This window comes from Conger conger, chromosome 14 (genome assembly GCF_963514075.1).
Source record: "Conger conger chromosome 14, fConCon1.1, whole genome shotgun sequence".
NCBI classification, from domain to species: domain Eukaryota; kingdom Metazoa; phylum Chordata; class Actinopteri; order Anguilliformes; family Congridae; genus Conger; species Conger conger.
In genome coordinates, this window is record NC_083773.1 from 36080873 (window position 1) to 36215327 (window position 134455).

Here is a 134455-nt window from a genome sequence, read left to right on the forward strand (position 1 = left end):
TCCAGCACTAGTGTCAGCTTAGACTAGTTTCAGCCTAGCGATTACACAGATAGAACAGTGCCCAGCCACAAGGAAGCCCTTGGAATAAGGAGAGCTGGACCATGGCTCCCATTTAATGGACAACACAAAGAACAGATGAACAATTTGATGGTCAAAATGTACTGCCATTCAGACAACTGGGTTTTTTAATGGACCCATATAAGGATACTTTTTGTTTTCAAATATGCTTTATGGTTTTACATGACTGTAGGCACATTAAATGCATTAAATGGGGACTTAAATAAATCAGTTTATCCCGAAGGTACGTGGGGGGGTTCCAGTGCAGTTTTGAGAGACGGTAGTAGCTTGAGGAAAAATGGCGTTTTGATGTCTAAGAAAGATAAGAAATAAAGGGAAAGCTTTGAACGAAACTGAGAAGTTAATAACACCTCCAGATAAGAAATTGTCTTGGAAGGACAATGTGTTCCACACATCCAGAAATAGATTTTGGACGCAGCAGCCGAAACATGTTGAAATCTAACCCCAGATAATGTTTTGAAAAGGTGTTTTAGAGTGTATCATAGAGACCTCCCATACAGAAAAGAAGTAACGCAGGGCAACTCATTCCAAGTGCATTCCAACACATTTACAGTCTTGACCAAATGTATCACAATGTATTTAGGCTTAAAACAGAATGTTTACCCAATGCAATACAATACATCTGCATTCTTGCTAACACATACCGCAATGTAAACTGCAAAATGTTGGATGGTTTCTGTGCAGCTCATTTGGGTATTTAAAGACTGTCCAAATTCAACTTTAATTAAATAAGCAAATATGCAGAACACAGATATTCATCTTTTTCATTCATAGTATGTTTATTTCTGAAAAAAAGATGTTTTACCATAGACGGTCCAATTCCAACTTTAACATTCCATTAAATGTTCTAAGGTTTTCTGGAGTTTCAGCACCAGTTACTTCAATGGCTTTGAAAAATGGTTTATTCAGATCAACATAACAGTAGTTTATACCACATACAAATTGTATTAACAAATGGTGTTATTAGTTATTGCATTTGGCAGCATCACACTGCATCACAAGCACATTTGTTAAAATATCTAAACACATGTATGAAACGTAAATGTATTTCTTGTCAATATGGGTCACCTGAGACACAATTGGACACAAATGGACATGCAAGTCTGTTTACATTGTTTTACTCCTGAAGCACAGTGTCCCAAAACACAAGATCAGGACTACCCCTGGGGTGGGTAAAAAGAAGGAACAGAGTTGCTCTGTGGTGGGTAAAAAGAAGAAAAGTGGGAAATCCGAAGTCTCTTCTTGAATCCAGTTTTGAGCAAATTTGAGAAGAATCTGCTACCTGGCTGTGCAAAAGTAGTACATGCAGAAGACTGGTACACTTATGCAATCAGCACATTTCACTGATTCCACAGGCTATTTACAATGAGAGCATGATGAAACAAAGTGGTTATTATCATATAATAATAATAATAATAATAATAATAATAATAATAATAATAATAATAATAATAATAATAAATTTAAATACAAGAAGTTTCATCTCATTCTCATTTTAAGTCTCAGTAGGTCTATGGGTCTTTGAAAGCTTGTTTGTTTAAGATGCCTTTTAGGTCATTGTGGTTATTTTACTCTCTAGTTCTGTTTATTATTTTTGTCTATTTATTTGATTTTATATGAATGTCACCCTTATTTATAATGTTGGGATGTTTACTCAACTACGGAGCGCTTTTGAACTTGGTTCCTCATACGAAAGACGCTCTATAAATAAAGTTAATTATTATTATTATTGTAAACTTTGTAGTGTCTGTGTTGGCATATGTAGTACCGGGGAATGTACTAGTACAGCACAGATAATCCATAAAGTCACGCCATAACTTTTTTATTTATTTATTTATTTATTTATTTATTTAACTTCGTACCCAGCCCCTGCCTGGGAACTTGTGAACTCTGCTTTACATTTCTGTCGGGTTTACAGCATTCTTCACAAAGGAAATAAAAAAACAAACATGTATGGCCCTTGGATAAAACCTATGCGCGGAATTACGTGCGGTTACTCGGAGGTGTTAGACGGCGCAGCAGTAGGCTGTCCTGAAGCCCTCTGGCAGTGTAACAGCCCAGAAAGAGATTACATTAAATGTGCGAGTACAGCGAGCGCTGCGGCGGGAAGGGAGGGTCGAGGAAGGAGGGGGAAGAAAACTGGAGAAATATTCGCGTGTATACAGCGCGGCAGTGCGGAGCGTTCAATCAGGAACATGTGCAGTACCTGGGTTTGGAGGGTACCACATATGGGGCGAAGCTACACGGCCCTGGAACACCGGTATCCCAGGACCCCCGACTCATTACGCCGCAGCCAGTAAGGAAATAACTAAATAAACGTGTGCGCCTTAATTCATCTTATATCATTAAGGAAACCACATGAACAAATTTCAGCATTTCAGATTCGCATCTTGAAGAGATTAACCCTTTAGGAGACTCTGAGGTTTTTTTTTTGCTTTCATTGATTTTTTCACGGTGTCATTTTTAATCACTACGGTAACAGCCATTAATGTAACAGGACATGCCGTTTGAAAGCATTAAAGCTAACGGTTCTACCTATTTTAAGATGCCATTGCTTTAGAGACAGCAGTTTTTTATTTTGTAACACATGGGTGGCAAAACAAGTGTGGGGGGACCTCAGTTTCTCTGCATTATGGCAATCCACAGACTACAGGCATCAAAGTAATGTCAGTGTTATTTTCACAGCAAGGTTCCAGCGAACAAGATGCATAATAGTTTCTAATTATAAAAAAGCCACAATCTGTATCCATACAAAAGCAGAAAATACTTTCAGTTGGGAAAAAGCTTCCACTTCCACTGTGTTTGAGCTTCTGTAACTTTGTTTAAGTAATATTTAGAATAATTCTGACTCTTGGAAAACAAACCCCAAAGGGTTACCTTTCAGAAGAGACCAGGATTATGCCTGTAGTCAAAAGGGTTCAAGAATAGTAACCATTTTATTTTGGGTATGTCATTTTCACACTTGTGTTAAAGGGGGGCGATACTTAAAAGGTTAAAGGAAAGTGCCTCTGCACGCACAATGCTTAGCATGGACTCTTGCGCAAGAACTTATTACGCGGTTTATAATATGCAAAAAGTAGCACAGTGTACAGATATCGGATGGCTAAATTGTTTTAAACACTTCACACCTATGACAGAAGGTTCCACAAATAACCAAAGAACCCATTTTTCTAATAGTGTAGGCTTTTCTAAGAGTGTATGTATTTATTAAATAATAGCACAAATAAAAACTTTTTATCTTTTATTTTAATCAATTTTATGCTATGGAAATAAAATTGGCCAAAATGTGTGCTAAAATCCAAAATAGCCAGAGGCATTTTATGGGCTTAGATTTTAAGACTAAACAGCATTGTAGCTTTTATTTGCCTATTGCATTTAGGAAAGTTTTAATGTTCAAACATTTTGTTTTTATTTTTATTAACACTACACCAACATTACAAATGAAAACTATTATCTATTTAAGTTTAGATAAAATAATCATGGAGTTTGCCTTTAATACCATCTCAGCCAAAGGACAAGCAAGTGAAAACGACTTTCCTCCAAGCTGCAGACACTAAAACAGAGTTTACAGCAAAACAGTTTTCTTCCTTTGAACGCTAAGTAGTTTTCAAAACATCACTGAATCCTGAAATTAATTGTGAATAAATTATCCAGTGAAACAAACAACTCATCAAAGAACACGAGGAGTCCATTTGGAGTTTTAAAACAACAAGAAGAAAAATGGGAAGAGAAAGGAAAAAAAACGCTACTGTGGCAGACTCCAGTGGAGTATTTTAACGAAGCCCATGCTTGACTCATCATCGTTGTCGTTAAAAACGGTGGGTTCTCACGTTAACCAGAGACCTCCCGGGCCTTGTACATGTGGTGGCAATGCTGTTCAATTACAGACAGCAAATGTTTAGTTTGACGGAATGCATTTAAGTACTGAAGCAGGAAACAGAGGCTCGGTGAGCCAATATTACTGGCATTCGAAAAGGTCAGTGACGATGTTAAACCTGCTGGAAGTCATTAATTAATGATTCATCACGATCTAGAAATGTGGAAAAGAGCATCACTGCCAGTCCTATAATCAACACCAACAGCTTTCGAATTTAGCGGAAATGGAATTCCCAAAGGATAGCCTACTTTCCCTTCGCTTTCAGTCGGAGGCGTTTGATGTCTGTGGAGTAATGACATTCAAAACACGGCGTTATTTTCGGAATCTCTTCCGCGTTTTCCTCTTTCATGAGCGTATTGCTTGCTTTGGTGGCAATAAGGACGAAATGAAAGAACACTTTGCCCGTTTGAATGGAGTTTGGGCAGTCCCCAATGAATCATGGATGTTATTGTTCTTCATCATGAATCATGTCTCAACATCGAATGAGAAAGCCATATTCATAAATATGAATATGCACATGCTGGCCAGTGCCCATCTAGTGAGAACAGTAGGTAGAGACAATTCATGTATATCAATCTTTTTGTGTTTGCAAGTTATGATATTTACCTTTAAGATTCATTTAATTTAAGTTGGTTCTGTCAAATTTGGGTTGGTTTAGTAGTTCTTCTTTGTGCAAAAATTCTGAACAAACTCATGTTTTGTGCTTTTTTTTCCCAATGAGATTATTTATGCAGCAGTAGTATAGCGTAATGGGTAAGGAACCAGGCTTGAAACTCAAAGTTGGGGAGGCAAAGGACTTTCTCAAAAACAAAAATATATTCCGAATGCTGTTTACATGGCTCTCCAGAGATTTGGTGCTGATTTGAGGAAAACTCAAAAAATGGAATCGATACCCTTCTTTGTTCAGTTCTTCTTTGTTTCTCTTTGTTCAGGAAAATGTATTCTGGAAAAAAAAAAAGATTTGCCACAAGGCCTATCCTGTCTTCTTGGCTCTCCTTAATCTTATTTGTAAGACAACTTCAAAGATGTCTTACAAATAAAATCAACAGTATTTTTAATACATGGAAATTATAATTGTTGGTTATTTAAGTGATCTTACAGCACCGCACCCCTGAGATGCAGGCTTGATGGGTAAATGGCAACATACTCTTCAGGGACCATGGACAAATCCGTCCCATCTGGCATGGCTTGGTCGGTTGTCTTGCAGAGTGAGCTAGGGCGCATGTCAAAACGGCTGTAATTCCTACATGGATCACCTGATATGGATGTGCCTCCACTGTGCTGGGGTACAGGGCCAAAACCACAAACTGTCCCAATACTTTTCCAATCAGTTGTATTTGCTGTAGCTGCTTCTAAAACACGGCCCACTTTTCTTATCGTTCAAAGTTCAAAATCAGAACTGCCTACAGATTACATTTGTACCCACGTTCTAAGTGAATACTGGCGTTGATGTGGAGATGGATTCTATACAGATTTGTGTTGAGTTAATACTGGTGTTGATCAGTTCAATTTCTCACTGAGGGAGCACACTGTACCAACCCTTTGAAAGGCTTCACCCCACCATGCCAAAGACCAACCCAAAGGATCCTTTTGGCTTTTGTCCGTCATGTTACCTTAAGGGTAATGTCCTTCTTGACAGAAAGCCCCCCATTGTGTTAGATACAAAGGCCAATACAGTAATATCCTGAAGATGACCTTTCTTAAGTATTCGGATGAAACATGAAACATTAGTATTTTGAAGGATTGTGGGGACCTCCAACTCTGAGCAAATTCTCAAAGCTACTATCAAGTATCAGTTCCAACAATGGTGTCATACAATTGTTTTTAGACTTGAATGTGGAGAAGATGAAGGAAATGGTTGTAGAATTCAGATAGTGCCCCCTGAGACACAAACTTTATGAGGAGCGGACAGTCAGGAGAAAGGAGAAAGTATAATAGGCCTTTTCTTCCAACCTCTGAATTATCTGTTTGAGACGGCTGTGCTCCCTATCCTTTAAAACACTGGTTCTTAACATTTTTGATATCGAGACCCAAATTAGAAATGTAGTACCTTTCAGGGACATACCAAAATACACACACTAGCACAGGCTAGTGGACTACAGGCTCATTCAGGGACCCATTTTTCAGCTGCTTTCGCTGCTTTAGTCTGTGGGGTTTTTTTTGCATTCATTCCTTTTTCAATGGTGCGATTTTCAATCACTATGGTAACAGGATTTACAATTTGAAAGTGTTAAAACTCACGGTTCCATCTGTGTAACCTATTTTAACATGCCATTGCTTCAATAGTACCTTATTTTGTAACATGTGGGTGGCAAAACAAGCATGGGCAGACCTTGTCTTCTCTGGAAATCCACATACTACAAGAAGTAAGGTCATTTCAGTGTCCTTTTCACAGCAAGGGTACAGAGAACCAAATGCATAATAGTTCCTAATTCTAAAAATGAGACAAAAAGCTTTTTTTCAGGATAAAAAGTGTTTTAAGCAAAATGCAGTATTGTACACCTTATAATATCCATAATACCATTTAGTTTCCATGTGTCCTTCTGGAGTCTCCAAATGTCCTTTTTGGAAAACTGCCTTGACATAACTCAGAAAAAACAACGCAGAATGTTCATTTTTGGTGCTATTGTCATCACATTTGAAAGGGGATTTGTCCAGGGTTGTGGCTGTTGCTCCATCGTGTTTTTAACCGCAAAAACAGAAAATCTTTTCAGTGAGAATAAAAGCTTGCTCTTTCACTGTGTTTAGGCTTCTGTAACTTCTCTTGAGTAATATTTAGAGTAATCAAAGGGTTACCTTTCAGAAGAGACCAGGAGTATGCCTGTAGTCAAAATCGTTCAAGAATAGTAAGTAAATAAGTAAGTAAATTTTATTTATATCAGCACCTTTCAAGCATAAGAGCACAAGGTGCTTCACAAGCAGCACACAAAAAGAAAACAAGAATAAGACAAGACAGCAACAATAAAATATAAAAAGAGATACAAATATACAAAACATCAAACATTAAATATTAAAAGCCATTTTATAAAAGTGAGTCTTGAGCTGGGACTTAAAAGTGGACACGGAGGAAGCTGTTCTGATATCCAAAGGAAGGCTGTTCCAAAGTCTGGGCGCTGCGACCGAGAAAGCACGATCACCCTTCGTTTTCAGCCTGGACTTTGGAACAGCCAATAATGCCAAGGAAGATGATCTGAGTGTGCGAGAAGTTTGATATGATGTTAAAAGGTCAATGATATATTCCGGAGCAATGCCAGCCAGTGCTTTAAAAGTAATAGGTAAAATTTTTAAATTGATTCTAAATTCAAAAGCCAGTGTAACGTCGCTAGAACTGAGGTAATATGGGACCTTCTATTTGTCCTTGTCAAAAGTCTGGCTGCTGCATTCTGCACCACCTGGAGACGGGACATGGATTTATGACTTAGACATGTATATATGGAGTTACAATAGTCCAGACGTGAAGAAACAAAAGCATGAATGATTTTTTCTGTATCCTGTAATGATAACATGCATCTGATTTTTGAGATACTTCTTAAATGGTAAAAACAAGTCTGGATTACTTTTGTAATGTGGAGATTGAGATTAAGTTCTGAGTCCAAAATTACTCCCAGATTTCGAGCAGTATTTTTCACATTATGTGCAAAAGGGCCAAGGTTTAAACAAATTTGTTGAGCGATCTCTGGTTTTCCAAAAATTAAAACTTCAGTCTTATCGGGATTAAGTTGTAGGAAGATTTGAGCCATCCAGCGTTGAACATCAGTTAGGCAGTCTAGTAAGGTTGACAGTATGTTATCCTCATTGCGTTTAACTGAAAGATATAATTGTGTATCGTCTGCATAACAATGAAATGATATGTGGTGATCTTGAATAACTCTGCCCAGAGGTAACATATAAATAGAAAATTAAATGGGTCCGAGGATAGATCCTTGAGGAACACCGCAAGTTAAAATAGCAGACGAGGAAACTGAATTACCTATGGAGACAGAAAAGGTTCTATTCGACAGATATGAGGAGAACCATTCCAGTACAATCCCAGAAATGCCAACCCAGTTTTTAAGTCTATCGATGAGGATTGAGTGGTCAACCGTATCGAACGCTGCACTAAGATCAAGAAGAACTAATATGGATGTTTCACCAGAGTCTGCATTCAGCAGTAGATCATTAACTACCTTTACATGCCTGAAAACCTGACTGAAATTTTTCAAACAGGCTGTTTTTGTTCATAAATGCTATCAATTGTTTAGAGACCACCTTTTCTAGAATTTTTGAAATAAAAGGAAGCTTTGAAATAGGCCTAAAATTATTTTTAAAAAGAAGAGGCTGGATTGAAGCGCATTTAAAATGAGAGGGTACACACCCTGAGGCCAATGAGCTATTTATAACCAAAACAATGTCTGGACCTATAGTTCCTAGAACATCCTTCAGGAGTTTAGCCGGGATGACATCCATGGGACTGGAGGAAGGCTTCATGTCAGAAATAATATCATTAAGGTCTACCATTGCAATGGATTCAAATGAGCTAAATGTAGCAGAGGTATGGCAAGAAACATTCATAATGTGAGCAGAGGGAGTGATTCTAATTCTGATATTATCGATCTTTTCAATAAAAAATGTTAAAAACCTCTGGCAGAGCCCAGATGAGGATTCAGAAAAAACATTCGGAGAAGGATTTAAAATGTAGTCGATAGTTTGAAACAAACAGCTTGGCTTACGGCTATTGACAGACATCAAGTTCGAAAAATACTTCTCCCTTGCATTTTTAACTGCCCGGTTGAATTTCTTTAGATGTCTTCCATTTTCGTTCTTTCTTTAAATTTTGTAAATCATTATCGTAAAGCCAAGGGAGTCTCTTTACGGTTGACTTTGACCTAATTTTAAAAGGATAGATATCATCCAGTATGCCCAAGCATACACTATTAAAATGTTTTACTAATTCCTCTGTGTCTAATAGCGGGGTACAATTAACTATACGGTTTTCAAATGCTGAAGAAAACATTTCAGCTGTTTGTATGTTGATGAATCGAGAACGAAAAACACATTCATCATTTGTACATATAACTCAAACACGATGCTGAGATGATCTGAGACACAAATGTCTTTCTTCTCAAGGCTATTTAGTTCCAGACCAAGCGTAAACACTAAATCTAGCGTGTGCCCTTTATTGTGCGTTGCACCTGACACATGTTGCACTAGGTTAAAAGAATCTGTTAGTTCCTAGAATTCGGTGGAAGCCGAATCTGACATGTCATCCACGTGAAGATTGAAATCTCCAGCAATAATCAATTTGACATATTTTAACACCAAAAAAGATAAAAGATCTGATCATTCTAAAATAAAATCCTTGTTTGGTTTGGGGGGGGCGATAAACCACCATACACGGAACAGGAGCATTGCAGTACAGAGTAAACATGAGCACTTCAAAAGAAGAGAAATCATTCACCGATACAGTGTTACATTTGAACTGACTTTTGTATAACACAGCTATGCCTCCGCCCCGGCCATTGGATCTGGGCTTATTAAAAAAATTATATTCGGGCGGGCATGCCTCAATAAATTTACACTGATCATTAGAATTCACCCATGTTTCTGTAAGCAATAGGAAGTCACAGTAACCATTTTATTTTGGGCATGTCATGTGAGGTTTGGGTCACAAAAAAGGGCAATACTTCATTTAAAGGGGTTGAAACAAGGAGAGCCAACATCTGTTTACATCTTGAGTTTCACAGCACACCTTCATTTTACAGTTTTATTTAATTGTATTATTTAGTGTAGTCCAAAATGTATCTTAGTGTTTAGTGTTTTAGTTGGAATGTATGTATGGAAGTTCTTTCTAGAATTTCCTTAATATAATTCTTGATTTCTCATTTGTAATAATAGTACTGTCATTTAGGAATCTCTAAATGCAATTTTTGTCATTTAATTTCTTATTGTAGTATATAAACTTTTTTTTTATTTTCTTGTATGCTGGCTTCATCAAATTTTAAAGAACAAATGTTTGGTTGAATGCACTATGGGGGCCATGCTAAATAAGGTTATTCATGGGCAAGAAGACCCTGGAAAATCTCCTTCTAAAGTAGATTGCTTGAGTTTAAATAGGCTATGATCTTGTTCATTTTTACTGGAGGATAACAGTGGACAGAGAGCAAATTAAATTTGAGATTAACCCTTGGGTCCAAAAACTGACAGACAGAAAAAACCTATGACCACAACAAAGTTATCCAATGTACAAACACAACCCCGCATTGTGCATAAAATAATTGTGAATTCAGAATGCTGTTCGGTGTTTCGAGCTGTGAGAGTACTGACTGCTGAAAATAATGATGAAAAACATTTTGTTTCCCATTTACATATAATAATTTAATATTCCTGTTGCGCTGCTCTGAAAACTAGGGGCGTATACTGTCCTCTGTCAAATACCTATTAGAATTCCTATTTTTCATTCTTTGTTTGCAACGTAAATAAAGCACCTTGTTCAGTACATGCCTAATAGGCCCATAGACCACGCCTGTGAACCCCCTCGTCCTCATAATCAAACTGTACTGGGATCCCCAGTCAAGAATAGATGGTGCGTGTGGCATCCTTGCTCAGAGTCTTATTCACATTGTATGCTGGCCAAATCCATAGTCACAAGCAGAGCCTCAAGCAGATCGGATACTGATCAAAGCAGTGTTCACAAACATCCTCAATCACCTTGTATACTGGTGAAAGTCATATTCACAAATGGCTTATGGTGCTGAAAATATACAATTTTTTATTCAACAAATATTTTACTGTGTATTATTGTGCCACATGATAAAACGCTGCATAATAATAAGATGTCTGTAGGTGACAACTGCTTTCCAAGAAAAGCTATCCGTCTTGCATTCTCAGAAATGAAGGCAGAAGAAACTAGCCTACATGTTTTGATTACAGTGAAACTTTATGCTACTGACCTGGTAAGGAACTATGAGGATTCATGGGGTGAACTACATGTTCATTGTAAAGTAGGGAAGTTTCTGACAGTGTCATAAAACATAAAACATAAAGCATAAAGCAGTGATCTACAGGCACGCAGGTAACATCTGACTGCTCAGCTGAACTGAAATTGGTTTCTTGCACTGTTCATTAATAAAAGCATAGGTCCGTCAATGTGTGGATGTGTGGGTTCAGGATAACCCTTTTTTGTCAAGGTAGCCAAGCTATATCCGCGTAAAAACCTACGATACTGTATATTATGGAGATGGAGATTTCCACTATTAAATTATGTTAATTAAAACACAAGTTTGCTAATGTGTGTGCTAATGTTTTAATTTTATTATGCAACTCCTTCAATAAGTCTCCCAAAACATAGATTTTAGATAGAGGGCGGTACATTTCTAGTTAACAATAAAAAGTATGATTTGATCCTGTTTCTGCTCTATGTCACTTTTTAGCATCAGAACTTTGAATAAACCTAAAAATTTGAATAAACCTAAATACATTTATTCGTTATTTGTTTATTTGCTCATTCTTTCATTCATTTATTTAGTATTTTATGTTGTGTGCTATTGACCTTGTTCACCTGACAGTTGGGTGGAGACACAAGGCCACAGGCTCCTGAGAGAAGTGCTGGATTGAGTTGCCTGGCTTGGGCTGAAATACCGCAGGGCTGTTTGAAAGCCGCGTTATGAGTTACGAGCGCTGTAGATGAGCCCGGAATTCCCGTGGCGTGTGGCTGAACTGACAGGGTACAGGCTGACCTGAGCTGCCTGCTCTGTCTGCCCTGCACTGTGTGGAACTACATACTGAACAGGTGCTGGGCTGTGTGATGCTGTTATCAGGCACACACACACACACACACACATACTGTATGCATGCATACACGCACACACACACACATATGTATTGTATGCACACACACACATGTACTGTATGCACGCACACATGCACATACACACACCTGCACACACACACATGTACTGTATGCACGCACACACACACACACATACACACACATGCACACGCACACACGCACATACACACACATCTGCACACACACACACACGTTCCGTATGCACGCACACACGCACACATACACACACATGCACACACACACGTACTGTATGCACACACATACACACACACACACATGCACATGCACACATTTAATCAGATGCTCTCATGCATTTCACTTCCTTCAAAACATTTATTCACCACAACACACCTCTGACCTAATGTGCATGACCTAATGATGATGATGATAAAACCTGCTTTTGTTTGTGCATGTTAGTAATTAGTCCAGGTAAACAAGCCGCATGAAGGTTAATCATTTACAAAAATTGAGAGATGGATGCAAGAAAAATTTATGTTTTCTGAAGCGTGGGAAGCAGTGTGTCTGGGAAGGCAAACGCATGAAGGGAAAATGCTGCACTGTAGACGTGGTCTCTCCCAAAAGCTGCACTCTGGCAGAGGATAAAAAGAAACAGTTTGATTGAAAACCAGAACCAAAAAAGTACATCAGAGGCCGGAGGTGAAGCCCTGCTGCCAGTAGAGCATATAGCATCCCAGGTTGATGAGCAAATTTATTCCCTTACAGGCAAGACCTTGAACCTTGATCCTGGGTACTATTTCAGAGATGACAGTAACATGCTGAGGCTCTGACTTGACCCATCTCCAACAAAGACGTCAGAAGCATATTATTTACAATTATGTCAATAATAGATAACTCAATGTACGGTCTTTTAAGTTGCAGTCAGCTCCATATAAAAAATATCATATGCAGCTCCCTCCAGAACTATGGTATTAGAACGGTGAAATGTGTTATTTTGCTACGGTATATACCGTAAATCCTCAAATTGTGGCCGGGGTCTTTTATTTACTTAGGCTGCACAAAGCACAGGCCTTTATTTGGGCAGGCTTGTATTTGAGGCAAGCCTTTATTTCTCATTAGGCTTCTGTTGTAGAAATGTATTCTTAGAAATAAAGTAAAAGGCTACACTTAAAGTGGGCCAACACTGTTCAACACTTCCTGTAACCGTTCAGAAATCAATTAGTGTAGGCTAATCAGGAACACCGTTTGGTAAGTCATAGTGTCAGTCTTAACAGACTTAGTTTATTGCAAATATTCTCAAACACAATAAATCAAATGCAAGTCCAGAATACATAAAATAACAACTTGCCAGACACGCCTTCATGAACAATAACAAATTAGCGCAGATAACAGCAAGTTAAGGATCTTTTTTTTTTTTGCGTTTTATTGTGAGACATGCGTTTCGTTTGGAGCAGCATACCGGTAGGCTATCAAAAGATTTTTGCTTTGGTTTGGGATTTAATTTACTTTTGGACTGTTTGATTCTATTGCTAAATGTTGGGACTGATGGGCACTGAAATCTGGGGGGCATTTGATGGTTCACTGTTAAGTTTTATGTAGTTGAAAGAGTGTCGGGATTTCCACCCGTCTGTTTATTGCGAGCCAAGGCAGCCGCTTTCATTCATTCATTGAACGTGCGCTGTGCTGTAAATACATGGAAACCATATTGCGTAGCGTAGCATTCAGTTAAAAAATAAACAAAGTCTTCGACCTTCCAGCTCGCAGGTTCCATGTAAAAATAATAAAGGCAAAATAGCATTTTATTAATCCACTCCACCAGTCAGTTTGAGGGTGGCTGACGCCGGTTCGAATAGAACTGAAGTCCAACTATTTGCATAGCTCTTTCAGTGTCCGTGACATAAATGAGGTGCCTTGATCTTTGATAAATTCCTACGCAGGAGAAAAAATGTAGGAGCGCCTCCGCAATAGGATATATTTGGTACCATAGTTCTGCAAAACACACCAAACCAAGACTCCTCCAGAAACACAGAGCCTAACTGAGAGTCTCCTGAAAACACAAAGGCTTAACCAAGACTCTCCTGAATACACAGTCACAGGGCTGTATCTAGTTTGTGATGCAAAATTGTCAATGTCAGGAACTTTAAAGCAAACCAATTGTTGAAATAAAGACAACATTGAAAGGATTCCAATTTCAAAACAAGTAATCAAGCTTACATTGTTTTGTCTAACAAATGGAGTTGTAAGTGAAATTCAAAGTGAATTCAGACTTCGTTCCTGGCCTGGTTCACAGTGAACACAACATTGTGCTATTGTCATGGCAATATCACAAGGATCAAGAATTTCTCTGGTGTCAACAGTTTCTCTGATTTCCACCTTTTCCGTGAACGGTCATTTAATTACATTAATGGCATTTGGCAGATGCTCTTATCCAGAGCGACATACAGTTGATTAGACTAAGCAGGAGACAATCCTCCCCTGGAGCAATGCAGGGTTAAGGGCCTTGCTCAAGGGCCCAACAGCTGTGCGGTTCTTATTGTGACTACACCAGGGATCAAACCACCAACCTTGAAAGTTCCAGTCATGTACCTTAACCGCTACGCTAAAGGTCGCCTTACACATCGATAATTCTGGCTATTTATACCCCTCTGTGACACACCTGGAGCCAGACTTCATTAGGATCTGCTAACTAACTAACCGATGTAAAGCCCTGAAAAAGTAATTTTACTGTCAAAGTAGTTTAAAGGCCATTACCAAAATATGGTAAAAGCTCTTATAATAAACATTGAGACATTTATTGAAACAAGATGCGAAGAAAAGGAATTAGTGAGTACAGGTGTTTCTGATTTGTCAGGCAGGTATTTGGGCTTTTTTTCTTCATTATGTTGAGCAAGGCCACAGGTGGGGGGGGGGGGGGGGGCAACTGGAACACTTTGTCCTTGGCCCAGGCCTGAGGAGGGTATGGGGTAACTATTTTTAATAAGTTACAAAATATATTGGGTGGACTCACAGTATATTTTGTCCTGGGCCTGAGAACGCATAGCTGCAGCTGTGATGGTGAGAATTTTTCAGTCAACTGTAGAGGTCTTCCTTAGCCTACCAGGCCCTTTGCAATTACCGAGCATACCAGTGCTTTTTTTTCCGTAAATGACAGCTTATTTTCTTAACCCTGTTGTTTTGCTTGTGTCTATGACTGTCTGTTCTTACTTCTCATTCTCATAATGGCTTCCTTGACTTTCATCGGCACAACTCTGGTCCTCATGTTGACAAAGGTCAATAACACTCCAAAGGCAACCAAAAGCCTAGAATCAAGGCCAGATATTGAAAGCTTTTTATACCCGAAGGTATAAACAGCTTGAACACACTGAATAATCAGAAACACCAGTGAAGCCATTTGTCCCAAATATTATGGTGCCCTGAAATGGGGGGACTATGTATAATAAGTGCTGCAATGTCTATTTGGTGAAACCAAAATTTATAAAAACATATATTTTTAATTAAAGCAGAGAGTCTGCACTTTAACCACATGTGAATTGTTTGATTACAATCTAAAATAGTGGAGTACAACACCAAATAAAGAAACATTATGTCCATGTCCAAAGAGGTATTGAGCTCACTGTAATGAAGTCCAGAAGACAAAAGTTTTAAACCTCTTTTTAAATAATGTGTTCTTTATAACACTGTGTTATTTTAACTGTCTTTAGGTGGAAGCTTCAAATTAGCCCACTGGGCTCTCTGCCTCTTCCTGCACTGTTTATTATTTGTTATCTTTGTCATTCTTGTTGTATTTCTTTAAATTGTGCAAAATACAACTAAACTAAACTAAATATATACTCATTTGAAGTTATGATGGTATCTCCTGGATGCCTTTTAGATGGCAGTCCCTGAATCAGAAAAGGTTGAAAACTGCTGAGCACTGAAACATGATCGCCTCCATTTCTCTAAATTAAAGGGAATAAAATATTACCCATGAAGCAGTCCGATCAGACCACTGTCAGGGCCAGCTGTTGGTATGCCGGTGTTTTGTAAATCATCACTGTAAAGGTCCTCACATAGCAGGACTATTCATCAATGGTTTAGCATTCTTTTAACAGCTGATTCCCATCTGAACTACCTCATCTCAGATGTCCGCTGCAGAACCACTGTCGGGGCAGTAGGTGCTGTGTGTTCACTGGTTGCCTCGTCTGAGATATCTGCAAGCAAGTCACAGTAGAGCAAATAGCAGCTGTATGCTCATGGGTGGATACCCTTACTCTCATCTCATGTCATGACACAGCGATTGAATGCACTGCCTTCTATCTGAATTCTGAATGCTAGTGCAAAAACTGGACCGAAATCTTATCCTTTTAAAATATTTTGTATATTTCCATTTTAAAAAAATGTATGGTTTGAAAAAGTATTTACCCCCTGGGGGTCACAACAGGGAGAAGACCTGACCTGGATGTGCAGGCGTGTGGGGGGAGTGGGGAGGTGCCAGACAAAAAAAATCAGTCGAGTGGAGAGGTCTGGTAGGCATGTAGGGTCTGATGATGTATATGGATATGTAACGGAGGTGTCCCTTTAGCTGCCCGATGGGCTAGCACCAGAATGTGATGGGAGCTGATACAGTAGATAGCCAGTGGAGGGAGATGAGAAGGGGGGAGTGACCTGGCTGAGTCTAGGGAGGTTGGAGCTCTGAGGAGCAGCAGCATACAGGACGAGCTGCTGGGGTCTGATGGTGGAGGCAGGGAGGCCAGCGAAGGAGGGAGTTGCAGGAGTCCAGACGGGAGATGATCAGAGCCTGGACTAAGTGCTGAGCTGAGGAGGTGGTGAGGAAGGGGCAGATTCTCCACACACTTTACAGGAAGAGTATGCATGCCGAACATACCAAATAAAGTTTTATTTGATTTCATAACAACCACATCAATAAGTCGGTTTCAGACGAAGGCTATGATTCACACAAGCAAAGGGATGCAGTTGAATAGCAAATGACAAGTAGAACACATCCCCCCCCTGAGAATCTCGAAATGTCTAAACTGGTACATCCATGGCACGATTATCACTGCTATTGGCAGGCTGGGAAGCAAGAGAGCATCTTGAGATATCTTCAGATCTGACCACCTAGGTTCAGAAGCTACTCTTTCTCAATTGTGAAAGCAAGCCAATCAAAAAAGCAGCTTAATAACCTTAGATTTTGGGGAGAGGCTGTAATGAATATTATGCTGAAGCTAGAACCCAAGAATGTGTCAGTGTGGCATGATGTCAAGGTTGGTTATTGACTGTCATGTACGTCATGGCCAGTAACTTTGTTTCAGAGATTGACTCATTTGCTGTTAGGATAATATGGTTTAGACCCATTCAAAGATGACTAGGCCAGCAAGGGAAAATGTGTCACTATTTGAAAATATTTAGAAATGGTGTGTGTGTGTGTGTGTGTGTGTGTGTGTGTGTGTGTGTGTGTGTGTGTGTGTGTGTGTGTGTGCGTGTGTGTGTGTGAGTGTGTGTGTGTGTGTGTGTATGTGTGAGTGTGTTTGGATATCCTCCATATGAGAAAAGGAGAACACCCAGTTTTATGTGATCCTATTGGCAGATAAAAACGCTTCCAGTCTGTTGATTACTGAAAATGCATTCAGTCCTAACAATACTGGAGAAGAAGCTATCGCCTCCAATATCATGCGAAAATCTGAATTAAGAAAGTAAATTATATATGGTAAATGGTTGGCATTTATATAGCGCATGTATCCAAAGCGCTGTACAATTGATGCTTCTCATTCACCCGTTCATACACACACTCACACACCAACGGCGATTGGCTGCCATGCAAGGTACCAACCAGCTCATCAGGAGCATTTGGGGGTTAGGTGTCTTGCTCAGGGACACTTCGACACAGCCCAGGCGGGGGATCGAACCGGCAACCCTCTGACTGCTAGACGACTGCTCTTACTGCCTGAGCCATGTCTTATGCAAACATTATGCAAACAAAAGGGCACCAAGTGGATGGCAGAATGCATTTGAGAAATGTAACTTCTGTGAAATGTGTTTTTGATATTCAGAAAGGGGAAACAGATGTCAGTGTTATCATTCCTGGAGATTTAAAAAAAAACTTTGCTAAGCCGGTGATGAAAGTGGAAACCGCATTCTTTAATGATTTATTTCTGCACGGCAGCCCACAACAAAACGTGCTATTTGTGGTTGTCTGTAAAACCCACATAACAACAACTGAGCTGTGCTTTAGAACATTATGGCTGCTTAAGTGTATCCAAAGCATATTCTTCCAAGCCAACTATGCTAATTAGCTTTGCATCAGGTGGGGATTCGTGTTTAAATTAGAATAAATCCATTGTACAGTTTAGTATACATTTTTCATTACAATATACATATCACCTATAGCACTTGCACTCACTTTCTATAGTTTGTTCTTAATACTTTATTTTTTCCCCCCATGACTGAGGAAACCAAGCACGTTTTAAGTTTAGTACATTATTATATAGGCTTACTGTATTATCAACAATAATCATTTATATTTTCTCTGAGGAGTAAGGCATTTGTAAAAATGTGGTTTTATTCTTTGAGTATACAATAATTCAACAGTTAACTCCAACTCAAAAAGGTCTTGACAGGGGTGGGCAATTTCACTCCAGGGACTTTATATTTGCTGGCTTTGGCTGCCTCCAATGCTGAATTAGCTAATAACGCCAACACTGATTTGACTGCACATCAGACCACAATAAAATATGTTAAGGATAAAACTATCACGATCTCACCAAGAAAAAAAATAAAAAATAAAAAAAAAGATAAAAGATTTGACAATGTAATAATTAAGAGCGCAGAAAACGATGGTCCATCTTTCCCACTCCTGGTCCAGACAATATAGGTAGGTCCATAAATAAATAAATACATAAATACATTAAAATTAAAATTCTGCATGACGTGAGTGAACACTGCCCTCTACAGGATCACAACACTAATTGCATGACAGTCAACAACATATTAATTTACTGTCTTGATTATATTCAAAATAATAAACCACAGAAGTGCTGTAATGTTAAGATTATTACGTGGAAGCCTACAAAGTATATATACATTTTTTTTGTACAAGTCGTTCCAATGTGAAAAAGGGTAAAGACAACTAAAGCACAATTGCTAGTTTGTGTGTTCTGATTCCATTTTCCGCGATGAAACCGTGGATATTGCAAGTGATTTAGTACACACTACTAACCGTACATCATTAAAATAGCTTTCATTCGGAGTGGAAGCGTTGTTCCGGAACTTTAATTGAGAGCGCGTTGTTTCCTTCCGGCTGTGAAACGCAACGGACATAAACACAATGACGAATGACAGCACGGGTTCCTATGAGTTTCATTTTTGTGTTTCATTTTAGATTTGCACCGACTTCTAATTGCTGTTTCTAAGATGGCAGGGTTAGAGCTCCTGTACAGCTCTGTCGTCAGTAACATCACCTGTCCACAGGATGTTGTTGTTTGTTTCGTTCACTGGGAAATAGTACGAAGCGGGCACAAATGTCTTGGATCTGGGGACCAGGTAAGAACAGCTAGCTAACTACGGTATCTAAGTTGTAGCAAGTAACTATCGTTAGCTAAGTTTGGTTTGTTTCATTTGGAGTGAAGCTCGGCATCGGCCGTTTGTTAAGTCACTAAAATTGTAGCTAGCCATGTGAGCTTGATTACTATTTGATTCAGTATTTTCCTGCTCTCCATCACAGCCTCAACAAAGTGATAAAAAGTCGGAGTTACTCCCTCCTGGTTGGAACGACAGCAAGGAGTTGTATACCTTACGCTACCAATCCAAGAGTGACAAGTCCCATTTGCTCCTCAAAGCCATCACCGTGGACTCCACCTTGATTTTCAACATCATGGTATTGGTCTCCTGCCCGTGTCCTGGGATCTTATTTCTAGGAATAGCAGGCAACACTAAAGATGTTAATAATATTCAAACACTGTCATGATTTTGTGAATTTCAATTACTTTGTATTAACACCTAAGCAAGGCGTAATTGCACATGACATCCTCAAATTCGAGAGAAAGGTTTTGCGCTTTGTGAAAAAAACATGAATGTTTTATAACTTTCGTTTTCTTGCGTCAGGACTCGGCCACTGAGCGAGTTTCAGATTTAACAGTCGACGTCAGTGACTATGTAGACGCGGCCAATCTCCAGGAATTCGAGAGGTTGGTTTGAAAGTTTATTACGTTATTTATTCGGCAGGCATTTTTTATACGTGCATGGTTGTACATTTAATGGACGTTTAAATGTAATCGTTATAATTCTATACAAGTTACATAATTTAATATAAAGGTACAATAGGTAACATTTTTGTGTTAAACATTGTTGCAAGACCATTGTAAATCCCTTCCTATAATTGAAAAAGGCTCACTGACATGTTGACTTACCCTCTGCCTGTGTTTATAGTCTTTAAATTAGGGTTTCAATATGCAGTTGAGGGGCCGGCACTCTGTACCAAAACATATAGATGTACAATAATTCAAGCCTATTGGTTGAAAATTGGTTCTAATTGCCACATCCAATGGCGTGTCAACGTCAGCACGTTCACAGAGAAGGGGTGGCATAAACAGTGTTGTGGTTTGAGCGTGTTTGTGGCTGGAATTCCTCTCTTGACCGTTAGAAGTCCAAAATGACCTTTTGTACCTTTAAGTCTGTTAAAATGCAGCATTAATGCAACATTATTATACCTACCACCATGTTGTTTCTGCGCCTGTTTCTGTTTACATCCGGCCTTGCATGAAACATCCCATTAAGAGTTTTCTTTTTTAGATAGGGGTGTTGATTGCATCCATTTCTTGACAGGGTGTTCAAGAACACAGAGGAACTAGCAAAAAAAGTTAAGTCAGGGCTTCTTCCACCGGATTTGAAGGTGAAAGGAGAGTCCAGCAAGAAGGCGGAGAAGAGGCCCTCAGTCGACCCACAGCCAGACCGGGACCCTCTCCTAATTCCGCCAAGGAACCCACACACTGGCAGGCAGCCGCATTGGTAGGTACAAAGAGACCATCTGTCTCTTTTATTGGCCTTGATAAATATGAATGTGTAATGCCTGACAAATATAAGGATTGCCTTTTGAGTTACGGACATTTCTCAGATTCATCATACAGGCTTCATCTGCACTCATAATTTTGAAATCGTGCAACATCAAAGGATTTGGAAATCTGCTTCTCGTCCAAGCGTGATAAGATGCTTAATCTTTATTACCAGCTACGAAGTAGAGCTCTGATGTGTTTTTGTGCACTGGAGTAGACTGTTCCGATTTCACATTAATCATGCCTGCCATGTTGGTCGAAAAGCCAATTTCTAAAGGGTATAGTAGAAGTTTCAATTCAGGAAACAGAGTTGTAGGCCTATACAAGTCATATTATCTTTGAAGAACAAAAGGTTTATGTACACGCCATAAACAAGTAAGTTGACTCTTCCCCTTTTAAAACAAGAGTAGGGGGGGTGATGGGTGGTTTTAATAAATTTTATTCCTTGTGATGATCACTCGTAATGGTCAATAATGTTCATAAAAGTTTATATGACTTTTGAGTAGCCTCAGTAAGCCTGACCCTCAGGTCAGCGCATAGTCCGCATTGTATTCCCCAACTGTGCTCACTAGTGACCCCCCTGGTCAGTTGAATACTTGCAGCCAGTCTGCAGACATCATCTGGCGCAGCATATGGCTAAAGTCTCAGGAGGTGTCTTGCCTGCATTCATCGGAATTGACAGGAGAAATAAATTATATATATTTAGTATGAAAATATACAAATGTACATCTTTGGCAAATTACCTGCCATAGATGGAAATGCATACTCATACTGAGGAATGCATTAAGCCCCTGTGCTGCTGTTAAAGAGAGAGCAGACAGGCTGTATTAGGCCGGCAATAACTTTGGACTACCACTCATCTGCCCGCTGAGACAAGGGAATTAAGGTTTTGTGCTGGACATTATGGCCGATGGCAAGTTGCAGCCATGGTATGTGGTCAGAGCCCTGCCAGCCAGCTAAAGTGGTGCCCGCTGACCCTGCTCATCGATGAGCAGGTCAATTGGCTAAAACAGACCTCAATGATGAGCAGGCCGATTGGCTAAAACAGACCTCAAGGATGAGCAGGCCGATTGGCTAAAACAGACCTCAATGGTAAGCAGACCGATTGGCTAAAACAGACCTCATTGATGAGCAGGCTGATTGACTAAATTAGAACTCATCAATGAGTAGGCTGATTGGCTAAATGATGCCTTTTTTTCATCCAATTCCTGGAATCGATTTGAATTTATATTTTACATTATCATGTACCAGTGGACGTGTATGTTGATCAGAAATTTGGGGAATTTTCCACCAATCAATATCCTTTTCATGCACAGGCTTGCGTCCTCATTTGATTTCCCACTCCTCATTTGAAGTCAGTGAAATCTACTCCCCGCCCTTCAAAAATTCCCCCGGAGAGATCTGTGTATACATCATATCTCGAAAACTCATGCTGCTCTACATTACGTTTCAGCTTTTTCTTTCACTAAACTATCTAATGCTGATGTCATGATCACTCCTGGTAACTAAAGCAATAGAGTTCTTGCACACTGACATCCAAAACATTTGAAAAAACCTACTCTTTAAAAGGTCAATACCCTGCTGTAAAATCCAGCTATGCCAGCTTGACCGGCTTCAAAATTGATCAGGTCAGGCTGGTCATAAGCTGGTCTAGCTGGGTATGACTGCTGGTAGCTTGGCTGAGGTGGTAGCTGGTCGACGTAGCTGTTGAAAACATAGCTTGCGCTGGTCAAACCATCTCAAGCGAGGAGTTGTTCTGAACTGATCAACTAACCCATGTCGAGTTGGGAGCTGCGACCAGCTACCGGCTGTTTCGAAACCTAGCATGACCTGTATTTCTCAGCAGGGTAGTGAATCAGAAATGGCATGGTGCAATACAAATTCAGCATGAGAGAATCCATCAGATGGGGAAAAAAAGAATAAAAAAAGTGCATTTCAGTTGTCTGCACACCAGCGTGTGCTAATAAAATACAGAAAGGAGAATGTAGGTCTATGTAGGTCTGCAGTTATAACAGAAACAAGGAACACACAAGAACATTCAGCACTGCAGGCCTGCTGCAGTATTGTGGATTACCTGGCTTCTGTGCTTGAGGGGATGGAACTGCAGTTCATTGCACTCTTTTTCTGTAAAGTCATGTCTCGGGTTGCTCTCCTCGAGGGAGCGTCTCAAATGTTTCAATGTCAGAATAAAATCTTAGCAAACATAATGAAGGTTGGACCACTTACAGTTTCGCCCTTTTTCTGTACCAAATGCACATACGATATTGGGCCATAAATGCATAATGGTGATGTTCCCTTTTGGTCATGTTAGTCATGTGGCCATTTTCCACTACCTTGTGACTTCATATTAGATGTGTAATAATGAAATAATCATCATGTTTCAGTTTTGTTCCCTCATAAAACACACAATTCCCCAACATGGATGGAGACAATGTACTTTTGTTTATATGCAGTATGTACATTTTGTACAAGTACAAGTTCTAAATTGTGTACAGGTGCAGTAAAACTTGCTTTTACTGATAATCAATGCATATAGACACATAACACATACAATGCAGTCCATAAGTATTTGGACGGTGGTACAGTTTCTATTGTATTGACTCAAATCCAAAGTGCTGGAGTACTAAAATAAAAAAATGAATACGAGGTTAAAGTGCACCTTTAATTTGAGTGCATTTACATCCATATTGAGTGAACCATGTGGGAATTACATCCCTTTTTTATACAAAGTCCCTTAATTTTATGGGACCAAAAGTAATTGGACAGTTGGCTTCTCAGCTGTTTCTCATAAGTGTAATGGAGAGGTCTTTCTTGGCTTACCAGCCTCTTTGCTTTTACTGAGCTCACCCGTGCCTGTCTTTCCTCTTAATGCTGTTCCAAACACTTTGTTTCAGTAAGCCTGTTCGTTGGCCTATGTCTGACCGTGTTTTTATTATTTGTAATGCATGTATGCATTTTCATATCAGGTTGGCTGGTAAAATGAATACAAACCAATACTGGCATATGATTATTGTACAGTGCATTCAAGAAATGTATACATTTCCAGAGCTTTGTTATTCAGATTTGAGTTCCAAAAAATGTGTTACGCCATGCGAAAACGTATTTACCGTCCCTGACAAATGCGTTTTCTCTCCGTGCGCAGAAATGTTAGATGTTTGAGTCTCGCCGTCAAGGTGGGGTATTAATAAAGTTTCCGCAGACGGACTGCAGCGGCTTGCCCGTGAAATGGGCTTCTGGCAGAGTCGTCTCGCCAAACCGAAGACGAGACATAACTCACGTCCTCGCCTCGCAGAGTGAGAGTGAGAGTGCCAGGCCAGAGCAAGCGATTCGGCGCTCGGCGTCTCTTCGCCGCGGTGCCTCCTAATCGCTTCGTCTCGGAGACAGTCGCATTAATCATCCGCTAGACAAAGGCCAGCTTTCACCAGAGACGCCCGGCGAGTCTTTGATAGAGCCGTAAGCTGCCTCGAGCAATGAGACTTGAGGGTCGTAATGCGGTTGAAATTTACTGCAGTTCATTAGCGTCCGGTCTTGTCACGGTGTTATTTAGGGGCCGCTTTGATGCCCTTTTGAGCCGTTTAGTGGAGGGCTGTCTGATATATTGCGCGGCTGAAGAATAATCATTCTTAATAGGTAAATTATAACATAGAAGGCATAGCATACGCTTACAATATATGGTATTTCAGTAGTGGTTAACCGCCAATTCCGCTACCTAGGCATGCTATGTATTTTAACATGTGCACTGCCATGCTGTGCTCTATATTTTACATGTACTGTGTATGTGAAGTACTGTGTCCAGTGAAAACATACATTAAGTGAAGAAAAGATTCTCAGCTTTTATAGAATTTTATGTTTTGCTCTTTGGCTTCACTATGTATGAATTACAGCACTGTTTATACATTGCTCCCCCAATTTCAGGGGACCATAATGTTTGGGACAAATGGCTTTGCATGTGTTTCATGAGTCAGGTGTATTCAATTTCTTAGTGCAGTATAAGATAGTGTTCCATATATAGTCTAGATTCTACGCTTTTGATTGCCTTTGGAGTCTATTATTAGCCTTTCTCAATATGACTACTGGAATTGTGACAGTGTCACAATTAGTCCTTAGACCAACCCTGCACGCTGGTATAGATTCACAGGGCCTCTGTAACCATGGCAACCCTGTACACTGTAGTGTAGATTCACAGGGCCTCTGTGACCATGGCAACCCTCACTCTATGGTACAGATTCTCAGGGCTTCTGTGACCATGGTAACCCTGCACTCTGTGGTATAGATTCTCAGGGCCTCTGTGGCCATGGCAACCCTGCACTGTGTAGCATAGATTCTCATCGCCGCTGTGACTAAAGACTCTGGTATAGGTTGGTCCAATGTTGCACCTCTGTTACAATATTTACAGTGCCAGACTGCAGCCAGTGCGAAGAGAACACATGGTCTATTTTTAAGATCTAGAGCATTCTCAACAACTCTGCCTGTGGAAGGGAAACAGCAGATCTCCAAACATAGATTCACTCTCTCTCCCTCTCTCTCCCTCTGTCTCTCTCTCCCCCTCTCTCTCTCACTCTCTCCATCTGTCTCACTTTCTCTCTCTTTCTCTTTCTCTCCCCCTCTGTCTCTGTCTTTCTCTTTCTCTCCCTCTCTCTCTCTGTCTCACTCTCACTCTCACTCTCACTCTCTTTCTCTTTCTCTCCCGCTCTGTCTGTCTCACTTTCTCCCACTCTCTCTGTCCCCCTCTCTCTTTCTCTCCTTCTCCCCTCTCTCTCACTCCCTCTCCTCCCCCTCTCTCTCTACCTCCTCTGTTCTCGGTGACCCTATCGGGTTTGTCTGATGTCAGCCATTTATTGACATCTATGCAGCTATGTCTTGTCTTGAAGGACAGCCTTGTCTTTGCTGCATGATATTAATGATGTGCGTTTTTATTCCAACCGCCATTAGCGGTGCACAGACCAGGAATACGCAGCATAGATTACAATGGTCAGGAAGAAGTGATCTGATTACAGGTCAATGGCACACTCATCTGTGTGTGTGTGTGTGTGTGTGTACTGTATGCATGAATCTCTATGTGTGTACTGTATGTGTATATGTGTATGCATGCGTGCGTGCGTGTGTATGTTTATATGTGTGTATGTGACTGTGTCCATATGTATGTAAGGGAGTGTGTGTGTGAGAGAGTGTGTACTGTGTGTGTGTGTGTGTCTGTAGTGTGTGCTTGTGTGTGTGTGTGTCTGTAGTGTGTGCGTGTGGCGAGGTCAAGGACACCAGAGCACACAATGCAGAGGACATAAATCACCCTGCTACAATGGAGCAGAGTTTATGGAGGTTTGTCAGCTCAGCTGAATTCAGCCCACTGCATGCCCTCCTGCTGCCAACGAGACGCCTCTGCTGCAGGCCTCCGGTCCATCCACAATGGCACACGGAAACTCAGCGCACGTAGACACGCTCCCAAACCGCATTCATCTCAAACAAGCGTGTTCGATCCGTGCCGCGACACACGAATATGCTTGCTTTTCCAGAACAGTATTAGGCAGACCGCGTTTCATATTGATCTGAAAAATCGTTCGTCCCCCCCACCCCCCCGGGTCTCTGTTTACTGTAATGTTTGGCTGAACCTGAAGAGACTAGGTTTCATAAAGAGGTGGGCCGATGATAATTAACAAATGCTTGAACTTGAACATTTCGTTTAAGAGGAATGGTGGTTTCATGGCATACACGTTTGAGTTTCGACTCGTAAAATGAATTGTTTTCCAAAAGTATATCAATGCGTTGTCCCTTGCTGTTTAGCTTGATATTTCTAGCATGGGAACCGGTGCAGTGTGATACATTTCAAGATACTTCATTTTATAGCGCCTTTATGGCTAGCATGCCACAATTAAGAGTGACTTACCATATGGGCCGACATGTTGGCAGTTTATTTGCATAAAAGACAGACACAGACGTGGGAAAGGTGTAGAGCCCTGAAAGTGCTAACACTAATACTTTTTCGCAAAAATTGACAGTGATGAAGATCTCGTTGGGATCACTTTCAGAGCTATTTTTTTCCAGCTGCAGGAGCGATAAAACAGTGACAGCCAATCAGATCCGTCTGAATTTACAGGGTGTGGCATGCCAAATGCCAGACGACATACGTAGCTGAGAGAACGTTTACAGAATGTTGTTGATCAGCAGTGTGAACGCTCATATCGTTGTCGTTATAGTTATGGTTAGTGTTATAGTTCTTAGTGTGGATGGACCTTGGTGTAGTTGTGTTGGGTGTGTAATTGCTGGTGTGGTATAGTTGTGTTGGGTGTGTAATTGCTGGTGTGGTATAGTTGTGTTGGGTGTGTAATTGCTGGTGTGGTATAGTTGTGTTGTGTTGTGTTGGGTGTGTAATTGCTGGTGTGGTATAGTTGTGTTGTGTTGTGTTGTGTTGGGTGTGTAATGTGTGTTTTTTTGCAGGCCTGATCCAATGGCTCCATTTGCTGCAGGGGGTGCAGACCTGGATCCCTTAGGGTGAGTTACTGTATCTCAATAACATCATTTATTATTACTGTTTTTATTTTTTTTTTTATTCATTTTTTGACTTGACAGGTTAAGTACCTGCACTTTTATGCTTTATTGATTTTTGAAGCCACAAATAGAATGGTAAGATGAGAACCCGGATCGAGACGAGCTGATTTTCATATGGAACCGGATCACAAACAGCATCAGAGACTTTGCAGTGAATAAAGTTTTATAAGATTGGAATATGGTAATGACTGACTGACTTTCTGACTTGACAGAGGATAAAAAACATTCTGTGGTTGTAATTTGTTATTTTCAACATATCAACGGAATCGAGAGATATGCCGGTTTGATAATGCCAAAAAAAGAAAAAAATTTAATCACATCACTGAATTTCATTGACATGAATGATCGTATGTTTTTATAAGCAAGATGAGGCAGTAATTGTCAGCAATGAAATGCATTTGTCACTTAAATGATAACGCATCTGCAGAAGCCATCTTGAGGAAAATTACCCGTAATGCAATTACAGCACTGGGGCCTGAGTTCTGCAGGAGCTGTGGTATAAATAAGTGGTCTGAGATCTCATCATTGCTTAATGGACCAGAAAGAGAGCCGCGATTCAATTCCACTTACAATGTGAACACAAAAAGGTTTGAGTTCATTTTTACTTTCACGTATTTACTAGAACAGAGCTTGGTTTGTTTAAAACTAACTATACGTGAAAACACCCTACGCCGTTCAGCCTTTCAGTAAGTGACCGTTGTTTGAGTTCTGACCGCTCGTCCTTTCCCTGGTCTACCAGACACGCTGCCTCACGTGTGAGTTTTTATCCCTTCTGTCCAGTACATTTCCACTGGCTTCAGAACAACCAGTGTCTCCGGGATGGGGTGGTGTTTTCCGTAAATCTGGAACCGCGTAAGAGGGCGTTTTTCCCAGGAATGCTGGAGGATTAGTCACTACTGGCATCAGTTGAACGGTCTCCTCTGGGTTCAGAAATGACTCGGCTGTTTTGTGTTCCTCGTGCCCGGTGGTACCGTGCCCTCTCATGTTGGGGTTTCATTGTCCCGTCTGAACGTACTTTGAGTAGAAGTGTGGAGGCCCACCACTGCAGTCCATGAAGTCTTACCGGAGTCTATTACCCTCAGGTCTCCTGCGTTTCATTTACCTTTCCAACTCGTATGTGTTGTTTGTTTGTTTGTTTGTTTGTTTTCGTTTTCGTTGCTAGTGCTGGCACACTGCAGAAAATGACTGTCTTAACAAGCTTTTTTTTTTCTCTCAAGTAGAAAATATTCTTTTCTTTTTAGGTTAATGTTTGCGGAATGTGGAATTTTCTTACCCCATTAGCAAATCTTGAATGTACTTTTACTACATCTGCAGTATTTTATTGTTCGTGTAATTTATTTATTGATGTATTTATTTCTTTATTTTTCATTGCTAATTCTGGCTTATCAAGCATTTTAGACTTTTAATAAGACCTAAGCTTATATTTTTCCTCTCAAGTAGGAAATATTTGCTTCGTTTATGTTATTGTTTGCTTGACATGTGGAATTTTTTTTACCCCATTAGCAAATCTTGAAACAAGTCATCCTGTACCATTACCCTCTCCCTCTCCCTCTCCCTCTCCCTCTCCCTCTCCCTCCCTCTCCCTCTCCCTCCCCCCTGTAGGGGCCGGTCAGGGGGAATGATTATGGACCCGCTGCGCTCCGGGTTTCCGCGCTCCGGGTTCGACCCGTCTGCTGGGATACCCGGCCGGCTTCCCCCAGGAGCCGTTCCTCCCGGCGCTCGCTTCGACCCGTTCGGACCGGTGGGACAGAACCGACCTGGGTGAGCGAGACCTACGGCGGCCCACGAGACAAACGCTCTGCGGCATTAGCATTAGCGGTGCACGATATGCGCGCTCTATGGCGTTAGCCTCAGAAGCACACAAGGCATGCGCTCCATGCTGTTACCGTTAGCGGTGGACGATATGTGCGCTACATGGCGTTAGCCTCAGAAGCACACAAGGCGTGCGCTCCATGCTGTTACCGTTAGCGGTGGACGATATGTGCGCTACATGGCGTTAGCCTCAGAAGCACACAAGGCGTGCGCTCCGTGCTGTTACCGTTAGCGGTGCACGATATGTGCGCTACATGGCGTTAGCCTCAGAAGCACACAAGGCATGCACTCCATGCTGTTACCGTTAGCAGTGCACATGACTGAAGCAAACTGTTTTTCAGACTTAAAACAAAAACACGCAAAATACCTGGTAACCTGACTATTGGGTGTGTAAGACTATTAAGACTATTCTGAATACCTGGTAACCTGCCACAGTTAAGACTATTCTGACTGAATTTATGCCAGAACAGTAAGAGGAAGGGAGGCTGTTTAACAGGTTGTTCTTTCTTTGGTTTTCAGCCCAGACCCAGACCACATGCCTCCACCAGGATACGACGACATGTTTATGTAGAAGACACGGCCCAATTCTCAGTTTCTGTGTCTGTCAACACCAGGCTAAAATACTCATTTTACAGCCTGTAGTTACATGATAATTACAACAAAATCCTTCCATGCTATTTTTGCTCTTTCCCCCACAAGTTAGAAAATTGTGGCTAATGAAAATGATATCCCTTTTCTCTACAGTAAGGGGAGATAAGTAATGTGCCAATGTCACAGACAAGCATTGATATGATTAACTTCAGAATAAGTGTCAAACATGCTTTAATAAGTTTTTGTTTGCAAAAGTTTTTGTTTCTAAATCCTGCTGAAATTCTTTCATTCCTAAAGACAAAAAATAACTTACACTTACAGTTACGAAGGTTTGGTTTCTTTTTTTGTTCGTCTGTTTTTTGAAAGGCTAATTAAATAATTGTCAAGCAATCGCATTGTGTGTTCATTTATAAAAACAAGTAAAACCCACACCACATTTCACATTTTGGTAGATTGGAAAATGAGCTAGTTAGAAAGGAGAGTTATGAGACCCACTGTACAGCCAAAAAACCTTGGTAAAAACCATAACATGAGAAAACTGAAACAGAATTAGGCCAAAGGCACGTGTGTACATGAAACGAATGGGTTTTTAAAACAAAAATCACCCAAATGAAAACTCAGCGGACAAACAGTTGGTGGGTGGGGATCTAAAACAAAAACCTAAACCTACACCACGTACACTGATAGTTTTTATGTTATTAGGATGAAATTGATTGGTAGCACTGTCGCCTCACACCAAGGAGGTCCTGGGTTAGAATCCCCGTTGGCCAGGGCCTCTCTGTGCGGAGTTTACATGTTCTCTCTGTATTTGCGTGGGTTTCCTCCGGGTACTGTGGTTTCCTCCCACAGTCCAAAGACATGCAGGTTAGGCTGATTGTGTGTGTGTGTGTGTGTGTGTGTGTGTGTGTGTGTGTGTGTGTGTGTGTGTGTGTGTGTGTGTATGTGTGTGTGTGTGTGTGTGTGTGTTGGACTGGCGACCTGTCCAGGGTGTTTTCCTGCCTTTCGCCCAATGTATGCTGGGATAGGCTCCAGCCCCCCTGTGACCCTGTTCAGGATAAGCGGGTTAGGATAATGAATGAATGATTATCTCCATGAACCTTGAGCTTCCTGTTATATGTAAGGCAGCCCTTGAAGATGCAAACTTGTTCTGAACTGACCTATATGAATGAATAACACCTTGTCCAACATTGGTTAAACAGGCAAGTGAAGGTGTATTAAATCATTAAACAACTTTCTATGTTCACTTCCGTTTTGCAATGCGTTTATATTTATTTGATTCTATACAAAATCACAATAATGTCTTTTAAACAAGATTGATGAGTTGACCACTACCCCAAAGAAAATGTATTTATTAACAAAATGAACAGTAATTGGGTACCATAAATGCTTTTGACACTATCTATATTGAGTCTGTGTACTAAATTGGTTAAACATCAATATTTACCGCCTAAAATGTATGCCACATCAGATTTTAAAATGCAGTACAATGCACAATTGCATTGTGAAGAAGATGTTTCAAATTTAGATGATATTCAGCAACAACCCTTAGGGAAAATGAAATTTTGAAGACAACTTCCAATTTTGAAAAAACTGTTTTTCTTGAGATTCTTGCTGCATGTCTCAGTCAACAAGCAACATTATTATTCAAAATCAGGACAGTGCCCCGGGGCGCCCATGGAGAAATATGCAGGCATCTTAAAGCTCCAGACAGTCGCAAAACAATCGACAGTGCGCTTACTGAACAGAAAGGGAGTTATATCATAAAAACTGGCATAGATTAAGGCTACAGTGCAGTCTTATTGAAGTAAGCATATATTCACTGTATGTGCATACCCTGTGGCATTCTTCTGTGCTAGTTTCTCTGAAAAAACATTGCATTTTACACTTGTATTCTGCTTGTTTGGTCTCTGTTGTCTGTTGTTGTTTTGTCTGTCCTTATTTTATTTTACTTTATCTTTTGTTTTTCCCCTTGGTAACGCCCCCCCCTCCTCGTGCTTCCTCAACAGCTCTTTTGACACTTGCCAGGCTGCCATTGTAAATAAGATTCAGATATTGACCTGCCTGGTAAAATAAATGTGTAATTAAAGAAATTAAATAAAAAATTGTAATGTTTAATATATGCAGAGTGGAAGGCCAAATGGATGAGAACAGGAGGATAAAGAAACAGACACAAAATGAGGATGCCGGCCAAGCCAATGAATGGAGAGTGTGGCTCCAACCAAAACCAAAACAACACGACAACACAATGTGGAATTAATCAGTGAAAATCAGGGAAGAAGTCCGATCCCTGATCTTTACTGAAGACTTTACTCATTTACATTACAGTTGTTTTGCTGATGCTTTTATCCAAAGGGGCTTATAGTTGATTAGACTAAGCCGGGGACAATCACCCCTCGGGCCCACCAGCTGCACAGATCTTATAGTGGCTACAGCACGGTTTGAACCACCAACCTTTCAGGCTGCCCCAAAGAACAGGAAACCATGCACTTTACCTGGAGCCCCCCCACCCGGCCAGCCAGCCACACTTCCCAAACGATGACAGAAAGCTGGTTGGAACCAGGTTGGTCTTTGACATTATATTACATGAATTGCATTTTGGCAGACGCTCTTATCCAGAGCGACGTACAATTGATTAGACTAAGCAAGAGAGAATCCTCTCCTGGAGCAACGCAGGGTTTAAGGGCCTTGCTCAAGCGCCCAACGGCTGTGTGGATCTTATTGTGGCTACACCGGGGATTGAACCACCGACCTTGCGGGTCCCAGTCATGTCCGTTATGTACCTTATGTACCTTAGCCACTACGCTACAGGCCGCCAATCAGTAAAAGGCACCAATTCCCCGCACACGCTGGAGACAAGATGCACTGGACCCCCCACTAAGTCAAGGTCCGCCTCACAGTCTGGCAGCCCACACAGTGCCTGATTAAGTTCAGGGAAAAGCAGGAGGTTGTTTCACAAGCTGAAAGTCAAGACACGGAGCGAGCCAGCATAAGTCGAGTCGAAAGCAGATGTCTCCTTAGCTCTTTCGGAAAAAGGGACTTATCGAAATCCCTGTGACAAATCAAATTTGTTAGCAGATTTAGGCGGACCCATGATGCAGTCATGCATTCTGGGTAGGGGGTGCGATGTCTCAGCAGAGCTTTGGCGCCGGCAGACCGAGAACTCCAGGACCTGTGGCGGGATCCAACCATGCGATGCGGCGTCTTGTAATCAGCCTCTTGACTTCTTCTCAAGACCAGCTTGAAGACAAATTTGATTTGCCTGGAAGGCTGTCATTAACCCTTGTTTGACTTGGCATGTACGAAGTGTAGACTCCTGCTCCATAATTAGAGCTGTGTGTTTTATCAGACTTTTTTTAACCAGTAGTTCCTCCCACACCAAGAGGGCACTTCTTAATTAAGCAGTCAGTGCATCGCAGTCACAGTAAGTCATGGAGATGAATAATCCGGTTGCCACAGAGGTGTCTGCTGGGGTCCCTAACCATGGCCCTAGGGGGCCACATGTCCTACAGGCTTTTATCTTCACCCTGTGACCACCTGCCCTGCGGTTCCCCAGGACCAGGGTTTCGACCCCAGCAGACCCTGTGGTTCTCTTGGTACAGGGTTTTGTACCCTAGCCGACCCTGTGATTCTCCTGGTACAAGGTTTTGGACCCCAGCAGACTCTGTGGTTCTCCTGGTACAGGGTTTTGGACCCTAGCAGACCCTGCGGCTCTTCAGGACCAGGGTTGGGAACCCCAGCATATCTTGTGGCTCTCCAGGACCAGGGACTGTAAAGACCATAGAAAGACTATACAAGCAAAAACATAAGCATACAAACATAAGAACAACAACTTGTCCACTCTGCACATTTACCTACAGAGACCGTCCAGTGCTGCATCAAGCCTGGATTTGAACACCTTAAGGGCCTGTGCCTCTACTACACGACCTGGCAGGCTGTTTGTGTGAGCTCTCTCCCGCTGCCTGCAGATGAAACATGATCATGCGGCACTGAGGGCTAGCGCAGGGAGACGGGCTCCGCAGTGTCTTAGAGAGGTGACCTGCGCCGTCTGCAACCTCCTGCCAGCTGGGTTTCTTTCTCTCTCCCCCTCTCCTGCTCTCTCTGTCTCTTATTTTTACATATCCCCCATATTTTTACCTGTGCCCCCACATAATTGGTCACCTGGCGGGGCTGTAGGACTTGGCCCCTTCATTGTTATTTATTTATTTATTTATTTATTTATTTGAGGGAAACAAGTTAGGAGGGATTTTTAGAGATACATCTGCTCAAACTGGATAAGGCTTTAATAACAGAATTGTTCCTGCGTTGAGCAGAGATGCTGATAGCATGTGATTGGTGATTCATGTTGTAAGCAGAAATGCTGGAAGCACACAATTGGTTTAGAGCGGATATGCTGGTAATGAGGGATTGGTATTTTGTTACCTGTGTTGTTAGCATGTTGGTAGCCAGTTATTTGCTGATGAAGTGCTAAAGGTCTCATATGCTGCATGATTCCAACTGCAATGCTTTCTAAAATAGTCGATAAATTGTATTATTTTAGTACAAGTTATGTAGCTAGCCCTGAGATACCTCCCAAATACATAAAGTTACCACTGCATGCAAAAACGCTCACACATTTCCTTTTAACTTTCTGGACACCCAACAGAGAAGATTGAGGGCCTGGCCTGACTTCTGTCTCTTTCTCATCCAAGATTTTATACCCTCGATGTAGCTTTGGAAGCGATAGAAACAAAAATTCATAAAACAGTCTCTCCAGCTGTGTGCTTTTCATAAATGTTATGACATACAGTCTACCCATCTATTAAAATGACTTTTAAAATGCTTGTGACATTTCTAGCCAAAACCAAATTGTTTTTTATTTTTAAGATAAGGTTTTGATAGTATTTATTCTTAATCCTGTGCAGATAATTAGACACCCTTTGTGGGTTCCACTCTAAATGGTTGGAATTTATAAAGCTCCTTTATCCGAAGCGCTGTACAATTGATGCTTCTCATTCACCCATTCATACACACACTCACACACCAATGGTGATTGGCTGCCATGCAAGGCACCAACCCGCTCGTCAGGAGCATTTAGGGGTTAGGTGTCTTGCTCAGGGACACTTCGACACAGCCCGGGCGGGGGATCGAACCGGCAACCCTCCGACTGCCAGACGACTGCTCTTACTGTCTGAGCCATGTCACCCCATGTCGCTCTCTGGAATCAGTGACTTTTTATTAATCTTTTGGATATTTGAGTTTGGTCAGGTCAGGCATGACCTGATATTTTGTTGGCTGTTGGGTGGTCCATCCTTTTAACCCTTTAAGTTTCACCGGCCCCGGGCTTTGTATTCATTCCTTTTTCCACAGTGCAATTTTCAATCTCTATGGTAACAGGATATACCATTTGAAAGGGCTGAAACTCACAGTTCCATCTGTGTAACCTCTTTTACTAAAAAAGTTAATGACAATACATTCTGTACAGTACCATCTATAAATATTTATTTATACATGATACTGTACATAATGTACTTAATGCACAGATTGTGATACTGTATAATTTTTGAAAACTGAAAATCTTTTCAGTGAGAATAAAAGCTTGCTCTTTCACTGTGTTTGGGCTTCTGTAGCTTTGCTTTAATAATATGTAGAGTAATTCTGACTCACCTGTGTGTGAAGAATGTCTTTTTTATTGCAAAGGCAAAGAAAGTTCTATTTCATTTTTTATATTATACTTCATAGTTACAATTTATACAAATTTGCTTTTGGAATTTTGATCGAGTTTAATGTTAGCTAGCTTGTTAACAGTAGGCTACCTGCTGTCACTGAGTCCACAGAGTGAGTGAGTGTGACGTTGTGATTAGGTCCGGTAGATACTGGTCGTATGTACACTGGTGCTATAGTGGTACTCAACCCAAACCTGCAGCCATAAGGATGGGTCTTAATGCTGCCCTTTTCTCCAGATTCCCGGCTTTACACAGCAAATTCCCAGTTCTCTTAGCATTTAGCCGTCATTAGCTTCAGTGTTCTGCATTTTTCAAAAAGTCCTGTGTCAATGCATCAATATCTGCAGCTGAAAAAATAACCTTTAGAAAATGAGCAATATGAGTCATCTGCACTCTGGGGGGACTGAGTCAAAGAGAACGCTGCCAGGGGAACTTGGTCAGCAATTTTCAAACCAGAGGTTGTTCAAAAAACCTCCAAACATTGTTACAGCTATAGTCATGAAATCAATCCGTCTGCCAGGAATGATCTCAATTTTGGGGCTACATTTTGTTCCAGATCATTAATGTGGTTCTTGCGGATGTATCAGTTATTGGTGATGCTTTAAGGGCATCATGTGGAACGGCTTGCCAGGTTATGTAGCAAAGGCACTGACCTGAAGTGGAGTTCAATTCCAGGCTTAATGTACTCCCTCTGGATATCCTATGTCTGTGGGTACACACAAATTACAAACCTTATAGGGGCTGAATAACCTGTTCTAGAATATATATGCTGGATTGGCAGAATAGCCTGTTTCTGGCATTGTGTACTCTTATATCCGTATGTTGTAGATAGTCTGAATTGCCTTATGTTCTTATAATTAGCTTATGGAGGTTTTTTTTTTTTTTACCTTAGAGTTAATTCGTGCAGCTGGGCAATGCATGAGGCTACACAGTTTTTCTTTATGTGCCACTTTTTGATCAATAGTCACAAAGGGTTTCTTTCTACACCAAACAGAGTGACCTCATTTTATACTACTGCGTTTAGTCTTTAGTCAAATATGCATTAACTAAATAACAGTGGGATACATTCGCTACACCTCTGCTCTTTATAGAAAGAACCTAATGTTAGGCTTCAACTAATATATTGCCTCACAGGGCTTCAGAGCCAATGAAAATAGGATAAGTGTGCAGGACAAGTGTGCTAAACCCCTGGCCTCCATCCCTGCTGTGGAAATTGGATTTCCTCAAATGGCCACCAGAGGTAAAGCACTCCCAGCGTGGTTAGTTTTGGTTCTTTGATTTTACATTTCCATTACAATGAAGCTGTGTGTGAAGGAGACTAAATGGTATTTTAGGCTATACCAATCCTTTGTTATTTTCAAATGATTTTAATTTTCAGGTTTTTCTTTTTACTGTGAGAGAATTTGTAGGAATGCAGACTTACTGAAAAGTCTCTAATTTCTCTCTATTTCAGAAATATAGATGGTAAACACAAATATAGATGGTAAACACATTTTGGCTGCTGTAGGCTGCGTTGCCTTCTGCTCCGATTTCTTTAGACGCTCTTGCCTCTTGACTAAAATAATAATAATAATAATTCACAAGCTGAGAGCTGCAAGTCACATTAGATAACAGCATCTACTACAAAAGATGTAATGTAGTGCACTATAATACAGCATTAGATACCATATGGCAGTCTGTAAGACAGTCACAAATTCCCCTTACTTAAAAAGTAAGAGTTTTTTCACAGAGTATGTTGGGCGCAACCAATGGAACATAGCCAGAAAGTATTTACCAATTGTTTAATTGATTTTTACCAAAATAACACAGGATTAGTGGAACTCTTTTTATTCCATATTACGGTGACAACACTTCTAGAGGAATAAGGCTTCTCATTCCTGACAGATCTGCCTTGGTAACAAAACCCTCCTGACCAAATGTTCCAGAAAAAAAGGAGACGGATGCATTTTTATTAAAAACGACAATAACAGCAACAACAAAAAATGATGATAGGTTTTCAAAAATGATACATGTACTGCACGTAAGCATACATTATATACGCCTGCCTTTTAACTTCAATTTCAAGTTTCACAACATTTTACAAAAGTTCACATGCAACTTATAACAGTCTCCACTGAGGACTGAGTCACCATCCGTCTCAACACAACAGACTACGCCTGTGTTGCTGCCACCTAAACCAGACAAAATGGCTGGCAGACACCACACCGAGGCACTGAAGTACCTGTCCATACAGCTGTGCATTTTCCCCCTTTTTTTGTTATCTTTGATTTCTGATACAAATGTTGACAGCTTACATAACTTCAAGCTGAGGTGTACAACGAGGTTTACAGAGGTTTTTTTTATCTTTTCTTTTTTATATATATAATAATACGGAGCTATGCTATAATATCGGTGTTTTATCAATCGCCTCCTATTGATGTCATAAGAGTCACTTGGGAGTTTTGTTTGGTGTTTTCAAAAGACCAAAAAACAAACAAAAACAAGAATATAGTGAATAAATTGCAGCAATTTTGGAATACATACAGGTTGTGGTGTTATGATGAAATGTGTTCTTGGAAACAATAGGTTAGGATGACAGCATGCTACCCTGTCACACTCTGTCAGTATAACATTTTACACTTTTATCATGTGACAAAGTAAACAAGTTGTGCAATTGAAACCTTTTGGGTGTTCTGATGGTGATTCAGATATACGGTCCAGCATTTTGAGTCAATTACATTCAGTCTTAATAATCTTTTAGCGTCCACGTTCTGCCAAGGCAGAGGGCTGGTTTGTGTTGTGTAAGATCACAGCAAGCGTTGTCAGTCTGCCTCAGACAAACGACTCAATAATAGAGCATGTGACACAACCCTTCATCCATAAAATGTCCCAGCATTCATCAACACGCAAATAACGAGGACCGCAATCAAGGCACGAAATCTGTGTCGTTGTTCCTCACCCCATTTTATCCTCAGTGATTCCGAACCCTTCCAAACATATTTTGTATAACAAATCGAACAGTAACAATTCTTTTAATTCCATAGTGAATGACTAATGTTCTTTGTGCCTTGATTGAATCGACCCCTTTAGCGATTGTGTGAAAAGCAGTGCTTTGCCAAAGTCAAAATCAAAGTCGCTACGGCGTCACGTTGTGTTTGTAACGCCTTGTAACAATTAAGTAACAACTTTGTTTTATGCCCACATTTCGTAAACATAATACTCTTGTATCATTGTCGTCATGCACAGCCTCATCATTATGTTTTAGAATCTGTCCTGTGCCCCGTTGCTGCAAGTTTGCTGTGCCAAAATATCATCCATTTTCACAGGGAGGGCAGCTACACTGCAGGTTGTGTATAGCTGGTAATGGTCCTTGAAGGTTTTCATTTCTTTTCGGCATCATTTAAAAAAATGCTTTTATCCCTTTTTCTCTCAGTATGCAATGCCCAATCCTATTCACCGATAACTACAAGCACCACTATCAGTTTGGGAGATCTCCATCAATGGAGCTGTCCTCTAAAACAGTGGTTCTCAGACCCTCCAGAACCCCCAGCTGGTCCGTGTATTCCATGTGTTCCACCTCAAGGACACCTGATACAACTAGTCAAGCCCTTGATTATATTACATGTTATTTAGTTGACGCTCTTATCCAAAGCGATTTACAGTTGTTTGGCTAAGCAGGAGACAATCCCCCCCCCCCCCCCAACCGCCAACCTTGTGGGTCCCTGTCATGTACCATAACCATTACAGTACAGACTGCCCCAGGATTAGTTGCATCAGGTGTGCTTGAGTTGGAACACATGAAATACATGGACCAGCTGGGGGTTCTTGATGAGAGGTTTGGGAACCACTGTTCTAAACCGCACAATACAAAGCCGGCATTCATGCTTCTGTTCACACTGATGTCCACAAGCTGAACTCTCACAGACAGGAGTCAGAGGAAGACTTTTCATGTGGAGCTTGAGTGCGCAGACTGTGGGTGCTGGACTGACCACCAGGGGTCATTAGTGAGTGAAGGGATTTAGGACTGTATGTCTACCTGGCAACACAACGACTGATTGCGCATTGCCCTGTGGGGCTGCCAGATACAGGCAGCATTGCCACAGAGAGGGCCTTAACAGACCGTGGGGCCAATCCACCCACTGGACCAGTGCCTTAACAGATACTAGACCGTGGGGCCAATCCACCCACTGGACCAGTGCCTTAACAGATACTAGACCATGGGCCCCATCCACACACTGGAACAGTGCCTTAACAGATACTAGACCATGGGCCCCATCCACACACTGGAACAGTGCCTTAACAGATACTAGACCATGGGCCCCATCCACACACTGGAACAGTGCCTTAACAGATACCAGAGCATATGAGCTCTCTGCGCTAACCCTTGGAACCATGCATTTCCTTCACACAGAGTATCAATGGGCCTCATGCAAGGACCACTCCTACGAACAGATTTGTTCTTAAATTGCTTAAATCTCTTAAAACTAGTGATTTGAGAGAACTTTGCACATTGACCGATTCTCTCTTATTTAGAATTTTTCCTTCGGTTGGAACAACATTTCCGAGTTGTCTTTTTATATTTATAAAATATAAATATAATTTATATTTAAAAAAAGAGAGCTGCAGTACACGCCTGACACACCAAACTTGGATCAAACTTTCAAACGAGGTTTGCAGATCAAATATGAATCAAGATTCAGCAACTGCATTGCTTATTTATCGCCTCAAATGTTCTTAATACCATCTATATTTTACATTACATTATTGGCATTTGGCAGATGCTCTTATCCAGAGCGATGTACAGTTCATTAGTCTAAGCAGCAGACAATCTCCCCTGGAGAAATGCAGGGTTAAGGGCCTTGCTCAAGGGCCCAACGGCTGTGCGGATCTTATTGTGGCTACACCGGGAATCGAACCGCTGACCTTGCGGGTCCCTGTCATGTACCTTAACCACTACGCTCACAGAACCCGCCTACAGTACTGTATATACTGTATTATAATGGATATCTTCACTTAGGACAGTGTCAGTCTGAAGTTAGGTGTGTTTGCTGAATCCGACATGACACACTCCAAAGAGCCCTTCGTTGGAAAAACATAAGAAAAATTTATGATAAGAATACAAGAATGTTCCTGCATGAGGCCCATTGTTCTTTAAAAAACTTTAAAGGTACTACAGTGTTCAAGCCCCTCGAGGTGTAAAATGTCGCCTTCCACATTGCAGTCATGTGCTTTCTCAAGCAGTGTCCCCTTCATTTGACCTGGGACCTGTGATACCAGCAGTTTTCAAACATCTACACACTTAATTTAGACTTTTAATCCCCCCACATGTGCTTATCATATTTGCAGACGTTCACCAACCGGTCTGCCATTTCATTGGCTTATTCTTCATCCTGAAGTTTATTCGCCTTTTCTACAGACATAAGCTTCAGATCAGATATACTTCTGTTCTACCTGGACATTTCCTTATTCCGAATTCACTAAACCTGTGCATGCACAGCAAAATGATAAAAATAAGTCATCTCAGCAAGTATTTTCATCTTATATTGAGACATAAAATACATATATATATATATATATATATATATATATACATATACACATATATATATGTATTTTCTGTATATATATATATATGTTTTGCTGAATAAGACAAAAATATCACCAGTGAGGTAAGACAGTTTGACTCATTTCAACATTTGCCAATGAAAATATCACTTGTCAAGCAAGCAGTAACTTAAAACAAGCGAATAGATTATTTTTGAGAGACATGAGATGTTAAGGCTCATCACAAGACTAAAACACTTGTTAAGCCGGATGCTTTTTGCAGTGTGTCTGAGTCAATACAGTCACCATGTTTCACCATGTGGTGTAGTACACAAGGTTGGTTGTCATTACTGTGCATTCATCAGATCAAGCTCTGCTGCTTTTGCTGTGTTGAAAAACTGAAAGTGAAATGATGTAGCCTTTAAGACACAATCTCACATTTGCACTCATAGGCTACACTCTCAGAAACAAAGGTACGGTGGAGGTACATTTTTGTTCTTTAAGGAACAAATTTCTCAAACGTACCCTGAAAGTACAATAAAGTTCTATTTGGCTACTAATAAGCACCTTTTACAAGCAAAGAAGGTACACATTAATTGTGTTTTGCTGGCAAGTGGTACAATTGTATGTAGCAACAGGGTACCGCCCCAGTGACAAGCATTTGTACTGTACCTTTTTAGGCACTTTTTGGTACCTTTTTTCCTGAAAGTGTACCTAGCCTGCGGGACTACGCAAAGCATCCTAATATGATTTCCAAAATAACAGGTAAAAAATATTTTTTTCCTCCCTTTCCCCAAATCATCACTTGATGGTATGTTTCACAAAACCCCTAAAACAGGTGAGGGTTCTCCGTACTTTATTTCTGCTTCAGACTCTCGACATGAGGAGAATATTGTTGTTAAATCTTCTGTTGTTCTGAATATTTCAGAGAAAAGCTGGCTGAAGGTTGTTGAGAAGATTATTATGATGTCTCCTGTTGTATATGCCAAGACTAAGGAATAATGCGCCCCCCCCCCCCCCCCCCCCCCACATTCTAAAATGGTTACATTGTTTTGCTACATGTAAATCCTTGGCTTAACAAGGTCACAAGATATAACTGAGCAAAATCCCAATCCTTGTGTTAGATATATAAGTTAAACCAGATTCTGTGTTCTGTTTGACTTTTTAAGGCATATTGTAGGCTATTTCTACAGAGTAATAAAACATGTAAATATATGATGTGACAGACATTATATTTATATAGTCTGCACTCTTCAGGAGTTGCTCATAGTCGATTATTTGCAGCACATTTACTTATTATATGGATTTTGCAGGACTGGTGTTTGTGCTTTGTGTGTGTGTGTGTGTGTGTGTGTGTGTGTGTGTGTGTGTGTGTGTGTGTGCTACTAGAGTAAAAGGAGTCATTTTATAAATAATTTTTTTTTCCTTTGATCTCTGGACTCAACTCCACACTTGCTTAAGGCCCTTCTACACTATAATAACCTTCCCTTGTGATGTGGCTACGCTACTGTAGCAGAAATAACTTAGCTCGCCCCCTCTGCGCTGGTGACAGTGACCGTCGTTGCTGGAACAGGCTCACATTCCACAAGAGAATCCCTGCCCTCTCCCTCTAGCTGTCTCATGCGCAGATTTATAGATCCGTAGGTTTTTCTCGGCCTTCTGGACATTGCGAAAGTCCTCCTGCGATACAGCTCGCCTTTGCATATGGAAACCATAAGTAGCATTGACAACAGCATACCCCCGAGCGTCAGCAGTCCCAGCCCGGCGATGATGCACTTGTCTAGGTGTGAGCCCAGCTCTGCGTAATACATCTCCAGTTTCTCCATCTGCCGCGCAGTCACCAAGTCCGGATTGACCTTAGCTTCGCGGGGGATGGTGTAGGCAATCACCACCAGAACAATTCCGCTCACAAGGAACACCAGGGCGAAAATAAAGCCGTAGTCGACCGAATGGCCGCTGGTCTCCGCGTCCAGCTCCTCATCCGACCGAGGAGATAATTCGTCTCTTTGGAAAGGCTGGGGCTGTGTCTGGTGGCCGGCGTTGTTGTAGGTGGAATCGCGGCGACCTGTAATTGGTTCACCCCGATGAACGTTGTTGGCAAACCCCGTCTCCTGCTCCTCATCCTGAAACGAGGCGTTCTCGATGCCACCGCTGTTTGCTGTCCGCGGTGCTGACGGGGTTGGCTGATGGGGACTTGTAGGCTGATTAGAAGCACTTCGGTTCCCATCCCCAAAATCGCGGAGCTCCACGGTGTTCAAAGACTCCATCGAAAGGCGCTTCACTCATAACGTAATAACAATTCGCCCCCTCTCATTGTTCCGCTGGCAAGACCTGGGAGACAATATACATGTAACAAAAACAACGGACGGGTGGAAAGTTTATTCAAATTGGAGCATAAAGGATACATTTTTTTCTATATTATATAGATGGGATCCTCCGAGTTTAACAGTAGCCAAGATTATATAAAGTAAAACGTTAGTAGATTAATAGGCCTACCAGTTTCAGTCTTTATGTGTGGAATAACAATTTAATTAATTAACTAAAGCCACGTTTTACATGCAGCTATCTGTTGACAGCAGAGGAGTATTAACCTTGGGGTAAGGCGGAAGAGAAGCATTTGCTTAACAGCGAAACGTTTACCTAAAGGATGCTTGCTGTTAAATGGGAGGTTATTTAAACACTTAGCCCATCGATATGACTATAGTCTGTTTTAAATCGGCCACAGTTCATTTCTGCGAACGCTAAGTATTACCGCGAAGCGACCTAGCAATTATTTTCGTATTTAGACGCCGATATGCGCCGTAGCCTATAATCTCCTGGGAGCTCGACTGTGACAAACGTCTGGTACCGCAACACCTACAACCGTGTATTTACCTAATTATACTGAATTGAACGGTGGCATGATTTTAATTCAGAATAATAATAATCAGTAGCTATCAGAATAATTTGTCAGACTTCACAATAACTTCTACACCCAATAATAAACAGTAAAAAAACAGTCTCTTGCTGCTCTGTAGCCAGACAACCGACGTCTCTAGTATTTCAACACCACTGCAATTGTAACAGAGTGTACCGACAAAAACCTCAAGTTATCGCAAGGTGTGGTGCTTGTTTTGCTAACCCCAGTAGCGAATGCATACAATCGGGTGACCTTGATAACATTACAGTCCTGTTTTAAACATACACGCGGCGTGGACCTTTAGAACAGCTGCCAGCATCCGAAACCAACACAAGGCGGTAGAGAAACATTTCTACGTGAAAAATAATTGCGAATACAAACAGCACGCCTACCTGCAAGCTTTGAAGCTCTCGCTTGGTGATGATTTACAGAGTAAAGATGCAGGATGTTGAGCAGAGACCCCTCATAAAGACCTGAGATGCGAGGGAGTAGCCATGCGCGAGAGAGCAACGCTGAGACTTAGCTGATTGAAAACGGAGAAATCTGCCACACGCTAGCACGGTGCGGCTTATCACTGCTCAAAACCGTGATGGAACAAAAGTGTTATAGTTACACGGTTGTTTTCTTTGCTATGGACGCCAAGTGATCTTTATGACAGGGTATATAAGCCTTACTGGGTCGCCCAAAAAGCACTCGCAAAACATGGTTTGAACATTAGGCTACTGATTTTCAAGTACATTGTAAAAGTACACTGTCCAGCACTATGAGGCAGGTGCTGCAGTAACCCTTGTTCTCCGTGACGGAGATAATTTGTGACTTTTTTACGGTATACATTCGAAAGAGCTTTATCTAAATGTTTTGATGGTTGTAATGTGCATATAGAGAGACAGTTTCACGTGTGATGGTCAATTAAGAAGTGGACGCACGTCGTTCACATATCGTCACGGAAACCGGTTGGGGGCACTGCCATCTATAGACGCAAAATAAAGCTGCAGTTGATGAATTCATATTTGCTGTCATTGTTTTCCTAGTAAGACAGTAAGAAGCGTCGTCAGACACATTTCCTTTAATATTACTATCACCAGCAGCAGAATTAGTTATTGTCATGATCGAGTAAGATGTATTTTTGAAAGACAGGCTATGCAGGAAGTCTTAATTGTCGTCAGTTCGTTATTTTGTGAGCTCTGAAACAGACTAAGACAGTTATATGATAAAGTAGAATTAAACATTTAACATACAGTGCCCTGCATTATGTTTGGGACAAAAACCCGTTGTGTTTAGTTTTGCCTCTGATTTGTCACAATTTTAGATTTGGAATCACACAATTAACACTTGGTTAAAGTGCACATTCTCAGATTTTATTCAAGAGCATTTTTATACATTTTGGTTTCACTATGTTGAAGCGATGTTTTCCCATCCGAGGAATCGCCACCTTAACATGGTGGAGGGGTTTGTGTGTCCCGGTGATCCTGGGAGCTAGGTTGTCGGGGGCACTGTTAGCCCCCAGTAGGGTCTCCCAAGGCAAATTGGTCCCGGGGGAGGGGCCGGACTAAGAGCGATTCAAAGACTCCCATGACACGGCCACACAAAGACCCAGTTACCTCGCCCGGAAAAGGGAAACCGGGGCCCCCTGCTGGAGCCAGACCCGGGAGGGGAGCTCGTCGGCGAGCGTCTGGTGGCCGGGCCTTATCCCATGGGGCCCGGCCGGGCACAGCCCGAACTGGTCACGTGGGGTCGCCGCCCTGTGGGCTCACCACCTGCAGGGGTCGGCATCGGAGTCGGGTGCTTTGCCCAACGGGCAGTAGGCAAAGGCGGGGATCCGGGCGTGCTGATCCTCGGCGTCGCAGACTGGTTCTGGGGACGTGGAACGTCACCTCTCTGGTGGGGAAGGAACCGGAGCTAGTGCGGGAGGCGGAGCGGTACCAACTAGATATAGTTGGGCTCACCTCCACGCACAGTACTGGTTCCGGAACCAAACTCCTGGAGAGGGGCTGGACTCTGTTCTTTTCTGGAGTTGCTCAAGGTGAGAGGTGCCGGGCGGGTGTGGGGATACTCACAAGCCACCGGCTGAGCGCCACTGTGTTGGAGTTCCACCCGGGGAATGAGAGGGTCGCCTCTCTGCGACTACGTGTCGCTGGGGGGAAGGCTCTGACTGTCATTTGTGCGTATGCACCAAATGGCAGTTCAGAGTATCCGGCCTTCTTGGAGTCACTGGGTGGCATCCTGGAAAGGGTGCCACCCGGAGACTCCATAGTTCTGCTGGGCGACTTCAACGCTCACGTGGGCAATGACGGAGAAACCTGGAGGGGGGTGATTGGGAGGAACTGATCTGAACCCAAGCGGTGTTTTGTTATTGGACTTCTGTGCTGGTCATGGATTGTCGATAACAAACACTATGTTCGAGCATAGGGTAGCTCATAAGTGTACTTGGTACCAGAGCACCTTAGGCCAAAGATCGATGATCGACTTTGTGGTCGTATCATCAGACCTGCGGCCGTATGTCTTGGACACTCGGGTGAAGAGAGGAGCAGAGCTGTCAACTGATCACCACCTGGTGGTGAGTTGGATCAAGTGGCCGGGGAGGCTGCCTGACAGACCCGGTAAACCCAAACGTGTAGTGAGGGTGAACTGGGAACGTCTGGCGGAGGGTCCCCCTGTTCGCGAGGTCTTCAACTCCCACCTCCGGAAGAACTCACGCATCCCGGGGGAAGCTGGGGACATGGAGTCCGAGTGGGCCACGTTCAAACCCTCCATTGCAGAGGCGGCAAGCAGGAGCTGTGGCCAGAAGGCCATCGGTGCCTGTCGGGGCGGCAACCCAAGAACCCGCTGGTGGACACCAGCAGTGAGGGAGGCCGTCAAGCTGAAGAAGGAGGCCTTTCGGGCTTGGCTGGCCCGGGGGTCCCCTGAAGCAGCAGACAGGTACCGGGTGGCCAGAAGGGCTGCAGCTTCGGCAGTCGCTGAAGCAAAAACCCGGGTATGGGAGGAGTTCGGGGAGGCTATGGAGAAGGACTTTCGGTTGGCCTCGAGGAAGTTCTGGCAAACCATCCGACGACTCAGAAAGGGAAAGCAGGGCTTGTCTCAGGCTGTTTTCAGCAGGGGAGGAGAACTGCTGACCCGGACTGGGGATATTGTCGGGCGGTGGAAAGAGCACTTCGAGGAGCTCCTGAACCCGAACAACACGTCCTCTGTGGAAGAGGCAGAGCCTGAAGACTCGGGGGAATCTGCACCTATATCCCTGGCGGAAGTTGCTGAGGTAGTCAAAAGCTCCTCAGTGGCAAGTCGCCGGGTGTAGATGAGATTCGCCCTGAGATGCTGAAGGCTCTGGACATTGTTGGGCTGTCTTGGCTGACACGCCTCTTCAGTGTCGCGTGGAGATCGGGGACAGTGCCTGTAGAGTGGCAGACCGGGGTGGTGGTCCCCATTTTCAAGAAGGGGGACCGGAGGGTGTGCTCCAATTACCGGGGTATCACACTCCTCAGCCTCCCTGGGAAAGCTTACTCTAGGGTACTGGAAAGGAGGCTCCGACCGACGGTCGAACCTCGGATTCAGGAGGAGCAATGTGGCTTCCGTCCTGGCCGTGGAACAGTGGACCAGCTCTTTACCTTGGCAGGGTTGCTGGCGGGGTCATGGGAGTTTGCCCATCCAGTCCACATGTGCTTTGTGGACTTGGAGAAGGCTTTCGACCGTGTCCCCCGGGGAACCCTGTGGGGTGTACTGCGGGAGTATGGGGTACCGGGGCCGTTGTTACGAGCCATCAGGTCCCTGTATAACCAAAGTGAGAGCTGTGTCCGCATTCCCGGCACAAAGTCAAGCACGTTTCCGGTGGGTGTTGGACTCCGCCAAGGTTGCCCCTTGTCACCGGTCCTGTTTGTGGTATTCATGGACAGGATCTCAAGGCGCAGCCGAGGTGAGGAGAGTGTCCGGTTTGGTGACCTCAGAATCGCATCTCTGCTTTTTGCGGATGATGTGGTTCTGCTGGCTTCATCGGACCGTGACCTTCAGCACGCACTGGAGCGGTTTGCAGCCGAGTGTGAAGCGGCCGGGATGAGAGTCAGCACCTCCAAGTCCGAGGCCATGGTTCTCTGCCGGAAAACGGTGGATTGCTCCCTCCGGGTTGGGAACGAGTCTTTGCCCCAAGTGAAGGAGTTCAAGTATCTCGGGGTCTTGTTCACGAGTGAGGGTAGAAGGGAGCGTGAGATCGACAGGCGGATCGGTGCAGCGTCAGCAGTAATGCGGGCGTTGCACCGGACCGTTGTGGTGAAGAAGGAGCTGAGCCGGAAGGCGAAGCTCTCGATTTACTGGTCGATCTACGTCCCAACCCTCACCTATGGTCACGAGCTTTGGGTAGTGACCGAAAGAACGAGATCGCGTATACAAGCGGCCGAAATTAGCTTCCTCCGTAGGGTGGCCGGGCTCAGCCTTAGAGATAGGGTGAGGAGCTCGGACATCCGGAGGGAGCTCGGAGTAGAGCCGCTGCTCCTTCGTGTCGAAAGGAGCCAATTGAGGTGGTTCGGGCATCTGATCAGGATGCCTCCCGGGCGCCTCCCTTTGGAGGGTTTCCGGGCTCGTCCAACTGGGCGGAGACCCCGAGGGAGACCCAGAGCCCGCTGGAGAGATTATATATCTCTCCTGGCCAGGGAACGCCTTGGGATCCCCCAGGAGGAGCTAGAATGCGTTGCTGGGGAGAGGGACGCCTGGAATACCCGGCTTTGCCTACTGCCCCCACGACCCGACTCCGGATAAGCGGGTGATGATGGATGGATGGATGGATGGAAGCGATGTTTTACCCAAACAAATTACCCCATGCAGGTTAGGCTGATTGGAGAGTCTAAATTGCCTGTGGGTATGAGTGTGTGAGTGAATGGTATGTGTGCCCTGCGATGGACTGGCGACCTGTCCAGGCTGTAATCCTGCCTTTCGCCCAATGTATGCTGGGATAGGCTCCAGCCTCCCTGCGACCCTGTTCAGGATAACCGGGTTAGGATAATGAATGAATGAATGAATGAATGTTTATAAATAGTCCCCCCATTTCAGGGCACCTTAATGTTTGAGACATATGACTTCACAGGAGTTTATACACACAGGTATAACAGATATCTATTTTATTTTATTTATTATTGCTGTTTATCAACAAGAGGACCAAGGTAGTGCCATTGAAAGTCAAAGAAGCCATTAAGACAGAGAAACAACAATAAAACAGTTAGCTACCAAAATCAACTGTTTGGAACATAAATAAGAAGAAAGAGTGGTGGTCCCTGATCACAAATAGACTGGCAGGCCAAGGAAGACCTCCACAGTTGATGGCAGAAAAAATATTTCCTTAATAAGGGAAAATCCCCAAACACCTGTCTGACAGATAAAATGGTACATTCCTAAGTGGCCAAGTCAATCACGTGATCTGCAGCATGCCTTTCATATGCTGAAGAGAAAACGTAAGGGGACTAGCCCCCGAAACAAGCAAGAGCTAAAGATGGCTGCAATACAGGCCTGGCAGAGCATCACCAGAGAAGACACCCAGCAACATGGTGATGTGCATGAATCACAGACTTCAAGCAGTCATTGCATGCAAAGGATATGCAACAAAATACTAAACATGACTACTTTCATTTCCATAACATTGCTGTATCCACAATATTATGGTGTCCAGATATTGTGGGGGGGTGTTATTATTATTAACGATGTTATTATTATTTTTTATATTACAAATCTCAAATTGCGGAGTACAGAGGCAAATAAATTAATGATTTGTCCCAAACATTATGGAGGGCACTGTATAGCATATTTTTTCACAGATTCATATTTCTTTAATATTTCTTAATATTAATATCAACTACATTCTGCTCATACAATCACATATTAACTGATTCATTTACTTCACAGTTATCATGCATTATTATTGATGTATTTGCTCTTAAATTCATTATCAAGGAAGACTACATTTAAATGAGAAGGCAATTTTCGGTTCAAGTATCTTATTTGCCGTTTGTATAATAAAAGACATTGGAGTTCTTAGTCACAAGCCTCTCACCCTTTTTAAAACACACAGACACCTTCCAATGCAAAATCAATAAAGAGCGCTGGCTAATTGAAAGACATGCAAGTCAAATTATGCATACTCCTGCGTTCGCCCTTGACCAAGGAACCGGCCTCAGAAGTGGAGGTGATCCCTGGACACTGCACTGTGGCTGCCCACTGCTCCTAAGTAACTAGTTTGGGTTAAATACAGCAGACAAATGATCCTACTGGCAAGCGTATGTGAGACCTGTAGAAGTAGGTGCTAAAGGGTTTGTGGCCAAATCAGAGATATTGCTCCTTCTGGAATCTCCAGGGAGTTCTGTGTGGTACTGTTGCTGTTCTGTGCCTGGGGCACACGAGTGGTAAGCAAACGGGGAGGGGGGTGAGTCAGGGACACAAGGCTTCATCGTTGAGCCTTATGGAGGTGTCGTGGGCCTAACTCAACGAAACGCAACAAAGGAAGTTGCCCACCTGAAAACCCCTGTGAAATGCTCGCATTGGCACCCTTTTGGCTGATGTATACCATTGTTGTTCATTACATGGTTATTTGGTTGATAGGAACCATGCTTGTTTAGGAACATCTGAGCTGGGTCTTTATGTCCCTTAATTATAAGCACAAGGAAAGTACCGGAATACCTAGCTGACCGGTATATTATATGTTCCATCTATAGCTGTGTAGTGCTCATCTAACTGTGCAGTTTGTGTCACTTTTATATTTATTTTCACTTGTTCATCTCAAATATTCTCATGCTATGACATATCTATGCTATATCATTTTTTATCAATAAAAGGTATACAGATAAGAACCCTTATTCTGAAAAATGTAAGTATACATTCAAATATTTTTTATATGAAAGTGAATTACAAAATACAAAAAAAAGAAAATTGGACCGAAATTGGACAGGCTACACTGTATGAGTTGATTTAACGCTGAACCGTTTACTGTGTAGCTCCATTAGATAATATGTCTTTATTATTTGATGGATTAATAATAAAAAAAAGCTTCATACCAGAAATGTATTTCTTCTACTTTAAGATCGGACATGGAATCAAAGACGGTGTGAGGTTCATGTTTTAATTGAGTTTATGCTACTTTGAGTCGTTTGACCTTTGATGTCGCACAAAAACAATTGATGTAAGGTCACGTTCGGCACTGATCGCACACTTGCAACATCATTAACATGGCAGCTGCATTGTTTCTGCAGTCAAACCTCAAGATTTATATGGACAGTTAACAAATAATGATTCATGGTTCAGAATGAGAAATGCTTGTTGAAAAAGAAAATACCTTTAATATCAGTAAACCTATTTTCTGAGCTGGAAGCTGAAGCCCATTCAGCGCATTTCAATAAAAGCATTTCGAATAGTGGGAAACTGTGCTGCAAAGGCTAAGGGTGAAAAGACAAGAGAAGAAGTGCGTGTGGTAAAATAAAATAAATAAATATATAAATACACATTTCTGAGGACAGAAGGGAGAAGCACAGCTTGCTTGTCGGGAGGCCGGCATAAATAATGCAGCACACTGGCTTGATTCCTGCCTGTTTCCATGGCGATATCGCCATTTTGTCTCGTGCCCCAGAGCTCCTGACTTTTCTGAATCCAACATATCCGTGTGATTTTATCGCATCAAAATGGAGAAATCCAAAGGTATCGCATTCGCTGCCTGGCTAGGATGGTATTTTTAGAGAGATGACGTGTCTCGAAACTGGCAACAAATGCCAGGCGCATAGAGGTGGTTCTGCGACACTTCTTGAAACAGGTCCAACAGAGCAGATCCCCCTGAGGTTGTCATATCAGTCCGTTTTCAGGAATGTGCAGTGAAACCGCAGCATCGGGGCTATGGTTCATTCTGTCCAATGCTCTTTCATTTCTGTCGTTGCGAGGAGGTCGCGGTTGACGATAATGGAAAGGTCAACATCTGAATCCATTACCGCGTTGATTACAGCAGTGGCACTGCTCAGATAGAGGAGATATGTGCTGTAATCAAAGGGAAGAAGAAACCGTGTGCATCAGAGCTCGACTAATTCAGAGGCTGCCTCATCTCTAATTAAGGAGAGATTAAGCTCGCTATCAATTTAAGATTTGATTAAAAACATGAGAATGGCTAACTACCACCAGTCGTAAAAAAAAGTATGTAAAGATATCCTTAATTAAAACCTACACTAAATTGAACCTACAGTTAATTGAATGTATAGTTTTTCTTGTTGTGGGTGTGCGGTCAGTGTCAGATCAGCTGCATAGCTTTTTCCTGTTAGTTAGGTGAGAGCCTAACTAATGTTTTACAATACTGGACCGAATGCACTGCATATATACTCACCAAGCACTTTATTAGGTATTTATTAGACTTACTGCTGTAGCCTATCCACTGAGAGTTATGAGATGCTCCTCTTCATACCGCTGTTGTTATGTGTGGTTATTTATATTACTGTCACCTTCCTGTCAGATTTGACCAGTCTGGCCATTCTCCTCTGACGTCTCTCATTAACAAGGCGTTTCTGTCTGCAGAACTGCTGCTCAGCGGATTCCCCCCCCCCCATTCTTTGCAAACTCTAGAGACTAGTTTGTGTGAAAATCCTAGGAGATCAGCAGTTTCTCAAACCACCCTGTCTGCAGCTAACAATCATTCCACGGTCACTTAGATCACATTTTTTCCCCATTCTGATGGTTGATGTGAACATTAACTGAAGCTTCTGACCCGTATCTACATGATGTATGCATTGCATTGCTGCCACACAATTGGCTGATTAGATAATCGCATGAATAAGTAGGTGTAATAAAGTAAAAGTGTTCCTAATGAAGTGCTCGGTGAGTTTATAGCCTTAGAAAAATTAACTAAATGCTAAATTAAAGTCAAAACTAGTTATGTAAAGTCAAATTTCTAGACAGAACAATTAACTTTATCAACCTGTGCAGCTCAGCTGGGGGTCTGCAGACTGACTGTGCAGCTCAGCTGGGGGTCTGCAGAGTGACTGTGCAGCTCAGCTGGGGGTCTGCAGAGTGACTGCAGAGTGACTGCGCAGCTCAGCTGGGGGTCTGCAGAGTGACTGTGCAGCTCAGCTGGGAGACTGCAGAATGAACAACAGTTACATTTCTATCAGGTCCATAGAACAAGTGAACCAGATGCGAGACCGAGGTGTAGATTGTATAATAAAAGTTAATAAATTGTATTTATTAAAGTTAAAAGTTTTAATAAAGTAGGCAGGTCAAACAGGCTAAGATCAAGAGCCAGCAAATTGATTCAGCAGGGAGTGGTAATTCTGACAATGGTGTCACGGCGGGGAGGACAGAGGAACCAGAAGCAGACACAGGGGTGTGGAGAATGACAGGTTTACTAGCAGATGGAGCGGGCAGACAGAACGTAGTCAAAAAACAGGCCAGGGTCAAAAACCAGGGGGTCAGTCCAACAAAGCAGAGGTACAGATATCCACAACATGCAAAGAAGAGTCCAGGGAAGCAGGCAGGGGTCAAAACCAGGAAATCCAAAAAAACCAAAGTCAAGGACTAGAACAAAAACAGGACAAGACAAACTAGCAGCGTGCAACTGAAAAGGACAGGTATAAATACACATGGAAATGAGACAAACTAGGCAGGGCATGGGAGTGAGGGCAGTCTAACAAATAAACATCAGGTGAGACACATGAAAGGGTAATATGACAATAACGAGGGGGAAATGCGTGGACTGGATTCACAAAGACACACATGTAATACAAACGGCTCCGGACTAGAGAGTAGACAATTGCAGAGAATCAGGAGATGCAGAGATACGGAGAGATAGGTGCGAATACTTTGCTGAAACTAAGCAAGTAATCAGTGATAGAATAGGGAGGCAGAGTTACAGAACAGAATTGAAACTGGCGGTGCGTTAGTAAGTTAGTTAAGTGATTTAAATTACAAATACCCAAAACTAGTGAATGTTAGTTTGTTAGTTTGACAAACATATTAGTGTGTTAGTATAATTTGTACTGTACAACTTCTATGTTAGTTGGGATTAGTATATTAGTGCTATGTACAAACATGAAATGGAGAGAAAGCAGGAAATAGGGAATGCAAGATTGGAAGGAAGGTTGAACCCCGGAACTACCATAAACACCCAAATAGTGGGGCACGCAGACAGGGGAGTGACTGGGCTAGTAAACATTCAGAACACCAGACATGAAATATGAAAAATAATAAATTAACAAGAATAATGATAATAAACAATGATGAACTAACACAGGACAGGACACAGGAACATAACAAATGGTTCAACTCTCCAGCATACAGGTACAATACGGATAATCCAACACACAGTCGTGGTCACAGGCGAAGGGCCGATAACAGGCGGGCTAAGCAGACGAAAACAGAATCCGAAAACAAAAGTCGATATCCAAAAACAGGTCGATAAACTACGGTTCAATCATAAACAGGTGGGAAAATCTAAACGCGGAAGTCAGGGACAAAACAGGTTGTAACAGCGCTCAATCAGAAAACGAGGGAGCATATGGTCTTGACACATAACAATCTGCTGGGGAACTGAACAAACAAATGGGTTTAAATAACACAGGTAACGAGGAAGTGAAACAGGTGAAATGAATGAATGAAGTGAATGACAGGGTGGCTACGGTGTCACATTTCAATCAATCAATCAATCAATCAATCAATCAATCAATCAAAAATCCATCTGATCTTTATATACGTGATATATTGTCTATAAATGTTTTGATATCCATGCTATGTACATATCATTTCTTATATTTTCTGAATTATGATGTGAAATAAAGCTATTAAATATACCATCCACACACATCATGCCTTCGAACTTGAATGGCGAAACATAACAGTATTTCCTTATCTTCAAACACACTTAAGTAATTTTGTATAAACAGTTTGTTTACAGGGGCTATACCAGATCCTGACCCTTAATCTGCATTTCATAACAGCTGCATAGAATAACTTTGCATTAATTGTGCAGGCCAGAGTGACCGGGGTTGGGAATCACTAAGGACGCAGGTAGTGTGCATAATCTTTGCATAATGAGGCTCTCAGCAGTGTATTCGCAAAAATTAGACAGGCAATTTGCATTCATACTTGACCCAAAATAGTACTCCAGTTTTAATAGCTTGAAATGGCAAAAACACCATTACAGGACTTGAGAAAACATAGATATTCTAATTTGTTTATTTGTAGAAAACAGTTTTAACAAAGTGCTCACCTCATAGTGTACAATAACTATCTTTATTCAGCAAACTTTAAAGGTGTAACAGGTAATTTTGGACTTCTAGAGAGGAATTCCAGCAACAAATATGTTCAAACCACAACACTGTTTATCCCACCCCTTCTCTGAGAATCCGCTGACGTTGAAACGCCATTGGCTGTGGCAATTAGAACCAATTTTCAACCAATGAGCTTGAATTATTGTACAGCTATAGATGTTTTGGTACAGAGTGCCAGCCCGTCAACTGCATATTTTGAAACCCGAATTTAAGGGCTATAAACACAGAGGGTGAGTCAACATGTCAGTGAGCCTTTTTCAATGATAGGAAGGGATTTACAATGGTCTTGTAACAATATTTTAACAATTTTTAAAACTCTTACCTATTGTACCTTTAAAGCCGTATACAGTTGTGTGCCACAGAAAGCTATGCAGAATCCCTTGCATGGTTTGCTCTCTATGACTAAAGTGTTACCGCTGACTTGGCCCCTAGATGGACAGACCAGGGTAACATCACATAGCCAATTACTTGAAGGTGCAAAGTGCTTTTATTTTTATGGCAGACAACCACCTTGAAATTACCATTGGATTACTTCCAGGCAGTATCCATTTTGAAATACAAGTAACAAACGGCCAAAACATGCGGCTGCATGACCTGCAATCGATGTATAAAAGACTCCCACTGACCAATGTCAAGTTATTGGCAGTTAACTAGGTGAACAATCCTACTAGCTACCTATAAAGCTGAACTATAGACTTACACTTAACTGGCAAAATAAAGAAACACCAACCACAATATCCCTCTTTAACATTCTCAGCAGACTGTTCTACATGGCAATAATCACACTCAACTAATTCAAATTTCCTTGTACGTTTTGCATTGCACCTCAAATCAGTGCATGGGCATCACAGGGTATCTACATCTGCCAGTGGCCCCTAGCTAATGAGATCCTTCTATCAGGCCTCCATGTCATTGTCACCTTAGGAACAGCTCCTTGGTAAGCATCAGCAAATTCAGCAATCTTAGTGACTGAAGCTCCTTCCAAAGGTGTCCCAACAGCCATCGCTCTGTCAGTGTCACTGCGCTCTCCAATTCTAGCTGTGGTAGCAAAAATATTACACCTGCCCAGCATTTTAATACATAGTCATTCCTTCATTTCCCAGGAATTCATTCAGGAACCACACCTATGTGGAAGCACCTGCTTTCAGTATCCCTTTTATCGCTCATTTATTTAAGTCTTTCTTTTTTTGGGGCACTTATTTGTAACTTTCTATCTACAGAACCTTGTGTACAAACTTTGTACATTTATCATTTCTGTCAGTCAGGATAATATAATAATTTTCCACTGCATTTAACAGCTGGAAATCTAAACAGAGTGCCACACAACATCTCACTGTGCTTATTCTCATTAGCTCACACTCCCTCTTGAGTGTCTGCCTTAGCAACAGTAACCATGTGGAGGGTGGCCCAGTGTATAGGTCAGTTGTCAAGGTGATTTACCACTTAAATACAGGGGTCTACATTGCTCCCATTTAAGGATCATTTGCTCCTGAAAATTGATGGGTGTTAACTGAAAACCTCATTTAGGAGCATATCGACTAACTGTGATGCTTTAGTGTGCTCCTAAATGTTTCAACATTTTTAAAAAATGTTATGCTTAAGCCCTAAACCACATTCATAGAAAGGCACCAAGACTGAAGTGAATCCTTGCAGTTTGCTTCGTGAAGGTACAATCGCGTTCAAATTTGGCTTAGGTGCTATTTACACAAGCCTAAGGCATTCATTAATTTAGGTTAGTCTAAAGCTTTCATCTCTCTTGGGATGAAAACTGGTCCTAAGTATGCAATTTGTTTTATCAGCCGTGGTGAGTGGTGTTAATGGCTTTTTCACATTTTTTGTGGGAAGTCTACAGACAGAAGACTATAGGGCACAGGGCTCATTCCAATTGCTTTTTTTTTCCACCTCCTTCCTTTCCTTGCTTCCTTTCCTTTCTCCTATCTCCACCCATTGGGGGAGGCAAGGAAAGGAAGCCAGAAAAGGAGGTGCAGACACTGGCAACAAAACATCTCCAAAACATCAATGACCCACCTTCATATTTGACAGTAGGTATGAGGTGCTTCTCCTTGTATGAATTCCTCTTTTGCCACAAAACATGTTGATGGTATTCCATTATGGTCTCATCTGACCATTGACCATTTTATCGTTTTATGAGACTTCATGGTTTCGAAGGAGCCACCAATCTCTGCAGTTCTTCAACTGTGATCCTTTGGTCTCTGTGGCCTCACTGTCTTCTTCACTGTCTGTGGGGACAATATGCACTTGCATCCTCTTCCTGACAACCATTCCATATCTTTTATCAATTTTTTGCCCGTACAGTGTTATGGGGTAAGTTTAGCCATTATTGTACTTGTTTTCTTTTTTTTGATATTTTTTAGGCCTTTTTCAGCTTTATTGGACAGTATATAGTATAGAGAGACAGGAAGAATGGGAGCGAGAGAGTGGGGAAGACATGCGACAAATGTCGGACGGTCGGATTCAAACCGCCGACGTCGCGGCTCGCAATGAGCATGCGGTCAGTGCTCTACAGGCTGCGCCACCGAGACACCCCATTGTACTTGTTTTCTGAATTGACAGTTCTTTGGCTTTTCCCACGCTGATGGTTGACAAAGGGATTTTGCATGCTTGTTGCCTCACTTTCTGTTTTATACTCTAGTGAAACAGAAATTGATGGAATGATACAATATAGTTCTATAAGACTGAGTAAAATTGTATTGTTGATTTCACTTTGTTTAATTTTATTTACAATCATTGTGAGGGGTGCCAATAATTTTGACACCTATGGCTTTCACAAAATATTGATCACTTAACCACAAGGGGGCAAGGGGATAGGCTTGAGTGATCAATGTTTCAAATTATAGTTGCGTTCATATTCATAATATACAAAATCTGCAACGTAATAAAACCACAAAACAGCGATGCCAGATTGTTAAAAACAATGTTCTCCGCTTGCGAGAACAGCAGTATAGATGCTTATCAGTCTCTTATTTGCAAAGCAGGGCTATAAAACTCCAGCCTCCCCCTGCCCATGCTCACGGATTACAACGGATTACTTTGCCATAGACTCAGACAATAAAAGGCATATCACAACAATCCTTGATACCATTTCTCTACATCAAAAAATCATGTTCCAATATAAGAACAAAAAAAATTAAATACAATTCTCTGATTATTTGTGTGTCTGCACAATGTTTTGTATTTGGATGCATGCTGATATCTTTACCATATTTTCTACATCAAGTTTGTGCACAAATATTAAGTATTATTCCGATAAACAACGCTAGCTGGTTAGCTAACTAGTTAAATATTGTCCTGATGCTAGCTAGATATGGATGATCGCGTGCCTGTCTGCAGACTATTTGTGTTTAGATTAGCTACTATTAGCAAGCTATTAGTAAGTTACAGCATACAGCATCGATGCCTGGCATCAATACAGAAGAGATGCATTCAGTGCTGAACTATAAAAACTTAAGGCATTTTGTAAATATATATATATATATATATATATATATATATATATATATATATATATATATACAGTACTGTGCAAAAGTCTTAGGCACCTGTATAACATTCTGTACAGATAAGATTATTTCAAAAATAATTCAATGAAAGGTCCTAAATAAATGTACTATACATTTTACATTACATTTTAGTAATTTGGCAGAATAGTTAAAAACTGAATCAAATCAATATTTTTTGTGACCACCCTTTGGCGTTAAAACTGCATCACTTCCCACTGTATACGTTGCAAATTCTGAAAAAATACTTGCAGCCTACAAATGAGAGAGCATCTCTCATAATTATTTGATTAGCAGACAATCAAATAATTGACTTCAAAGAAAATAATTGAAGGTGTGAACATTAGTTTAGTGCATTCCTCCACAAGGTATATATGCTTGAAAAGTATAACCAAAGACATAATGTATTCAAGAATATGCATAACTGTTGCAGAGAGAAAAAAAACACAGTCTCTCTAATGGCTTTTTAAAATACAACTGTTCATACTTTGTCTGATGTTTTCTTTTTTGTAAAAGTTTGCCATCTAGTGGTTAATGTAAGGCGAAAAGCTTTATTTATAAATAGCATACAATACAAAACTGCTGTTGTATTTTAGCAGAGATGTAAAGTCCTGCCATGTATTTCTTCCACACATACATGTAATTCTTAGCTGAGGAATTGTGCTAATTAACAAATACAGGTGGTATCAGACCCTGTAACCCAAACACACTCTGGTCTAGTGTTTTAACAATTACCAGACTGCAGGGCCCATCCAAACATTGGAATAGTGCCTTCACAGATACCAGACCGTGGGTGCCATCAGTCTATTTTATGGCCTCAAGAAACACCAAAAAAATGTATTTGACTGGGGGAATGAATGATGACTGGAAGCATTTGTCATTTTCGCATAAATCAAATTATATTTCCTTCTCCTTTGATTTATATGCAGTTATAAAGTCTGACACTGTTATGCAATTGTGTTGTTAGCCAGATAACTGCACTGCACATAACCAATGAAGCCCAGACCCCACTCAAATTTGGAACATGGACTGAAGCAAAAATAACTTCTTTGGGTCAACCATATTGACTAATTTATGATGTACCTGTTATAATTAGAACCTATAATACCATCATTGTTGAGTCAGTATATTTTCCTATGTGCACACACACACACAGAGGGTAACAGAAAAAATGTAGCAATGACAGCTCTGGCATGGCAGGTGATATAACCCCAACAAATGTGCACTTGTATGCGAGTTGAGAGTACAAAATATACACAAGAAAGACAATGACATCTCTAGCAAACAGCACTGATGTTGACTGACAAGCTGATTTCAAGATGCATGCCTTTTGGTTTTCAGTGTGAACATGTATGCAAAACAGTCCAAAATGGTATAAATTCACCAGGGTAAAGTTGTAGTTTTGAATGGGGACTATGATGCAATATGATGCAAATGATGCAATATGTGATATAACTAATGACGTTAATATAATTATGTTCGGGCAGGGTACTGTAAGTTGAGTTGTTGCTCTTTTATAACTGGTTAGACTCTAAAAGTTATCATTTAAAGTCCAATATTTGCCATGACCGACAGTGTATCAACTTTTTAGATATTATAATTAGTAGAGAGGCTAATGCGATCAGCTCATATTTGTACAGGAACCCCACAGACAAGAACCCCTTCTTATATGGTAATAGCTTCCACCCTGTACCCATATACCCATTTTGGTCAGTTACAGCATACAGCATCGATGTCTGGCATCAATACAGAAGAGATGCATAAAAATGGTTACATGAAAACAAAATCAATGTCCTTCAATGGCCATCTCAGGCACGAGACCTCAATCCAACTGAAAACCTGTGGGCTGAACTCAAGGACAGTTGATAAGCGCAAACTCAAGAATAGTTTGTTATTGCATGTTATTGCAAGGATCTACATGGAGGAAGGGTCCAAAATCCTTCCAAAAAGATGGTAGTGTTGACACACACAAAATACCCTTACTTTGGCGCTGTGCTACTTGGACCCCTGGCACATGTAGGCTCAAAACCCAATCCAGTTACAATTACAGTGATGAACTTCTGAGGAAATTTCATATGTAATGAATGTAATTTACATACTAAATTGCCTCAGAAGTTCACCATTGTAATAACGCCTAGGTTAATGTACAGCATTGTTCCAGTCATGTGGTCTACAAACAAAAAACTGTTTTGTGTCTACAAACACCATGCTAGCCCCCGCAGCAAGAATATGCTATTTCTACTTTTGGTGCAACAGAGAGCTGTGGTGCAACCAGAGGACCAGGGGTTGACATTCCCCGGAAGCTCGCAAACTCCAGTGGCTACCAGGAGGTATTGCAGCTTGTTAAGCCTTTGGTGCCCCATTGAGATACATTTAAAACTATGACTTGGGTCGAAATTATACCATTTTAGACAGTACTTGTAAATGCGAAAATGGATTCACCCTGCGCTAATTACTATCCAGGGACTGGTGCCAAAAAGCCCCATCGTCAAACATGGCAGCCCCCATGAACTGGCTTCATGCGCCATTGAGCAGCTCCAATAGGAATCCATGGAATCGGTAAGCGGAAGCCGTCTCTCGTTCTTATATATGTCGTGCGTCAAGCGAGAGGCAATGAAACCTGATTTAGGCCTGAAGAGAATGATCTGTTCTTGTGTAGAACAACAACATGTTCTAACCTTAAATAGTTAGTAATCTCTCAACTTTTTTTTAGTAAGCGATAGGAGGTTTTAGCTACATCTGTGTTTACAACTTTACATCCCTTTCCCTTAATAAACATCAGGCACTTGTCATTGACACCTTCATCCCTCCGGGGTCCTGAGAAAGAGCTGAAGGTGCGCAGGATGCTAGATGATAATGGAAGCGAGTAGCCTGGACGGAATATAGTGATCTCCGAGAATGGCAGGTCTGTTTCATAATCTGTGACAAATCACTGAAAAAAAACGAATCTTTGCTTATAGAAAAGATAGTTGCACTTTCTGCTCATTGATTGGGGGCATTGGCTGTTCTGTATTAATGCTCATTTTAGCCCTGCTAGCTAACTAGCTAGCTGATGTGGTCCGAAGAAATACAGTTTTTGTTTATAGCTATAGATCCTGATATGTAACAACAATTAGCGTTTCCTTATATTGATTTATGATGTTATAGTATGAATTGTTAATCTACCATCCTAAATTGCCGTCTTGTATTATTCCGATAAACAACGCTAGCTGGTTAGCTAACTAGTTGAATATTGTCCTGATGCTAGCTAGATATGGATGATCGCGTGCCTGTCTGCAGACTATTTGTGTTTAGATTAGCTACTGTGTTAGCGAGCTTTTTTGATATTTAACATTGGGAGTTATTAACGTCAGTCAGCTACTGCAACGTGGTCTGGTGCTGTGACGCCTCGGCTAAAAAGCTGGCTAACTTCACACTACAATCAACTGATAAAGCGCCGAGTTTGGTTAGTTAGCCAGCTAGCTATTGGGGTGTCTGAACCCCACATTCAGTGGTTTACACATTCCAGGTAGCTAGCTAACTAGATTAGAACGTGGAAATCCCAGTAACTCCTGTAAACGTTTTGCTACGATGGCACAGTGCATCAGAGCAGCTAATTTACACCGTTTTGGTGTGTAATTTGCACCGTATGTAGACTGGCATAGCTGGCATACTAGTGCATATTAGCTACTAGTATGCCAGCTATGTTGCTGACGGTAATTTAACAACGCGGAAAGTGTATGGGCCAACATTGCTACCATTAGCTAACCAACCAACTGAATGAAGATGGTCGAGTTAGCGAATCCACAATCACTCAGGAGAATATCAATTAATTAGTGAAATGTCTTGTTTTAGGGAATCGCGTTGTTTGAGTTGAATTAGAAAGTGTGTCCAGTAGCTAGCTAATGTTAGCTATGAGACAGCTAACCTAGTATTTGAATAACGTCATGTTGATAGCGCACGTCTCTTGAGACAAATCGCATGTGATCCGCTACCATTCATTATATGTCTAGATGTCCAGCTCGGTCGGAAAGTGTGCACTATGTATTATACCATTAGTGGCGAAGTCCATAAAAGTTATAGCTATTGGCTAACATCATCTTGCCACCTTCTGAGTTCAAAGTCGACTGTTGTAACATTTTGCTGCGATTGCAACTTGCTACTTGGTTGCATCTTGGATAATGTTAGTCTAGCTGAATCTATAAAGTGAAAAATGCTGCACTTGTATGTTAACAGTGTTTTTTGTTTTTTTGTTTTTCTCAAAGGTCTGACTTGATGCTAATACAGATAAGCATCAACCCACGTTGTTCACCGGTGGCTAACGGCCCCACTGAGTTTTTTTCCGTCCGGCTCTGCGGACGTCATTTTGAGGTCGGTGTCCCAACGCATCGGAGACCATGTACTGCCTTCAGTGGTTGCTGCCGGTCCTCCTCATCCCGAAACCGTTGAACCCGGCCTTGTGGTTCAACCACTCGATGTTTATGGGGTTTTACCTGCTCAGCTTTCTGCTGGAGAGGAAGCCGTGCACCATCTGTGCCTTGGTCTTCCTGGCAGCCCTGTTCCTCCTCTGTTACAGCTGCTGGGGAAACTGCTTCCTGTACCACTGCCACGATTCTCCACTGCCAGATGCGGCACACGACCCCAGCATCGTTGGCACCTAGATCCTCTGGCTGCAGTGTGAGCCAAGCTCCTATGCTGGCTAGGCATATACAAGGACACTGGACAATCTGTATCTAGTCTGTGAATAACATCCCAACTTCAAACTCTCAAATTTGCGAGAAGAGTCGTCTTTCCTCTGCTCTGCCTCTGTTTTGGTGGGATGGACCACGTCATTCTCCATCGGAACCCTTTCATCCAGATTTTACTGTTAAGACCCCCACCCCCACCTCCTCCTCCTCCTCCACCACCACCACCACCACCACTACCACTCTCCTGCATCCAGCATCAGCATTACTGGATCTACAATTTGCATGGGTTGACTAGCTCTCTGTTCCTCCCACGTGGCCGATAAGTTCACGCATCTTTGTGTTTTGTGTGTGTGTGTGTGTGTGTGTGTGTGTGTGTGTGTGTGTGTGTGTGTGTGTGTGTGTGTGTGTGTGTGTGTGTGTGTGTGCGCGCGCGCGCGTTTCTGTTGTAGACATGAAATACCATTTGGAATGAGCTGTGTCTTAAGTGTTACAAGGCTGGAAAAAGTAACAAAAAATGTGAATATCTGTGACCCTCAGTAGACTGATGGACGTGGGACGCCTCGCAGAAACGGCAGAGAAATTGGAACAATCACAAGTCTCCTCCAAACTCGGTGTAGCAAGGTGGTATCGGCGCACTGTAATTGGTACCACCTAATTTAATAAAGTTGTGTTTTTAAAAACCAGACGGGGGGGGGGGGGGGGTTATTTCCCATGGCCTGGATGTGAATGAGGTGAGGTTTGTCTCTGGTGGCTTTTTTCATACCCGGTGAGAGTACTGGATGTGCTAGCTGCCATGATCCGTCACTGATAGTCCCGTAAGAAATGCTGAGAAATGCTGTCGACATGTGCCTGGGGGGAGGGGGATAACTTTAGCCTAGCCAGATTTACTTCACTGAAAATCCACAATGTTGTAGGGTTGAAGACACATGAAAACTCTCTGTTGTGGCCCTTTAGAAAAATGCGGGACCCATTGAGAACGAGTGAGCCCCTGGGGTTCGCTTTTTACGCCTCGGCGGGAGGAGATAAAGCACAGCGTTGGATCCCGGCTGTCGGCTGAACTCCACACACCGCACAGTGTTCAAGTTTTGCCCCCCGTCTACTTTTACAAGTTGCATTTTGACAATGAAACCCAGAAGAAGAAGAAAAAAAGCCCCAACTGTATTGTGTTTTGTAATGCGCCTTGGCTACGGCCTATGATGAAGCGTTTGCTCTCATGAGATTAGAGTACATAGTTGATTTGATCCTTTTGTGAAATTGTGTGGAACTCGCATATTTGTATTTGAAATTTCTGCTGTGTCATTCTAGGTCTGTGTCCAATGTTTTGTTGTCCCTCCTTTTAGTTCGGAAGCCTTTTTCACTCTGAATTTGGCTTCTCGTGTATATAAATGTGGTTTTGATTGATGCACACCTTTGTGCTTGGTTTTTTTAATGGTCGTGTAGGCCCATTTTGTGTGTCCTAGTCCCCAACATTGATTTGGTTTGTGTGACCAGGAAATAACTCCGGGTTATATTCTTCAGCCATTTGGAGATGCACTGGGGGGGGGGGGGGGGGGGGGGGGAGGAGGAGTAGGAGTATTAAAATGAATATGTTTGGTACTGGAAATGAATAGTTCTTGGGCTCAAAGTCTGGTGGTGGGAGAATGTAAAATTCCCACAATCCTTTGCTAATCCTTCGATGAGCCACAGTCTTCAGAAATGTCGGCCGTTTTTGACGCGAGAGATTTGGGACCGTGCACATATGGCGGTTTGCTCACGGTCTCTCTGCTAACGTGTTCCCTGCGGCTCCTCTGCGTGCCTCTGAAATCCAGTGTGAGATCATATGTCCCGGAGCCTTCTATTTTCATTCTGTCTGTATGGGGAAGCGAAACTCGAGCTTTCGCTATCTAATACAAGGAGTAATCGCAGGCATAAAATTAGCAGCTGCCTTCAGCCTCCGCTTGGCTGCTGAGAGAAGGGCAACACTGTACGGGCTGTCCACACGGTTACTGGCCTGTCGTTCATGGTTTTTAAACTAGCTTTCCTGCATCACAAAACTGTATGGGTTGCACAATGACTAATGTGTACAATGTTGTTGGCTTGTTTTACTTTTTTTTGTTTGTTTTCTCTCTTAATTTCCATGCTTGATTTAAGCAGATGAACCAATCATTGTTAATGCTTACTATCCACATTGGATGTAAGGTTTTGGGAATTCTTTGGTATTGTTTTGCTTTACCGCAGCGCCCGTCTGATTTCAGGCCTGTATTTGCGGTGATTAGTACAGTTCCTGTACTTTTAGGGCCTGTTTCTCAGATGAAGCCTGGTTGTGGACAAAACTCAGTTTTCAATGGGGATTCTATGTACAAATTTAATTAGTCCAGGACTAGGCTTAATCTGTGTCTGTGAAACTGGCCCTTAATGATGTGCTGTTCTGAGACTGGTTTTGTACAGCAAACCTGTTGTACAGAATGACTTGAGGCCAGTGCAATGACAGGGTGAACCGCTGGATTATGATATTGAAAACATTGAAGCGAATCCTGAATGCTTTTCGAATATAACCAGGGCTTCTCGCTCGTTGGTTATCGAGGCGCTTGTGTTGTTTTTTTTTTTTGTTTGTTTTTGTTTTCTGCAGATTTGTCGTGTTCTGCCTGAGTTGGAACACTGCCAGTGGGCGCTTTCGAAAGCTGTGAGCCTCCCTCCCATCTTTGCCTCGCCCCATTATTCCTACCGATATCTCTGCCCCACTCCCTCCCTGCTACCCGTATCACTGCCTCCCTCCCTTGCCACTACCCATCTCTCACTCCTCTCCCTCTTTACATGTCTATTTGTCTATATGTCCCTGCCCTCTACCCACTTTTGTCCCTCTACCTTTTTACATACATTTGCCCCTCCCCTTTTCTCATTAGCATCTTTGTTGTTTATCTGTACAGCCTGTTGCATGGGATAGCAATCGGCACCAAATCATTCTTATTTTTCTGAAATGCACCAATACAATAAATGTTTCAACAACACACGACTGGTCTTTGCCCACCTGTGTTCATTGCAGGCTCTGTTTTCTCCGTCATTCGTTAGCAACGAGCCGTACTTCGGATATTTATGCATTTTTAGGTGTATTATCGCAGTGTCTTATAACTGCTAGTATTGCTTGAGCACAACTCAGACTTTGCAGTTGACTTGAATTTACAGAAGAGCTTTGCTTTCTGAACTGTTTTTCTCTCTTTATACAGATCTTAGATCAGGATTAATGTGCATTGAAGTGTACATGACTTATATTACACTGGTCCTCTGGAAATTTAGTGTGAAACGTAGGTTAACACCATTGTTATTATATTTGGTCTGATTTCCAAAAGGTTCGTTCAGTACTTGAAGATGGATAATCCAATAAAATGAAATGTCCACAAATACTGTGATGCCAATTACCAAGAAGGAAATAATTTGTAAACTGCTGTAGGTGATTGCAGTCTCAGCACTAAATGTGAAACCTACATACTGTAGTTTGTTGGAAAACCTTCAAAGTAAGGACTATAATTTGATGTTTGTTTGTCAGATTCATTGCTGTGCAGGGCAGACAGTGCCCTGTACATTTTATAATAGACCGATTTAAGGACATTCAATCAAAAATTGTCGTAGTCGAGAGGTATTGAAGAAAATAATTCTATTACAAACTTCCTCATCTCACATACAAGTTTTGTCTTCTCCGAAGAAGCACTTTGGTCTATTGAGGAATGTTCAATTTGGTGGGAAAAAGGACTTAATGAAAATGGAAAATGGCTAACATTAACATGAATTAAATAATACAAATAAGATAACCTAAATGTGCGGCTGAGAATGAAATGAACTTGTTTTGGGTGTAAGGCAGTGCAATTATCACCCTCTCTAGGACTTGCCTAGAGTTACCACTGTACCCTTTAAATAATGGATGGTTTTACTGTGTAATCGCAGTGGTGTACAAATGCATCCGTAGTATGATTTGTGATGGTATGATGTGGGGTTTTCCGATCTGCGACGACTGCTTTCTCTGTAGCGTTGGTGACAAATTGTTTTGGCTTCCATTAATCTCGTTTTCAGTGCCGATTGGCCTTAGCCTTAGTCTAACAGCTTAACCCTGAGCGCTACAAATCAAACAACATATCGTCCATTTGTACACCAGGGCCATTTTGTTTTACGGCATGTCAAGGTAATGTATTAAGATACTGGTGAACACATTTGTGCTTTATTAATTTGTGGTTCAAAAGCACCTAATGTTATCTGAAATTCTATGAATGGTCAACATTCTTATAACTTGGCTTACTGACCATGTTGGTATTTGACATTGAGTTTGAACACTTTGTAATGCTAAGCATTTGGATATTAATTTTAACTCAAGGGGAGGTTAGAGGTACCACATATACAACTCGTGTGGGGCTCTAAATGCTTATGTACAACCACATTCTTATCTTTCCACATTCATTCTTTCCAAAGGTGCCCTTTGATGATATTTTCATCTTTGTACACACACATCCTGAGATCGCTGCAGTTGTATTACTGAAACAATATTTAAGAGTTATAATCCCATCCTCTAAACAGTTATATACATCATCATACTGACTTCTTATATATATTTTTGTATATGAAAGCAATACTGAAGTGCATATCAATGAAATATACTAAGCATTATTTATAAATACATGAAAAATGTTTTACATCACTTAGAACCTGATAATCATATATACGTACTCAAACTTGTTTTGAAAAGTCATTGGCTTTATAAATCTTGGCGCTCAATAAGTCTTGAGCAGCAGGAAGTTCCAGTCATGTTGGATTTCTTGCCATTGTGCTTGACACGATGACCTTTAACCTTTGCCCTTTCTGTAAAAGCTCTGCTGCCCTGGAGCTCCAGTGCGAGAAGAAGGAAGTTTTGCAGGTGGGGAGGTTCGTGATTCCTTCATAAAATGGTGATTTCAGTGTCCAGGTTCCTGTAGGCCTCCTCTTGTAGCTCACAGTGAATCTGGTCCATTCTCTGGAAGGCAAGGTACCCTTTTTTACCTGGGAGAGAGGGGAAGAAGCAGAGGGAAAGGTGAAAAGGAAGCAAGGAGATGTGGAGGACACGCATTCTGGCTTGCTGCCTTCAAAGATTATGGCTTTTTAAGAAGCTTGCTGTTTCCTGTTTAGTAAAATGTTTAGTGTTGAGTCAACTCTATGGCCAGAATGGACTCACTGGGCTTCATGCAAGAACCACTTGTACGAACAGATTCGTTTTCAAATTGCTTGCCTCTGCTTTTTAAGATGACTTGGTGCATTCACCAATTTTCTCATATTTATCATTTTTTTGGCACAATGCGAGAATATTTTCTGTTAGCTGGGCTCCTGCTTGCAATGTAGGAGAATGTGAGTGCATGCACCCAAGTTAGTTGAGCAACAATCAGTAGCTGATCAGTTGACTGGTTTTGCATGTAATGCATTTTGTTTGGTTGGCTGACTGGTGCTTAGAAAATGTGCTGGAGAACACATTGTACCACAATCCAGACTATCCAGTTTGTCAACAGTCGCACACCTATGAAAATAGCATCTATAAACTTGTGTAATGTAATATAGCCCAGGGACACCAGAAAAAGTCTTGTCAAAAGGTTATAGCCATTTCCTTTTCTCTTTTTAGGTTAGCCTTTCAAATTCATTCAAAAGACTTGACAATACGTAACTCGATATTTTAATCATTTTTGATGGACAATGACAGTTGACTTGGCCAATGCAGCCACACTCCCTAACATGGATGTGTATAGCTCGCTTCCACCAATACTAGAGCCCATTGAGGTAATATACTGTGGAAATAAGACACAAGTCCAGGGCTGCTCAAACTCTGGTTCACACAGACTGCAGCATCTGTAGGCTTTCTGTTCATCCATAAGCTTGTTGTATAGCCTACCCCTGGTCCTAGTAATGAAATGTAGCTTTTGACAGTACATGTGGTTTTTGGATTCACTGCAGCTCTTCACAAAGAATCTTGTGTGCTGCACAAGCAGCCAAAATAATTCCTGTTGGAACTTGCCTCGAGCAAAAAGTTATCGCAAGAACCGGTCTGAGTATAAATATAATCCAAGTCATTTTACTGGCTTCTCTTGTGTTCTAATATCAGCACGTTGCCCTTTGATGTGATTGACGCCAATGTACTTAACTTTGTAGGACAAATATGGATGAAAGTAGCAAAACGAAGAAATAGACTGCGCTGTACAAACGTAAAAGGTGTGAGTCATGCGATCTGCGAGCCTGTGTTGTATGAGAAATTTATTGCACCCATTACTAAAATAGCCACACTCTGTCTCAGCTTACAGGAATAGATTCTAATTAACACTGGCATTGAATCCGTTCGAGTTGCTGGTGTTCTGTAATTATTGCCGGTACATATATGAAACTAGACTGATATATTTCAGCATGGGTTGAGAAGCAACGTGTTGATGATACATGGTAGATTAATACAAGTAGGAGGGATTTTAAATCTGTCGGGAACAAATATATTTGACTACCTGCAATTACAGGGGGGTAGTTAATGAAGCGAGATTGCAGAGTTAGCTGGATAACTGCACTGATTAAAACCTGGAACCCTCCCAAATCTGGAACATGGACCGAAGTGAAAAGAGCTGTTCCATGTTTTACTTCGTGCAGTTATCCAGCTAACTCTGCAATCCCTGCTTAATGTTGTCAGGACTTCCCCTTTAAGAAGTGGATCGTTTTAAAATATTAAACCATATTTGTTGCCTGGACTTCCCCTGTAAGAAGTGGATAGTTTTATATATTAAACCATATTTGTTGCCTGGAATTCCCCTGTAAGAAGTGGATAGTTTTATATATTAAACCAAATTTGTTGCCTGGAATTCCCCTTTAAGAGGCAGATATATATATATAATTTTAAACCCATATGAGATGAAGACCATGGTCAAGACTTCCCCTTTAAGGGGCGGGGAGCTCTGCGAGTGCAGACAGCTGCGCAGACGGCTGCGCAGACGGCGGTAGTTACCGAAGGACAGCACCGTCTCCCTGGCTGCGCTGCGCAGATCCTCGTCCGCAGACTGCCACAGCTCGGCCACCTGCTCCACACTCTCCGCAGCCTGCCAGAACCAGAGAACGGGATCATGGCGCCTAATCCCGCTTTACATCTCCTCCAGGGAGGAATGATCTGCACTTAATCCAGGGGCAGAGACTACGGCTCCTCAGATACCGCAGGTGCATTAACAACATGTTTCCCAAACACCAACAAAATGGCCGCCGCCCCCTGGCCATTACAGTTAGTCATAACCGCGTGATGTTTTTGAACGTGTGGTGGCCCCTGAGACTTTGAGACTCAGAATAGCCGGTCAACAGGCTGAGCATTTTTTGGGAGCCACATCAGACTTCCCGTCGAGAAGGCGCTTCTAAAATCCTCCCCTTCCTTTCACCGCCACTCCCTCCCGTCTATGAGCTGCGGGAAAACCTCCCTCCCTCCCGTTTATAAAGGCCCTAGCTGAAATCCGTCTGCAGCTCGGCACAGCATTAAAAACAGATAAACATAGAGACGGAGATAAAGCAAAAACAAAGCAGATTAGCATGGTAGCGGGCGAAGGGGGGCCGTAATCTGTGGCATTAATGTTAAAGCTGCTGGGATGAACGGCCAGTATTTCTGCCAGTATCCTCGACGCACACGCATGCCCGCAGCATGACCCACGGAAACACCACACTCACCCTCAAACACTTGAGCGCCAGACAGGCTGCTAGCTGCTGCTGTGTGCTTCTGCTCCTCAGAACCTCTGTGTAATACACTATAGCCTGAAATTAAACACAGAGGAAGAACAATCACGTTAATTAGTGCATACCTTTGTACTCACTATACAGCAGGGATCTCACTCAAATCCTGGAGACCGGCTGTGTCTGCTGGATTTTGATGGGCACCTGCACTTAATTTACATGCTTAATTACGTCAAAGATTGTCTAAAGCAGGGGTATCCCAAAGTGTTGGTTGTGAACCTATGTGGGGTCGCCTAATTTGAGGATGGGGTCACATAAAAGTTTTTTTGTGGAATTTTGTTTTTTCTTTAAAATATATTAATATAGGCTACTACATGTTGAACATCACAACAACCCAACTAAACCCAACCCAAGAAAGCAATGAAGCACAGTATGCTTCCTGGTATATCTCCAAAATAGTCATGAGTCATGACTAAACGGTGTTGTTAGGCACAAGGCGTGTGTGGGTGGGGTGTTAGGGTGGTGTAAATTTGTGAACATTCACTTGGGGTCCAGAAAAAGGTTCGGGAACGCCCTGGTCGAGGTGTGTTGTTTCCAAGGCCTAAATGGGTTGCTGATTGAAAGGAAATCAGGCACAGTCCCTCCAGGACAGTGGTTTCAGATCCCTGTTTTACAGCCTCAGACACTCCACACAAATTACTTTGAATGAACACTTTCTTTTAGAATTGCTAGCTCGAGGAATCCCTGCATTGCTTTGCCATTAACATTTAAGGCACTGAGCCTGGCACTGAACGTATCAAAACAGGAATGTTTCATGACCAGAACATGCCGTTCATTCTCATAGTGTTACACTGTGACAAGCCTGCACTTGAACACCCTGAAGTTCTTCAGCTCTACTCCTTGACTTGCCAAGCTGTTCCACATATTTGAGAACAGAAAAACCTTCCTGGCCAGCAGAGGATGGGCTCCCCGTCTATAGCCAGGTCCTCCCAAGACTTCTCCCCATTGGGGAGTCTTTTCTCACCACAGTTTTTTTTTTTTGTGCTTGCTATTTGGGGGGTTTGGATCTCGTGTTTGCCCCTTTTCTTTTGTTCCCTTTTTTTCCTGTTATTCCGTAAGGTGTATTTGCTACCGTACAAATACAAAAAAATACAAATCAAATTTAATTTAACCCTTGTGTTGTCTTAAGGCTCAATAGGAACCCGCCACTATGTTTAACAGCAGAGAAAATGATCTTTTTTCGACTTGAAATGAGTGTGATGAGTGACAGGTTGTTTCTTCATGCAAAACAATCAAGCTACTTTATTTTCGGGGTTTAATGAAGGCGGGTCATTTTTCTACCCTCAGGTCCAGGGGAGTACACAGCATGTTAAGACGTATGTGACTGAGGCGTGAGGCCTGGGGGGTGCCGGCGGAGTCCTACCTTGGCCCTGAAGGCCTTGCAGCCGGAGGCTCGGGCGAGGCAGGAGCTGGCGGCTCGGGCCACCTTGTGGTTCTGGTCGGTCTGGAGGCCGGCCAGGAGGTGCAGTGTGCTCCCCAGGGGCTGCAGCTCCGCCACACGCCTCCCTTTCAGCCGCTTCAGGGCCCTCCTCCTCTCCGGGCTCTCCAGCACCCCCAGCAGGTAGACTGAGGGAGGACGACAGGCCGTGAGATTCGCCAGGTCGAGGGGACGGAGAGCAGGTCAGCGGAGGGCGGTACATGCACGGTGCAGCCCAGTGAACTATGAACCTTGAACAATGGGTTGTGGGAGGGAGGGCATGGGGCGGGCCCCGGAATAAGACTAGGCTAGTATGTGTATTTGACGGGTCCCTGAAAAGTACTACGTTTATCACTTGAGTCACAAAACTAAGAGATATTTCTAATTAGGGTCTTATTTCTAATTTTAAAGTTTAGGAACCAGTGGCATAGTCAGAATGCTGTCCATCGTGGAACTTACTGACTTGTCAGACACGAGTCTAAATAATTCTGTGAACAAAACAGTTCACTGTGACGTGATTGAAAGCGGCCCAGTGCCTCACATTAAAACTCAGACACTTCACACAAGTGACACCGCCTCCCTCTCCAGCTAGACGCACTGCAGCAGGGCAACTCGTCAGCAGCAGCCGTCCCCTGCACCAGGAGGGCCTTCTCCTCACAGAACGACCACAACACGCCGATCAGGCAGGGTGTGTGTGTGCGTACAGGGGTGTGCGTCTGCATGGGTGTGTGTTTTTCACCAGGCTAATGCCTCAGGCGGACTGAGGCAGAGTGCAGGGATTTTAGGCAGTGTGTGTGTGTGTGTGTGTGTGTGTGTGTGTGTGCGTGTGTGTGTGCGTACAGGGGTGTGTGTTTTTCACTGGGCGAAAGCCTCAGGTGGACTGAGAGTGCAGGGATTTTAGGCAGTGTGTGAGTCTGCTTGCTGGTGTGTGTCAGGTGGACTGAGACAGAGTGCAGGGATTTTAGGTGGTGTTATGGCCGCCTCTCTCCAGCTGCGGTTTTATGAGTCCTGCGGAGAGACTGCAGCTCCGCTCCGAGGAGCGTTTCACTCCGAACGGCGTCTGCACGCCGCGTATTTCCGTGTTGCGTAACGGACGGATGTAGGAGGGAGAGTGTGGCCTGATTCTCGGCGGATGGAATGGTTGTTTAACCAACGTAACAAAAAAAAAGTGCGTTTCACATAGTAAGCAAACACCCAAGAGATAGAGACATGCACCCGAATCACTGCCCCTGGTACCTGTGAGATAAAGTGAGAGAAGCTTTTTAACAGAAAGACAGAGGTATCATCTGAAAAGGTGAGCTTTTTAGACATGCGTAGAAGATGGTCAGTGAATTTGCCTTCCTGACTGAATGATGAGTGAGGTCAAACCATCGGGGAGCAAAGGCTGCCTGGAGCTGGAGGAGATGGGATAGCCACAGCTGGGTATTCCAGTGTGTGTGTGTGTGTGTGTGTGTGTGTGTGTGTGTGTGTGAGTGTGAGTGTGTGTGTGTGTGTGTGTGTGTGTGTGTGTGTGTGAGTGTGTGTGAGTGTGTGTGTATGTGTGTGAGTGTGTGTGTGTGTGAGTGTGTGTGTGTGAGTGTGTGTGTGTGTGTGTGTGTGTGTGTGTGTGTGTGAGTGTGTGTGTGTGTGAGTGTGTGTGTGTGAGTGTGTGTGTGTGTGTGTGTGTCTGATCAATCGAATGCTGGCAGTCAGGGAGCGGAATGTACCCTATGAATGTTTATTAGATATCTATTCTCACAAACCAGATGAGGCCCTCTTCCCTTGGACAGGAGCAAGCGTTCCCCACCCCGGGGCTTGGCGTACCTTCTTTAGCGAGATGAGAGATGTGCTCCCCAAAGTCGGACAGGCCCCATCTGCTCAGGTAATTGAAGAGCTGGAATGCGGTCACGTGCTGGGTGTTTTGGGAGGGCGCGGGGACCATCCTGCAGCTGGCCTGGATCTGCTTCAGGAGCTGAGTGAACACTGTGACAGGGAGCACATCCATACAGCGCTGAGCACCTCCTGTACCTCAATATCTACTGAACCCCTCCTGTACCTGAATATTTACTGAACACCCTCCTGTACCCGAATATCTGCTGAACCCCGCCTGTACCCGAATATCTACTGAACCCCGCCTGTACCTGAATATCTACTGAACCGCTCCTGTACCCGAATATATACTGAACCGCTCCTTTACCCGAATATCTACTGAACCGCTCCTGTACCCGAATATCTACTGAACCGCTCCTGTACCCGAATATCTACTGAACACCCGTCCTGTACCCAACTACCTGCTGAACACCCCTCCTGTACCTAACTACAGAACCCCTCCTGCACCTGAATATCAACTGAGTGACTGTCCTATCCTATCCTATTGCCTACTGGACTTTAGCACAGCCTAACACAAAGCATCATTAGCCACTGCCCTGTACCTGTCTAAATGCAGGATTTTAATACGGCCTTTACATTTTCAGCGCCTCTGTCGCAGTGGGGAGGAGTGCTGACCTGCATCTGCCTGTCCCGGCTGCTTGGCTTTGACTCTGTGGATGAAGCGCTTCCTCAGCGTCTTCACAAACGTTTCCGCTGAGCAGCAGAAGTTGGAGTCTCCGCTGGCGCTCTCCTCCCAGAGGGCCAGCAGCCCCTTCTGTCTCTGTGCTTTTGGAACAACTGCAACATGCAGGGAAGGCAATGAGACACAGGATGTCAACACAATAACAGGGAAGGCAATGAGACACAGGACATGAACACAATAACAGGGAAGGCAATGAGACACAGGACATGAACACAATAACAGGGAAGGCAATGAGACACAGGACATGAACACAATAACAGGGAAGGCAATGAGACACAGGACATGAACACAATAACAGGGAAGGCAATGAGACACAGGACATGAACACAATAACAGGGAAGGCAATGAGACACAGGACGTCAACACAATAACAGGGAAGGCAATGAGACACAGGACGTCAACACAATAACAGGGAAGGTCATGAGACACAGGACGTCAACTCAATAACAGGGAAGGCAATGAGACACAGGACGTGAACACAATAACAGGGAAGGCAATGAGACACAGGACGTCAACACAATAACGGGATGGAATGAGACACAGGACGTCAACACAATAACAGGGAAGGCAATGAGACACAGGACATGAACACAATAACGGGATGGAATGAGACACAGGATGTCAACACAATAACAGGGGATGGAATGAGACACAGGAAGGGGACTCGAACACAACGAGGGTACTCAAAAACACAGGAAGGGGACTCGAATGCAACGAGGGTACTCAAAAACACAGGAAAGGGACTCGAACAGAGGAAGGGGACTCAAACACGGGAAGGGGACTTGAATACAGGAAATTAACATAGAAACAAGAATAAGACTGAAATACAGGAAGGGGATTGGCAGCTGGAAAATTATTACAGTATGTGATTGCAGTACTCAATATTTAAAACATGGTTTATTTTTCTGTTTTACAGTACTGTGCAAAAGTCTTAGGCACCTGTGTAACATTCTGTACAGATAAGATTCTTTCAAATATAATTCAATGAAAGGTCCTAAATAAATTTACTATACATTTTACATTACATTTTAGTAATTTGGCAGAATAGTTAAAAACTGAATCAAATCAGTATTTTTTGTGACCACCCTTCGGCGGGAAAACTGCATCACTTCTCTGAGATAGCCAACGCTGTCCTGCAGTTCTATAAGACAATCCGCAGGGAGGATGTTCCAAGCATGTTGGAGAACTTGTCCCAGGTCTTCTGCAGACTTTGGTTGGCTCCTTACTTCTGACAGCCTTGATCAAGTTTTTATGTAAAAAGTTGTCAATTGCTTACAGTAATATGTTACTTTTTAAAATTAAATACAATAATGTCTCTGTAAAATTAAATCTTTTGGAAAATGAATATTTGGAAATCTCAAATGTGTTCTTTTATACTAACACACACACAAAAATAAACATATATATAATAAAGTCTAGGGTGCCTAAGACTTCTGCACAGTATTGTACATTTTAATTTCTCCCTGTAAATCCCCAGGCTTAGAGTAGGTAGATAATTATCTTCAATATGCTGATGTTATTTATTTTGTTTAATTAAATTATTTGTGGAACAATAGTAGCCCTATATATCGTTGAGCCTTGACAAGAAAACATACATTTTTATTTCTTACCACTAGAGGGTGCAGATTGTCTAATGTTCTATTTAGGCCGCACAGTATTCACAGTATTTTAAAAAAGAGAACTCTGGTCAAAGGTTAACATATGATTGAATTATTTAGGAACTGATAGGAAACGCAGGCAAATAATACCAAAAAAAGAACCATTAACAACTTTGAACAGAGAATGACACGATTAAAGAGCAAACCTTGCTTTGCAGTACATTTCTAATACCTAATCTTGATAAATATGCAACGTTTCAATTCTATAGTTTCTCTCTCATTTTATATCATGTTATATGCAAGGCATTTATAATTGTATTTTTGAACATAATACCACTCACGATCTGCTGCTGTGTAAATGTCAATCTTCTTCTCTAAGGACAGCTTGCTGATTCTCTCTAAAGTCTCTATTTGTAGTGACAACTCTCGCAGAAGTTCCTTCTGCACGACAGCAGAGTTTGTGGCCTCCATTTGCTGTGATAAAGAAAATTCCATTGTAAGGAGCAACACAACAAAATAAACGTCTCAGACCTCAGAGCATCGACTCTATACAGTACAATGCACAGCTGAATTACAGACATTCATTCAGTGATGACAACATGCAGGTTCAGGTTTGTGGTCTTAAAACACATTATTACACATGCAAGCGCACACACACCCACACAAGCAAACGGATGAACCCACACACACAAGCTGATGCACCCACACACATACACACGAACGTGCACGATTTAAAAAAAGTTATACTAGCATCAGGTAACGGCAGGCAAAAAAAAGCAAAAAAAAAGAAAGGCAAAAGCACCAGTTGACACCAGGTAAAACCTGTGTAGCAGTTAATACACAGGGATGGCCAATATATAAAATACAGGTGTTTGAAAAATGTATTTGTGCAAATGTATTTAATATATCGACGGTATATGTCTGCGGTTTATGACAACTGTAAAACGGCCTACAGCGTCACCATTTTGTAGTTTTTAGCCATATTTTGAACGGTGTTTTGTAGTTTCTTTTTTGCATTACAGCTTAGCCGCTTACCTGCAGCAGGATTTTGCAGCTCTCCAGGTGCACTTCCAGTGCCTGATCCAGACTGGAATTCCCTGTGGTTAGGGGGGCCACGTCCGGGTCCTCGGGTACCAGGCCCTCCTGTGGCAGCTGCCCCAGGCTCCGCAAAGTGTTCTCCTGGAAGGAGCCAATCCTGCGGGGAGGAGAGACCAATGCAGGTTACATGGGCTGGACCACATGGTGGGGGACGGGGGGCGGGTACACAGTCGGTTTGGGCTGATCCATTTCATACACTTTTGTTTTTACATCTGTCCGCTCTGAAACTGCTGTGCGGGACCCTGGAAACCACTCAATCATCTCAATCCACTCAATCGATCAGTTTTCGAACCCTGAGAACCTCTACAGGACTCAAAGCTCTCCCACACTCATACACACTGTTCCATCTGTTTTCCCAAAGTCAAAAATGCACTTCCCCCAAAGCTCTTCTGCTGAGATGCATATTATATTTTTACTGATGTCCTTAGCATCACATTATCATGGTTTCTAACAGGAAATACACACGGCTAGAAACTGAGAGGAGCGTTTGAGTTCATCTTTAGCCCTGATTGGGCCCTCAAGTTCATCTTTGGCCCTGATTGGACTGCTCAGCTCATCTCTGGCCCTGATTGGCTCTTTTGAAAAGTGCAGCACCCAAGCACTTTCTGAAATCAGAAAGGCCAAACTGCTGTAGTCTGTCAGGTCATCTGAGTCAGTCCAGAACGTGTATGTTACTGGTTGTTATTTACTTCATCAGCATTAAACACTCATTTGGAGAGTGAACATACATTTAACAAACATTCAAACAATCAAGACAGTACATTCTACAATAATAATAATAATCAAAGGATATTCAATCAAAACAGAAGTTGCATAGTGCTAATAGGTGCCAGTAATTGATTTATACATTAAAGACAGTGGACGGGCTTTCTAGGTGGCTCGAGTTATTTAGAAAATAACCCTTGATTTCCACCAGGGGGAGCTCTGATAGTGTTTCTTTGTAAATCAGTAAGTGCTGCAGTAAGACACTGAACTGGCCCGGTCATGGGAGCGAGGTGAAACCCTTACCCCGTGTCTCTCAGCCGGATGCTCCCCAGGCTGGAGATCTCATCCGCGTTAAAATCCGTGGACAGGAAGTCAAAACTCTCCAGGACCTCCTCCACGGCCAGGGTCTCAGTTGAGGTGGTCTTATGCAGGTAAAGATCATTCTGAGACGGGGGCAAGAGAGATTTTGCATGGGCGTGTGCCATAATGCATTGAGAATCCTTGATTAACTGATTCAAAAGTGTCTGTCAGTCAATGTATATTGCGTTCATGTTGTTATCATGTTGCCTATTGGCATTTAATTAATCCAGTTAACAATGATGTTCTGTTGCTACTACAGTGATCTGTAGATCTTTGGAGAGATGCGTATGTACAGGGCGGCCTGTAGCGTAGTGGTTAAGGTAAATGACTGGGACACGCAAGGTTGGCGGTTCTAATCCCGGCGTAGCTGCAATGAGATCCGCACAGCCGTTGGGCCCTTGAGCAAGGCCCTGCATTGCTCCTGTCTCCTGCTTAGTCTAATCAACTGTACGTTGCTCTGGATACGAGTGTCTGCCAAATGCCAATAATGTAATGTAATGTAATGGAGAGATGCGTGTTAATATATTTCTGTCTTTCCGCACTTTTTTTTTTTTTTTTCATTGGTCGAAATCCACATTTCCTCTGTCCAGATAATATGATCATCCTGCCCTGTTGCATATCTGTTATGAGTTAGACTACATGATAATAGCTCATTGGTTGTACAATAATAAATTGCAGTAAGAAGATTATGTATGAAGCCCATTGGCTGACTCACTGAGAGGAAGCGACCCATTGGCTGGCTATAGACAACAACAATTTATACTTCTTGCAAATGCCGTAGTTCTTACTAAGACATTGGTGTGCACTTACTGTACAGCATGTTGGATAAAACCTAATGCTAAATAAATGTAATGCAATGTAATGTGATGTAATGTGATTGCTGCCTCACACAGGGCAAGCGGTCCTTTGGCTGTCTCACTCAGGGCACGCGTCCCATTGGCTGGTTAAAGACGACTGCTACATTATATTTTATGCAAATTGCATCTGACTCATGTTCTGTAGTTCTTACTATCTGCCCATTGGCTGCCTCCCTCAGGGCAAGCGGCCCATTGGCTGCCTTGCTCAGGGCCAGCGGCCCATTGGCTGCCTCGCTCAGGGCCAACGGCCCATTTGCTGCCTCGATCAGGGCCAGCGGCCCATTGGCTGACTCACTTTTAAGATGCTGTGGAAGTTGAGGATGCTCTTCTCCAGCCTCTGCAGCTCCCTCCCGGGCCGCTCCCCCTCCCGCAGCGCCCCCTGCAGGTCCCCCAGCAGAGCGCCGATCCTCCGGGCCGAGGCCCTCCTGAGGCCGCCGCCCCCGGGCGGGGCCTGCCCCCCCGGCTCCGCCCCCCCGGCCGCAGCCCCGTTCTGCCTGAGGATGTCCGGGGTGCTGTAACGCTGCGGGGGGAGGGGCGAGGACCTGGCCTGGCTCTCCGCGGGGGTTAGGGGCCCCACGGCCGGGTGGGCGGGCCAGCGGTCGCCCGTCTCCACAGGGTCGTCACGGGAACGAGAGGCCTCCTCCTCCTCCTCCTCCTCCTCTTCCTCCCCGCACAGGGAGGAGGTGGTGAAGGCCTGGGTGGAGTCGGACAGGTAGCTGAGGAGGGACACGCCCGGGGACTCCTTCCGAATCAGGGGGAAAGAGCTGTCGGGGTCCTGGAACTGCTTCACCATGGACTGGGGGAGAGGACGAGAGGAGAGGAAAAGAATAAGAGAAGAGAGGAAAAAAAAGTGGAGAAGAAGAGAGAGGAGAAGAAGGGAGATGGTGAGGATGAGAGGTTGGGTGGGGTAGGGGGACTCTTTCCAAACATCCGGGTCTCTCTGGGTGCTAATGTACTGTATCCACCGAGCGACGGGATTCACATTCCAGCACCGGAGGCCCACGGTCAACGCATTCCTTTGGGAACGCTTGGGCCTTTTCCACATTTTTGTAATGTTTCCTCTAAAATTCCCCAGCACGTTTACATTCAGATTGAAGAGCTTAGCAAGATTCTTGTGTCCTCAGGGTTTTACCCGTGGCCCGTTTATACAGTTGGACATTTTCAGAAGGTCAGATGAATCATTCGAGATTCAACGGCAACGTCCCATCTGAGAGTCGAAACTGCAACTTTTGAGATGCCGATTTCTGAACCATTGCGCTATAAGCTAAATTACACACACGTGTTCATGCACATTGTGCGTTATGCACAGTAAAATGCCCAGTGTTCATTCAACTAAAAGTGGCTAATTTACAAACACATGTAAAACATTTCAGCACAGAATAAATGCACAATGATTGGTCATGGTATTTGCTTTGCACAAATCATTGGTTGACTTCTTAGTTTTGCACGTGCTATAAGGTCCTAGTAAATCAGGACTTAAGAGAGTACATAGATCAAACATACTCTGTGAGAGTTGAGTTAATGTAACGAGAGAGATTTTTGCTTGGGTCCAAGGTAGGATTTGAACCCTACCTCTCACGTGTTACCGGTCGGGTAAAGACGAAATCGCCCCTAGTCAAGGGCAACGACGTTTTGAAGTTGAGGGTTATGCGTTGTCGTGGTAACCTGCTTCACTTTCACTGCACTTCACCGTGTTTACTAGCGAACTAGCCAATTTAACGCTGCTACATTAACACTGAACATTTTTAGTGCGTAGAGATGGAAACGATTTGTTTAGCACGTGCAAAGCACTTACGATGAAGTACTTCTCTGTGAAGCTGGGTGTGTTCGGCGGGGTCCAGCTGTAGAGCGAGCCCTTCCGGCTGTGGACGGACAGCTTGCTGGACGCGCTCGTCACGGGCCTCATCTCCGAGCTGTCGAACGGGCTGGAGAGGACGCAGCAGGGAACGCGCGAGTGCGCGAGAACGCGTCAAAGTCGCCAACAAGCAAACCAACAAGGATACTACTCCTGCAGTCCAAAGTTCAAAGACATGGAGGTTAGGGACTACCGATTAGCTCATTAGCTAACTCTGGCACATTTACATTGATGTGGAACCTGAAATGTAAGGACTACAGATGACAATTAGCTCATTAGCTAACTACGGTACATTTACATGGATGTGGAAACTGAAACGTAGGGACCAAAGTTGAAAATGAGCACATTAGCTAACTGGCACATTTACATGGATTTGGAAACTGAAAATGTTGATTAATGAGCATTGTCCCTGATAAAAGTAAATAAATAAATCTCTCCCCCCCAAAAAAGGACACTACTGCACCACGCATCACATGCAATGCATTTCAATAGTTGCTCATTTCAATTCTTCCAACATAAACTTATACAACAACATTTTTTTTTTTACAGTTTGGCAGTTGGTACTGTTGTGGAAAGATACATGTATTAGGACAGGATTGCTCATGGAGTGACCCGAGGCTAAAAGCAGCGTGTGCCGTGGCTGGGGTCCAGTTTTCTGGGTGTTAGCGACTCTGTGTGAGAGAGGGTGTTGTCAGAGGTTGTTAAATGAGGAAGGAGACACAGCGTCCCCCGGCCTGGCGGGGCAGAGAAACAGTCGCTCGCTGCTCGGCTCTGTTTAATTTACAGAGCCCGTAAAGAGAGAGCATGAAAATGACCTCCACCTGGAGTCTGTAAACTCACTCTGCAGTGAAACCTGATCCGTCCTGGGGAGAGCGCAGGGTGGGAGTGTGTGTGTGTCTGTATTTGAGTGTGTCTGTGTGTGTGTGTGTGTCTGTGTGTCTGTGCATATGTGTGTGTATGTGTGTGCGTGCGTGTGTGTATGTGCGTGTGACTGTTTGTGTGTGCGTGTATATTTGAGTGTGTCTGTGTGTTTCAGTGAATGTGTGTATTTCAGTGTTTGTGTGTGTATGCGTGTGTGTCTGTGTGTATTTCAGTGTATGTACGTGTGAGTGTGTGTGTGTACTTCAGTGTTTGTGTGTATGTGTGTGTTTGTGCGTGTGTGTGCATGTATGTGTGTGTGCGTGTGTGTGTGTGCATGTGTGTATGTATGTGCGTGTGTGTGTGTGCATGTGTGTGTATCTATGTGCGTGAGTGTGTATTTGAGTGCGTGCGTGTGTCTATTTGAGTGTATGTCTGTGTGTGTGTATGTGAGTGTGCATGCGTGTCTCTGTGTGTGTTTATTTCAGTGTGTATATGTGTGTGTGTGTGTGTATTTGAGTGTGTGTCTCTGTGTGTGCGTATTTGAGTGTGCGTATTTGAGTGTGTGTGTGTGTGTGTGTGTATTTGAGTGTGCGTATATGTGTGTGTGTGTGTCTATTTGAGTGTGTGTCTGTGTGTGTGTATGTGAGTGTGCATGCGTGTCTCTGTGTGTGTTTATTTCAGTGTGTGTATATGTGTGTGTGTGTGTATTTGAGTGTGTGTCTCTGTGTGTGCGTATTTGAGTGTGCGTGTTTGAGTGTGTGTCTGTGTGTGTGTTTATTTCAGTGTGTGTATATGTGTGTGTGTGTGTGTGTGTGTGTGTATTTGAGTGTGTGTCTGTGTGTGTGTGTATTTGAGTGTGCGTGTGTGTGTGTGTGTATTTGAGTGTGTGACTCTGTGTGTGTGTATCTGAGTGTGCGTGCGTGTCTGTGTGTGTGTGTATTTGAGTGTGTGTCTATGTGTGTGTGTGTTTGAGTGTGTGTGTGTGTGTATTTGAGTGTGTGACTCTGTGTGTGTGTATGTGAGTGTGCGTGCGTGTGTGTGTGTGTGTGTGTGTGTGTATTTGATTGTGCGTGTGTGTGTGTATTTGAGTGTGTGTCTCTGTGTGTGCGTATTTGAGTGTGTGTGTGTGTGTGTGTGTATTTGAGTGTGTGACTGTGTGTGTGTGTTTGTGAGTGTGCGTGCGTGCGTGTGTGTGTGTAATTGAGTGTGTGTGTGTGTGTAATTGAGTGTGTGTGTGTGTGTGTGTATTTGAGTGTGTGACTGTCTGTGTGTGTATGTGAGTGTGCGTGCGTGTCTGTGTGTGTGTGTGTAATTGAGTGTGTGTGTGTGTGTGTCTGTGTGTGTGTGTATGTGAGTGTGTGTGTGTGTGTGTGTGTGTGTGTGTGTGTGAGTGTGCGTGCGTGTCTGTGTGTGTGTGTAATTGAGTGTGTGTGTGTGTGTGTGTGTGTGTGTGTGTGTGTGTGTGTATGTGAGTGTGCGTGCGTGTCTGTGTGTGTGTGTGTATGTAATTGTGTGAGTGTGTGTGTGTGTGTGTGTATTTGAGTCTGTGCTCTCTCTCACAGCTGGGTCTGGGCAGCATCACAGAAAGTGAGGAAGGGAAGAGGTGCTGGAGGCCTGGTCTGTGTTTGGATACTGACCCTGAGAGCGGAACGCAGAGACCAGCTGAGAGACCCAACACACCCCCAACATCCCAACCGCTCCATCCCTAATGTCCAAACCTCAAATACCCCAAATCCCACAACCCCCCAAACCCCAATACCTCAAAACCCTACCCTAAATACCCCACCCCCTCAACCCCCCAAACCCCAATACCCTGAAACTCTACCCTCAATACCCCAACTGCCAATACCCCACACTCCTCAACCCTCAATACCCCTAAGTATTTATTGTCAACTGTATCCTCCACTACATTTCCTGAATCCATTCTCAAAATGGTTGGGAGGGGAGGAGTTACAGTATACTACGGTGGCATCACAGTTTAAGGTTGGAGTTGCATTTTCATTGTTTTGGGAAGTAGTAGTATTGAAGTAGTACATGACACATACAAAATGAGATAGATAAATTATTCCAAAGGCTAGGACCAGCTTCTTCCAAGATATAAACCAGGCGTGTTCAACCTCAGTCCTGGGGGACTCTGTGTCTGCTGGTTTTTGTTCCAGTCAATTTCTTGAACAATTAAAGTTGTCGAAAACAGGTGTTTAAGTTCTTACCACATTTTCCCCCTTAAACCCATGTTTTTCAATGACCAGGTGTTCACATTTTCAGTAATTAGGACCCAATTTATTTCAGCAGTCAATATAATTTAGCCGGTTAAACACGACAACTCGTTTCTAAAGGAAATGGAACCATTAGGTAATCTAAGGGATTAAAAGTAATGGGACGTGAACACAGGACACCGTCATGGCGTGCACAGCTGCATCTGACACAATGAGGCCTTCAGAGCGAAATTAATCCCTCAAGTGATTAAGCATCTCCTGAAGAATTTAACAGCTTTCATATTGGGGGTTGGAAAATGAACACACACATGGGGGGGGGGAGACCTCCGATTTTGGGGGGTCCCCACGGACGGAGCGAGGGGGGGAAACTCACTTCCAAACGACCTCCAGCTGCAGTTTAATGGTCCCCAGCTCTGTGATGTCCACCACCATTATCTGAGGCTGCGAGGTGAAGAAGTCGGCGCTCTCGCAGGTAACCATGCCGACCAGCATGGAGCCCAGCCCCTTCACCTCCGTCACCTGACCAAGACAGAGAGGTCAAAGGTCGCCCGTACACCCGTACTGTATGTTCTTGTTTTTATGTAGTTCTAATCTTTCTGCGTCTGTAAATAGCCCTCTGTGAACTCCAAAGCTACTTAGAACAAACTCTTCTTGTACACAGCTCGAGGGCTTGGGCCATTCACATTTAATCGTGCTTGGCAAATAAATAAAATATATATTTTTGTTTTTGGCTTCGAATCAGTGTCTCTTTGTCCTCCCTCGGAAATGCGCTATTTGTGATTTTGTGAGGACGCAAATGTTTTGTTTAAAATGAACTCGGTCCCTCTGGTTTTGTGTCCGTTTCCTGCTTTACTTGGTTTTCAGTGAGCCCTGTGCCCTGTGTGTCTGTGCGTGTGAGAGAGTGTGTGTGTGTGTGTGTGTGTGCGTGTGTGCGCGCCTCCGTCTCCCCGCGTGCTGCAGTAGACAGGAAGCTGTCCGTCATCACAGCTCTGAAGCGCTGTTTACACAGGTGAGCCCGCAGCCGTGTGTGGGTCCTGTCTCCACATCACTCACCTTTATTTCAAAGTTCTCGTGGATGTGGGGGAGGAAGACCATCTCCTCTTCATCCCATGACTGCCGGTCGTCTGTCTGGATCTCTCCACGCATCTTCCACCTCTGTCTGCCCAGACGTACCAACACCTGGACAGAGTGACAGACAGACATGATCTGACCAGGAAACGTAATCTTATAACCACAATATACCATTATAATAATTATGATATACTGCAGACCTGGGTAAAGTTCATAATTGTTTGAGATTCAAATGCTTGAGATTCATAATTGTTTGAGATTCAAATAACCTAGTAATACTAGGTTTTACTGTGCTTTTCTGGTGTATCGGAACCTATGACATACCCTCAAAAACTGTAAACCCTGCCTTCTGGTCCTCTTGGTTGGCTCAATTGCACCAGACAAGTACAATCAAGTTCAATCAAGCACAGAAAAGTATTTTAATCCAAAACAATTATGTATTTGACCCAGGTCTGATATACTGTATACGATAATAGCATCATAATCATTGTGGCATTGTGGCGAGATTATAATCATGCAGATCTGGGCTTGATTTTGTCCTTCATATCTAAGATTCACAATTCAATTCAAGTCTAACAGTGAGTGAAAAATGGTGAAACGGAAACGCACCTCATACTGATCCCCAGGGCAAAGACGAGCAAAACCTATCAGCCCTGGTAAACAGAGAGGGAAAATGTTAACGTGCAGTATATTTACGTTAAGGTCATTTCAATTCAGTTAAAAACACAAAACCATGCAACTTGGCTGGATCCCTAAGTTAATACCCTCTATTACGTCTATGTCTACTAATGCCATAATCATTTAATACACTCTAAAGAAAAAGGCTTAACAAGCATTTTAGTCTTGTAATGACACTTAAAATGTTCTTGTTTTCTCTCAAGTAGAGAATATTGTTGAATTGGAATTTTCTAACCCCATTGGCAAGTCTTGAATTAGTAAAACCATCTCACCTCATTGTCAATAGCTAATATTAAGATTTTAAGTATAATAGATATAAGACTAAAATGCTTGTTGGTTATTTTGTAGCTTTTGCAGCGTATGCTTTTTGGTTGGTCTCACTACGGATGTTAGAGTTCCCGAGCCCAGTGCCTGTATTTTGGGTTAAAGACAAGCTGAAACAGGAGTTAGAGCAGCACTAGCTTCCACAATATGACGTATATGACGGATCTTTGGAGGGCAAGGAGTCGATTTGACTGATAGTCTATGCCTCTGGGGGGAAGAATACAAGTCGCTGCGTGAATAGATATTGATATTGAAAATGGACAGATATTTTATTTAAATACACACTGATACAAGATGATGTCAAATCTTGTAAAATCTTGTTTTCCAGTAAGTAGATGAAAAAAACAAGTATTACAATTTTATATGTTTATTGGAATATACAGTATACTTCAACACGCATTAGTATGGTTAAGAATTATTGACTAAATTGGGGAAAAGATGAATTTTGATCTTTCAGCTCCTCGCCCTATGCTGTACCTTTCATCTTGATGTGCAGTTCTCCCAGGAGGATCTCCAGCTCCCCCTCCATGATGCACATGTCCTGTAACGCACAGTCGGTTTGGGGACGGATTATCTCAGCGAGCTCGCCCATTTTTCACTGTGTGACACCTGGAGCTCTCAGGTGGCCGATGAGATGGAAACAGCGAGATGCTAGATACCAAAAAACTTTCTATACCAAGCAGTATAATGGAGTCTATGTATCTAAGCTGTAGTAAGCTAGCCTACTGTAGCTTTATCAGCTACTGTTAGCCATCATTTTTTACACTTTGGTGGCGCCTCTATGTGGGCACCTCCTACCTCCAGGATGTGTTGGTGGTTTGGGTGCATTTGTGTGTGTGTGTGTGTGACAGAGAGAGAGAGTGAGCGTGTCGTGTGTGTGACACACCTGTGTGTATGTGTGTGTGTATGTGTGTATATGTGTGTGTGTGTGAGAGAGAGAGAGAGAGAGAGAGTGAGCGTGTTGTGTGTGTGATACACCTGTGTGTATGTGTGTGTATATGTGTGAGAGAGAGAGAGAGAGAGTGAGCGTGTCGTGTGTGTGACACACCTGTGTGTATGTGTGTATGTGTGTGTGTGTGTGTGTGTGTGTATGTGTATGTGTGTATGTGTGTGTGTGTGTATGTGTGTGTGTGTGTGTGTGTGTGTATGTGTGTGTGTGCGTGTGTGTATGTGTGCAGCCCGTACCTCCAGGCCATGCCGGTGGTTACGGGTGAGCTCCAGCAGGCTGTCCCTGGACGCGCGGGAGGAGGGGGACAGGGAGAAGGCCCTCTTCATGTTCGCTGCGCCCTGACACAGGCGCCACTGGATGCAGTAGGTTTCATACAGCTCCTCCACCTGCCACCCCAAAACAGGCTTTTAGAGGCCCCACTCTGGCTCCACACAGGGGTTTTACAGCATGTCCAACTTCCGCAACACACACACACAACACACACACACACACACACGCTGCTTCCATTATTAGCCGTATTCATATCAGACCTGGGTCAAATATGTAATTGTTTTGGATTAAAATATTGTTCTGTGCTCGATTGAGCCAACCTAAGCAGTGAAGCACCTGGAACTATCGCTGCTGAGCACAAATCACTGAGGCTTGCTAGCTAGCTAATTAACAACAGTACACAATTTCAGCTTCACTTTATCGCTGTGCAGCTAGCTGTCTTAGCAAGTTAGACTGCATTCATGGCATATTAGCTTGTTAGCTAAAAATCTATAACTGGTGGCTATGAATGCAAGTAAATATGTAAACCCAGCTCATGAAATGCCTGTATACAACACACAACTGCACAAATTGATCTTAGGTAGAACACTTGACTTTCCATAAGAATGATCTGTACAAAAATGAACTTCTATTTCAGTGGCATCTGATTCGTAATGTAGGCACTTATTTCTGCTGTTTAGGCTAGGCTATGCAGTAAAAGCAGTCTTGCTTGCTAAGTCAGCTAGATATGTAGCTTAAGCCAGAGTTGCCAAATCTCACACTTTTGGCTTGAGACTCTTGAGACTTTCAGGCTCTGTCTCATGCCCTCACATTGAGATTTTTAACCTAGAGGGCAATAGAGGGCAATGCATCTCACGTTAATATAATAATCTCATGCCAAGACAGCCATTAGTTGGCAACTCTGTCTTTAGCTGAAATCGTGTGCTATCAGTAATTATATTGTAAACTAGCTAGCTAGCAAACCTCTGCATTACACAGGTTATTCCAAAACATCTTGACCAAAACAATCATTGTTTCACAAACTACTAAACATAATGAAATTGTTATTGACCGATTAGGTTTTCTTTGGTTGTTAAATCAGCTTTGGTTTTACATGGAAGTCAATGGGGAAAAGGCTCAGCAGCCATAGAACGGGTGCTTCACAGCTTAGGTTGGCTCTCCCACCCTCTCCAGTTCCAATTGACACTCCATGGTTCCAACACACTAGACAAGCTCAGTTGAAAAGTACAATATTTGAATCCAAAACAATGACATATTTGACCCAGGTCTGATTGGAACCATATTTTCTCAGGCCATGCTGCGGGTAATTTCTTCTGTAAAGATTGTCATCTGTTAAAAATGGTAGGCAAACACACCAACAGATCATTGATATCAGCTGTTTAAAAAATACCAAACAGGTGGTGAGGTGTTATTTAAGTATATTGGAGTTTTTTTATTGGTTTCCGATGGCATGACGGGTCTTGAGAATGAAGAGTCTGTGTCAAATGCTTTAGTTTCCCATGACCTACTTTATCTTATTATTTTCCTATGAAGCTGTTCAGAGGAGCCATTGAGTCACTTCTCACGCTTGTGTTTGTTGTTATAGATTTGAACCATTAAATCGGTTACCTTACTGACGTGGAACTCCAGCCTCCGCATGTATCTCTCCAAAGCTCGGATCTCCTGTCGAGACGAAGAAATGGCAGACTTTTAGGATACGTGTTCGTGGTTTTTCGGCCATGTTTTACCTTGGTAACAGTTGCACAGCACAACTCAGCAAATACAAGCTAAGAGAAAAAGCCTGTCTTAGATTGAGAGATGAAACAAACATTTTTGTTTTTTGGTATTTTACTGAATGTGGAGAGTGTCTTTTCTGATGAGTGCAATGCAAACCTGGGTCAAATATGAAATAATTTTGGATTCAAAATACTTTACTGAGCTTGCCCGGTGTATTGGAGCCTATGAAGTACTCTCAAAAAGTCCTCTCAAACCCTGCCTTTTGGTCCTCTCAGTTGGCTCAACTGTATTTGAATCCAAAAGTATTTAGTATTTCGCCCAGGTCTGGTACAATGGCACACCTTAACTCCATACAGTGTTCCTGTTCTTATATATTAGCTGGTAAATGGGCTCTCAATTGGCTTGGTACTGTGTCTGTGGCCTTCCCACACAGAAGCCCCTATTACAGTCATCCAGTCCATGACATAATGCACAATCCATTATGATTCACCTGGCCAGTAACATTTAGGCTAATGCATTTCAGTCAGTTCTGCTTGGCTCTAGATGCGGAGGCATCTGAAAAAGTGCATATAAAATGAGCACAGAGCAGAGCCAGAGCAGCCAGACAATGAGCTGAGCATGTGCAGAGAGATGCTGTGTGCCAGAAGAGACAGTTCTGCTTCTGAAAAGTAGATATTTGAGTGCGAGTTGGGCGTGTCGGACAGAGTTTTGAGCACTGCGTATACCCCCGAGAGAGCAGAATGGCTGGGGTCATGTAAGCAAAGCTTTCTGCATTGCAAAAGCCAAAAAATAAGAACAACAAGTAGCATAGTCTTTTAAGACTTAAAGTCTTCTATAAATTGTTTTGCTAAAAAAACAAAAACAAAACTATTGCCAATGAGTTGTGAGACAGTTTTACTCATTTCAAGATTTGTCAATTGGGATGGCATTTACTTGTCAAGCAGAAACTTAAGTCTTGTTGCAGGATACTTGATTCGACAGAGGTTTTTTGCAGTGTGTGAATTAATGTTCCACTCGCTCAACTTGTGGCATTCATAGAATATCAAGTAAACCCTGAAATGGATATACACTGACCCTTAGGTATTGGGTTTCTTTTTCAGCATGTAAATTGATGGATGGTACACAACTGCCCCTCCCGAGTGTATTACTGTAGGCAATGCTCACTAATGTCATGTCTACATTATAGCAACAATGTTAAGACTGAAGCAAGACTGCAATGCTTATAGTACATAAGAGAACATACCTTTTCTAGGTCATATAGAAAAGCCTAGAATTGGAAAAAAAGAGAAGATTTTCCGTTAGAATGAGTGACAGTCCGTACAGTTACAGCCTGTATTGGTGCAGTAAATTATTAGGGTACCAAGTCGGTGCAATCATTCAGGTTATTCAAATTAACTACATTTTTTATTAAGCAAAATATCAGTAGTTTTATCCCTACGATAGTTTGGCGACCTATCTAGGGTGTATTCCTGCCTCTAGCCCAGAGCATGCTGGGATATGCTCCAACACCCCCCGCAACCCTGACCAGGAATAAGTTGGATGGATGGATCTGTGCTTCTATCTCACCGTAATTACACAGGGATTACAGTATTTCTGTGTTTTACTGTAACAAACACTCAAAGGCATAGACAGATCACTGGTCTCCCGGTTCTGCATTAACTTATAGCCACCTTTATTGGGGGGATTTGTGCTGTAGACCTTTAAGCCAGGTTGATATTTTAGTCTTTGCGTGGAGTGAGCATTCGGATTATGTGACGGACCACGGGGAGGTTTTTCACCGAAAGCTCGGCGGCTAACTCCGGCGTGATTTATGAGTGTTGGGCAGGGGCCCTTCTCTGGATTATCTTACCAGTCTGGAGTTCCTTCTGCTGTCCTTCTGCTGGGAAGACAGGAAGTCCATCTCCGCCTGATGGCCCTCCAGGTACTCCCTGCAAACAGGAGCACAGATGTGACCGTGAACCCGTGGTCTAATGTTTAACCTCGGCCGGTTCGGGTCAGGGACGTGACCCCCTGATAATATGTACTGCAAGGGGAGGGTTGTGTTAAACAGGCCCACTCCCCCAAAAAAAAGCCTTCCGCTGTTTTTTTTCCCTGGTCAGTAGAACAAAGCACAGTATTCAGTCTTTGGTCATATTTTCTACATTTGCTTAAAAAACACCTCATTCGGTAAAATTTTTTATTATTTGTCGACTGTGAAAATATATTTTCTCAGACTAGAGAAATGTTTAAACATTAAAATTGGGCTGACAAGTGCAAACCTCGTTTTGTGTACTTTTAGAATTACTGACTGTGTGATAATTATACAAACATTATTGAAACCAACTGGAGCTTTTGGCTTAAACAGTCCCTAAACACTGAATTAAGCAGAATCCACTCAATGAATTAAGCAATCTCCATTCTGTTAATTAAACAAGTTAAATTCTTCTATGTACTGAATTGAAAAGGGTATAAAAAAACATATAGACCGTCACCCAAAGTGATCTCCCATCAGCATATTGGCTCATGCAGAGGGAGCGAAAACACAGCATTGCTCCTGTGAAAATTCTTAGAGTTCACTGAACTTCAGCCCTGCCAGTGATATGGAATGATGCAATGTAAATACAATGCAAGACTAATGTGGTACTGTGTAGGGTCGAGCTTCCTACATCACATGTCTCAAATTATTTCCAGATTTTCATGTTCTTAAACTTGAGTTATATATTGGAATCACCTTAAGAAATCTGTCTAGCATCCTGGTACGATGCTGGGCAGTCATACTGTAATAGTCATTTTAATATCCCCCCCATATTTTCCCATAAAAGTCTCAGATAATGGCATTAAAATTTTTTTCCTGTTACAGCGATAACACAACCAATGTAGATGAACTAGCTTATTCCTGTTGAGTTGACATCATGGATTTCTCTTCTGAGCAAAATGACAACTAAAATGGCTCCTTTCTAAAATAATGAGAGAAGACGCTGCCCGAGAGTTGTGAAAAATTAATTAAGCAATCTCTATTCTATTAATTAAACAGCTTCAAGCTAAATTATTCCATATGCTGAATCGACGAGAGTATAAAAAACATATAGACCATCACCCAAAGTGATCTATGCAGTCTCACCAAAAGGACATTAAAGGGACTTCAACTGGGTTGTTTAAATGCATAAAAGGATTTCTAAAATAATTCTTCTCACAGAGCATAAATGTCAGTCAGTAAAATTTTGACGCTGTGTCAAGGCTATATAAACTGTGTAATCCACCTTTCACACTCAACCCATACAGTATGTTAATGTGAAGAAATGATGCGTATACAGCACATAGCATATATTGTTTGTGCGCATATGCTGTATCAGCATCCAATGCAGTAAGGCAATATGGGCATGCTTAAGAGTTGCAATTAACCAAACTTATACTTAGCCTCATTCATTTATATGGCACAGATCATGCAAAGAACTTCAGCCCAATGACCTTTACAAACACAGATGATAAACTAACAACACGAAGGACAAGTTATGACCTCACAGCACAGAGAGAACGTGATAGGGAGAGAGTAATGGAAGAGCGGTGCTAAGTTGGTGAATCGGTGAGCAGTTGTGGTAATGCCGACGGCACTTACTTTAGCCCCTTGCGAAGGGCCTGGAATATTCTGTCCACCTGCTCTGGCTGCGGTCCCCACATGGTGCTGCTGACCCTGCCTGTGGAGTGAGGAATTCTGGGAATCTTCCTGGCCGTGCCTTTGGACCGTAGCGAGCTTCTCACCGCGGAGACCCTGCAGAAAAACGGCGTTAGACACAGCCGAGAAAGACAGATTTAGCTGCACCGCAGGAAAGACAGAATAAACCACGCCACAGGACAGCCAATCACGTCTCACTGACCCCCATTCATCTGTTGGCCATTCTTTCAGGGAACTGGTGATGCCTTTTCATCATTGTGTTTTGTTCCCTTTATGGAGCTATCAGAATTTTTCAAGCTATAGAAACCCCTGTTTTTTCCAACATGAGGCTGTTATACATGGTATTCACAGTAATTCATTGGACACAGTGAGCTTTTTTCATATCAGTCTGGCTCTTTGGAGATCTGTGGAAATGTCTATATTTCTGACAGCAGGAGTCTACATTATTGTATTCACAGGGCCATGAGTTTTATGCAACATTTTTAGCTTTTTACGTGCTGGAGATTTCACTACCCCCTGCTGGTGATGCTATGTGTCTCTTCATTCTAATTTGGGGCTATGCCCTAATCAAGCTGCTAATTGCCTAAACCTGCCTATATATTGCCCTGCTGCAGTTATTTTCTCTCGGAAGTCAGAATAACTCTTTGTAGGATCAGGGGTTGTAGTCTTCGGTGGGCTCTGCTGTTGCCTGGTCTGTACCTGTCCAACACCCGCAACTATTTGTATGTTTTTTTTTTGTATATCTTTATTATAAATGTGTTTTGTATGACTTTTGGGGACGTTCTTTTTTACCATTGCTTTGTTTTTGGCCACTAGGGACTTCAGTATTGCATCCAAACTGCTCCCCAGGTAACAGGGATTTTGGTATGTAGTTATTATTTAGACAATGATGGAGGACCTTCTCAAGCCAATTGTGCAGCCAAGAAAAATGTTGCTTGATCAACCTTAATCATCTCCGTTAATATGTCATTTACCACTGCAGCATGCAATCTTGTCTGAAGAGGGCCTGTATGAGTGTAGCCTTTGTTCTAGCCTGGCACTATGATACTGAATTCAACTAATGAATGAATCACGCTTTTCAATCAGGGGTCAGTCCATTTATTCATAGTTTTGGAAAAAGTAACAGCAGGAGAAAATCAATGAAGTTATATAATTAAGGCTTGGTACTGTAACTTCTTTTTCATGCACGGGAAAACAGCACAGCCCCTTTTTCATATACAGTATAATTTTTTACAGAATTGAATTATTTTCATGTATGCATTTACACCAGAATATTTTCTTCACTAGCAAAACATTAGTAATCAGTAATGCAAAAATCAGCTAATCTTGGGTATTAAGAAGGCTAAGCTGGAGCGGGTTGCTGTGCATAAGTAATGACATCATCAGATGGCCTACTACACACTCTCCGCTGGTGAATTGCAGTTATCGTACCGGGCTGAGGGACATACCGGGCATCATTTTACGAAGCAGGATTACTGAGTTGGCTGGATACCCACACCGGATAAAACCTGGAACAGCTCTTTTTACTTCAGTCCATGTTCCAGATTTGGGAGGGTTCCAGGTTTTACTAAGTGCAGTTACCAGACAACTGAATAATCAGTCAAATATACTGTAAGGATTTGCTAAGAATACATTTCAACCTTAAAAATGGTCCCTGTTACTGTATCATTTTTCAGGCTCAGATGTTGTTTGGATGTGTCCATTTTTACCCATGAACTACACAGGGTCAGACTCAGGATGGAAATAGAATCCCTGTCAGCCACCTTATTAATCCGCTAACTAATCACACAGTGGAGTTCAGTTCATACATGTTAGTCTAAATGCGGTAGATGCCTGACTGACACCCAGTACAATGCCTCTTGGGAAACAAGGTAAAGAAAACCTCACATCCTTAGTGAGTGCACATAGCCTATACAGTGCTCTTAGTCAGATTTCTTTCCTACCTTGGAGACATTAGTGACGGTGATTATAATGTCAATGTAGGGTTTAATTCCATTATGGTACTTCATTACATTTTCTAGAGTAGACCCAGCAACCTGTTACCAAGCAATATCACATTATCATTTTTTGTTATATAATTTCTTTGGGCAAAAATGTTAAGCAGGAGATTTAGGAATCAATGAAATTAGAAACTTTAAAACTAAAATAATGCACAGAAGGATTTCTGAATCCTTGACTCATTATCACATTTGTTTGTGTTTTGGTGGCCCCAGCCTAGCCATAGCTTCTCGGTGAACTCTTATCCATAATCTGCTTTCCATCCTCTGAAAAACAAAGGATAAAGCTTTATGTTGTGTTTTCAAAAGGCTTAAATCATTTGTCTGCTTTTATTTAAGACCGACACCAGACTAGAGCTATAGTTTGACCTACTCCCTTCATTATTTGCAGTGCAGTTGCAAGGCGTTTACATTCTTGAAACAAGCATAGATGGACAAAATGTGTAATGTTGAGTTAACCCTTGGTGTGGTTGGAGTCAAATTGACCCATTTGAAAGAGGAATGATGAAAACAAGCGATGAAAACTATGTCCAACACTTATTATGTATTTACATTTGTTGTTCCCCATTTGTATTTGCCTTATGTCTTTGCCTTCATTGTTTCTTTGAATATTATAAGATAAGATTAAGCATAATTGTGAAAGCACTAAATATCAATAGCTACTGCATGAAAACATTGTTTCATTTGAATTTGACAGAGAGGAACACTGCACACTTGAGCTCTGCAATTTTATTACCATCATTTTGACTTCAAGTCTTGAAAATTAGAAAGATTGTGGAGCTTAAGTGTCCTGTGCAGTGTACTTTTCTTTGTTTATGTCCAATCACCAGCACCTCATTTAACATTATGGTGTTCATTTTGCTTCTTTTCTCACAAATATTTCACAGATAAACATGATTTATAAATGGAAACTAATAACCAAATACAGTGCCCTCCATAATGTTTGGGACAAAGACATTTTTATTTTTATTTGGCTCTGTACTCCACAATTTTAGATTTGTAATCAAAACCATTCACGTGCAGATTGTCAGCTTTTATTCAAGGGTACTTTTATACATTTTGGTTTCATTGTGTAGATAGCTCTCCTGTCTCACACTGCTGGTTAATGCGTTCACCCAATCACCACCCAGGGACAGCTCTCCTGTCTCACATTGCTGGTTAATGCATTCACCCAATCACCACCCAGCGGCAGCTCTCCTGTCTCACATTATTGGCTTGAGGAATTGTGTTCCACGCACAAAAATAGGGAATCTGGGTGGATCCAGATTTTCCATAATTGAATGGGACTACATCACAAAACTCCCATCCAATTCCACCAGAAAAGATTGCCAAAAGTCAATGAACTGATGAGAGACTGAGTGATTAGTCTCCTATTTTTCTCTTGCTCTATATCTTCTCTCTCTCTCTCTCTCTTTCTCTCTCTCTCTCTCTCTCTCTATTCTCCATTCCAGGAAGCGCATTCCTTTGTGCTGCCCCAGAGTTCAAAACATATGGCTTCTTTCACCCTTATACCATGCTCAAAGCACAGAAGCTCGTCAGATAAGCCCCTCGTGTGGGACAGATTCTCTCTGCTGTGTGTCATCTCTCCTCCCTCAGATGGCCTTCTGGAACATTCTTTCTTATAGCCTGCATCCATCTTTAGTGAGGACATGTAATTTGTGTGAACTTAAGAGGCGTTCGGCGATGGCCTGTCGATTGGACAGTGTAAAGTCCTTGTTTTCTTGCAACAAATTCTGTAGTATATGACATGATTTTCTCTTTTGATCGGGTAACCAAGCCTTTCTGTTTCTATAATTTGCCAAACGGCATCATAGATGTCTTGTGCATCACTGTGTGAAACTCTTTCAGAATGGAACATGGCTGAATCAATCACAGTAGCTCCCGCTCTGGAAAAATGTGTTTCAAATTAAAACATTTTTTCCTAATTTCCTTTACAATGAAATTGAAAAAAAACAAAAAGGTTTGATTAAACACATATTTTCAATCATTGAACATATCGGAAAATCTTTCTTTCAGCATGGAAAGTTTCCCAGCTTACAGTACAGTGCATCGAAAACCTCTGCTAGTGCAATATGGTGGCAGAAGACCAAACAGCTGCACACGCCACTCCAGTACATAACTGAGCTGCCGCTTCAGTGAGTCTGTGTGTGTTTGGGAATGATGATCAGTGGGTTGAAGCAAAAGCACTAGTACTCAAAAGAGATTACTTCATAAAATTATGTACAGTGGTTGTGACGTCAGCTGATTAAGCACCATGTGCAAATACAGTACCAAGTCACATACAGTATACTTAAGCATAGAAATGTTATGCTTAATAATATATTTTTGAACATTAGCCAGGTACATCTATAGCAAACATTTGACTTTTTTATTGTTTCTTCTAATGCCAGAGAGCTACATTTTGTCATAATGCAAAAATATGGTCCCAACTGCAAAAGCATATGCCAGTCTGTAGTGTGACCAGTGACGGAGCTAGCCTGTCATTTTTAGCCTATTCTTTTCTATTATTCGAAATATAGGCTATTGTTTTTAGCCTACAAACGATACACAGGCTAACTAGTCAACATCCATTAAACAATGTTTTTCCTGAATTAGCCCTAGCGTGTATCTCATGTTCACCCTGGCACCCCTGCTAATTGCCTAAATGAGACTTGTTACATTCGAGTTCCAAGCAGATACCATTGCCAGGTTTATTTTATTTTATTCGGTCTGTAATTGTACAGAAAGACACAAATCTACTATCATCAGCAAGGTCGCAAAACTACAGAGTACAAAATAGCATGCAAGTCAGAGGCAGAGATCCAAAGAGAGAAAATAAGGACCCCGGTATAGAATATCATTCTTGCAATTCCTGGAAAGAGAGCGGTCCAGGGCTATTAAATACTATATCACCCTGGGTGTATATATTACACACCATCCACGGAGAATAAATAAAAGGACTGCCAGTCGTTTAGCGGAGAGATGTCCTGCCAGACAGCAGATAATGAATGTCACAGTGTGTGCAACCAAAAGAAAGACATAGATTTTATTCTGTGTCATTAAAGAATTAGCCTGTTGGTATCCTTACCATTGGTAGTGCTTTGCTTTACACTTGAGAAGGATAATTGCAAATGATAACATACTTTTCTTAGTGCAACCAGGACCTGCAATGTCGTTTTTGAAATCGTAAACTGAATGTTCAGAGCCAGATATGGACTGGTAGTGCTACACATTTCCAGCAGATTAATTTGTTAATGAATCCTTTATTTTTCCAGTGCAGGCTATGTTACAGTACTGAGTCGCTGGAGTCCTTCATAACTGAAGTATTCTCTACCGTTTCACTAACACCGCTTTCAATAAGAACCCCTTTTCTTTGGAAGTCTGCTATACGCGTGATAACAAAGCTCATGACCTTTTTGTCTTCAGCTGTTCAACACTTTAGGCCACTGTTGCATGACTAAAATAATTCCCAGATTAATTTCAAACAACAATGGAATAAATTGAATTAATCTGGTCAATACATTTATGCTAGAGAAGATGGAGCTATTCAGTAATGTGGCCATTTACAAACAAAGCCTGCTTCTATAAATAACGTAGTATCAGTTTATTTCCTCTCGATTGATTGCACTGTATAAATTAATTCAAAAGTACCTCATCAGCAGACAGGAACTCACATGTTTGCTACACAGTTTATAAACAACAGGAACTCTGTCTTACATTCTGTAGTCAATCAGTTAAAGAAGGGGAGACATCTCAGTATATTTTTATGCATCACTCTGCCGTTCTGGGGAGATTGGTTACGCATTACTGAGCAGTGGAAACACAAACACATGGCACTCGTGCCCATAAGGACAGAACCAGAATGAAGTTGTCACAGTACAAATTGCGTCTCGTTAACGATCTCATTCTCGTTCTCTCAGGCGCTCATGGGAAAATCGGAGCGTGTTAGATAAGCCGTCGCATGAACCATACGATGCACCCTCTGCTTTCCAGAGCGGGTCTTTTTCCAATAAACACCCACTGATTGTAGTGAATTAGGGAGATCATATACTGTGGTCTTCGAGTTGTTCAGCTACAGAAGACATTTATGTAGACTGTAATGTGACTCTTTAAGCTTCAGTCAGTGCCTCGTATCTAAGCTTCAGCTGCCTGCAGTTACAGGCTTTGACAGCGAGGTGTATGTCTGAGTGGTTGCCATAGCAGCGGTGTGTAGGTCTGGTGCGGTTGCCACGGCAGCGGTGTGTAGGTCTGGGCGGTTGCCACGGCAGCAGTGTGTAGGTCTGGGCGGTTGCCATGGCAGCGGTGTGTAGGTCTGAGTGGTTTCCATGGCGGGAGTGTGTAGGTCTGAGTGGTTTCCATGGTAAGGCTGTGCAGGTTAAAGCGGTTGAAACGGCAGTCATGGCTGACAGCGGTCGGGGCGTTGGGGACTCACCTGCGGTGGCTGTTCAGTGAGCTGAATCCTGTGAAGGAGCGACTCCTGTGAACTACACCACTCTCCGCCGGATACTCAAACCGCAGCTTTACCGACATCCCCCTGCCCCTGCCAAAACAACATCACACACGCACACACAAGACACACACACAGGGACACACACACACAAAACACACACACACACACACAAGCAGTTGTGGGTCAGCTGCACCATCTTTCTGTTCCATCCAGCTAACCTCTGACCTCTGGCGTTTTTCTCTGTATCTCTCTTTCTCTAACTTTCTTTATCTCTATATTTCCCTTTCTCTCTCACTCTCTCACTCTCCCCCCACCCTTGAGTTAAAGCACAGGGGAGTGTTTCTGTAGGTAGCTGGTCTTGGCTCAGGTGTGAGCAGATTGCAAAGGCAGAAGCCTCGGCTCTCCCCCAAGCTGTAACTCACGTCCTGTTTCTTATGGAGCGAGAGAGCTGCCCAGAACTGTCAGGACCAGACACATCCACCCCAAGCTCTCCATGATCCATAACACTGGAACAGCCAAACAGAGAAGAGAGAGGCTCATCCTGTCAAGGCACTGCTCCAGTGTGTGGATGGACCCCACGGTCTGGTATCTGTGAAGGCACTGTTCCAGTGTGTGAATGGGCCCCATGGTCTGGTATCTACTTAGACACTGTTCCAGTGTGTGGATGGGCCCCATGGTCTGGTATCTACTTAGACACTGTTCCAGTGTGTGGATGGGCCCCACGGTCTGGTATCTACTAAGACACTGTTCCAGTGTGTGGGCAGGCCCCACGGTCTGGTATCTACTTAGACACTGTTCCAGTGTGTGGATGGGCCCCACGGAAACACACAATTGATTCTATTGCTGCCCATTGATGGAAACGTTTTCAGTCAGTGGGGATGACAGCATCTATTTACGCAATAGCAAACATCGCTAGGTTATCGGTCCACCTGGAGAGCTGCACATCAAGACTCATGTCTGTGGGAGGCCAACATTACACTGTCATTTGATGAAGAAGCAGAGCTCCTGATTGTAGCAATGTGTGCTGATTGACTGGAAAAATTCTTCCACTTTAAGCGGTGACAGCTACAGTAATGATAGAATACATGTTTGTTAACACGCTCATTACATGCATGTATTTGAAAGCTCAGTTACTTAAGAAATGTTTTCATAATAATTCAGCTTTAATATTTACCTCAAGCACTAGACTGAGTCAGATGTGCTCAACGATAATTTCATCTTGTGTATTTCGGGAATTTGTTTTCAGAAACCAAAGGTATTGTTACCAGTTCTGGAGACAAATGATGTAGCAGCGCAGTAGATCTAAAGTGTTCATGTTTCATGTGTTCAAATTGCGAAAGAGAATCCATAAATGTTTGTATCTTTAACTAAACAGCTACTTGGGGGAAAAGTAACTTTTCACATTAGTGCAAAAGTACACATGTCAACAGAGGTAATAAACACATAAATATCTGAAGATGTCTATGACAGCACCTGCATACTTACTGGGTGGACAAAATAATGGAAAATATAAATATGAAGTCTCTAATAAGATGTCTTCGCCTTCACCTTCAGAAAAACTTCATCCATCTTGGAATGCTGTCATATGAGTTCTGAGCCATGTGTAGTGTGATATTGGACCATTCCTAAAGAAGAAAAGCCTCCAGTTCTTTGAGGGCTGAAGGTGGTATGAGTGTAGAAAGGAAAGAGAGCCTTTTGTACTGCATATTATCACGAGGTGCCGGTCAGGCTTGTATTCTTTGAACAACCCACACAAAAATAATAGACTTTGAAGACTTAATGACTTCTGCTTAATTGCAAGTTAAGACGTGAATGACGTTTCACTATTTCTTCAATCAGGTTCGCTCCAAGGAAAGCTTCAATGATGTTTAGATCTGGTGATTGCGTGGGCCACGGATGGCATTTTACTTCATCTTGGTGTTCAATAAACCACCCCTGAGTTTGTTTAGCTCTGTGTATGAGGGATATGATTATCTTGATTTGTTCTGTCCTGTAAAATGGTTGCATATCCTTGTGTGACCATGCAAAGCAATCATTAGGCCAAATGACTCCCGTGAGATGGCTGCCCAGAGCATTGCAGATCCACTGCCTTGTTTACCAGTTGGCAACAGACACTGTGGGCTAAAGACTAACTTTGTGTTTATATAAAGACCCATCCAGATGTAGGAAAAACAATAAAAGCATAAAAGATGACTCATCAGACTATTTCACTTTTTGCATGCTCATGGGTTCAGGCTTTGTGCTCCCTTCACAAAGTTATACAGTATGTCTTCATGCAAGAATCATGGATAAAAGTGGCTTCAAAATGGCCACTCTGTGATGGAGCTCATAACTGTGTTTTTTTAGGCTGGGTCACTGAGGTGTTGATTCCATTCTATGGTCATTTATGAGGCTGTAGTTTTGCGGTGTTTTGTCCCCTTAAGTATCTGTGTGTCAATGTTGGTGAGCTTTGGCTTACAACCACTGTTCCCCCTGCTGTAAAGTGCAGTTATGCCAGCTTGGAAATTTAGCTGGTTATGGTGGTCATAAGCTGGTCAACCAGCATGGTCAAACCGGTCATAAAGCTGTTCTAGCTGGGTATGAGCTGGTTAACCAACTAGTGCTGGTAGCTGGTCTGAACTGGTCAACCAGCTAAACCATGTCGAGCTTGGAGCTGGTCTGAACTGGTTACCACCAAGCTTGAGCTGTTTTTTTTCAGAAGGGCTGTTTGCAGATGTAGTTTGTTCGTGTTTGGCATACAAATGTTCAGCACTATTGCCCTTGACCCATTAAAACAGTTTTAGTGACCGATGCACCTGCAATTCAGGCACTATTTGGCCTCTTTGGAGCTCTGTTGGTTGCCTCATGTTGCTTTAGAAACTCTGATATCAAAGTGTTGATTTTCACACCTGTTTTATAGCTGAGGCATACACTCAGCTAACAGTGACTCACTTTTGTAGCTGCCTTTGTAATTTTGATTCGGTTACTTCAAAGTTAAAGTCCTTTTTCATGTTTATTATTCTGTCCAATCCTTGTATATTAGCATAGATAAACATTTACAAAATAAATATTTTCGTCAGAAATGTTTGGTTTCTTTCTTTTGCTTATAACTGCCTAGATGTTCCAGACAATTCCAAAAACTGTAAATCAAGTCACACATTTGTCACACTTTGGTCAGAGTGCATAGTTTGCAAGAAATTTCTGCATCACGTCAAGCAAATTCTTTCAGTCCCCCCCCCCCCCCCGCCCCCCATCTATCTTCTCTTATTATTTATTTTGTAGCTCAGTCATCTGACACAAAGGCACAGCAAAGTCATGTGTTTATCAGATGAAGAAGATCAAATGTGAAAGAGGCCTGGGCTCTTTCCAAAATGGCTCCCACAGCCACCAGCAGATGTGTCACCGCAACCGGCATGAGCACTCAGCACATTCCGGGAGCTGGGCGTACTAATATCCCTGGAGAAATATTCACGACCTCTGAAGAGCTTGGGAAAACAGCACCTGTATTCTTCCCATCAACAAACGAAACTATTTTAGTTAGATTTTAGACTGTACGAGTTCAAAAGCCTCTGCTCTGCCAGTGACTTTGACTATGTTATTTTGTTCTCTCTCTTTTGAGTGAAGACCTCAATCTGGTGTGTGCTGAGTGTTCTGGCACAAAATGGCTGCCGTGCATCACCCAGGTGGTTGCGCCGAGTTTCATCATTTTAAAGTGCACATCATCTTAAAGTGCTTTAAGTCAAGAAAAGCACTGTATAAATGCAAGTAATTGCATGGAGTTAAAGTGAACAGGACTGTACAGGCCGGGAGAGACAGAGAGAGAGCCACTGAGATTAAGCGCTCAAAATATTTTGCTTACAGTGGAACCCAGATTCTGTAAATAACGTTCTGGTCGAGGCAAGAGGCATCCCCATGCAAAGCAAATAAACAGGCTTGATTTTAATTAGAATAAGATGACAGAGCAAACTGTCGCACACATGTTTCGCATCGCCTGACTTGCTAAGGAATGGCGCACGTTGTTTTAATAAACATGTTAGCCGGAGGCTGAGAATGTATGGTTCACACAATGTTTGCAGCAGTTTGTTTCATAAAAAAATAGTTTCAAAATAGTTAATACCCTTATCTTTATCAAGAAGACAGCAGGTCCATGTATGTATGAGGACGTGTAAATAAATGCTGATTTGATTTCCTAAGCTATATTAATCTTAAGATTAATTTTAGATTTCACTCCAAAAACAAAGGGCCTCCACAAAGTTGTACTCTGAGGTCAGGGACTCCGGGCCAATTCAAATATTAGCAGAGGAAAGTGCTTTTTCAACAATGGCGTTCAGCAAATTATAAACATCCGAGAAGTACATATCCATGTTGGGCTTGTTATTTTAAATAACATACTGGAGATCTCTGGTTGTTACATTGTATGGGAAGCTACACTTAGCGGACTTATGGAATGGAATTTGTCACAGGTAATTTTAACCTTTTGAATGTCTTTCACAGTTCGAAGTCTGCGTTCTAGAAGTCCATTGCTTTCAGTTACCTGACGTGTGTTCAAGACTACTACGTTTACAACAAACAGTTACTGTTGCACAATTTTAAATTAATCATGGCACACTACCTTTTCAAATTCTTAGGTGCACCACGTGGTTAACTCTAATCTAACTCTAACTCTAATCTAATTTAGTCTAATGTTTCTGTGATGAGGTCAGAGAAGACCTCATCACATTCAGACAATTCACTGGACAGGATTATGGGTGAAAGTGTAGTTGGTTTAATTAAAGCCGATTAAAAAAGATTACAGGGCTGGTGGGTGACATATAAGATAAGATATACTTTATTGAACCCTGTTGGTTAATTTGTCCTCTGCATTTGACCCATCCTAGTTACTTAGGAGCAGTGGGCAGCCACAGTGCAGCGCCCGGGGAGCAATGTGGGGTTAAGGGCCTTGCTCAAGGGCCCAACGGCTGTGCGGATCATTTATTGTGGCTCGACCGGGATTCGAACCACTGACATTGTGGCTCCCAGTCATGTACCTTAACCACTACGCTACAAGCCGCCCCCCTAATCTAATGAAGGCACTGTTCTTGTGCGTGGACTCCACCAAATCCGTCCTGTACCAGTGACTGGCAGGGCCAGGGGGGGCCGGTTTCAGCCAAGGTCAATAGGTGACTGTGCTGTTTGGTGCTGCCGAGTGCCTACACCAATGTACCGTCATAACAGTTCATAGGTGCTGTTTTAGTAACCTGGGGGGTATAGCACAAAGGTGGATTACTGACGTAGCTGGATAGATTCACAGATTAAAACCCAGAATCTTTCCAAAACTCATGGACTGAAGTAAAAACAGCTGTTCTGGGTTTTACTTTGGTGACTCAATAATCCTGCTTCATGATATACCCCCCCGATTGCAAGAAATAAATGTCTTTATTAGTGTTTTGTTTACAAAAAAACCCTATCAATGTTCACAAGGAACTAAAAAATGTCTCAGTATAAACTGTTGCCACAAACTGAATGCACAAAACCCCAAAAAAGCAAAAGCACAGCCAAGTGAAAAGATTTGTTTTTATTCGTGATGATGTACTACTGTGTGACTGCAAAGTTGCGAAGAGTCGGTTTTGCATACCGAAGCGTTTTGGCCGTCTCGCACGCCCGAGAATGAGCCGAAATAGATGACAAAAATGCACGAACCGTATTATTTTCACATTCCTTCAATTATTTATTTATGAGTGCTGTATTTATGTATAATGACATTTAAACTCGAGTTCTTGCAGTGGAGAGGTCTTTGAGCTGATACGTCTCGGTCTCCTCTCCGAACAGTTCATTTCGTGTAATTTAGAGTCGACTTGAAACGCAAGGCCGCCGGGCCATGCCGTTCGGTGGCGCGGGAGTCTCAGGGGCTTCAGGGTAACTGGATTCCTCAGGGAGGGCAGTGTTCTGGAGCCGGTCCGCTGATGGGAAGGCTTATCGGTTGAGTTTCAGCACTTTTTGGAACACGACCCCAGAGACACTGGAGGGGAGGGGTGGGGGGGTCATTCCCCAAAATGGACTCCGTGAGAAAAACGGCGAAAGGAATGCTGTACAGAGTCCGGAAGTGTGTGTGTGTGTGTGTGTGTGTGCCTGTACATGTGTGTTTTCAGTGTTTGTATTGAATGTAGGCATGTAAATTTGTGTGCTTGAGGCATGAGTGCCTTTATGTGTGTGTGTGTGTGTGTGTGTGTATCTGTGCATAAGCATGTTTGCATGTGTGTATGTGTGCATGGCCGGAAAGCTTTGGTTTGTGTGTGTGTGTGTGTGTGTGTGTGTTTATGTAGTTATGTGTGGGTGTTTGCATATGGCAGTACATCCATTCCGTAAGAAAACATCCTGTGACACTAACCTGACCTTTGACCTGCTTGGCTTTTCATGATGTCACAACAGCCATATACTACAAAGGAATGTTGATATCTATCATTTTAATCTGAGATCTTCAGATAGCCGGGCGATGTCAGTGAGGGTGTTTTACGGAGCGTGGGCTAGAGCAGCATAGCCCACGCTTTGTTCCTGCGCTGAGTTGTTGAGTTAGAGTTCTTCCCCCTCTGCCCGATGTTTTCTTATGATGTTGTTTTTTGTTTTTTTCTCGGGGTGAAACGAGAGTCCTCCGGAGAGGCTTAGTCACGACCGAGCCTTTGCTCCGACGAAGCCGGTCCCCGCGGACGACTCGAACTTCCTGGAGCTCGGCCGGTGGGCAACGGCGGACCGAAGAGGTTGTCGTAATGCCGTGAGCGAAGCGCCTGTCGACTTAGCGGAGATGCTCGAGTGAAGAGGGCGCGGATACCACGTAACTCCCAGGCTCTCTGCTCCGTACGGAAAGGGAATTGCTGCCTGTACGGCCCCGAGCACGTTTGGGAGGAGGCCGGTGTGTGTCACCATTGTCTCACTGAGACAGTTCTGCGCACGGCTCCTCAAAGAGAGGACCTCGAATTAGCGCACAGAAATTACACTCACAGGTCGCAGCAGACCCTGTGCTGGAGCATCTTTAAAAGAGATTAGAAGGTAAAACAGAGAGAGAGATGTATGCTGTAGTAAGTTGTTGTTTATGTTTTATGTGCATATAATATATTAGTTAACAAGTTGTAGAGATGTTATTATGGTGCCCAGTGGTAAAATGTAGCAATGACCACCTTAAATTACCAGCTCCATGTTGTTTTAAAACATAGCTTGAGCTGGTCAAACCAATTTGAGTGTGGAGCTGATCTGAATTGGTCAACCAGCTACCAGCTCATTCAAAACCTAGCTTGAGCTGTTTTTTCAGAAGAGTGTACTTTTATTTACACTCGTACTCTTACTCTTACTTTTATTATTGTTGTTCATTGTAAAGCACGTTGACATTGAAAATTAAGAGAGAGCGAGAGTGAGAGAGAGATGGGCAATGAGAGAGTGAGAGAGATGCAGAATGAGAGAGTGAGTGAGAGAGATGGGGAATGAGAGAGAGAAATGAGGAATGAGAGAGAGAGAGAGATGGGGAATGAGAGACCGAGAGAGAGATGGGGAATGAAAGAGCGAGAGAGAGATGGGGAATGAGAGAGAGAGAGAGAGGGAGATGGGGAATGAGAGAGAGGGAGAGAGAGAGGGAGATGGGGAATGAGAGAGAGAGAGAGGGAGATGGGGAATGAGAGAGAGGGAGAGAGAGAGGGAGATGGGGAATGAGAGAGAGAGAGAGAGAGAGAGAGGGAGATGGGGAATGAGGGACAGGTCCCAGGAGGGTGCAGGTGGACAGAGGAATTCAGAGAGCAGGCTGTGTGTTCAGCAGGACGGGTTCAGCTCTTCTGGCCAACATTGGTCTTTGTTTTCATGAGTTTCACAACACAGCTGTGAGGTGAAGCGGCAGGACAGAAATACGCTCCTTCCTAATTCACCCCGTCCGTAATTTAAATTCTTGGCTGCTTAAGTATGATATTTCACTCTGGGTTGCTAGCAGTTACGCGGGTTTGTGTCTGTGATAAATAAATCCTGTGTAGATTCAGCGTTGGGACTGCTCTCTAAGTTTTACCATTCCTAGCATTGCTACCCTTGACAGTAGGTTAACTTAAAGCACGTTCCCCTCACACAGACCCTGCAGGAAGCATCCAAATCAGAAACTGGTGGCAACATGGGAGACATTTTCTGCTTCAGAGACCGTGAAGAGTTTGGATGAGTTACCCACAATTCAGTGGAAGGGGGTGTCCAAAGCGTTGAAAGAAAGCAAGGGTGTTTGTGACCAGTTTGTGACCAGTATGTGACTGACTGGTCTACACTATTGCTGCTGCTACAACCAACAGTTACATTTTTTCATGTAATCCCAGACAGACTAGATGATGTTGAGATCAGGGATCTGTGGGGGCCGTACCATCACTTCCAGGACTCCTTGTTCATCTTCAAGCTGAAGATAGTTCTTAATGACATAGGCATGTTTGGGGTCATTGTCCTGCTGCATAATAAATTTGGGGCCAATCAGATGCCTCCCTGCTGGTAGTGCATGATGGATAAGTATCTGCCTGTACTTCTCAGCATTGAGGAGACCATTAATTCTGACCAAATCCCCAACTCCATTTGCAGAAATGCAGCCCCAAACTTACAAGGAACCTCCACCATGCTTCACTGTTGCCTGCAGACACTCATTCTTGTACCGCTCTCCAGCCCTTCGGCAAACAAACTGCCTCCTGCTACAGCCAAATATTTCAACAGTCCAGAGAACCTGCTGCCATTTTTCTGCACCCTAGTTCCTGTGTTTTCGTGCATAGTTGAGTCGCTTGGCCTTGTTTCCACGTTGGAGGTATGGTTTTTTGGCCGCAATTCTTCCATGAAGACCACTTCTGACCAGACTTTTCCGCACAGTAGATGGGTGTACCTGGGTCCCACTGGTTTCTGCCAATTCTGAGCTGATGGCACTGCTGGACCAAATGTGAAGGGAAGTAAGCATGATGTGACTTTCATCTGCTGCACTAAGTTTCCTTGGCCAAACACTGTGTCTTCTTCAACAGAGCTTGGACAGCACATTTGGAAACCCCTGTCTGCCTTGAAATTTCTGCCTGGGAGAGACCTTGCTGATGCAGTATAACTACCTTGTGCCTTTTTGCTGTGCTCAGTCTTGCCATGGTGTATGACTTCTGACATTAAACCGTCTTCAGCAACTTCACCTTGGAAGCAGAGTTTGGCTGTTCCTCTTCCAGTTTTAACCCTCATAGACAGTTGTTTCCATTTCAGTTAATGATTGTGTTTCAACCCACATATTAAATTGATGATCATTAGCTCCTGTTTGGTATAATTGGTTAATCACACACCTGACTATATGCCTACAAAATCCCTGACTTTGTTCAAGTGTACCTAGAAGACTTGATGCTGGTTTAAAGGCAAAGGGTGGTCACACCTGATATTGATTTGATTTAGATTTTTCTTCTGTTCACTCACATTGCATTTTGTTCATTGATAAAAATAAATTATTAACATTTATATTTTTGAAAGAATTATTACTTTACAGCATTTTTTCACACCTGCCTAAAGCTTTTGCACAGTACTGTATGATAAGTGAACGTTGGAGCTGGGCTTTGGGTTACTGTTCTGTGCCGTAGTATGGACCTGCAGAAAAGTGCTGGATGATGGATATCAGCTTTGCACATTGAGTTGAGAGTGAATCTGCTGTTTAGTTTAGTGTGTCTGTTTGAATGTTTGTGTGTGCATGTGAGCTAGAAGTGTGTGTGTGTGTGTGTGTTTGATTTTGTGTGTGAGAAATGTGTTTGCGTGTGTGTACTGTATGTGTGTGCATGTGCGTTTAACGTGCACATGTGCACGAGGCGTGCATTAATGTGCAGATGTGTGTGTTTATGTGCAGATATGTGTGTGTGAGGAGATGTGTGTGAGTGTTTATGTGTGTGTGTCTGTGGGTTTGGGTGTATGTGTGTATGTGTAGGTGTGCATGTGTGTGTATGCATGTGTGTGTGTGTGTGTGTTTATGTGTGTGTATTTGTGTATGTGTGTGTGTATTTGTGTATATGTGTATGTGTGTGTGTATGTATGTGTGTATGTATATGTGTGTGTGTGTATGTGTGCATGTAGGTGTGTATGTGTGTGTGTGTGTGTGTGTTTGTTTGTGTGTATGTGTGTGTGAGTGTGTGTATGTGTGTGTGTGTGTGAGTGTGTGTATGCATGTGTGTGTGAGGGAGAGTGATAAAGCCGTTCCGTATGGCTGCAGTTCCAGAGAGAGGCCAGTGATGAAGAAATCCCATAAATCTCAGTGAGGTCACAAAGCGCCGTCCCCCTGGACCTAAAGTCCACACGAGGGCCCCTGCTGATTCAAACACACACACACACACACACACACACACACTCACACACACATACACACCTACATGCACACATACACATCTCTCTCTATCTTTCTCTCTGCCAGACACGCTCACACACACACAGCTCCCCCCGCCTGGCCCTCTCGCTACAAAAAGCCACATCAACTGAACTGCCTGTTAAATCTTATTGCTAATCCTGTAACATAAAGCCACAGTCCTACCAGACTGTAGCACTGGGTTCTGCCACAGCTCAGCTCTCAATGTCCCATCCATATATCTACAACAGACATTTCCGCTCTCGGCCTTGCTCAAGGGCCCAATAGCTGATTCAAATACTTTTCTGCACTTTACTGAGCTTGTCCGGTGTATTGGAACCTAGGAAATACTCGAAACGCCCACCTTCTGGCCCTCTTTGGTTGGCTAAATTGCACCCGGAAAGATAAGCATGTTTGACGTCTTTCTCCTGACACCTTACACAAGCGTACACACTGTCAAATGTTGACACAAGCACATTTATCCTTAAGCTCTTCACGGCAGTCTAGCTGGTTGTCTTGAGAGAGTGCAGGTATGTCAGGAAACATGCAGACGATGATGGGGCTGATTTAGGGCTTTGCGGTGAGAGGTAGGATTTAAAACTGAGGATGGACACCCTACGCCAACTGCATCTGGCAAAACAGTGTGAGCTGCTGTTTTTGGCTATGTCTGGAAATGTGGCAGTGTGTGTGTGTGTGTGTGTGTGTGTAATGTGGTACTGTGTGTGTGTGTGTGTGTGTGTAATGTGGTACTGTGTGTATGTGTGTGTGTGTGTGTGTGTGTGTGTAATGTGGTACTGTGTGTATGTGTGTGTGTAATGTGGTTGTGTGTGTGTGTGTGTGTGTGTGTGTTTGTGTGTGTGTAATGTGGTACTGTGTGTATGTGTGTATGTGTGTGTGTGTGTGTGTGTGTGTACGTTTTTATCCCTGTTTCTTTAGTTAGGGGTGAAATATACCCAGCTCTTAAAACATGAAAACTTGCTTGCAACCCCTACACCTCATGAAAAATCCCTGAATGGGAGCCAATGGAGATTGTATTACAGCTGAAAGTTCAGACTGAGGGATCACTGTAATCCTGATTGTGGTCAAGAATAAACACAGATTAACCAAAGCTATCCGCAAATTTCAAATAACCAGCTTACACTTGTAGAAGGGTAGATGACGTACACCTCCACCAACATGTGCACTTTTAATGCCAATATCTCTGTACAGAAAATTCGTTGTCCAGCCACACAGCAAGAATGAATCAGTTATGCCTTTATCTGTTAAATGAGCTCAATGTAGCTTTGCGGTGGAATTCCCCTTTAATGTATGTCAGGCAATGCAACACATAAGAATGGGGCTTAAACTGGTGGTCTGACCATAGCATCAACAGATGCAAGAGAGAGAAAGAGAGAGAGAGAGAGAGAGAGAGAGAGAGAGAGAGAGAGAGAGAGAGAGAGAGAGAGAGAGAGAGAGAGAGAGAGAGAGAGAGTTCATTTAAGGTTTCTTCGGTGTTCATATTAAAGTTGCATTCTTTATTTGAATGAATCACAGCGCTAGGGCAATTTTGCATCCTGTTTGTGAGGAACTACTGATGGGTTTCAGGTGTGAGCCGGTCTGCTGCTGCTGCTCTGCCCTTGTGTGTGTACAACACAGTCCAGCTCAGACGAAATATCTGAATACTGAAATCTATAGTCAATGTTGCAACATTGCCATTACACAACAGTGATACCGTGGGAATGTTTTGTGATTGCTGGGAACAGTCTGCTCTGTAAAATGTGGTCTAAGATGTTTCTGTGTGTATTTTTTGGTGTGTATTCTGCGTTCATACATCGCTGTTTATCCATCATGACTCAAGTTTATGTTTTTTCAGCCATCCCTCAGCAACAGTTAAATAGAGCCTTCTTGACAGTCAATTATCATTATTATCATTTTTTTTTCACCTCTATCCCAGAATTCCTTGAGTATTGTGTCAATGCAGCGCCTTGTTTGTGTTCCAAAGATTGTGTTGAAAGAATTGGGTTTCATTCAGAGTGCATGTTTTTTGAAAGTTTATTCTTTGAACACAATCAATATTAATTTTACTGTGCTGTGTCTCTATTGTTTGCTATTCAAAACTGATCATTCAAGCAGACTTTTTTCATCTTCCGCAAACATGCCGATGCCCCTAAGCCGTTGGAATACATCAACTCCCCTAGGTCTGCCAACACAGCAGACCTGGGGGAAATACATAAATGTTTTGGGTTCAAATACTTTCTTGGGCTTTTCTGAGGTTCTCTTGTGTAATGGAAAAAATGAAATACTCTCAAAAAGCGCAAACCTCACCTTCTGGTTCACTCAATTGGACCAGGCAGGATCAATCGAGCACAAAAAGGTATTTGAATCAAAAACAACGATGTATTTGACCCAGGTCAGCAGCACGGCAGTATTGGATGTGATGTCCAGGTACACTTTGGTGTAGAAACAGAAGTCCTGAGTATGTGAATGCCAATGGCCGCATCGTTCAGAGTGTAAAGTCTGACCTTGCTCTATCATAGGCCTCAGAACTGCAGTGTAGTGCAACTTTCAGCTCATAAAACACTCAGAGATCCATTTGACTGCTCCAAGGAATTTCTCAACTTGCCCAAATGCCACTGGCCAGTGGTCACAACATGAGCCTTGCAACTTGAATGAACTGTGTTTGGCATCAAGCCTTTGACAGGGCCATTGTAGGCCTATTCTTATTGCATGTTAGTGTACTTGCATTGTCCGAGTGCAGTTACATTGTTGATCGACAGGCATTGGTTGATGAAATCCTTGATTGAGCTGTGATTTGTGGCATCATGGTACATAGAGTTGGCAAGAATAACTTTTAAATCAGAAGTAATCGATTTTCCATGCAGAGGAAATAAATGCGCAATCAGTCTGTGCCATCTGTTGACTTCTCAGTGTCCAGAGATATGCGGATGTGATCACCTTCGCCATTTATTACTTATTTATTATTATTTATTTTAAAATGCAAGTCATTTTTCTTCAAGTGGATGTTTGTGCACAAAAATGCATTTGTCAGAAGACATGTCTGCTTTTGAATTCAGTTTTCTTTCATTCCCACTGACAGAGAACACCCCCCATCTTTTATTTGAGTGTTTGAGTGTGTGTATAAGTGTGTGTGTATGTGTGCCTGTTCGCTTGTGTGTATGCTTGTGTGTGTGTTCGCATGTGTGTGTGTGTGTATGTATGTGTGCCTGTAAGGATTTGTGGGAAAGTCGTGCCTAATAAATAGACTCCTCAGTGTGCACTGTACTTTTGCACCTGGTCACTTAGACACCCAACCCTGAAACCCCTTCCCAGAGCTCTGATTATCCTCTGTCTTTCCAAAACAACCCTGGCCTCTGACAGGAAATACTAGGAGATGGGAATTTGAAACATTTCTGTTATGACAACGTAATCACGCTGATTCATTTTACAAACTCAGTATGCAACGTAATCAAGCTGATTCGTATTACAAACTCAACATGCAAACCCCGAAATGCATCAAATATCAATAAATCATATATCAAGGTTAATATTTTAAGGTCAAAATTCCATTCTGAGTGTTAATGCATTTGCAAGCGCTTCACCGATTGGCAACATCTTTTGTGGCAGTCAGCAAGAAATTTACAACTATCACAAGCTTTCCAGCTAGCTAACCAATCACATCTGTGTTCTTCCAGTTAAAAGGGTAATGAATGTTTCTGCTGATGATGTATAACTACCAAGTCAAGCAAGAGGCAGCCATTTTACAAACAATTACATCCATATTAAGTAGCAATGACAAAATGACTTCTGAATGGCACTATTAAAAATGTTATTGATAAGTGAATCTCAATCTTATGAATACAATATTTGTGATACATATATTATATATTCAGAAATTGTATACATTACATTAATAATGCTATTAATAACATGATAATAATTATATAATTGTTAGGATGATCCTCCATCTCTTAATGCATTGGTTTTTACACATTTAGTCTTTAGCTGCATATTTGCTTTGCTTCATTTTTTATGACACTATAACTATGAATATTTACAAATTCTCACAAATTTACTGACCAGCCAAGACTCAAGGGTTCTGCTGTACTGAAAGATAAACTAAACCAGTTTTTCCATGAGAGGCAGGTTTGAGTGAAGCTGGGATCAATTTATGTTGATAAAAGGCACAATTCATTGTTTTTACTTCTCAGCTTAACTCTGTTAAGACACCCGGTCAATTTGCACAATGTCCCCGCTGATATAAAAATTGCACTCTCATTTGAGATGATCCCTGACAGTTTTCTCTACAGTCTGGTACAGCTGTGTGAAGAGTTCACGCGTAGAGCTTCATCCGTGTCATATCCACATACGGAGCACTCTTTGGGTCGCAAGTGGCCACAGATTAGGGAAAGAATTCTGCTTCTCTCACATTTCCCAGCCCATAAAACACACAGCGTGTTTGACACATTGGCCCATGTGCACACGCGTGTACACAAGCACACGTGTAGGACGCTGTAAGGAAGGCTGAGGCAGGGTCATAAATTCCCATTTACCCAGACGTGCTGGACACGGCTGTATTCAGGGTGTGCTAAAATTCCCCTTCAATTATCCGCACATTGCGCTAATGCTGAGGAAACACAGACTTATGAATGTTTCCTGCTGTGGCCTTTAGGCAAGCAGAACAGAGCTCAACTTCCACTGTTCCAGTGTGTAGATGGGCCCTATGGTCTGGTATCTGTTAAGGCTCTGTTCCAGTGTGTGGATGGACCCTAAATCCAGACAATGCCAGTGATGATTGTGGATCAGTTTAGTCAGGTGTCGGAGCACCATGAATATGTTAATTTGGTTTTTAGCTATGAGTCAATTGGGAGAAAATACATCTGACCTGTATGTTTCAGATTCAGCCAATTAGCATTCTGGGCTAGGACATCTTGTTAGACTTGCAGATCTTACCATAGTCAGCTGCGCAATGCGCCAAGAGTGATAGCGGTCTGACATCCAATCAAAAGCAAATTCAACCCTGGCATGAAGAGGAACTGTCCAATTACGAGCTCCCCACTCACTATTGCCCACAGTGTGAGCAGAGAATCATGGGAATGCTTCAGCTGACACTGGCTGTTAGCCATCTACCTCTCTGAGTACCCCTGGCCAGCAGGACGCCCATGTTGGTTCTAGTTTGATGTGCAAATTCACCAGGTCGCCTTCCCCGACCTTCCTCTGCAACTCGTCTCATTTTACTTTAGTGATTGACTCATGTTTCAGGGACAAGAAAAAATCTGAAAAATAAAACTGAATCTCCATTGGGGGCAAGTTTGCATAACTCAAAGGCCTGCCATTGTGGAAACTGAATATACTGCGATATGTTGTACAAACATGGATTCTTTTAATAATACATCAATATATTTCACAGCAGTGAGTCATACAGTGCAGCCCATAAATATTTGGACATACCACGAATATGAGGTTAAGGTGTAGACTGTCAGATTTACTGTAAGAGTACACATCCATATTGGGTGATCTGTGTAGGAATTACAGCCCTTTTTCTACATAGTCCCTTCATTTCAGGGCACCATAATATTTGGGACAAATTGCTTCACAGGTGTTTCTGAATAGTCAGGTGTGTTCAATCTCTTCCTGAGTGCAGATATTGGTCTTGATTCTTGGCTTTTAATAGCCTTTGGAGTCTGTCAACATGAGGACCAGAGTTGCACCAATGGAAGTGAAAGAAAGCTATTATGAACTTGAGAAAAACCCGCCAGAGACATAGGCTTACAACTGGCTTACAGAAAAGAGCTGTTTTGAACAGCAATAAGAAGAACTGCTAAAGAAAAGTGCCATGAAATATTCAAGCCACCCCTTTTAAATGCGCATGAAACAGCAGGCAGTCACAACTCCTACCCATATCCTTGCTTCTAACCAGAGGAAGTGCTGGTTTAGAATTGAGATTATTGGAACACACATAGCAGGGCCTTAGCCACTCCCCCTTGTGACATCACTGGAGATGACAGGGCGGTGGGTGACTTTGACATGCAGCAGGAGAGCACAGTACAGTACATGCATCAGACATTTTCCACAGGCATCCAAGAGGCCTTCAGCCACTCCTTTCACTGTACTGTAGGCACAGAATAAACATAGCCAGGGTCAGCCATCTTGTTGATGGAATTATGAGCAGATCCCATTATAGTCCTTATAGGCTGTCTCCTGTGGCACTATGCCTGACTAGCCTTCATTATATAACTACAGTACATAGCATTGTGTGAGTACATAATATTGTATGGCTCCATAGCATTATTTGGCTGTGTAACTACATAGCATGATGTGACTACATAGCATTGTGTGTCTGCATTTTCAGCATCAGTATCACTGGAATCCAGTTCTTCCCTGTGCTAATCTTATAGCCTCACAAAGCCCCTATGACACTGGGATCACCTTCTTAGCTATCCGGAATAATTATCAAAGCAGCATTTAACAACATCAAGCATAACTGTCTGCTTGAGGGCCCCTATTGGGAAGCACAATCTTTATGAACTTTCAGGGTTTAAATCCACTGTATTCTAATACTGGAAGCACAGGGTGAAATGTCTCACTTTCTGCTGCATTGGTCACCACTACCCTCTGAGAAACATTCTAATCGAATAGATAAACCAAGTCATGCCCCTCTGCTTGCCCTAAATTCACAGACAGTCAGAGCATTCAGACACAGTAGCTGTTCAGAGAATCTGCTCCACCACAGCACCCAAGGCCTCCAATCCAGGGGTTTGCAAACTCAGCCTCATGGGCCCACCGTGTGTATTGGCCTTATTAAGACACTTTTAGATCTTCAGGCTTCACTTTAATGCGTCTATTTCAAAGAATAACCTTTCTCGCCCTTTATCTGGCTGGGTGTTCCTTGATGGTGCCGCTTATTTGAGTGTAACTTGCTTATCTTTATCTCCTGTGGCGTTTGCTTCCCATATGGAATGCAATTTTGAAAATGTCTTTGGCTAAAATGACTCATTTGATTACAGACTGCCAGGTGAATTCCAAGATGTTCTACTGTTCTAATTCCTGAAAGTGTGAACACCTGAAGACTGTCGCTACACCAATGGGCAGAACCTGCATTGTGTTATGTTGAATTTTCTTTTTTTAAATGGAAGAAATGAAATGCATGTTTTTCAGCTGCCTTCATTGCTATCCTGGATGTGACAAAAACCAGCTTGCAAAGTGGGTCTCTCAGAACGTTGTTTGAGACCCTCTACACAGCAAAATCTTCAGTGTAAAATAACCTCTGAGAGTACTTTTAACTCTAATAGTGTCACCTTTGGACTCTGTGAAGAGCTTATTTTAAACTGCTGGAGATAACTTAACACTGTCGTTTTAATGCCACTATAGCTGATTTAACACTGTTGGACATAAACCAACACTTTAAAGTTTGAATCAACAGATCTAGAATTGATTTAACAGTGCCAGAGTTTATTTAACACTGTTAGAGATCATCCAACACTGCTCACACTGTTGTAACAATGTAAGAGTTGATTTCAAAGTGTTAGAGTTGATTCAGAACTGTTAGAGTTGATCTTACAGTGCTAGAGTTAATTGAACACTACTAGAGTTGATTTAATGGTGCTATAGCTCATTTAACACGGTCAGAGTAGATCATTCAACACACTGACACTAATAACACTGTTAGAGTTGATTTAATTATTTTGTTGATTTAGTCATTTTTCTCTGCTGTACAGGGCACCATCATGAGCTCGGTCAGTGGAGGAGGCTGACAGTCAGACTGCGGTCCTTGTTAAGTGCGTGTGACGCAGTCAGGTGGTGCTAGAGTTCACTTATCATTGATAGAGTTAATTAAATACTGCTATAATATATTTAACACCAGTACAGGGCACCAGGACTCCTGAGCTCGGTCAGTAGAGGAGGCTGACTGCAGTTCAGACCCTGTTAAGTGCGGTTCAGACCCTGTTAAGTGCGGTTCAGACCCTGTTGAGTGTGGTTCAGATTACGCGTCTCACACTGACAGGGAGGGCCAGGCAGGCGCTATCTCAGCGCCGCAGGGCCTGGTCTCTGACAGCCCACCCACGCATGCACAGAGCTGATAGGCCCCCTTCCCCAGGCTGTGTGCGTGTGCGTGTGCAACGCGCGTCTCTGTCTGAGGAGACGAGCTTCACCTGACGCTTCAGTTAGAACCGCACCGGCCGTCCCCGAAACACTTTTTAACCGCGTACTGTAAAACCAAATGTGAAATTTCGGTCAATTAATTCATTAGTCTCTGCTCATGTATGAATTATGTGAGGACATGACAATACATAACAATACATCAGGCAATTAAGCCCATCTAGAACATAATAACAACGAGAATATATAATGAGAGAGGTCAGAGGAGAATGGCCAGACTGGTCAAAGCTGACAGGAAAGTGACAGTATCGCAAATAACCTCAAATTACGACTGTGGTGCTGTATGAAGTGGAGCATCTCTGAACACACAACACATCAAACCTCTAAATGGATAGGCTACAGCAGCAGAAGACTTAATAAGTCTTAAAAATATATACCAAATAAAGTGCTGAGTGTATAATGAGGAGAACTGGCCATTCAGCCCATATAGTCTCTTGATCCAACACTGCATCAAGCCTGGATCTCAACACCAGAAGTAGCTATACTGGAGCTTCTCTGCCTCTGCTACTTAAAACATGTGTGAAACATACTTCCTGAAATGAGCTTGGAATTGAACTCAAATTGGCTTCCCTCTCTGTGTCCCCTTGATCTAATGACAGAATGCCAGAAAAATCTTAGTCAGCTCGATAAATAACGTGTGTATGAGTTTTGAGAGCCAAGAATGTTGCAGTTTGGACCACATCATCACGAAACTATATCTGAAACTCAAACTCAATGATTTATAGCCTACCAGTCATGTAGGCTGGCCATGTATTGCCTGTGTGAGAATGACTTATCCTCTGATTGTTTTTTGTTGTGAGCATTTTCTTTACTACGTTAATACAATTATTCCATCTAAAACTGCATGTCTCTACTGTGCTGTGTATGTCGTAACATAAAAAATAACATGGTTCAGGTTTATTCGTTTCATTCCATGATACAGAAAAAAGTTTTACGGTAGGCTATAATGTGTAAAAGCTCATAGGAGAATGACAGACACGTGCTCCATCTGACAGCAAGGAAGCAAGATACATAACAACTTCATTTAGCTAAATGACCAGATGTAAGGCTTTTGGGGCATTAAACTTCATAACATCATTGTAATGGACCGTGGCAATTCACAGCACATAATTTTTCATTTTTTAAAACAGAAAAGTTGCCAAACCGACTTTCCGTGTTACAGACTAGCGATCACGGTGGTGATCATGGTGACTGCCCTTGGTTGGTTGGTGTAGGTAATCTCAACTCCGTTTTTAACTTTATGTTTTAAGAATATCAACAATGCACCAGAGTGATGGGGCAAGGTCAAGACCTGGCAAGATCCTTACTGTCACAAGTCCGGCTGATTTAATGCGACATTGATAAACCGCACAAAATTAAACTCATTTCATCCCTATGCTCGTAAAAATGATTGGTTGACGGTTCGTGCTGTAAAGCAGCCAGGCAGAATTGCATTGCACATTTTAATAATATGAGGAAAATGTTTTGCTTGGACCGGAGGTGTGAGATTGATAATCTTGGAGCTCATCCATGTCGATGAAAATCCCTTAAAATGATATTGCGTACTACATGTTGATAGAGGAGATTGTGGACTCTTCATCATGCTTTTCTTTTATCTCTTGTGGCTTCATCCAACAAAATTGTCTTTGTTCATTGCATATCTATTTCATACTATAATCTCATCCTATAATTTAACCATATCCAAAAATGCTGAGGAAGAACCAAACGTCTTTGTTCTGCGGAGTCATGTTGCATTGAGGTTGTACCGTTCAATGTCCGACCGAGTCAAATTTAAATGATTTCATGCTGATTATACGGAGACATAACTTCTCTTTCACTTTACTTATCCATCTCACATATAGGCCGATACTTGTCTGCGTATCCAGATAGCTCCCCTAATCCGAGGTCTGGAGGACTACTGACTTTATTCACGTTGGATGGATTTCTTCCACAAATTGGCTATGTCCACTCCTTCAGCGGAGAGTGCGTAGTCCGGACGGGAACATTAGCGGTTTGGATTTTCCCTTATTTCTGAGTTTCACGTTTCATAAGCAAGCAGTTTGATCAGGAATTCGGTTTCAGGTTCTCACAGAAGGGCATAGCTACTCAAGGGTCAGGAGGTGTCGAGGGGCTGGGTGGGGGTTTGGGGTTGGTAAGGGATGGGTTGCGGTAAAATATCGCCGCTCCACCGTGTAAATGAAAAAGGAGTCTGATCCCAGTCTTTGAGAGTGCTGTGGAACCTGTCAGAATCTCTCACGCTCCACGTTTCTAATTTCAGCGTCCCTGAAAGCTCCTTGAAATACGGTTATTCACGTTTTAGCATCCCGCCCCGTACGTCTACACAGTTAGTGTGTTCACACATTTACTGGCTTTGCCTCTGCCTGTGTGTGTGTGTGTGTGTGGGTGTGTGTGCGCGCATGCCCGTGTGTGGGGGGTTACTGTTAAAATACTTTGCTACCACCCACCTGTGGAACAACTCTAAAATACCGCAAGCCTGCTCTGTTCCTGAAGTCTGGGGGGACACAGACTGACTGTCAGTTTCCAGAAACACGTGCCAGCACTTAGAAAATAAACAAGAGCCTGTTAAACCTGTTAAAAGGCACAACGTTTAACGGTTCTGGTCACGATGTGACGGGCATTTCTATACACACCAACCTCACAGGCTCAGAGAAAACCAATTCGGAGCAGAATGCCTTGTTTATATTTAATTTGGCGAACCGCAGCCCAAGGGGGCCATGAGAAACTATGAACATCTTGACATCATAAACATCTTTCCTCCACAGTCACACAAAGCCCAGAAAGTCTGTTTCACTCCACAGCGGGAAACAAACGCCGTATCTCTATGAACATATTTTAACCCAGTATCCAGCAGAGATCTCGGGTGGGAAAACTGTGACATCCAGAAGTGTCAAAGCAATTGAACATTAACAACACTGAGAGAGAGAGAGAGAGTGTGTGTGTATGTGTGTGTGTGTGTGTGTGAGAGAGAGAGAGAGAGAGAGAGACTGCATTGTTTGCACTTACCTGGTGAAAGCAGTCCTATCCCAGAGTCGTTGTGCTTCTGGCTGAAGTTATGTTTGTCCCTTTCCTCATCTCCAGTGCTCTTGGAGTGCATACACGTGCAAGCGTGTGTGTGTGTGCGTGTGTGTGTGTGTATAAGTGTGTGTGTCTGCTCCTTCCTGATAGCAGAGTCTCTCAGCTGAGCTGCTCCGGGAGGCAGAAATGACACATGATTCCAAGAACCAGCTTTCGCACAGAAAAAAAAAAAAGGCCGGACGCATCAAATACTACTTGTGTTCTGCATACCCAGTGAACTCTCTCTCTCTCTCTCTCTCTGTCTCTCTCTCTCACGCTCTCTCTCTCACGCTCTCTCTCACGCTCTCTCTCTCTCTCTCGTTCTCTCTCTCAATCCGTCTCTGCCTCTCTTTCACAGTATCTTTCCTTTTTCTCTATGTCCCTTCTCTCTCCCCTTCTCTCCTCTTACTTTCTCTCTTCCTTTCCTTCCCTCTCTTCCCTGTTCCTTCTCTCTTTGCCTCTCTCTCCCTCAAAGTCAAAGTCTCCCTCCCTCTCATCGATATTTCTCCTTTCTCTTTATCCTCTCCCCCTTCTCTCTCCCTCCCTCTCTCCCTCTCTCACTTTCTCTCACTTTCTTTCCCTCTCTTTCCTCCACCTACATTCGTCATCCAGAAAAGTGTCGTGATGTGGAAACTCCGGGTCCTCGCCCAAACAGGAGCGGAGCCACGAGCCTCGTCAAACGAACGCGCCCACCCCGCGTCTTCCACACGCCCTTCTCCCCCTCCCTCCGACCCCGAGCCCCACACACCCTGAAAGGTGGAGGGTGCCAGCTGTGAGCCACAGTGTGTGGAGGACACGGACTCCTCTTCACCTGTCAGACAGCTGTGCGGACCCAGCGGTCACATAAAGGCCTTCAGCCAGCCTGGAACGCCCATATAACGCGCCTCTGTCAACACGGATTCATTTTCTTCCGCCGTAGGTCTCCTTCTCCCCGAGAGTACACAGCATTGCACTTGCAGGACGCGGCTGAAAATGTTATCGAACAAATTAGAATGTGTATTCAGTTACTTTCCGATCAATCGAGAGCAATTTCTGTCGATAGTCATGGTTCTGTTGAGTTTTGCAACTCGGCCATCCAGGAATGGATTAGTAAAGAACCCCTCAAAAACGCAAAGACTCAATGATACATAACACGCCCAAATAGGTTCAAGCAGGAAGGATACCTTTGTGAATGGAACAACAACTGTAAAGGAAAGAAGTAAACAGTCAAAACTAAGCAATGAAACAGTATATCTCTCTGTACAGACATGCTGTGGGCAGAAGCACAGGCATCACTTAAAGCGATCACAGAAAGTGTTTAGTCATAATACTCACCACAGATTAAACCATTTCTTCAGATTATGCACAAGACTTTCATTTTATGTGGACATACTGTAACGTGAGTGACAAAAACAAAGTTTTTAAACAAAGCTCATTCTGGATGATGCAATGGGCACCATGGACACAGAAAAAAGGTAGATGTAGGAAATAAAATGAAACCTCTGTGTGTTTTTTCTTTTTTTAAAACCCCCTTAAGAAAAAAAACTACTGACCTCTAATGGAGAACATTGCACTGTGCAATTGCAGCGAATGTTTATTTTAATCTGTAATGAACTGTACTGTAAACTGTAATTAATGTCCTTTTTGTGGGTTGGTGGAGACTGTGTGTTCACTGTTTGGTTTAATTCAGTAGACAGACACCCTTATTTGCTTTATCTATTTATTCATTTTGGAGAGAGGCTGCTTTTCAAACCTGCTTTTATTTTTGCAGCAGGCTAGACAATGTCAAACACACCAAACTGTTTAAAGAAATATATATATTGGAGCTTTCCAGAAGCTGAATGGATGGAAAATAGAGCACGCCAGGATACAGTTCTGCTATTCGCCTCTCTGCTTAGGGCCAGATTTTACACTCTGCAAAGCAATGAGTCACATTGAAGGGTTTATTCAATTGTTATTTTTTATTGTAACATTCAATTATTACCATTATTGTGTTATTACTTTATTCAATTCAATTGTTATTTATATACTTTATATATTTATATATATATATCTATATATTTGCCTTTTTTCTATTCCCGTCCGTTACTCTGTAAAGCGTCTTTGTGACAGCGCTATACAAATAATACAAAAATGGAAATGGAATATAAACCAAATAAAGTAATTTTTTTTAAGTAAGGATCAGCCTCTTTAGTTTTTAATGTAGCTAACTGGACATAATGCCAGGGTATAATGGGGGTACTTAGCTTCGTGGCTGCTAAATCTTAGCCAGGTAGTGGGAGTTACCGCGTTAACTCAACGTGGGAGCCAGTGTGTGACGCTGCCAATGCGAAGCCCGATCCAGGTGGGGGAGCTGGATACAGCCTCCGAAAAAACTCAGTTTGAAGGAGAAAAGTCAGGGGAGGAAGGGTCTTTTTAAAACTTTTTAGTGACTTCTTTATTCCTCTGCTCAAAGCTTTGAGCTCACCTGCTGAAAATGCCATTCTGAAGCATGGAGGGCTTGTGCTGCGTTAAGGCCTGCATGGAGGGGGTGCCTCTATTGCATGGGGGGGGGGGGGTTCCTCTATTGCAGTCCCAGAGTTCCCTGATTCTGTCTTTAGTCTGACAGTGAGAAAGCTGGCATATGGAAGCCTGGAACAATTGCGCACAGTATATGATTTTGCGCTGGTTGCTTAGCAATTTGACTCGTCCCAAGAAGCATCTTTAATCTCTTTGTGTTTCCAAAATGGGAGGATTATACAAAACAAAAAAGAAGGAAAGAAACTGAGATAAGTCTTTATTAGAGTGAACAGAGACTTGTTGTGATGTCCACCAATCACAGCATCAGGAATTGCGTTACTGGGGCCTGCTTCATTTTACGGGACAAGCTTTCAGTAATAAAACACTGGAGATGGGTTTTTTTGGGGGTTTTTTTCTTTCTCCCAGGCAGTACAATAATATTTTAAAGCATGTCATTAGGTTGTGGGAAATGAAAGTGAAACCATTGTGTTTTCACAACTGCCGGGTTAAGAATACATTCCTAACACATTGTACTGCACTTGTGCTTTGCTACAGTGATGCTATTCTTACCACAGCATCCTAACCTCACATAACTGTGCTGTGACATTGCAGAATGCTGCAGCGATGTTTTACGGAACTAGCTCACAGCTCACTTGGATCTCTCCATTTCGTAAGTGCACTCAATTTAAAGAAAATAAATTACTTACGCTGCTGACAGATCCAAGAAACCATTCTTCATTTTCACATATCCTCAGGAGGCCATGTTTTAGATTTAGTGTATTGATTAGATTACTAATATAGATTGATATAAACATACTAATTAGATTTTAGTCAATTGTTTCAATTATAATATATTTTGGAGTGCAATTAAAGACAGTACTTCAAAAGCAACACCTTGAAAAACAAATAAAAATCAATATGTGAGAAATCATGTTTCAATGACTTACGTTTTTTTTCCATTTGATTGTTTATTTATAATTTCTCTAGGGTTTCCAAAATGTTCAAATTCTGTATTTGCAGAAAACATTTCATAGAATGTCATAATGGCGCCCTCTGCTGACTACAACTAACAATGCATGGCGTTTTCTAATTCAGAAAGTTTACATTAAAAGACATTTTCATTTCTTCCAAACAAAGCCAGGTTCATCCGATATCAGGTAAGATCTGAAAAACTGGTTAATACACTGACTGATAGCAATCCATAAATATAGATATTTAACCTTTAACCCCGTCAATGCACGGAAATGTTGATTTTGTCATGGAAATACAATTTATTTAATGTGGGTGAAGCTTCAAAACTAATAAGTGAAATATTTGCTCGTTATATCAAAGCTGCAGGACGTATCACAGCAGCACAACAGTACAATCACTGTAGAACGAACTCAGGGCTTCTTTTAAAAGACTGAGGGAACTTGGACGAAGTGAATTTCCTAAGACTTTTGTTTTGGTCATACATAACCGTACCATCGAATTCACGCTAAATTGGAACCTTGAGGACGCAGATGATGTGGTCAAGGGACGAATGTGGGAGAAATAAAATCCAGGTGCCAAATACCCCAGGTGCCAAATACCCCAGGTGCCAAATACCGCAGCCGCCCGCAAGGACTGCGTGCATCCGCTTAGCTGGAGCTGAATAACAGAGCAGCTGATATCCAGCACGTTTCATTGCGCTGGTGCCGCTAGAACCGTGCCGCTACGGGTGCGCAAAGGAAATGAATGACAGAGGTAACAGATCTTACTGATGGGAGACTGGCGGGGCTTCAGGAGTGGTTTTGTCTCAATGAATATTGTTGCATCCTCTGATAAATTAGCTTGAGATGCTTCCTAGTGAAATCCTCGAAATGGCCTACCTGCCTTTGCTTTTGTGTGTGGGAGGGGGGGTATTTATTTATTTAATAAATACTCTCCATGTCTCCCACAGCTTCAGATGGTGGTGGATCGGGCCCTATGGCAGAAGATGGTGTTGGGTTGGGTGGGGTGTGGGTCACAGTTAGGCTGGGTGGGCTTAGGTCACATTGTGTGCTGGTATTGCCGCTGGTCACGGTCGGTGTTGGGTTGGTGGTAGGATGTCTTTTGGGTTGTTGTTGTGCTGTTGTTAGGTTGGGCAGAGCAGTTGGTGTTGTGTTGTTGTTTGGTTGTCCCTAGGTTGTTTGGCTGGTGTTGGGTTTTTTTGGGGGTTGTTGGGCTGTTGTTAGGTTAGGCAGGGCACAAGTCGCAGTTGGTGTTGGGCTGTTGTTAGGTTGTTGTCAGGTTGTTGTCATGTTTTTGTTAGGACGTTCTTAGACTGGGCGGGATGCAGGTCGCTGTTAGTGTTCAGTTGGTGTTGGATTGTTGTCGGGTTGGTGTTCGGTTGGTGTTCGGGTGTTGTTACCCTGCGCAGGTTCCCCAGCAGTGGAGGAGAGACGCTGCCAGAGCGTTTCTCTGGGCTGGGGGCCAGCATGGAGCAGCGAAAAGCAGTGGGAGATAAAGCAGACACACCATTACAGGGGTTTGTGATGCAGAACTGAACAGCTGCCGGCTCACGTTAACCCTTAGCGGAGATTATCAGCACAACTTCAACCTCCTTTGATTTAAAATGGCCACACTCAAACACTAAACTTGATTCAGTAGTGGTTTGCGTGACATGTCACATAAGCCTTCGGCAAGCCTGTAGATATTTACAGGACCTTCCGTATTTTATTTGTTCGATCTACTTTTCTATCATGATTTTATGTTTGCCATCTATTTGGCACCTCTCCAAGGAATCACCACCTTAACGTGGTGGAGGGGTTTGTGTGTCCCGGTGATCCTGGGAGCTAGGTTGTCGGGGGCACTGTTAGCCCCCAGTAGGGTCGGGCACAGCCCGAATTGGTCACGTGGGGTCGCCGCCCTGTGGGCTCACCACCTGCAGGGGTCGGCATCAGAGTCGGGTGCTTTGCCCAATGGGCAGTAGGCAAAGGCGGGGATCCGGGCGTGCTGATCCTCGGCGTCGCAGACTGGTTCTGGGGACGTGGAACGTCACCTCTCTGGTGGGGAAGGAACTGGAGCTAGTGCGGGAGGCGGAGCGGTACCAACTAGATATAGTTGGGCTCACCTCCACGCACAGTACTGGTTCCGGAACCAAACTCCTGGAGAGGGGCTGGACTTTTCTGGAGTTGCTCAGGGTGAGAGGTGCCGGGCCGGTGTGGGGATACTCACAAGCCACCGGCTGAGCGCCACTGTGTTGGAGGTTCCACCCGGGGAACGAGAGGGTCACCTCTCTGCGACTACGTGTTGCTGGGGGGAAAGCTCTGACTGACGTTTGTGCTTATGCACCAAACGGCAGTTCAGAGTATTCGGCCTTCTTGGAGTCACTGGGCGGCATCCTGGAAAGGGTGCCACCCGGAGACTCCATAGTTCTGCTGGGCGACTTCAACGCTCACATGGGCAATGAGGGAGAAACCTGGAAGGGGGTGATTGGGAGGAATGGCCTGCCCGATCTTAACCGAGCGGTGTCTTGTTATTGGACTTTTGTGCTGGTCATGGACTGTCGATAACAAACACCATGTTCGAGCATAGGGTTTCTCATAAGTGTACTTGGGCACTCGGGTGAAGAGAGGACCAGAGCTGTCAACTGATCACCACCTGGTGGCGAGTTGGATCAAGTGGCCGGGGAGGCTGCCGGACAGACCCGGTAAACCCAAACGTGTAGTGAGGGTGAACTGGGAACGTCTGGCGGAGGCCCCCGTCCGCGAGGTCTTCAACTCGTACCCCGGGGGAGGCTGGGGACATGGAGTCCGAGTGGGCCATGTTCAAAGCCTCCATTGCAGAGGCGGCAAGCAGGAGCTGTGGCCAGAAGGTCATCGGTGCCTGTCGGGGTGGCAACCCAAGAACCCGCTGGTGAGGGAGGCCGTCAAACTGAAGAAGGGGTTTCCCTCGGGATCCCCCAGGAGGAGCTGAAATGCGTTGCTGGGGAGAGGGACGCCTGGAATACCTAGTTTAGCCTACTGCCCCCCGACCCGACTCCTGATAAGCGGGTGAAAATGGATGGATGGATCTATTTGGCATGTTTTTAAAATTATATTGCATATTTTAGTATGAGTTATAAGTGTAATTGGTATTGTAATGAGTGTAAAATAGGGCACTGTTGTAAAAGAACATGCATGCTCAGCCAACCTTCCCTGTAAAAATTAAGATTAAATAATGTAATAAAATCCTTCTCAATACATACAATAAATGATAACCTATAAAACTAAAACTGATTAAAAAAAACGGAATAAAGAAATAAATTGGAAAACTAGATTGGTGTACACACACACACACACACACACACACACATAAAAACAGGCTACTAGCACATTACCCAGCATGCTTTTCTTTTGTATTCATTATATTTTTATATATAAATATGGTGCCCGATATGGGAGTGCATACCCAATACCACCCTAATTTCAAACGGCGGATTATCTGCAACCACAGCCGCATTATTGTGCAAGCCCCACTGCCGATTTGGGAGAGTGTAGACACCCGCGGTTGTCCTCCAAAACTCACAGTGTCGGCAGTTGCTTCTCTTCACACCACAGACTGAAGACGACAGTTGGAGGAAAAGCTTTCATACACAGCTAACAAGCGCAGCTAACATGCGCAGCTAACATGCGCGCAATCAACCAGCGGGCGGTAACTGACTGAACCCTCCCGTACTCCAGACACAGTCCGAGCACGGTGCCTTAACCTAATGAACCATGCTATTTTTTCTTCAAAATTAAAAAAACATTTCTGGACAACTTGCTTGAGTGCTTCTTTGGAGGTATTGCCACCGAATGTCTTTGAAGTGTTGTCAGATTACACAACATAGATGTTTTTTGACAAAAGAAGAATCAGCCAAGCTGGAAAAATTAAGTAAGCTCCATTTTGTTCTATGTTGTTGTGGTATTGTGGTAGTAATACAGCATGTACAGAATATTATTTTATTAATTTTGATTTTCAGTTTGATATTGTAGGCGGCACGGATGGCGCAGTGGGTAGCACTGCCACCTCACAGCAAGGAGGTCCTGGGTTCGAATCCCCATCGGCCGGGGCCTCTCTGTGCGGAGTTTGCATGTTCTCCCCGTGTCTGCGTGGGTTTCCTCCGGGTACTCCGGTTTCCTCCCACAGTCCAAAGACATGCAGGTTAGGCTGATTGGAGAGTTGAAATTGCCCATAGGTATGAGTGTGTGAGTGAATGGTGTGTGTGCCCTGCGATGGACTGGCGACCTGTCCAGGGTGTATTCCTGCTTTTCGTCCAATGCATGCTGGGATAGGCTCCAGCCTCCCTGCGACCCTGTTCAGGATAAGCGGGTTAGGATAATGAATGAATGAATGAGTTTGATATTGTACAGTCCTATGCAAAAATTTGGGCACCCCTGGTCAAAAAGCCTTTTGCAATTAATATCTTGATTCGTGAACAGAATCGAACCTGACCTCTAAATGGTACAAACTTGAAGCAAGAGAACTTTTTATTTCAATTTTTTCCAGTTTAATAATAATAAAAAGGCCCTGTGCAAAAGTTTGGGATCCCTGTTAATAATTTGTGACTCCTCCTCGGGCAACTATAACAGCTTGCAAACATTTCCTGTAACCAGCTAACTGTCTTTCAATTCTTGCTTTTGTAATTTTCCCCCATTCTTCCTCACAGAACACCTCTAGCTAAGAAATATTCTTCGGCCTCCTTGCATGTACGGCATGTTTGATATCTATCCACAGATTTTCAATAATATTCAAGTCTGAGGACTGTGGTGGCCATTCCAAAACCTTCATCCGTCTTTCCTGGTTGATTTTGAGGTATGCCTGTGATCATTGTCTTAATGTAATACCCAACCTCGCTTCAACTTCAATACCTGGAGTGACCTTCAAATATTAGCCTCTAGAATTGACTGACATCCTTGGACAACTGTTTAGAGGAACCCATGGTTGTTAACACCAGACAGAACAGCCACTGCAGCGGGATACTTTAGAAGTCAGGGAATGATAGAAAGTTCAGCCCTGGAATTATATTCTCCTGATTCATTGAAGCCCTAACAAGTAAATCACCTGGGCCTGAACATTAGCAATCATCTTTTTAAAAAGTAACAAAGAATAATCCAAAAGGGTTCCCAAACCTTTGCACAGGGCCCTTTACCTAAAAAAAGGACAGGATACATTAATGGCTGTCTACGCTCTCTTAAGAAAAAGATTAAAAGATAGGATCATTGTATTGTCATGACAATATGCTTGATTGACAGAGGACAGGTACTGTGTGATCTCAGCCTGGATGAAAAGCCATTCAGCGTTTGAATAGTGATGCACATATACTTTTACTACTAACAGGAGTGGGGTTCCACCCTACAAAATTGGCAGGAGTAATTTGTTTTTAGCTTTTAGGAGCACTGTTTTACAAAGCAAGACATTATATATATTGTGCTCTGGGGGTGTAGTATAATGTGCAATGAATGTCCGCTCATTGCTTTTGCTCATAGCAAAGCAAAGCTCCACATTGTGCTTCTATCAAAATATATGATGCCATTTAAAGTACAAAACTGCATCATTTTTACTTCAATAATAAGACACAGAAGCCTGCAAAGTGGTGCTACACACACGCACACACCACACACATACTGTATGCGCACACACGAACACACACACATGCAGACAAGCACACACACACAGGCATACACATGCCCACACACAGAAACACTCACCACAGACACACACATGCACACCACATACACAACCACACAAGTAGACATACACTCCCATACACATATGCACATATGCATATGCATACACAAACATATATTTCTAACGCTCTGTCTGTTAAAGAGGAAGTTCACTCTGAATGCTTGTTAAATATTGCAGCAGAAAGATAGTAGAAAGTAGAAAGATAACATGCATGATGGGAACAGCTAGAAATATAGACTATGCCAGGTTGCTGGTGGGGTCTCATGTAATCACTCTCTCAGTCGCCATACCTGAAACATTATGCAATGTGGACTTTCTAGTCAGTCTCTTTACTGTTTTAAGCACAAAATGGAGCTTCAAAGCAAGTACCAAGTACCAGTATCCTTTCTCACCAGTGTACTGAGAAGCAAGTGAGCATTGGCACCTCTGCTTCTAGCAGTGTGTAGGCCAAGTGTATTGTGTGACACCCCTGTGTGGACAGTAGAGCAGGACACAGGGTGATGCGGAAGTTCTGGTTGCACCGTCGTTAATTCTGGAGGGGTTTTTTCTTTTTTCTTCACCCTTGTGGGACATTGGGGTAAAAATAATCGACTTAAGGGATAAGTGCAAAGAAAACGAGCCATTTGGAATTTTGTTAAGTAGTGACATCACAACAATGCGCTCATTTGCTTCAGCACTGCGCACCTTGTAGCTGGAACAAATCTAAGCACTCAATTATTTGGAGCTAGCAAGGTTTGTTAATTTCAATGAGCCTTAAAGACACAGTCTCTAAAACAGCCTCTAAAACAGCCTGTTCTTGGTAAAGCTCATTAGAGGCGCCGGAGAATGGACATTTAAAACTGGATAAACATCGCTTTTGGTACTTAAAACCACAGAAACACCTTCTTATGGATATCAGGACCTAAAACGAAACAATGTAAAATACATAATATGGGACTGTGGTGCCAGGAAGGGAAAGTAGGATGCTGTTCACCAGGTGCCAGCACTGGCCCTTCATGCAGGTATGGCCATTCATTGCAATCCCTGCAGCTGTGGCCAATTACCTCATTATGGGGGCTACAAGAGAACCAAGAGAATTTAGTTGTGCTTGGTTTTCAGTTCTTCCTTAATAAACGGCTACAAGTGAACCTTTTCGTTGGTTTTCTGTTTCTGTTCACCACGTGGTGCCGAGGCCCTCCCCGGCCCGGCGCTACAAGGACCATTAAATATTGTTTTTCGTGATACACTTGGCGTCTTCAATCCCACCGCAATTTGGATTTGAAATGTCAAATCCACAAACAGTGTTTCCAGTGTGCTCATGTACCCCCTGCTGTGGGTTCAGGGTGAGTAAAGATCACGCAGTGCCAGCCAGCTGCCTATTTTTCACACCGCAGCCACAAGCCACACACAGAGTGGGGGCGGAGGAGACCCAATCATACACATGCACTGAGAGCAAGCCAGCGGCAACTGAAGGGAGAGGTCACTTGAGCAATGAGCACTGCTATCCGCCCCAACTGAATCCCTCCCACTTGTCCCTTGGGTGGCATGAAACCAATTCTGCTCCATCCCTGCAGGGCTGGCAGCCCCAGTCGGCACTGGAATGGGTCGAATTTCATCCAACTGTGGTGGGTCACTCATGCACCACACCATTTAATAATCTAAATGTGACGAAACATTTTAGGGATCTGCCACAGACTGAACATTATTCGTTTTTCACCATCGTTTTGTGAACACGACATACTTTGGAAAGAAAACACTTCTGTACACACTCACATATTCTTTGGTTGTACAGTGTTTTGAATAGAGGTGTGTGTATGGGGGGGGGGGGGGGGGGTGTCTTAATGAACTGATTTAATGTTGTAATTAATATGGTTTCATTTAATATTACCATAACTTGGAGTGTTTCACATGTTATCATGTTTTATAACCTCTAGTTCTAACAAACATTTACATTCTTTTTTTTCCCCTCTGAATTTTTATTAATCTGAATTTGCTTGAGAAAAAGTTAATTGCTTCCAGAAAGAAATGTTCATGATTTATATTTGGAACTGTATTCAACTGTGTACCATTGTAAAACATTTAGGATTTTCTATCTGTCATGGTGTGAGATTGTAACTTTACAACAAGCTGTTCCTTGTCGGCATGAATCTGTCTAGCAAGTGACAAGCTGCAGATAATAAATGCTACTATACTGTGGATCTAGTAACTGCTATTGTAGGTTTGTTTTGGATTGTAAATTACAATATCTTGTTATTAAATAATACAAATTTATTTATGTACTGTAGCATCTTTGTACATGTCTATAACACAACGTGCTTTACAGAAATGAAGCAACACATTATAATAACTGAAACTGAGAGGGAACAGTTAAGGTTATAAATCAATCCCAGACATAACTTGAATAACATTTTTGGAGATGTGGAAGTTTTCCCCCCAGGAAAACCAAAGACTTCAAGATGGAATTCTGTCAAGCCCAATTCATTCTGAGCACAAGATGAAACAGTTCAATCTATTAGATATTCAGGATACACATCTAATGCAAAAATACAACGTGTAGTATTCAGTACACTAAAGAATCCTGGTTTGACCATCCCAAAGCAGTTAAAAGGAATCATCTTAAATTCTCTGCCTGTGAGTTTACCCTCATCAGTTATTATCAATAAAATGCTATATCAATGTATCAAAATAATTATACAAAATAGTATTCATTTAATAATTATTAATACAATTATTACTATAATTACATGTATCAACCCATATATGGTCACAAAATGCACAAATCATGTAAATCATAAAGGGGGAAACTGAATGCTGACCCATTACATTACATTACATTACATTATTGGCATTTGGCAGACGCTCTTATCCAGAGCGACGTACAACAAAGTGCATACCCATAACCAGGGATAAGTTCGCTGAAAGACCCTAGAGGGAAGTACACTTTCAACTGCTACCTGTACAACAAAGATAAGGATGAGGGCCAATTATTATTATTATTTTTTTTTTTGAACAAAGAAACAAAGAAACAACAGAGCAAAAGTGACCAAAGTTAACTATCCAAACACTGCTTACCTAGCCAACTAAAAATACTGATACACAAAGCAAGTCACAGAGACAACAATTTAGGTTCACAGGGAGGTAGGGAGGGATGGGGATAGGTGCTGCTTGAAGAGGTGTGTCTTCAGCTTGCGCTTGAAGGTGGGGAGAGATTCTACAGTTCTGACCTCAACGGGGAGTTCGTTCCACCACCGTGGAGCCAGAACAGACAGTAGTCGTGAGCGTGAGGTGGAGGTTCGGAGAGGGGGAGGTGCCAAGCGGCCTGTGGAGGCTGAACGAAGAGGTCTGGCAGGGGTGTAGGGTCTGATGATTTTTTGTAGATAAGCTGGGGAAGACCCCTTAACTGCTTGGAAGGCAAGCACCAATGTTTTGAATTTGATGCGAGCCATGACAGGCAGCCAGTGGAGGGAAGTAAGCAGGGGGGTGACGTGTGAGTATTTGGGAAGGTTGAAGACCAGACGAGCTGCTGCATTCTGGATAAGTTGGAGGGGTCTGATGGCGGACGCTGGGAGGCCAGCCAAGAGGGAATTGCAGTAGTCCAGGCGGGACAGAACCATCGCTTGGACCAGGAGCTGGGTCGAGTAGGGGGTGAGAAAGGGGCGGATTCTCCGTATGTTGTATAGGAAGAACCTGCAAGACCGGTTCACCGCCGCAATGTTCTCAGAAAGGGACAGTCTGCTGTCCATCACCACGCCGAGGTTCCTTGCACTGGGTGACAGCATGAGTGTGGTATCCCCGAGGGAAATGGAGAGATCCAGATGAGGAGAGGTATTAGCAGGGATGAATATCATTTCAGTCTTGCTTGGGTTGAGCTTTAGATGGTGGTTGTCCATCCAGCTCTGGATGTCCCTCAGGCAAGCAGAGATACGGGCTGAAACCTGCGTATCCGATGGCGGGAACGAGACGAAGAGTTGGGTATCGTCCGCATAGCAGTGGTAGGATAGCCCATGTGCAGTGATCACAGGGCCAAGGGAGCGAGTGTAAAGAGAAAAAAGAAGCGGGCCTAGGACTGAGCCCTGGGGAACTCCTGTGGCAAGGGGCCGAGGTGTCGATACTGAACCAGCCCAGGCAACCTGGAAGGAGCGACCAGAGAGGTAGGACTCAATCCGTCCAGGGCTGTGCCACAGATTCCCGTTGCTGACAGGGCAGATAGGAGGATGGAGTGAT

General features: G+C 42.8%; 4 protein-coding genes across 4 annotated transcripts; 2 read left to right on the forward strand and 2 right to left on the reverse strand.

Moving 5' to 3' along the window:
• The first annotated feature begins 19008 nt into the window (after window positions 1–19008).
• psmf1 (proteasome inhibitor subunit 1) lies at window positions 19009–30103 on the forward strand. The gene is made up of 7 exons (XM_061220152.1): window positions 19009–19259; window positions 19441–19593; window positions 19821–19903; window positions 20541–20723; window positions 27200–27253; window positions 28913–29071; window positions 29642–30103. The coding sequence occupies exons 1-7, from the start codon at window positions 19131–19133 to the stop codon at window positions 29691–29693; spliced, it is 813 nt and encodes a 270-aa protein (XP_061076136.1). The 5' UTR covers window positions 19009–19130; the 3' UTR covers window positions 29694–30103.
• A 12181-nt stretch (window positions 30104–42284) lies between these two features.
• Window positions 42285–43205, reverse strand: tmem74b (transmembrane protein 74B). Its single transcript, XM_061218545.1, has one exon. The coding sequence runs from the start codon at window positions 43203–43205 to the stop codon at window positions 42462–42464; it is 744 nt and encodes a 247-aa protein (XP_061074529.1). The 3' UTR covers window positions 42285–42461.
• Window positions 43206–61393: 18188 nt separating this feature from the next.
• On the forward strand, window positions 61394–63972 carry blcap (bladder cancer associated protein). Its single transcript, XM_061220925.1, has 2 exons — window positions 61394–61527; window positions 62867–63972. Exon 2 carries the CDS (start codon window positions 62999–63001, stop codon window positions 63260–63262), a length of 264 nt encoding a protein of 87 aa, XP_061076909.1. The 5' UTR covers window positions 61394–61527; window positions 62867–62998; the 3' UTR covers window positions 63263–63972.
• A 3490-nt stretch (window positions 63973–67462) lies between these two features.
• Window positions 67463–121647, reverse strand: ripor3 (RIPOR family member 3). The gene is made up of 22 exons (XM_061218788.1): window positions 121070–121647; window positions 99607–99714; window positions 93142–93294; window positions 91396–91474; window positions 90790–90813; window positions 89439–89492; window positions 87797–87946; window positions 87089–87152; window positions 86219–86262; window positions 85592–85717; window positions 84912–85057; window positions 81402–81531; window positions 79902–80402; window positions 78693–78832; window positions 77622–77781; window positions 76928–77060; window positions 74922–75083; window positions 74241–74399; window positions 72384–72586; window positions 70958–71041; window positions 70257–70347; window positions 67463–68290 (listed from the first exon to the last, which is right to left on the reverse strand). The coding sequence occupies exons 2-22, from the start codon at window positions 99702–99704 to the stop codon at window positions 68190–68192; spliced, it is 2802 nt and encodes a 933-aa protein (XP_061074772.1). The 5' UTR covers window positions 99705–99714; window positions 121070–121647; the 3' UTR covers window positions 67463–68189.
• Window positions 121648–134455: the final 12808 nt, after the last annotated feature.

Bases quoted from the DNA above. Each gene is read 5' to 3' on its own strand.
- blcap (XM_061220925.1), top strand. From the start codon at position 62,999: ATGTACTGCCTTCAGTGGTTGCTGCCGGTCCTCCTCATCCCGAAACCG.
- psmf1 (XM_061220152.1), top strand. From the start codon at position 19,131: ATGGCAGGGTTAGAGCTCCTGTACAGCTCTGTCGTCAGTAACATCACC. The intron at 19,260-19,440 runs GTAAGAACAGCT...TCTCCATCACAG, and splicing joins GTCTTGGATCTGGGGACCAG to CCTCAACAAAGTGATAAAAA. The intron at 19,904-20,540 runs GTTGGTTTGAAA...ATTTCTTGACAG, and splicing joins AATCTCCAGGAATTCGAGAG to GGTGTTCAAGAACACAGAGG.
- tmem74b (XM_061218545.1), bottom strand. From the start codon at position 43,205: ATGGAGTCTTTGAACACCGTGGAGCTCCGCGATTTTGGGGATGGGAAC.
- ripor3 (XM_061218788.1), bottom strand. From the start codon at position 99,704: ATGTCGGTAAAGCTGCGGTTTGAGTATCCGGCGGAGAGTGGTGTAGTT. The intron at 72,587-74,240 runs GTACGCCAAGCC...GTCCTCCCTCAG, and splicing joins CTCTCATCTCGCTAAAGAAG to TCTACCTGCTGGGGGTGCTG. The intron at 70,348-70,957 runs GTGAGTGTGGTG...TGGTTCTGGCAG, and splicing joins TGGCGCTCAAGTGTTTGAGG to GCTGCGGAGAGTGTGGAGCA.